This window comes from Epinephelus fuscoguttatus, linkage group LG3 (assembly GCF_011397635.1).
Source record: "Epinephelus fuscoguttatus linkage group LG3, E.fuscoguttatus.final_Chr_v1".
In the NCBI taxonomy this organism is placed as follows: domain Eukaryota; kingdom Metazoa; phylum Chordata; class Actinopteri; order Perciformes; family Serranidae; genus Epinephelus; species Epinephelus fuscoguttatus.
The window spans coordinates 44766767-44910945 of record NC_064754.1 but is presented as its reverse complement, the minus strand read 5'-3'; the positions used below and the strand labels follow the sequence as shown (position 1 = coordinate 44910945).

Genomic DNA, 144179 nt, shown 5'->3' with positions numbered 1-144179 from the left:
GTAGGTATATCATGGGTGTAGCGGACGCGGGGTATGCATGGGACATGTCCCTCGCACTTCCCGTATTTGTGCCCTCTGTCCTCCACACCTTTTACAGCTGTTACAACCGTTCAATTCGTTTTTAACATGTGGTAACATGTTTTTTTCCGAGCCGTCTTTACACGCACCATGAGTAGTCAGCGCCAGGCGCATACACATGCTGTCATGTTGTGATCTGAATCAGTTGCATAGATCAGACGTGCGTTACTGAGCAGTGCTGCTTTGTTTTAACCATGTTCAGCAAAGCAGCCAGCAAGAAGCAAAAAACCTTGCAGTTTGAAACAAACCGTGTAAGTTGAGTAATGCTGTTGCATGTAGATAAAGTTAGCTAAATGATGATATAGATGCCAGTATACCAAGTTAAGCTAGTTAACAAGAATACTAATGTTATTGTTAATTTGCTTGCTTGCTAGTTTCATGCTAGGAATAAACCCACCTTAATAAGAACTTGTGCTCACTATTGCTTTGAACATATTTTTTTAATCTTTATTGCCACAGTATAAAGAGCAGGGTCAGGGAGGAGACAGTAGACCAGAGGCCAGCAAGGATGATCATGCAGGGTCTTCACAGGTGAGGAGAGATTATAACTGGCTGAAAAAAAAAATCTATAGCATAAAAGTGACTTTGAGGTTAATTTCCACAGCTATGTCACCACTACTAATCCTAGTTCTATTTATGAATTTTGCTTTGCACATTTATTATCTATATTATTGCAATAGATAGAAGAGGGACAGGGAGAAACCAGGCAGGTATTTTGCACTTAATTATCTGGCTACTTACCCTGTAGATGCTCGAGGGTCATTCTGTGTCAACTCAACCAGAGTGTGGCAGCTAAAACTTTAGATTTTGATAGTAGCTATATAATTTTAAAGAACTAAAGTCCCCTGGTGCTGTACTGTGGCTGTTTGTGGTTATGTGGTTCTTTAGCCGCCAAGGAGAGGTGCAATTGAATGCGAGAGGATGATAAATCACTCAATAGACCTCTGAACAATTTGTCTCCCTCACTTCTGAAATGATGGCTACGCCCCTGAGGTATACATTATAAAGGTCAAAGGGCAAGTTCACAGTTAAGAACTTTACACTGTTGAAGTGTCTGGTCTATTTTAATGAATGACAAAGACCACGAGCACATATTAGTCCACTAACAATAAACTGTTGGATGTTATTTTATTTTTTATTTTTTATTAAAAAAGAGACAACATTTAAAATAAGCAGTTCAGCACGATTACTGTCTAATACAAGGCAGTTTTTAAGCTGATGATTGATTAAATGGCTACGTTATTGTTCAAACAACACACACACACTGCACTACATTTACAGACAAGGTGTCGCCACTCCCGACAAAGTGTATATAGAGATAACCCACCGCAACACGTGAAATGACAGAGATAGAGGGATTGTGTAAGACAGAGAGAGAGTAAAAGAACATGTGACATACGGACAAACATTCAGATGCCCCCGTCCCTGCCCCACACAAAAGCGCATGGAATGGCATAGTGTATGTTTGAGACAGAGAGAAACAATACTTGACAGTATGTGTGAGCTTTAAGCACTTAAACTATAACAGTTCATGAAGTCAGTGGAATGTTGGTCGACGAGAAGGCTTAGATACCATCCAGCCATCCATGTGCAGTTTATCAACAACTTATCCATCTCGTTTCCTGTTTTCCGGTGTTCTTTGAAGAGCAAGTACTTTTTTTTTTCTTTTTTAATGCCTTTCGGAAATTTCTTTGGGGCACTGGTCATTCACACCAAATGTTCTACTGATCCTACTCTGATTTTGCTTTGGATTAGTTCTTTCAGCTGGTAATGTTCAAATTTAGCAAATAATGGTCTTGGGCGATAAAGGGACTTTATTAATTAAATAAATATTAAATATATTAAATATTCAACTCGGATGGAAGTTTTAGGGAAAACTCTCTCTCTCTCTCTCTCTCTCTCTCTCTCTCTCTCTCTCTCTCTCTCTCTCTCTCTCTCTCACTCACACACACACACACACACACACACACACACACACACACACACTTAACCACACCCTTGGCCACATCTTGTAAACCACTTGTGCAAAAGTAAATTTGCTTTTGTCCAGCCTGTCCCAACAATGTTAGACAAAGATTAGTAACCACACATTAACATGAACACTAATCTGGGAAGACACTTGTCTTGTACGGACAGGTGCTTTTACAGCATAGGCAGATTTTTCAAAGTAATTGTCTTACAGTCAATTATTAAATATACTGTAGATATAGAATTTGACATGATGATCATTGTGCTGAACCATGATCCCCGACTACAGTTGTGGGATCTGGCACTTCATTTAGTTAAGTTTATGAATATAAATCATTATCAAATATGATGCACTTAACAGGGCTGCAGCAGGAACAGGTCCTTACACAGCCAAACCTCTCTGAGGGTACGTTCACACAGAATCTTTGCGTTAATTTGGCTTAAACAGTGGATGTACCAACCCGAAAAATGTTAGCAGTAAGCTAGCACCAACAGACTCTGTGGTAATGTGTCTGTGCTTTTTTGTTCCACCTCTTCTTGTTATTTCCATCCAGTCTTACTTCTTTTTCCTCTTCTTTCTTAATGTTTCAGATGCAGATTAATAAAGCATTGGGATACACTCAAATATTTTATCTTACTTTGAAAAGTTTTTGACATCTTTGTCTTTAAGTGCTACCCCAAGTGAGTTTGTGTCTAAATTAGAGCTTGGCAAAGGAGCTACATATTCTAAAACATGAATGCCTCACACACATCTTAACCCGGCAGCTCAGAAAGTCTATACAGTCATTACAGGTGAACACCCAAGATTAGTGTCACCCATTCAGTATCTGATCAAATGTCTCCCCTTCTGTTCCTGAGATATGGAGTTAAATAATGGCTAGAGAAATGTTTTTGCTAAACACACTGATGTCACAGTGAAGTTGATCTCTTGGATATAAAATGTCATCATTTCATCATCTTTATTCTATTTGACATTGAGTGAAATTCTGTCATAATTAGTATATGAATTCTTATGGGCAAAAGCATGTTTTGCGACCTTTGGCCACCAAAATCTAATCAGTTCATTGTTGGGTCCAAGTGGCTGTTTGTGCCAAATTTCAGGAAATTCCCTCAAGGTGGTCTTGAGATATCACATTCATAAGAATGAGATGGTCGCAAGGTCTCAGTGACCTTTGACCATCAAAATCCGATCAGTTCATTGTTGAGTCAAGGAACAGTTTGTGCCAAATTTGAAGGAATTCACCCAAGACATTCTTGGGATATCACGTTCACAAAAATGGGATGGACCCTAATACATGATGGGTCTCATTCATGAAACATGAGCAGAATGAATTAGTGTGTAAACTGTTCGCAGAAGGAAATTTACTGTATTTCAGCAATCATCAATATGTTAGTATATCTGATCTTTTCATAGGTACTACTAACATAATCTGCCTCTGATGGCTCATAGTGCTTGTGTAAATAAAGTATGCACATAAATATTGCTAGTCATGATAAAAAATTACAATTTTAATTTGTATTGTGCTCTGTTATATACACAATACGCAGATGCCTTTGAGATATGAAAGTTAAACATGACAAAAGAGAAAAATTAAGTATCTTAAGGATGTGAATGAGTTATTTAAATCGATTAATACATGTGTTTTCTACATTTCTTGCTTCCTGTTCCCACTTGAATAAATCAGGAGAACTTTATCATCTTTTTGAGTGGTAAGACTGTGAGACCCACGTTACTGATCAAACACTAAGCATGCAATGCATAGCGATTTAACACTAAATATAACATGTACATCACCATACCTTTTGAGTTTGCTGTTGACTGCTCCAGTGGAGCAATGCCATTGTCTGCGTCACAATGATGCAAGCAATGCACTCATTTGCAGCTACGACTGGGAAGTTGTGATTTTTTTCATGTGTTCTGTAATATCAAACCATTTTTGTTTAACAACTTGAGACCCTCTCCCTTTCTTTGTTTGTTCCATATTTGCAGGTCAACAGGATGCACCTATCCATAGTAATTATCACCTCCACACATGGTGGTCACTAGCTATTCATGAGCGAAGATGTATGATAACTGCTGACTAGCGGGAGTGCACTGTCAGTTTACGACTGACTGAAATTACAATTAACATACAAACGTCCTGACAATCAAATTGGAGTTTTTGCTGCATTCATGAATCTGGAGCAGGTTTTCAGTATCAAGATTTTTCATGTGCAAATCTACTCACACATTTACAAACATTTCATGAATGAAACCTATGCCTCTGACCACAGATGGCACAGAGGCGTAATAGAATAAGTCTCTCTTGAGTTTGTCAGTATTTACTTGAGAAAAAACAATTCGATAGTAATGCACTGTTCTCCCCTAGATGTAGAAAAATAAAGTGAATTCTCTGAAAATTACTAGCCATATTTGGTAAGCCCATTAGCCTGTGCATGCTGGAAGACTGTGGTATCATAAAAACTAGTAAAACAAGTTATACAAATCCTGTTCTTATTTGAGACAGTTTTCTGTAAAAAAAAAAAAATGTATAGTTTAAAAATGTACATGTGATCTGCACCCTGCTGTTTGTTCAACAAGTGAGTCTGTAGTGTTTACTTCCAGTATCACAGAACAATACAGCTCTGAACTGAGTTCACATAAACATTATTTTTATCCTTATCAGTCAACAGTGGGTGTTTGATAGCTGTAGCCAGAAAATTCAAATGAGACTATCTCTGACCTGACACGCAGGCAATCTCCCGTGTGCATTGCTTAGAAGACCAAAACAGGGAGATGGTAATACACACAGATCGCTTGGAAAACACATGCACACATACTCCACTCTCTTACATCATATCGTCAAATGATTTTCTAAACTTTCCCTTTTTACCTTCACCCTCCTTGCTTTCTGCACAACAAAAGCTACTTGTTTTTTCTTTGGCCGGAGGACATTTGACATTTAAGCTTGGTGACACAGTGTGCTAGAAAAGCTAATTTCAAAAATGTCATCAAAACTTAAGCTGTTTTAATGACAGAGAGGAAGCTCCCAATTCCATGTGTTGCAACAGTGAATGCAAGGTGTGACTGATGCTTGTGTGGACAGGGACTAAAAGGAGACAGATAAGAGAGTAGCTATTATCCAACATACATTCTTGAGTGGATCCTGCTTCTCCTTTGTGCCCACATTGCACAAAGGAGAAGCAGGAACACCTACTTGCTCTTAAATTGAGAGAACAATGTGTTACAATCTAAACCTTGTTTGTGTGATTAATATCTGCTAAGCAACAGACAATGAGAGAGTAAGTGAGTAATGGTGAAAAAAAAAAGTTCACGTCTTAGTTCTAGATGCGTGCCAGAGTATGACTCATTAGAGGCTGCGAGCCAAATTGGTAAAAAAGCAAAGTAGTGGTGTTATAGCCTTAAAGGTAACAAAGACATATTCTGATCATAACTTAACATAACATAACATAACTTTGTAATGGCAACAACAGCGGCATCTTTTTCACTAGTGAACACACTGAACCAGCAGGCTCACTTTGCCATGCAACAGAAGAGAGAGAGAGCGAGAGAGAGAGAGAGAAAGACAGAGAGAGAGAGAGATCACAGTGGAGTGTTTTTCCATGACGTCTCTAGTGCGTGAGTGTATGTGCAGAGTATTTCCTCTGTTACATAGGAGAACTTTTGTTCAAAGAAGACTGCCTTTTTCTATTATGTAATTCTATAGGAGCTTGAGGATCTCAGACCTTGCTGTAATGAATTACCTGACCAGACCTGCCACAGAGTGACACTTTTTAACACTTAAGAACAGCTACATAAAATCAAAACTACAAATTGCACTCGTGCTATGATTGTGAATCCTTGTTTTTTCCTACAAGTACTATAGATGATATATATTATATATTTTGAAAAAAGATTGAAAGGATCCCTTGAGTGTGTATTTTTTTTCTAGCTTTAGGAAATACATAACATCATTGATCCAGTGAGAAAAGGATGGGGGAGCTTGTTGTTTCCATCTGAAAAGGATCAAACGCCTCGCAAGGAGTGTAGTAAAGGCTATTACGACATAGGCTTTTGCTGGTAAGGCAGCTTGAGATTCCTCTGGTATTAGCCCAAAGAGGGCACAGATCGGAACAGGATCCAACTGGGTTCCAAATATCTCACTAAAAGCTTTGAAAATACTTTTCCAAAAGGTGGAGAGGTTCGGACGCCACCAGAACATGTGTACTAGGTCTGCTGGCTGTCCTCTACACCGGGGACATAATGGATTAACATTCGGATAGATCTTTGTCAGCCTGGCCTTAGTAAAGTGAGCTCTATGTACCACTTTCAATCGGATTAGACCGTGCTTAGCAGACGTAGATGATGTGTGTATCAGCTTTAAGATGGAGTCCCATTGATCGTCTTTAAAAACTACTCCAAGGTCAGAATCCCAGGCCTTCCTTAAGTTTTCAGTGGAGTGTGGGTTAATGCTCTGGATAAGATCATAGATCTGGGCTACCAGTCCTCTCCGGTCTGATTTCAGTTCAAGAATATATTCAATATGTGATTTTATGGGTTTATCCGGAAATGAACTAGATGACTTTTGTATGAAGCTCCTAATCTGTAAGTAACGGAAGAAATGGTTTTTGGGCAAGTTGTAGGTTTGGGATAGTTGGGAGAAAGACATAAATATGTCTTCTGTATATAAGTTACACATTGATTTGATCCCTTTGTTGAATCACAGACTGAATGCAGGATCAGTACAGGAGGGAGTGAACATGTGGTTTGACTTAACAGGTGAGAGGATAGAAGGTCCCCGTAGCCCAAAATGTTTTCTAAAATGAACCCAAATTCTTATGGTGTGATTAACGATTGTATTTGAACTCAAATTATTGCTAACAAGGGGCAATGCCACACAAATCACTGAGCCTAAGTGGTGTTGGCTTGATGAAAGCTCCAATTGCACCCAGTCTGCTTTATCTGTGATTGGTTTATCTTCAAACCAGTGAATTAATTTCTGGATGTTGCATGCCCAATAATAAAAAATAAAATTTGGCAACGCAAGCCCTCCTGAGCGTTTAGATCCTTGTAGGTGGGTCTTGCTAATACGACTAGGTTTATTCACCCATATGAAAGAGACAACGGTTTTATTGAGTGTTTTAAAGAAAGTTTTTTTAATTAAAATTGGGATGTTTTGGAAAAGATATAAAAATTTTGGCAATACTATCATTTTAATAAGGTTAACACGTCCTGCTACCGACAATGGTAGAGAGGCCCATCGGTTCATATCCTGCTTACATTTGTTAAGGGCTGCCATAAAATTTTTCTTAAAGGTAGCAGGGAAAGAGCAAGTAACCTCAATTCCCAGATATTTAAGACCATTTTGGACCCTTTTAAAGGGGAAAAGATTAGAGGGAATTTCATCTGCCTTAGAGTTTAGGGGAAGAAGTTCGCTCTTTTGCAAATTCAACTTGTATCCGTAAATCTTTCCAAATTGATTCAGAGTATCTAGAATGTAGGGGATTGATGAAGTTGGGTTGGAAACATATAAAAGCAGATCGTCTGCATAAAGAGACGTTTTAAACTCTAGGTCCTCCTGCTATACCTTTAAAGTCCTTACAGTGTCGCAGTGCAATCGCTAAGGGCTCAATGGCCAATGCAAACAAGAGAGGGGACGGGGACATCCCTGTCTCGTCCCCCGTCCGAGAGGGAAGTAACCAGACTGAGTATTATTGGAGATCACAGATGCCAGGGGGGAAGAGTAAAGCAATCTAATCCAGGCTATGAATCCCTCTTTAAAGCCAAACTTTTGAAGAGTGAAGAATAAATAGTCCCACTCGACCCGGTCAAAGGCCTTTTCAGCGTCAAGTGAAATTACTACCTCAGGGCATGTTGACCAGGCCGAGTGGACAACGTTGAATAGCTTTCTCAAATTTGAGTAAGAGTGCCGGCCCTGAATGAATCCTAATCCTAATCCTAATAATATTGGGGATCACACTCTCTAGGCACTTAGCCACCACTTTGGAAGTCCACATTTAGCAAAGAAATGGGACGATATGATGCACAAAAGAGTGGATCTTTATCTTTCTTCGCCAGTAGTGAGATTGAGGCCTGTCTCAGTGTCAAGGGAAGAGTACCCAGAAAGAGCGCCTCTTTGAACATAGCTTGGAGAACTGGTGCTAGTAGATGGGCAAACTTTTTATAGAATTCACATGTGAACCCATCAGGGCCAGGCGACTTATTATTTTGCATAGATTTAACAGCTGTAATAATTTCAGAAGCCGAAATGTCTGCACACAATTTAGTATTTTGGTCCTCTGACACACTAGGAATAGTCAGGTTTTCAAAGAAATTACATGGGAGATCAGAGTCCCCGCTGCATTCTGATGTTAAAGGTCAGAGTAGAATTGAAAAAAAGTTTTATTTATGTCGTCATGATCTGTCAAAATCTCTCCTGTGTGCGACTGGATCTTTGTAATGGAGCACGCAGCCACTGCCTGACGAGCTTGTAGAGCTAGTAGGCTACTTGCTTTGTCTCCAAATTCGTAGACATTATGCCTGGCTTTCATAATAAGGCGTGTTGCCTCATCAGAAGTTAAAGGGTCAAATTCAGTTTGTAATCTCAAGCGGTCCTTGTGTGGCAACAGGGGGGTTGGGATGAATGATGCTGAGAATTTAATAATTACCTTTAAGAGAATTTTGACTCAGCCAACCACACCCAAACAGCTAATAAGGGAATCAATAGTGTTAAATTAATTATCAGTTACCGACAACGCCACCCCAGGAATTTCACCTGGAGAATTATGCTAAACCTTTGCACTGTTATAGCACACAAGTTCATTTTACTGATGAAGACTTGAGACTGGGTCCAGTATAAAAAGTAAGTACATTTTATTTAACAATATATTTTGTTAAGACAGTTCTTCAATAAAATCGTTATGCACACACACACACTCACCCTATGCAAACCCAACAAAATAAACAAAAAGACAAATAAGTAAATTGGCAAATAAGTAAACTGACAATAACTAAATTGACAATTAACTAAGTTGACAATTAACTAAATTGACAAATAACTAAATTAACAAATAACTAAATTGACAAATAACTAAATTGGGCTCTTTAAATCAAGGGTGAATTAATGAACTGCACATAAATGATCAAAACCCAACACATGCAAACAAAGGGAAATTGTCAAACAAACCACAGCAAATAAACAAAATAATCAGAAATAATCTTGAATTCATCAGAACTGATAAACCCAAATAAACATGCAAAACAACTAAAGAAAGAAAAATAATAAACGAGGATAAGTAAACCCAAACAAACATGCAAAACAATTCAAACACAAGGCAAAGAAATAAAATATTAACTATCAAAAATAACTAAACCCCAATATACATGCAACCCAATAATAGAAGAAACTATTATTAATAAAAATCAGTCCATTGTTGGTTGTATTTTAAGATATGCCCAACCCAGGGTAAGAAAGGCAACCACCCTAATGAGTGCCTGCAACAGCAATGTTGAAGATGTAGAGTTGGATGAGTGGGAACAAACAATTGCACAGCAGCCGCACAAAACAGCGCAGCAAAACAGGCTCACAAAACAGTTCCACAAAACCGCAGACAAAACAGCAGCCGACCAACGCGGCGTGCAGAGGAGGCGGGGTTAGAGCGGGTGAAGATGATCACACATATGCGCACCCGTCAGGCGTTAGATGATCGTCACACAGGTGAGGAAAAGGAGAGCTCCGCACCGCAGCGGCGCGATTACAAATGTGGCAGAGGACCGCGGATCACTCCTCTCCACACTGGAGCACATGAGACGAGGTGCCGGGGGAGAGACACTCAATGTGCCGCGACTGTCTCCGACCATGGAGAGGGGACACCCAGGTGCAGGAACCGGGGATCAGCGAGCCGAGCGATCTGGCGTGAGGCGACCAGGTGAAGCGAGTGGTGGAGGCGGAGCACCCGGAAGCTACAGGCAAGACGGCTCCCAGAGCACAACCACCCACCTTTATAGGCTGCGCCCCCAGCAGAGACATGCTGAGACTGCAGCACCAATTAAGGCAGCACACAGCTACGGCCATACTGCTACACTTGTAAAGATCCGGAGTCTGGCTTTGAGCATATTTCGAGTCGATATCTATTATTCGTTGGGAGATTTCATGTAATTTGGAATTTTTTTCTCTTTTAAGTGTAGAGGAGTAAGATATGATTTGTCCACGGATGTATACTTTAAGAGTCTCCCATAATGTGGCAAATGAGATCTCGGGGGAGGTGTTTGTCTCCAGGAAAAGTTCAATTTGGGATGAAATAAACTACAAATTTCTGTTCTGTTTTGGGGAGGGCGATTTGGAAGATCCAGGTCAAATTGGATGGTGCTGTGATCTGATATAACAATACTGGAATATGAGCAAGTCTTAACCTTGGGTAGAAGCCTGTTATCAAGAAGAAAATAATACGGGTATAGGTATGATGTACATTTGAGAAAAAGGAATAACTTCTAGTGTGGGGAAACTGAAACCTCCAAACATCCGAAAGGCCACATTGACACATAAAATCAGGGTTGGTTGATGACCTGTCCAAGGTGACATCCAATACAAGATTGAAGTCTCCTCCTATTATGAGATATCCATTATCAATCTTGGGTATCGTCAGAAATAGTTTTTCAAAAAAATGATTATCATCACAGTTTGGTGCATACAAGTTCACTAAAATTACAGGGTTGGCAAAGAGCTGTCCAACAACAATGACGTACCGCCCGTTAGGATCACTAATTACTTCTTGATAGTGAAAAGAAATATTTTTGTTTATTAATATAGCTGTCCCCCTTGCTTTTGCATTAAATTTGGAATGATACACTTGACCAACCCAGCTTCGTTTGAGGCCAGCAACACTGGCATTATATAGGTGGGTTTCTTGTAAAAATGCTACATCTACCTTCAGTTGTTGCAAGTGAGACATAACTTTTTGTCTTTTAACTGGGTTACTGACCCCTTTAACATTCCAGGATATGAATTGTGTGGGGTTATCAGTTACCTTATTGCGATGGCTACCCATACTGGTTTAGGAGAGTAAATAGGTGATAGGTAGTAGGGCAGGATAGTTTGGAGACAGCAAGATGGTGTCCTGTCTGAAAAGTGTGCCGCAGCAGAGAACACTGGGGGAGGGAGGGGGAGAAGTTAATGCTAAGAAAAAAAAAAGGAAAAAAAGAGAAAAAGAAACGAAAGGAAAAAATAAATAAATAACAAAAGCGATACTCCAGTCACGTGTACATAAGCCTGTAAAACCTATCTCTTGGCCTGTGCCATTACACACTTTGTGCTTTGTTTTACCCTGCACTTCAAACTCTGTCATTATGTAAATCTTTCTTTTTTAAAAACAGAGAAAAATGAATTGGAACGTGACGAACCTTTACTTCACAAGTATCCAAACAGTAGTATATTAATACAGTGCCCTAGCCAGTGCACACATCAGTAAACAGTAATTCTACATATCAACAGCCTCAGCAGGAGGAAAAACTGCAGTCAATGAGCAATAACAATAATGGTGAGTGTCATATCATTAAGACATAAGAGCATAGCCATGACAGCTCCTTAAATAGTTTCTGACCATTTAAGTTGTTTTTAAACCTTCAAACAATGGACAAAACAATGAATTTTTAACAAGTGGCCCAGCAAGAAAAACAAAGAGAAAAAAAAATAAAATAAATAAATAAATTAAATAAAATAAATAAAAAATGAACTGGGGCAATAAAGGAGATAAACCCTTAAACTTACAAACTAAGGTAGTTGACTCTATAAATCAAAATGTCAGTCCCTTAAAACATTCAGTGTGAGCCCTTGGATGTCTATGAAGGTTTTTTTGGGGGGCGATAGAAAACTTGGGTAATATGAAAAAATAATAATAGTAATAATAATAATAATGATAAAATTAAAAAAAAGAAGATTATACAAAGCCCAGTAGCTGACGTAATGATCGTTTACTGTAATTTATCTGTTCAAAACTATTAGTTTCACAATCATAATGTTTGGTCCAGTTGCTGGATGACAAGCTTAATACAACATCACTGGTATTAACTTATATTAACTAAGGACGGACGGTGTAGGAGAAAAAAAAGAGCGTTTCTCTTCACCAAGCTGACCGGAGTATGACACTAACTAGCCCACTTTTAATGTCATCAGAGCCAACAGCTCATGGAAGCTTAGCATTGCAATAAAGCTATATAGAGTTACACAGTATAACATTAACGTTACGTTAAAGGGGACGAGTCGGCTGAGTGTTTCCACTCATCCCAATCAAGTTAGCACTACCAATGGTTTGTTATGTTGGTAATAAGAGCGGGTGTAAAGCCAGCCGGCGCTGCTAATGTTATGAACATGGGGAGGAAAAGAGAGAAAAAAAAAGCACCCGGGTCATGGCCACAGCATGTTAGCGGTATTGTATAGCAGAAACAGACCTCTGACTATATCTAACACAGATAACAATAACAGTAGGTAAAGTATTTTAAACTCCACATATATTTATAGTATCCGAGGCACATGTGTGTCTTTACTGGTCAGGTAATGTCCATTAATGGCGCGGTAAACAGAAATAAAGGCCGCTGTGTATTCTCTTAATAATATTCAGGTTAATAGCATAGTAGGATATATCATTCAGTCCTCCGCTGCTTAACATCTTAGTCAAATCAGCAATTTTATTCACTCACCAGTCCGTCCAACAAAGCTGAGCTGGAAGAGTGCAATGTCCCCAGTTGTTTTCTTCAATGATAGCGTTACGACTGGTCAGGAGTGTCATTCAGCGGGTAGTCTGTCCTCCAAAAAAGCAGCGACTTCAGCCAGGGTGCAGAACTCGTGCCTGGATCCATCGGCAACCACACAAAGCTTAGCGGGGAAGCATAGGCTGAACTGGTATCCCGCCGCTCTCAGCCAGGTCTTGACCGGAGCAAAGGCGGCTCTCTTCCTAGCCACTTCGGCGCTGTAGTTGGGGTAAATGTGAATCTCTGAGTCTCTGTAGGACAAGGGGCCTTTCTCTCGTGCCAGCTGCATGATTCGTTGCTTCACCTGGAAGCGGTGGATGCATGCTATGAAGGGTCGGGGCGCGCCGTCTTGTCTTCTCTGGGTGGCCAGCCTGTGTGCTCTATCCACGGTCAGAGGGTGGGAGAAGGCTTCAGGACCGAGGATCTCTCCCAGGCAGGATTCAATGAAAGAGGTCGGTTGGTTGGCTTCCGCTCCTTCTGGTATGCCTGTTATACGAACATTGCACCTCCTGGATCTGTTCTCAAGGTCACCCACTTTTAGTTGCAGCTGCTCCTTTTCCTTCGTAAGTTTTCCGACTGCTGATTCCAGTGTAGTTAGCCTCCCGTGGAAATCGTTCATTGAAGTTTCAATGGCCTGGATTGTCTGGTCGTGATTGGCGATGGCGGCATGGTTGGCTGAAATTTGTGCAGTCAGGCTTGTAATAATCCGCTCCTCCATGCCAGTGAGCAGTTTCTGGATATCAGTCAGAGTTGTCGTTGTCGCCATGTGCGGGGTCATTGCTAGCTAGCAGCTCAGAAGCTAAGTCGCCGTCTTGTTTGCTCTCATTCCCGTTTTCGGCTTTTTTACCTTTAGTTGTGGTTGTCTTGCCCATGTTTAACTGAATATCCTGGACACAAACTCAGAAGTCCGCTTTAGAAATGGGTTCACCACACTCTAAGAAGACAAATAATGCAGCGGATATCAAATTAATGTCGAGTGGTGACAGAGCTCTTCAGTCAAGAGTCAAGAACCTTTTCTCAAAAACTGCAACCAAACGTGACTCAGGTATTTGGACCTTCATAACCTGCTGAGACTTGGTATTAACATATGGTTTGGGTGATCCGATCACAAGTGGACAGCAGAGACACATCGTTGTTCACACCTGTGCCTGTCATGCGTCTCCAGCTGATCACTTGTGTTCCGATGACGTTACTGCACCATGCATAGCTGCTGCTTTGTACCATGCATACTAATCATCAGTGTTGGGCAAGTTGCTAGAAAATGTAATGTACTGTATTAGATATTACTAGTTACCTTCATTTGAAGGTAGTAAGTCACTTTACAATATTACTCTCTGTGTAAACTAACAAGTTACTTATTACACTACTTTTGCCTTACTATCACCAGAATGACCTCAGCAGAACTAATGTTGATTTAAATGGATGAAGTTCATGTTATTTCACAGCAGATAATCAAGGCACAGAAGCTCCAGTTTATTACAGTTTATTCAAATCCAGTGCTGCGCAGGTCTGACCCATTAATGCATTCACATACAGTGGTTACCACTTTGTAAATTTTATATATATATATATATATATATATATATATATATATATATATATATATATATATATATATATATACAGTACAGGCCAAAAGTTTGGACACACCTTCTCATTCAATGTGTTTTCTTTATTTTCATGACTATTTACATTGTAGATTCTCACTGAAGGCATCAAAACTATGAATGAACACATGTGGAGTTATGTACTTAACAAAAAAAGGTGAAATAACTGAAAACATGTTTTATATTCTAGTTTCTTCAAAATAGCCACCCTTTGCTCTGATTACTGCTTTGCACACTCTTAGCATTCTCTCCATGAGCTTCAAGAGGTAGTCACCTGAAATGGTTTTCCAACAGTCTTGAAGGAGTTCCCAGAGGTGTTTAGCACTTGTTGGCCCCTTTGCCTTCACTCTGCGGTCCAGCTCACCCCAAACCATCTGGATTGGGTTCAGGTCCGGTGACTGTGGAGGCCAGGTCATCTGCCGCAGCACTCCATCACTCTCCTTCTTGGTCAAATAGCCTTTACACAGCCTGGAGGTGTGTTTGGGGTCATTGTCCTGTTGAAAAATAAATGATCGTCCAACTAAACGCAAACCGGATGGGATGGCATGTCGCTGCAGGATGCTGTGGTAGCCATGCTGGTTCAGTGTGCCTTCAGTTTTGAATAAATCCCCAACAGTGTCACCAGCAAAACACCCCCACACCATCACACCTCCTCCTCCATGCTTCACAGTGGGAACCAGGCATGTGGAATCCATGCGTTCACCTTTTCTGCGTCTCACAAAGACACGGCGGTTGGAACCAAAGATCTCAAATTTGGACTCATCAGACCAAAGCACAGATTTCCACTGGTCTAATGTCCATTCCTTGTGTTTCTTGGCCCAAACAAATCTCTTCTGCTTGTTGCCTCTCCTTAGCAGTGGTTTCCTAGCAGCTATTTGACCATGAAGGCCTGATTGGCGCAGTCTCCTCTTAACAGTTGTTCTAGAGATGGGTCTGCTGCTAGAACTCTGTGTGGCATTCATCTGGTCTCTGATCTGAGCTGCTGTTAACTTGCCATTTCTGAGGCTGGTGACTCGGATGAACTTATCCTCAGAAGCAGAGGTGACTCTTGGTCTTCCTTTCCTGGGTCGGTCCTCATGTGTGCCAGTTTCGTTGTAGCGCTTGATGGTTTTTGCGACTCCACTTGGGGACACATTTAAAGTTTTTGCAATTTTCCGGACTGACTGACCTTCATTTCTTAAAGTAATGATGGCCACTGGTTTTTCTTTAGTTAGCTGATTGGTTCTTGCCATAATATGAATTTTAACAGTTGTCCAATAGGGCTGTCGGCTGTGTATTAACCTGACTTCTGCACAACACAACTGATGGTCCCAACCCCATTGATAAAGCAAGAAATTCCACTAATTAACCCTGATAAGGCACACCTGTGAAGTGGAAACCATTTCAGGTGACTACCTCTTGAAGCTCATGGAGAGAATGCCAAGAGTGTGCAAAGCAGTAATCAGAGCAAAGGGTGGCTATTTTGAAGAAACTAGAATATAAAACATGTTTTCAGTTATTTCACCTTTTTTTGTTAAGTACATAACTCCACATGTGTTCATTCATAGTTTTGATGCCTTCAGTGAGAATCTACAATGTAAATAGTCATGAAAATAAAGAAAAGGCATTGAATGAGAAGGTGTGTCCAAACTTTTGGCCTGTACTGTATATATATATAAATTTATTTAATACATCATACACCTGTGGTGACTGTAGACTGTATAAATAACGCAGTGACATGACAACACACAACCACCTGTGGGGGCCGTTTTTTTTCTGGTGGTGCCCCGGCAGAAACAGAGTATGGATCAGTGTGGATGAATGAAAAATGCAAACAATAAACAGTTTATTGCGGGTGGTAAAGTATTACATGACACTGTAAATGTAATAATATTACCCAAACTTCTGTTGGCAATGCGTTATATCATTTTGGTACTGCTAAAATGTAATAGTGTTTTACCCCCAACACTACTGTTAATGGTTGTGTCAACACAGCTTGAGATATCACTGTCAGCAGAAGTCAGTATCTCCTTCAATAAGGGAAAACAATGGATAGTCACGTAACACTTTGTCCAACTCAACATAAAATGGATAAATTATAGATCATTAGCATGCTGTCACCAAAACAACCACCACAACCTGCACTGATAATGTAGTCCTTGTTGTGAACACATCCGGACATATTACTGTTTATACTAAAAAAGATATGTGGTCAAATGCGTTCCTGACCACCTCAGCAAGTGGTCTGACAGATCGGATCACAATGCACCCTAGTGGTCGTTTAAAATTGTCTTTACGCTGTCCACTTGTGATTGGATCTCCCAAAATGCAGGTTAATACCAGGTCTGAACAGGGGCCCATGATGCAGTTATCTATTAAAGGACCTCGATGGGAATAGCAGCCATCGCAAAAATACACCATCATTTAATCTAATCTGATCTTGATCTCTTTTCTGAATGAGTGAAACAGGAAGTGCGTAATTTGGCTGAATTAGTTAATAAAAACCTGGTCTGGCAACTCAGCAGTCATGATATTGCCTAACAGACTACTTGGTATACAATCTCTTTAATAGAGTCATCATCATATTTCTGGCACAGTTTTCAGTTCTGTGTCTTCATTCATTTAACTATGTACTATTAAAATAATACCACAGCATAATAATAGTGTTTGCTTGCCTTAATTAACATGCAACTCTTTTGGCTCTGAATACATTGTCAAGTCTGACTAACTTTAATCATATAATTTCATATTATACAGTGGTTGTTTTTAGGAAAGAGAACCAGCTCATACCGGACCAAACTTGTAATATCACTCTCAGCACCAATTAAATTATTCAAGTCCAAGGATGGGCCACAGTCCAAGGTGGGATACAGATTACTACAACTCATTAAACTTGTCACGAACCAGGTAGCTTGCAAAGGAAATTTGGCTCCAAAGTGGACGCCAGTACACAGATAGAGTTAAAAGATAGTTTACACGGACAAGGTCTTTCAGCAGCTGTCAGCAGGCAGGCAGGCTGGATCAGGCAAACATAGGGGGTAGAACTGTAAGACAGGCAGAATGTTGGCAACAGGCAATGTGTTATAGAGCCAGCCTGGGGCCGAGAATAAAGACAGACTGGCTGGAGCAAAGAGAGGGGTGGGGACATGATAGATGCTGAGTCGGGCTGAGGCTCAATAAAGGCTTGAGGAACAAACACACATGACTGGGCAACAGGAACATGTTTTAACAGTGAAATGGGAAGCAAGTTTTACGGTAACAGAGAGACAGGCTCCGACTCTGACACGCTCAGGATAGAGAAAATTCAGGAAAACTTTAGGAATAGGGAGAGATGGAGAAATAGGCTCTGGTAAGGAAACAGGAAGTAGGTCAGCCAGAAACATAGAAAAACATGTGGCGAGAAGCAAAAACAGATGCAGAGAAAAGTTCTAACAGAAAGACATAAGGCTTAAAGATTGGATCTGACAGATGAAGGCATCTGGCCTGCTGGATATCTGTGGAATGTATACGTCAGAGAACACAAGGAAAACAAACTTAGAGAGAGACAGAAGGAGAGAGTTAAGCAGGTGATAAGCCGGGCTATGACTCCTCATTGTCATAGCTAATCGACTGAAACATAATAAACAGATAACATTCTGAATGCATTCAATTTTGGTCGTCTGGTGGCCAGGCCTGATTAAATATTTGGGTAACTTATTATTCATATCATTAACAGTCCACAGCCCATATAATACTGTTCTTAAATTAAGATCCACAGCATATCAACAGAAACACTAAAAGGTGATACAACCAATGCAGGTAGTGCAGACAGGCCAGTCCAGTGCTGAAATGTAGTTCAACTGTGATTTCTAAGGGAAGCGCAAAGTTAGCCATTGTGCTTTCATGACTGTTATAGCCACAGGCTATGTTGGGAGTGTGAGGAGGCAGAGCCAAGTTGTGAGCTGTAGAGAAAGGTTAAAACATTTAACTTCCAGGTAGAAAAAACTGGAAATATGACAAAAAGCTGGATAAAATAAAAGATAAAAGTTTTTGACAAACATTCTTGCAAGGCTGTACTATACGTGCATTTCACTTGCATATGTGAGTGACATTAGGGTGTGTGAATGTGAAAAATCACTTGGGGCAGCTGTGCAAATGAGTGGGATTAGTGGATTGGAAAACACTGTTTTGTAACTTCTGATCACATATGCAGCCTCCCCTCACCATCTTTCTCTCCTCAGCACTGTGTGTAGAAAAAAAGAGCAGGCAGCAGAGAAGAGAGACCACAGAGGAGAGTCAAAATGCCTGTTCAACAAACCTAAATTGGCAGAAAACCGATGTTTTCAACTGTTACGTGTGCAGTCATTTCCAACACCTGTATGTTTTAGCCCCTAGCATGCTCTTTAGGCTCATAGCAAATTGCTATATGAACAAGCTACAACTGACTGTATGTAGCCTGTAGCATTATTTGGTACATCTAAAACTGAGAAAGCTCCAAAAGGCTTTGTCTGAGACGGTGACCCTCACTCACAAACCAAATGTTGCTGCTCTAGAAATATTTATTGATATAAATCAGTTACAATCCCATAATAAATATATTCTTTTGTAAAAATTATTTAGATAATATTTTTGTACCAATAAAAAAAAGAAATGATAAGTTTGTCAATAAAGACGAGTATCTTTTGGAAAACAGTATCGACAAAGTCCCATTCTCTGAATCTACTGTCCATTGTCTGATGATGAGAAGCCTCTGAGGAGGACAGACGATATTTCAGGCATTCCTGTGTAGCCAGCAGATATCTGGGGCAAGATTTTTTCTTCTGTGCGCAGCTCATAGTTTATTGTTAGATTAGCAGCTTGAGACGGAAGCAGATAAATTAGAAAAAAAGTTCATAAAAAGCTTAATCCTCACCAGATGATAGCCAGTGGGTTCAGATATTGCATTTTGACCAATGTGCTCCGCCACTTTTGCTCTTCACATGTACCTGTAGGCAACCAAAATCTGCTCAATTATTATTGTACAGAAACCTGCTTCTGACATCAAAATCTTGTACTGTTGCCAACAGCTTATGCATAATGACTCTTTTTCTACATGCCGATCTGACAGAGCTGAGGACTCTGTCAAGAGAAGGGCAGGAGTAATGTGCTTTATGGCGAATAAGGCTGGTATGATGGTGGGGTGCTGTTCTGATCCTGCTGTGGAATGCTGCGGAGAATGGAGTGGCTGACTGTGTGGCTGTCTTGTTAAGGTTGGGATGTGTGGGCAGTTAAATCATCCCACAACTATAGGAACCATGGATTACCAGAACCATCCAGAAACATGGACAATTATAAAGCAGCAACCAACAATGTAAGAAGACTGAAAAAAGGATTGAATTACAGTGCACAAGTTAAAGGAGCTGAAGGGATCACGTATCACTGAAGGTGTACCTTATATTTTTTAATTTAATTTTTTTTTAAATTTTATATACTTTATTAATCCCCGAGGGGAAATTCAGTTTTTCACTCTGTTGTCAATTACACACAGGTCCAAACACACACATGCACAAACTTGACCTATACATGCACTAAGTGGAGAGATGTCAGAGTGGGCTGCCCATGACAGGCGCTCTGGGCGGTTGGGGGGTTCGGTGCCTTGCTCAGGGGCACCTCGGCAGTGCCCAGGAGGTGAACTGGCACCTCTCCAGCTACCAGTCCACGCTCCATATTTTGGTCCGGACAGGGACTTGAACAGGCGACCCTCCGATTCCCAACCCAAGTCCCTATGGACTGAGCTACTGCCGCCCCATGTGACAAATAAAAGATCAATTAATTGATCGACTGACTGAATATTTGACAAGAAACTGTTTATAGAGATTAATACATTTCTAATAATAATCATCCTTAGTTCTTGCTCTATCATTTGCAAATCTCAGTCTGCAAAACATTTAGGTTGTAGCGTCTCATTTTTAGTTGCCGCTTGATAAATGGCAGGTCATATTAACTGTCGCTAAGTAGCATTAAACGTGCTGTAACTCTGGATAAGATAGTTGATAGCTGAGTCTCATTCCCTGATTGTCAAGTATTGATGCCACCAACCATAGCTTTGGCATTTGACGACCTGTTAATATATTGTCAGGGTAAATGCATTCAAATGGTCCAGATCGAGCTGAACGGGAGAGCTATTAACGGACTTGGCAAAGTAAGCATAAGGATACACGTGACTACATCTTGTTTTGAAAATAAGGTGTTAACAAAGGGTTTTTACTGCCAGAGTAGGGAAAAAAGAACTGGAGTTTTTTTCATCACATTACAAGACCAACCCACCAGGAAATTTCTCGAACTTCCTATTGGCCAGTCTGTGCCAGTTAGAGATAACTGGTTAGGGTAAGGTTGGGTTGAGGTTAAGCATCACAAAAACACAACTGGTTGGCTTTAAGGACACATTTGGTCTTAGGGTAAGGTAGGAAGCAACTTAAATCAATGAGGAAACAGACTTCAACACAAACCCTGTATCTGCGCTCAGCCAAAGATTATCTCAGAGGTAAAAGTGTCTCTGTAACACCACTGTACAATTGCATGTGCAAGTAGTTCTGACAACTCCAACAGAGTGAGGAGTCTTCTCTACATCCTGTGTTATAACAAGTTCTTGGTGGATTTCTTGTTTTGTAAGGCACATGGACCATTTTGACTAGAAGATAAATTACTTCTGTGACTTGGCTATGACATTACACCAACTGGGTCTAAGGTTGTACATTTGTATATCCCAAATGTAAAACAGCTGTCTTTAGTATGCCTCCATCTGAGAATTAGTCGCTCCTTTCTGTGAGATCTATTTCTGTCTCTGAACCTGGGGTCAGAGCCCTGGTAACGTTATGACACTAGTCTCATTACAAAGAAATATGTATGTAAGGTATTCTTGACAAAATTTATTATCCAGATCTATAAACATCCTTTTCTAAAATAGATAGACCCATGTCTTAACTCAGCGCCCTTTTTAGGCCGCATACAACCCCATCCATCTGTGTCAGAAGCATATGGTGACAACCTCCTGCTGACAAAAGGTCAACTCCAGACACGTCATTAAGTCAGCTACTGTCTCTTTACAGCTTAGATCAAATATTCAGCATATTTAGCTAAGCCCATGGGCCTGAAATGATTTGTACTGCAGTAACACAGTCATAATTTACCTACTGTGTTGTTTTGCAAAATGAATCTACCCTGTTTAAAATCACCGAGCCAACCAGAGCACAAGACCAGCTGCTGAAGTTGATCTACCCTCCAAAGATTATGTTACAATAATGTAAGAGCAAATTTAGCTCACTGGGATGATCTGTTATGCGCTGAGAAAATTATTACATAACTCTTAGCAGGAGACAAGGTAAATAATAATAATAAGAATAATCAAAATAGACAGTTTGTGCTAAAAAAAAAAAAAGTGCTAATAAATAGAACAAATCCACCTTAATGTTATGAACATTTGTTACTTATTAAACTACAACTAAACACCACCACAATAAACACAAGACAACACATGGAAATCAGATTTGTTTGAAGGAAGATACAATCAAACTTACTTAAATGATTATTAAAGTATGAATATTGACACAAACAGTGGTTTCTTGCAGTGATCATTCCCCGAGAGACTAAGTTAGACAAATACCACATGGCCTGATGAAATTTGGCCAGAATGGATTCATCCAAGAATTATCTCATGAGAATCACTTTTTGTTGGCCAAGTATGTGTACACATACAATGAATTTAACTGTTTTTTGTTTGTTTCTACTGGGTTTTTCTCACTGTTTTTACACATAAATAGACATAACAGTTGGGAACAAGGACAAAAAAGCTGGACATGTCTGCCTGACTAAAGGTGTGTCAGTACTATTATGTGCACAAGTATGTCAAAGAATTGGTGTTTCTATAAATATTTTCTAAATATAGGCCATATAAAAGCACCAATAACCACAAAATAAAAACTAAAAATTGTCTATTTGTCTATTAGTGCAAATAACTAAATACTGAATGGATAGCAGCATGCAGGATTTAAAATGATAGTGACAGATGATACAGTATGTACAGTAAATACGCGCGCGCATGCGCACACACACACACACACACACACACACACACACACACACACACACACACACACACACACACACAAATAATTTTTTAAACTTGCCACAAATGACAATCTGCCAAGTACAGCTGCTCAAGCAGCAATAGGCCAGGTGTGCAAGGGTGAGAAAGTAGGCAGGGTTTAAACTTTTCTCTCAGCCTTTATTTTGGCTAAAAGCAGAACTAGCTCTATAAACTCTAGAGGCTGTCCATTACTTACTGAGTGACTTACTGAGTGACTGTTACACCAGTGGTCGATCAATAAAGCCCTGGTCAAGTGTTGGAGTTTTCTCATTGGCCATTGCTCTTTCAAAAGAATTAGGCACTAGGCCTTTATTTGAACCAGATGTACATTAGATATGTTAGTACAGCTTCTTTTCTGATTTATTCCCATTTGCTATTTAATTGCTGTTGCAGTATTATGCAAAAGTCCTGTGGAGCAGGAGAGGAGAGAGCAGAAGACATTAAGAAAGGTGAGATAAGCTTCCACTTATTAACTATTGCAAATAGGATCATTCTTTATTTTGAGTAATCCACTGTTTTTGAAATGATTTCTCTTTCGTGTAACTTGGTTCCACAAAAAATACTAACAAAGAAAGTAAATGCTCACAACAGTTAACAGCTTAAAATACAGGCAACTTCAACTTGGAATTTTTCTAAATGTTTACACAAGATTATTACAAAACTCAGGCCAGAAAGGGAAAAAAAGGGCAACTGGTTACGATCCAGTCGGCAAAACTGGCTGCAAGGCAACTCCATATGTGTTCTCATCATACTCAGCATTACTTCTTGCTTCTTCGTTTAGATTCTGTGTGACGGGATCCGCAGGTGACACAGTAACATTATGCTTTACGTTGAAAATATCCCACCTCTCAGGCAACAGGTCATGATTGAATATGAATGAAGCCAGCAAAGAAAAAACTAAGATGGTTACCAAAGTGCACAACATGGAGATTGTCCTGATAGGAGACTTTTGGATGTAGACGCCATCTTCCAGTGTGCAACCAGGAAGATGAAGAACAACAGGAAGACCTACAGAATTCTCCCCCAGCAAAACCCTTACAGTCAGCCCTACGATGTAACCCACCACGGCACCATAACCATTCGTCACTTCAAAGAAGAGCACAGAAACCAGATGGGGGAATATGAGGGTGTAGGCAGTATCTGCTCCGAGAATCCAGAGGACCAGGGGGCTGTTGGTGTAGAACGTCATGGATGTCCCAACCACACCCACCACCACCACTGTGACCCGTATTACCCATTGCATTTCATTGTCTGATGCCTAGAGACATGAAGTCATACAAAAAGAGACATCTCATTATTCATTAATTTACCTGTGCTTTTCAAAATAGATGGCTTTTGATTTGAAAAGTTTGTACTTAATTAATTAGAACAAACAGTTGTGCACCTAACACTCATTTTCAGAGAAACTCCTTACCTGTTTGCATAGGATGTTCTTGTAGATATTTGAAGAGAAAACAGAAGTTGCAGACAACAGGCCAGAGTCTGCAGATGACATGACAGCAGCGGCCACAGCTCCGATTCCAATGATTGAAATATAGGATGGAGTGAGGTTCTGTAGGGTCAGGGGCAGGACCAAACTTTGCTCACCACGTACATATGGAGATGGAGAACCATACAGCGTCAGGTTCCAGTCTGGATGAGAGAAATAATAAAAATAAATGATTGTAATTTTTCCTCACCAGAACAATAGACCCAAATGGAATTTATGTAGAAACATATTTACAACCATTTTTCCTGTTTATGACAACCAGTGTTCATTTTGACAGCTATTTTAGATTTACTCTTAGTCTGCTTGTTTTGCTGCCATTCATTGGCTAACAGCCACTGATGCACCTAACAAACTCCATAAATCCATTCATCAGCTCCCACCATCCACAGTCAGACACACATGGCTGATTATTTACTGCGGAATTACAGCTCACATTCGTACCAATGGCTGACACTGCTTCGGTGCGAGTGTTTTTGCTGGCTAGAAGATAATTACAAGCATGGCCTTTTTCTGATTGCAGTGTCTGATAGGTCATAACATTTTTGTTCGTCTCATCAACAAAAATTAAACATATTTTTCGTCTTAGTTTTTATTTTAAAAACAAATTTGTAGCTCATCGTCTCATATTCGTCATAGAGAAAAGGTCATTGATAGAAAATTTTTATCATAGTTTTCATCAAAGAAATTACAACTGATGACAACTGCACAGGGGATGCATTTTTTTTTTACATAACTCACCTGTTTGAATTCCTTGAAGGCTTAAAGTTATGCAAAATTAAAGGCATTGCCACTTTGAGTGATGGGTTGTCTGTGAGTTGTCACCACAGTCTATGAGTTAAATCCACCCCTCCCTCCTTCCCAGCTACCATCTTGTCTAAATATGGTCACTTCGGGTTACTTATGGCTAAAAAAATCCAAGATGGGGACGGCCAAAATGTAAGACTCAAGGCCACTTGAGTCCACAAACCAGTGGATGACACCACAGTGGCTACGTCCATTATTTTTATAGAGTCTATGGCAGTGTCACATTAGCTCTTGGTAATGTACAAAGGCCATATGTAGACTTAGGAAGCCAACTAGCCAGAAAGCGACAATCAATAATTTGACCCAACAATACTTATAACTCCTGTCCACAATGTAAGTATCTGTATTGAAGGTCTGTCATCTCAAACCTAATTCCCACCTGTAGAGGCGGCGACAGCACCAACTAAGGCAGGGGGGATTCCAAGTATGATGATGACAACAGCAGCAGCATAGCAGGTAATCTGGGCAGTTCGAGATGAGTTGGCAGACAGCGTCCTCTGGTGGAAGCTCTGAAATGAAATACTACCAATACCCTGAAATAAAAGAGCACAGGGAGGAGAGAAAGATGTATGTTGAGGACAAGAAAAGATGAGGAAGAACAGTTAAGATTAAAATATACTAATACACAAGTACTGTCCAAAAGCCAGGGCATCACTCACTGTTCCATCACACACAGGGATAGACTGGGGATGAAAAACGGCCCTGGACTTTTTGACTTAGACTGGTCCACCAGTCTCAGTAATGAGTATAAATTTGTACAACATTAAATAAAAGAATTTGTTACAGTATAATGTTAGTATTCATTCATTCATTCATCTTCTAACCGCTTCATCCTCTTGAGGGTCGCGGGGGGGCTGGAGCCTATCCCAGCTACATCGGGCGAGAGGCAGGGTACACCCTGGACAGGTCGCCAGACTATCGCAGGGCTGACACATAGAGACAAACAACCATTCACGCTCACATTCACACCTACGGACAATTTAGAGTCTCCAATTAACCTAGTCCCCAAATCTGCATGTCTTTGGACTGTGGGAGGAAGCCGGAGTGCCCGGAGAGAACCCACGCTGACACGGGGAGAACATGCAAACTCCTAATGTTAGTATACTTATTACAATTTTATGTACAATCAAATAACTATATACCACTGGTATAATATGAATTCCAATTGAACAATATGGTTGAGTTTAAGAAATACAGAAGTGACTTTTATAACTTTTGTAGGTATTGTTCCTACATTTCATGTAACAATGAGTCCAACATTTCGAGAGTTAGCTGCAGCACTGCAGCTTCTTTTAAATGTTTCGTCCTATTCAGGCTGTGATTGGTTGGTTCACACAAAGTGACAGTGATGAGCACTTCGACTTTATGAAAAGTAGAAAGTTTAAACAAAACGGAAGCGACATGGCTAAATAGCCAGTTAGCCAAGTTTATAGTTTATAATCACCTCAAGATAAGCATCACTGTACTTTCAGTTCCTTTGGACTGTGTCACAATGTACACTTCCGACCTGCCATACATTCCAATCTCTCAGTTCATTCAGTAGATTTCCACTCATCCCGCCTCTCCACCCCACCTACCTGCAAGTCAATCACCTGTCCACACATCTGCTGCTCCTGCCGGCCCACCATACCCACCTCTTCAAGCCAATTCTGCTCACCTGTGGCTCATTACCCCCTGCCCCTATAAAGACTCTAGCTTCACAGACTCTCATTGCCAGATTGTTCTTCGCCACACCCATACAAGACTTTCCAGCTTTTATTCCCATACTACTTCCTCCTGCAGACCTCGCCTGCCTCTGATTCTCCTACTTTGTCTGCTCCCCGGTAAACTACTCAGCCCTCTGTCCTTGACCAAGAGCCCTGCTTCTGGCTCCCTGGTTTCTGTTTGCCTGTTCCCCCACGACTGTGTGGAGAGGCTGTCACCGAGCTCTCTGTAGTAAGTTTACCTGTTCTACTGCCTGTGGTTTCCTGTGAATTGCCTCACTGTATGGCTGCAGATTCAATCTTTGTGTGTGCCGCAGAATGAACTTGGTTGTTTGGTTGTTCTGCTTTTTGCCAGAACCACCCTGCCTACAGCCAGTTCCACACAGGTTAGGTGTGTTGACTTCCCTTGTGTGTTCTCCTGGTTCCAGATTCCCTGCTAGTCTCACATTGCCTTCTGCCTGCTCTATCATGGTAAAGTTGCACACCATTGAACATTTTGCTGTGCGTGTGTGTATCCAGCAGTAGCCGGCTGCTTCCCTTCTTTCGGCTTCAGCAGTCCAGGCCTTGATCCGTGGACAGAGGCTGTTTCTCAGAAGGCTCCAAGCCAAGATATTGACTCTTCCACTTGTTTCACTTGTCTGCTCACTCTGGCCCTCATTTATCAAACGAACGTATGCCAGAATAATGGGTGTACGCTCATTTCCACGCCAACTTTGGCATTTATCAATTTGGACGTGAGCGTAGGGTACGATCAAATCTCACGTCAGGTCTCAGCTCGTGTACACAAGTTTGAGTCAGTGTGGATTTGCAGTGCAGCACAGCAAGCTCTGGCTGAGTCTGAAAATAATTATTAAACAAACCTCAAACTTGTCATCTAAGCATAAACAGCCATATATTCAGTATATTAAAAAAGGATTCCCAAAACAAATAAAACAAAATGAAATAAAATAGCCATGAATGATTACGTATTCATCAATCGCAAAAATTACCACTCTATTAACTTACAGGGAATTTGTGATGCCAGGCTATCACTAAACGTGGTAGCCAAGTGGCCGGGGGCGGGGACGCATGACTCATTTATATTCCATAACAGTAGCGTGGGCTCACGGCTACGGGACGGCGCACTGCAGGGCCAATGTCTCCTCGATAAGTAGGCTATTAAATGACAACATTTTGGTATGGTTCTTATTCTATGTTCTTATTCTAAGCAATTTGTATCTACATAACAAGCATGTTCTCATCAGTGGAGTCCGCCATGTTGTCCTACAGTAGCCTGGATGGTCTGCACAACCTGTACAGACGGAACCACCTCCACATGAAAGTATGTGTCCTTGAAGCCCATCTGGACCAGTTCAGAATACTGGTGGGCAATGCATCGATTTTTGTATCTGCACTCATTGAATAACCTCCTAAGCCATCATAGGGCTTAGGAGGTTATTCACTGAGTGCTGATCTTTTCTCTAGAGCACAAACTTCTTTTTGAATTTGAATTCAGAACTAGCCCAGCTAGTGACTGCTGTGAATAGGAAAGCTGACAACAAGGGAAAGACCATGTGACTGCTTGGAAAGACAGCTGAGGGAGGAGGGAAAAGACCCCAAAGGTGCTAGCATGGGCTGGCAACCCATGGTAGCAGTGATGAGGCCTAGCAGCCTTACTACAACCAAATTAGCTACAACCAACATAGAGAAAATACCCCAAGAGTCAGCCAGAGCTGGGGTGGAAAATGACTCAGCGGTGCATTACATGGTAACAGACATTGGAACGGACATGACTATGCATTGGATCTGTGACTCAGTGAAGGATAAGGACACAGACCTATCCACCAGGGCTAGAATTAGCAGCACTCAGGGCAAGGAGAGCGCATCTGTAGAGGACAAAAGTAGCACAATCGAGAACAAGATGCTTCAGGTTTGTCCTTGCGGCTGGCAAAAAGTAACATCAGTGAAAGGCCTCAGAACTCATCAGGGAAAGAAGAAGTGTGTGGCAAAGAAAGGGCAGAGTAGCCGCACTGATCAGTACTTCTTAAGAAGTCAGTCGAGTCAGTCAGATGAAGTCCAGCGACAGGTAGAAAACCACAGTTCACAGGATATCAGTAACACTGCCACTGAAGAGGAGGAGGAGGAGGGGGTAGTGAGAAGGGATGCAGGTGACACTGAGGTTAGCAGGCCAGTCAGAGAGAGAACCATGGAGCTAAAGGATAGAGTTAGATGGCCTAGGGCAAATGACAGTAAAGAATGGGAGACCGTTAATAGATATTTGACAGTAATCTTAAGCAGGCTTAGAGGTTTTCCACCGGATATCCCTCCATTAGGAGGGATAGAGCATGAGATAGATGTCAGGCCACCTAGGTGGAAGGAAGTTCAGGAGGTGGTCAGGCGTGCAAAGGCTTTTTCGGCCCCAGGGCCTAATGGAGTCCCCTACAGGGTTTAGAAAAGTGCACCTGATATCCTTAAATTTTTATGGAAACAGCTAAGAATAGTTTGGGAGAAACAAATTATCCCAAGAGCATGGCATAGGGCAGGGGGTGTCCTCATTCCTAAGGAGAAGTCCGTGGACCTTAGCCAATTCTGGATGATTTCTGTCTTAAATGTAGAGGGGAAGATTTTCTTTAGTGTAGTAGCGCAGGGATTAGCTAGCTACTTAGAAAGGAAAGCCAAATAGATACTATGGTGCAGAATACCAGGTTTTACAGGGTGTTAGGAACATACTAGCATGATCTGGCACCAGATTCAGGCAGCAACGATTAAAAAAAGGGACCTGCATGTAATATTTTTAGATCTTGCAAATGCGTTTGGTTCAGTACTACATAGCCTCATTTGGAGTGTGTTTAACTATTTCAACGTGCCACAGGTAGTTGTTAACTTAGTGAAAGCATATTTTCAGGTTATTAGGTTGTATCTAAGTACGGCAGGTTTCACAACAGGTTGGCAGAAGCTAGAAATAGGTATTATGGCAGGGTGTACAATTTCTCCATTAGCGTTTGGAAGTAATCCTCAGGGCTTCCAAGTAGGTGGTAGGTGGGGAGGGACGGCAGAACAGGTTGCTTCTTCCACCAGTTAGGGCTTACATGGATGACATGACACTGGTGACCACAACAATGCCATGTACAAAGAGGCTACTAGAGAAGGTAAATAAGAACCTCAAGTGGGCCAGCATGAAGATCAAGCCTAATAAGTCTAGAAGCATCTCAATACATAGAGGGATAATAAGGGATAGGAAGTTTGTCATAGAAGATGAGGAAATCCCAACAATTAGGGAAAAGTCAGTAAAGAGCTCGGGTAGGTGGTACAATGTGGAGTTGAATGATGAAATTTAGAAACAATGTGGCTGAAGGAATGGATAGAATAGATATATCAGAACTTCCAGGAAAGTTGAAGTTGTGTTTGCAATTTGGGCTATATCCTATATCCTATCCTATATATAGGTTAATGTGGCCATTGTCAATTTATAAAATTCCAATATCCATTGTGGAGAGAATTGAAAGGTCGGTTAGCCCCTATATAAGGAAGTGGTTGGGCGCTCCTAGGGGCCTAGGTAGTGTTGCATTGTATGGAAAAGGGGTACTTCAGCTGCCAGTATCTACTTAACAGAGGAAATTAAATGTACCAAGGTCAGGACAGAGCTGTTGCTATCTGGGAGTAAGGACATGGTAGTTAGGAGTGTGGTTAGGGACCAAGGGGAGGAAGTGGAAGCCAAGATTGGCAGTTCAGGAGGCAGAGGCAGCTCTTAGGCATGCAGAGATTGTAGGTAATGTTCAGTTTGGCTGGGGAGGCCTTGGGCTTGGCTAAGACAAATTGGTATGGAATAAAGCAGGTCTCAAAGATAAAAGAAAGCTAGTTGTGAGGAAAGAGGAGATATTAAAAGGTGCAGATTTAGTGGCCCAGGCTAAACAGGGACAGTGGTTGAATTGGGAAAGTGCAGAGTGGTGTGACATAACCAGGTGTTGAAAAGTTTAGCTGCGGGCATTGAAGATAGGTAAATTCAGAAGGTTTTAAGAATAGGAGTTTAGCAATTCAGTTTGTCCGTGAGGGAGAGAAATACAGAAGGGATAAGTTAGTAAGGAGGCAAGGGTGTGGCTGCCTAGAAGGTGCTTATGACTGGGACATGCAAGTAGATTTAGCGGGAAAGCTTGTTGTTCCCCAGGAAATAGTTTGTACCAATCAGAGGCCTGGCATAGTGTTGTGGTCAGTGAGTCAACGGATAGTTTACTTCATTGAACTGTCAGTTCCTTGGGAAGACTAAGTGGAAGAAGCCTATGAAAGAAAAAAGCTTAGGTATGCAGACTTAGGAGCAGAAGCTGAGCAGCGAGGATGGAAAACTAGGATTTGTCCAGTGGAAGTGGGGTGTAGGGGATTCATAGCAAGAAAAGCTGTCTTGCTCCTGGGGGAACTTGGAGTGCGGGGACAGAGTTTGAGGAAGACAGTGAAGGAAATGTCAGATGAAGCAGCTAGATCTAGTCAGTGGATTTGAATGAGGAGGAATAATGTCAGTTGGGGGCCAGCAGGGGGAACTACTAAGCAGGGTACATAACTCCTTGAGATCAGGTGCAGGAGAAAATCTCGGAAGAGGAAGGTTATTTAAGTGTGAGAGTGGCCTATTTGAATCCCTTTTGTTTGAGACCATGCTGCAAGGTGAGTGTGTTTGCTGATCCTGTGAGTTTATCTTCTCTAACTCCTTTAACTTTAGCTTATATTGAAGTTATGCTATGTAGCGTGTGAAATAGACTATGATGAATGTGCTGGGAAAGGTAGTATCGGCACTGTCACTACCTGGAGCTCGCATAAATGGAGCCTGGGTTTGTTGAAGGTGGCAGTGTTGTTGAGAAAGCCTGTGAGTTTATCTTCTCTATCTCCTTCAACTTTAGCTTATATTGGACTCTGCAGCTAAATGTCCCCAGATTTAGCTGCAGAGTGAGGATTTCTCTTTTTCACACTGGTCTCTGGTACAGGCAGCTGCGGACCCAGACCCAGGCTGAGTCTAAGTGAGACGAAAGCAGCTGTCTGGAGGAAGAGAAGTTTTGCCTAGTCAGGCTCCAAGATAACGCTGTCTGCTGGCCTCTGCCTAGAAGTGGTAAATTCACAGCTCACAGCAACTTTATACAATAACAGGCTCCAGCTTTTGTCTGATATCAGTGTTGCTCAGTGCACGGACAGAAATGGCTGTATCAGCAGAAAACTTCTGGAGGTGGCAGCTGTCCGTGTTGTATCTGAAGTCCGATGTGTACAGGGTGAAGAGGAAGGGGGCGAGGACTGTCCCCTGTGGAGCCCCTGTGCTGCAGACTACCACATCAAACACACAGTCACAAAGCCTCACATACTGTGGTCTGCTAGTGAGGTAGTCGATGGTCCACGAAGCCAGGTGGCGGTCGACTCCAGCTCTTTCCAGCTTCCCCCTGAGCAAAGATGGCTGTATTGTATTGAAAGCGCTGGAAAAGTAAAAAAAAAAAAAACATGACTCTCACAGCACTTCCGGTGTTCTCCAGGTGAGACAGTGATCGGTGGAGCAGGTAGATGACTGCATCATCCACCCCAATGCCTGTCTGATATGCGAACTGCACGGGGTCCAGTTTTGTTCTAACCAGGGGTCTGAGATAGTTCAGTATAATCTTTTCCATGGTCTTCATCAGGTGGGAGGTCAGGGGTACAGGTCCGAAGTGGTTGGGTTCCCTGGGGTGTGCAGTCTTTGGTACAGGAACCACGCAGGAAGTCTTCCACAGGACAGGAACCATCTCCAGACTGAGGCTGAGGTTTAAGATGTGCAGAACCAACTGACAGAGCTGGACTGCACAGTCCCTCAGCAGTCTGGAGCTGATGCCATCCAGACCAGTAGCCTTTCTTGCCTTGATCTTCATGAGCCCCTTCTTCACCTGGGTCAGCTGGGGGTGGGGGATGACTCCAGCTGAGGAAGATGGGGGGAGGGAGGTGTGAAGTGGAGTGGGGTAAAGAGGTGAGGGGAGGGCGCAGCTGATGTCCCTGATGTCCTGAGGGAGGGGGAGGAGGTGTTCCAGAAAGGATGAGAGGGCCCTGGGTCTGTGCTCTGGTGGGTAGGGGAGGGAGAGGGAGTAGAATCAAACCTGTTGAAAAACAGGTTCAGTTCATCCGCCCACCCCGCTCTCCGGACTCTGGGCCCCTCCCGCTGTTGTTGTTGTGGCCAGAGATTGTGTTCAGGCCTCTCCACACCTCTCTTACGTTGTTGTGTTGAAGGCGCTCCTCCAACTTCCTCCTGTAGCTGTCCTTGCCCCTTCTTAATTCTCCATGCCGCATCAGTTTCCAACATAATATCAAAAACTGTAATATATGGACAGCACCATTCAGCAAGGTGACTCTTTTTCTATATGCTAATCTGACAGAGCAGAGGACTCTGGCAGGGGAAGGACAGAAGTGTGCTTTATGGTGAATAAGGACTAGTATAACGATGGGAATATGAGGTGCTGTCCTGTTCACTGCTATACACCCTTCAGAAATGGCTGCAGAGCAGTGCTGCCCATTTTTCTGGAGGAGCAACCATGCAGCAGTCTTGTTGAGGTTGGGATGTGTACACAGTTAAATCATTCCACAACCAGAAACCAGGGATTATCAGTACCATCCAGAAACATGGACAATTATAAAGCAGCAGCCAACAATGTAAGTGTCACGGGGTGTGATTGTACCCAAATGCAGCACACTGAGACAGGCAGACAGTTGATAACGACCTGTATTGCTAACACAGATATGAAACAGTTGTGGGGTCTTTGAGTTTGGCTTGCTTGTAGGTCCGGTGGTGAGTGAGTGAGTGAGTGAGTGAGTGAGTGAGTGAGTGAGTGAGTGAGTGAGTGAGTGAGATGAGAGCAGGCAGTCAATACTTGAGCAATCTGAGAGTAGGGGACTGTACCGTGAGTGCAGATGGGTCTCTCTTGAGGCTGGAAGTGGCTTTCCATACCAGGACAGCAGCGGTAAATAGGATGGGTGTAGCACCGTGTATCCACAGAGCCAAGCACTAGGAAGGGAGCAGGCAGAACTCGGAGTCGGAGTCAGAAGGCTGAGGTGATTATCAGGGCAGAGACGATAGAGGCAGGTCAGGAACAGGCAGGGTCAGTACCAGGGAGTCAAATCAAGAGTGAATGCTTGAAAGTCTTGCATGAAGTCAAAGAACAATCTGGCACTGAGGGAAAGGCAACAGCTGTGCACAGGAGTGTGGGGTTGGCTTGATGAAGGGGGTGTGGCCAGATGGCAGGTGCAGGTGAATGGAAATTTAGTAGGTGAGAGAGAGGATGAGCAGAATGCAGGCTGTGATAGTAAGAAGTTCCAAAAAGAAATAAATGACAGTGCACAAGTTAAAGGGGCTGATGGGATCACATTTCACTCAAGTCTTATGTTATATCACTCCTTGTGACAAAGACATGATTGATTGATAGTTGTACTGAACAGCTAAAGCCTATATGACTGACATCATTTTGAGTCAGGTAGGCCTGAGACCTCTCCCCGAGACAGTAGAGTGTAGAGTGGCAGAAGTTTTACACTCCGCCTGAATGTTTAATGATTTAAAAGTGATATTGCTTCGCCCAGTTTGAAGTTTTATTTTTGTGCAAAGTGTACTCATTCCCTCTCAGTTGTGTGCAGCCAGTGAGGTATGTTTATGTATCTGTTTTATGTTTCGCTGTACATATGTGTACACAGGAAACTACAGTTATGTGTGAGTACATGCTTATTCTGTATATTGTCATACATTAAAAACAGCTTGACAGTGACTTTGATGATGCTGGTTTTGACTGAGGTGGCATCCTCTCTCTTTCCTTAATTTCCTTATTAACCCCTTGTCTCCAAACCCTGTTGATGATGCATTACTTCCGTGTTTTTTATCAATATGCTTGCCACATTGACAGGGAAGCAGTCCTCCTACTTTGCTTATCAGTGTTACACAGTGTTGTGCTAGTTACTGAAAAAACGGTAACTAGTTACCGTTACTAGTTACTTCATTAAAAAGTAACTCAGTTACTTAAACCAAAAAGTAATTTATTACTGAGAATAGAAAAGTACCCCCCCCCCCCCCAAAAAAAAAAACTCGACTTAGGACTCATCGTATTTGTGCTTGCTTTTTTGTGATTGTCATTTTGAAACCGTGCCCTCTCAAAACATGCTGATTGAGAGAGTTGTGCTCGTTTTCCTCACTCTGGAATTACTTACTTCATTCAGACTCGGCACCATTGCACAACAACTTCATGGCCGCATTGTTTACTCCAGAGATCAGCTGATCGCGCTGAGGCCGGCCGTCTTGGCGGCCGGAACATCGGAGATACCAGCTGAATTGTGGAGGAAAACACACAGAGGATGAAGTAAACAGCAGCAGAAAAAAGCAGGGTTGAGACAACGGAGGCTTACGGAGAAGAGAAGATATAAGCCATGTCTCCCCTCTCTCATCATGGGCAACGTGAGGTCACTGGCAAATAAGATGGACGAGCTGACAGCGGTCGCCAGGAGTCAGAAGGAGTACCGGGAATGTAGTCTGATGTGCTTCACTGAGACATGGCTTCACCAGGACATTCCCGACAACAACGTCTCCATCAGCGGCTTTCAGACCGTTCGGGCCAACCGGGACTGCACCGAGAGCGGTAAGCGCAAAGGAGGGGGGCTTGCCATTCTAGTAAATAATGTACAACGTGCAACCACTGGTGCAGTCCTGACCATATTTCTATTAAGGAACTTATCTGTTGCCCGGACATTGAACTGTTTGCTGTTGGACTCAGGCCGTATTATTTGCCCAGGAAGTTTTCACATGCCATTACTGTAACTGTTTACATCCCCCCCTCTGCCAACCCGACGTCGGCATGTGACGTCCTTCACTCCACCATAGCCCGCCTGCAGACTAAACACCCGAGTGCCTTCATAGCTATCTCGGGTGACTTCAACCATGTCACCATGGCAACAACATTACCCACATTTACACAGTATGTGAGCTGTCCTACCAGAGAGGAGAGAACACTGGACTTGCTGTATGCAAACGCCAAAGATGCATACAGCTGCTCCCCCCTCCCCCCTCTGGGTAGGTCAGACCACAACCTGGTGCACCTCAACCCCTGCTATGTACCACTAGTCAAGAGCCAGCCTGCGACCATGAGGACAGTGAAGAGATGGTCAGAGGAGGCTTATGAGACACTGCAGGACTGTTTTGGTGTGACAGACTGGCAGGCACTCTGTGAGCCACATGGGGAGGACATCAACAGGCTCACAGAGTGCATCACGGACTACATCAGCTTCTGTGTGGACTTCACTGTCCCAGCCATCAAAGTCATCCTCAACTCAAAGAAGAGGGCCTTCAGAGCTGGTAACAGGGAGGAGGTGAGAACAATACAGGGGGAGCTGAAGATGAAGATCAGGGAGGCTAAGGAGAGGTACAGATGGAAGCTGGAGAGGAAACTCCAGCAGAACAATATGAGAGAGGTCTGGAGTGTAATGAGGACCATCACTGGCTTCAGGACCTGTCCTCTCTCCCTTCCTCTTCACCCTCTACACCACGGACTTCAGCTATTGCACTGAGACCTGCCATCTTCAGAAGTTTTCTGATGACTCTGCTATAGTTGGATGTATCACCAAGAGTGATGAGGATGAGTACAGGGCTGTTGTGGATAACTTTGTCACATGGTGTGAGCAGAACCATCTGCAGCTCAACGTGGCAAAGACAAAGGAACTGGCTGTGGATCTGAGAAGGACCAAGACACCAGTGACCCCTGTGTTTCCATCCAGGGGGTCAATGTGGACATTGTAGAGGACTATAAGTACCTGGGGGTACACATTGACAATAAACTGGACTGGGCTAAAAACACTAACGCTCTCTACAGGAAGGGCCAGAGCCATCTCTATTTTCTGAGGCGACTGAGGTCCTTCAACATCTGCCGGACTATGCTCAGGATTTTCTATGAGTCTGTGGTGGCCAGTGCTATCCTCTATGCTGTTGTGTGCTGGGGCAGCAGGCTGAGGGTGGCGGATGCCAACAGACTCAACAAACTGATCCGCAAGGCCAGTGACGTTGTGGGAACGGAGTGTGACTCTCTGATGGTGGTGTCAGAGAGGAGGATGCTGTCTAAGCTACGAACTATCTTGGACAATGTCTCACGCCCACTCCACCATGTGCTGGTCAGGCACAAGAGTACTTTCAGTGGGAGACTAATACCACCTAAATGTACCACTGAGTGTCACAGGAAATCATTCCTGCCTGTGGCCATCAAACTGTACAACTCCTCCCTCTGAGTGGCCCTGAGACTTTTTCACACACACTGCAATAATCTAATTTAACTTGTGCAATAACCCCATTCACCCTGACTGTATATATTCTGTTTGTGTAAATAATCTTGTTCAGTTTACAATATATATATGTATATATGTATATATATATATATATATATATATATATATTTACGTTTATGTTTGTTAATAATTCCTGATTATTTAACTATATATTTGTAAATACTATTGTTTAAATTTCTTAAATTTCTAATTTTCTCGTATCTTTCCTCTCTTGCAAGGAGCACCTATAACATAAATAATTTCCCCTCGGGGATCAATAAAGTATTTCTGATTCTGGTTCTGATTCTGATAAGCGACAGCGGATGGAGTTTAACCAAGGGACTGTTAGACTACAACTTGACAAATCAATTGAACGGTATAGGAAACATGCAACTGTCTTCTACAGTGGAGTCACTCACTGTCAGGCAGCTAAATGTTTTACAACTACAGTACTTGGATACAAATATGGAAAATGAGCTAAAGAGAACATTTGAAGAGCTACATAATGATGACGAATCGAGTCACCCACTGCAGACATTGTCTGTCCACAACAAAAGCTTCCTCTGGATAACAATGGATATCACATCACTGGATATAACGTTACTGGGACTAAAAATCTACAGAAGCGCTACCGCCTAATGTAACGTTACAGCACTGTGGTGAGGCCAGCAGGTCGACAGTGACTTCAGAGATGGTGAGAGAGACGTGTTTCATTAAGATGCGTTGGTAAGAATTGTTCATATAACTCTGTCTGAGTTGACTATCTTTTATTGTTTAGGGCTAAAATGTTTTAGTGAAAGGGAACTTCAGTTTGTGAAGGAATACTGCATGCTGCGCGCTGTTTTAAAACCTGGCCAAAAATAACGGAGTAATGCACTGTTTGGTAACAGTAACTGAGTTACTGAATTTAAAAACTAACGCATTTGAGTATTAGTTACTGCCAAATCTAACAGCGTTACTATTAACATGTTACTGCTCAACACTGATGTTACACAATATAGGTGTGTAAGCTACAGCTGTCATTGACCCTGAAGAAGATCTGTGTTGGTCGCAGTGCGGTGATCACTTTAAATACATACTGCCATGTAAATTAAAATCATTTTAATCTGCACAAATTCTACAGTGTTCCTTGGACTGTTTTTAAAGGAGACTTTTCCACCTATGGAATCTGCAAGATGGAACAAGCGCAGTACTCCTGACATTTTAAAAGAACATCTGTATGTGATCACCACAAAGACCCAGTAGTGACTACTCCATTGTCTTACATTAAAAGGTTATCTCATTTCATGACAATTTCAGTTTAAGTACATGTGAATGTATTGATGGTGTTTTGACTGTCCTACTGACATGCAGCTTTGCTCTGAGTTTATGGATGGAAGGAGGAAAGTATGACACTCATGAATATTGCTCTTACAATCATTAAGAAGTCATCAATCCACTTCCAGATTTTGTCTTGCTCCAGAGTGCTGACCCAGGGTTCTTGGAACGTGTGGTTGAATGCAGTCTGGGCAATGTTTGTAGATGTGGGGTTGAGCAGCAGGAATGGGATACACAACCACTGGAGAGAAAACATTGAGATCATCAGACCGAAGACATTAGAACAGCAAGTCAGTTAATCAATTTCAATCAATTCATCAAACATAACAACACTGCTGTTTGGCCTAGGTGGTTTTTGGAGGTGTTGGTTTTCTGTGTTTTTCCCTTTCCAGTGAAAGGTTCAAAAGATGTGAAATCTGTAATAAATAACTTTTATTGCAGGATTGAGTTTTCCTAAGATGGTGTTCTCCCAAGGGACAGTATCTACTGTAGGAAAAACAGCCTTCTGAACTCTCCCAAAACCTAGATTTTAAGTAAATGGACAGGGGTGAGATGGGCCACTCTGAGGGTCAAATGTTTATTGCTTTGTTCCGGCCTCACCTCTTTGTTGATAAACTCTTTCACCATCATCGTGATACTAAGGGTGGTAAAGGGGTCAATTGGAAACCCTCCAGATCCCAGTTGCTGATTAGCATCCTGGAAAAAATTCAGCATTTGACAACTCAGCCAGATTACCTGCCAGACCAGGGTCATTAACTATGCTTTTAAGTTCACCACATTCTTTCCCCCTTTTGTCACATCTATGGGAGCCACACCAGCTCTATCTGGTTCTCAACCTGGTGAAGATGAGATATAGAACAGATGTGGAGGTCGTAAATTCAGCATGCATTCCTGAGCAGACACTAAGTTTCTCTTGTATCCAACTTGAAATGTCTCTTGAAAGTAAAACTATACATTTTATCCATGTTCTAACATTGTAACTGTGCATAATCCTTGTTTGTTTGTTAGTTGAATGATTTTTTTTCACTCTTGTAGGTCATAGTATGAGTGAGTTATTATTTCATGTGTTTAAACCCTCATTTAACATGGAGTCATACTGCCATCTTGTGACATTAGTTAAGAAGAGTCCCCGTAAGGAATCCCATATTATATTTTGAGTTAAAGCTGCCCTGTGGAGTTTTTACATATAAACCAATGTCCGTTACATTACAGCCACTGCCAAAGGAGTTATTAAGATGATCATTGAACGCATCTCCACCACACAACAGTCTCTGGTTTGCTTAGAAGTGATACTGCCTCTCAGGAGCGACATTCCCGCGCTGTCGCACAGGAAATGACGCATTTGACATAGAGTTCAAAGATCACATGCGCAGTTGGAAATGTCGGAGACGACGAGGCTAGCAGAGGAGCTACTGAAAGATGTCTGAAAACCCAAAGAAACGGCCCAGGAAAGCTTCCGAAGCCTCTGGAGCTGGTCCCGCTGGTCCTCCCCAACCTCCGCGACGTTCAGAAGAAGGAAAAAAGGCAAAACGAGAGAGTGACAAACGCAGAAATCAAACCAGAGTAAAGCCTGTTTCACACAGAGCGCGCAGGGCGGCGTGCGGTGCGGGAGCCTCACTCGTATTGCTGACGTCATCGAACGGCACATGCTGACTGTTATTGTTGCAGTACTCGGAAAAACACGGCAGATGGCGCAAATGGACAAAACTCCACAGGGCAGCTTTAAAATATAGTTGGATTGATTAATCAACTTGTCTTTACTAATATGTGCTTTCTCATTTTGTATGTGATGCAACCGCAGATTAGTTTGTAGTGTGTGTATACGAAACAGTTTATACTTGTGTTCCGCTGATATATGCGGTATGTATTAAATCTAATTTGATGTTAGGAGTCAATTTTGACCATAATGGGAAGAGTATGTGTCTATCGCATGTTAAAGTGTATAAGCTGTGATGAATAATATCATTGGTGCATTGAGCTGCTTTGTATGTGGATCTTTCTAAAGCAACTGATTCAGTGAACCACAGACTACTCCTGAACAAGCCAAGGAATGCTGGTTCCTGTCCTGAAGCTGTACACTGATTCCAAAATGATTTTGTAGATTGCACTCAGTGCGTTTATGCAAAAGACCACAAATCGGAATTTCCTGAGAAAACTAATGTCTGGTACACACTGCACGAAATTTCTGTCAGTTCTGACAGTCACTATGTCACATTAGGTGATTGTGGAGTCATAAAATCGTGCCGTGATTTCGCCAACAGACATGACACACTACACGATGGGCCACACCAATCAACCCTGGTCATCTTTCACGACGTGTGTGATGTCATCAGGTTATTCTTGTCCTATTTTTATTACTTTTACTACTATTTCAGTCACTGTGTCTGTTCATGTGCCAGCCGAAATGTTGTTGTAGTAATGTAAAAAAGCACCAGCAGGTGGCAGGAGCTACATTTGAAGTACCGTACACAAACATACAAGTCACTGAATCCTCCACAATAAGTTCCTGCAGATGTTTTACAATAAAAGCCTATTCAGAAAATGAAAGGATTCTCTCAACTGAAGTTATAAGGGGCTTTTGATTTTAAACACATACAGAAAGTGTTGAGTTTGAAATGCATTAACTTTATCAAGGCAAACGGAAGCGGATAAAAAATAAAAATATAAAAATACAGAGGGAATAATAAATAACAGCCCGTTTATAATGTAGTCTGTTTCAAATAAAGCTGGTACCCTCTGCAGTTGTGGTAAGTAAAAGCCCCGCCACTATTTTTTGACTTTCTTACTTATGTCTATCCATTATGGAGAAATAACATTGTTTGCTAGCTTGACGCTAATGGCAGTACTCACTGGGTTGATAAAGTGCCTCTGCTGTTTCATGTCTGCATTTTCTCATTTTCTCCTTTTTACTCTGTGTGGTAACATCCCTAGAGGAAATATGTAAAATATCTAAAATGCTGGGGTGTTGTTGTCATACATTTGTCCACGGCAGCAGATCACTCTGTGTTCCTATTGGTCAAAGTGACGGCTGGGACAGGAGAAGTTGTGGGAGACAAAAAGAAAATCAAACATTCTAGACTTTCTGTTGGAACATCAAGAGGCATCCCAAATGTGGCGTTGGTTGTCATTAACTATGACATACTACACCAGATGAAACGATGGATTATCGGGTACGACACTCATTGTCGTTCGCGATCCATGTCGACACCATACATTGCTGCGTCGGGCTAGAATGGGGCTGATATCGTGGAGTGTGTACCAGGCATAAAGGTATCTCCCAGGGTTCCATCTTGGGGCCTATTTTGTTTTCTGTTCTTATAAATGATTTGTGTAAAGACATTTAAGCAACATTCATTTATATGCAGATGACACTGTCATTTACATGCATGCTCCCTCCATAATGCAGGCGGCACAAGAGCATTTCAGTCAACACAAACTGCTCTGCTAAATTTTAAATTGATTTTAAATTCTCAGAAAACAAAGTTCATGGTCTTGCTCACAGTTGCTTGATGATATTTGCACTTTTAATTCCGATGGTAAATCCCTTGAAAGAGTGCCCTCAAACAAGTACTTTTGTATATGGATAGATAACATGCTTTCATTTACTGTACATATTGCTACTCTAGTTAGGAAGCTTACAGTCAAGATTGGCTTTTATTTTAGAAATACATCTTTTACTTTCAGTGCTAAGAAAAAAAATTGTGGAAGTTAGTTTTCGGTCTGTGATTGATTATGGTGACAAAGTGTAAGTGCATGCACCCTCCTCCATTTTATGTAGCCCTGATTCAGTATACCATGCATCTCTACATTCTATTACGAATGTAACGTCCCTCACTGACTGCATTCTTTATAATTTGGTGGGTTGGACGTCACTGACCACTCACAGACAACAGCACTAGTATATTTTTTTTCTATAAAGTAATACTGGGCAAACTTCGGACCTACCTCTGCAACCTGCTGTGTGTCAGCTCTGATAATTACCAGCTACCCTCCTCCAAGAGGTTGCTTTCTAATGTACCCTAGGTTTTAACAGATCTGGTAAAAAGTGCATTTTCCTACTATGCACTGTAAGCATGGAACAATCTTGAAAAAGATCTAAAATTAGATACACCTATACCCATTGCTGAATTTAAGGGTATCATAAAGGATGTGATGATAGAGATGTGCTTGTTTTTCTCAAGAGGCCACTGTGTTTGAATAGCTGTTGTTTTATTGTGGATTTTTGAATCATATGTTGCATTTTAATGTGTTTTGATTGGCTGCTACCTTGGTCAGGTCTGTGTTGTAAAAGAGATTTTCTATCACAATGGGACACCTCGGTTAAATAAAGGCAATAATAATGATAATAACAATAATAATAATAATAATAATAATAACAATGATCTGGGCTCCATGTAACCAAAAAATCCAAAAGCGGTTCCACAGCTTCAGTTTTTAATGTCGCTGCCCTTCACACTTTTTCTGTAAAATGCTTTGGAGCTCGATTTCATTTTGGAAAATTTGGATCTCTTTAGACTGACACACCACACAACAGTCACTGAACTTCCACAAACAGAACTTATTTGATTGCATACATTCCAAAAAGATGTATCCATCTAATGAACTTTAAGCTGAATGTTCTAATATGCTCTTTGTCTAGCACTCACTTGTGCTATCAAGATCAAGGTTAAATACATATCGGTTGGTGGAGCTTTATACTAGAAGGTCACATACCTGCAGATACTGTATCATTAAAATGAACATGTGCTACTGTATAAGGCAGTGTAACTCACCAAACTGAGGAAAACTAAACAGAGCTGGATAACATCAGTGTACGCCACCGAATAGAGGCCTCCTAACAATGTGTAGATAATGGCCACAGCCGATGAGATCCAAACAGAATAGACATAGGGCAAGTCCAGAATCACGCTCATAGTTGATCCTGTTAGACAAACCCACAAACAGTAATGGAAATGCTTCGTTTGCCTCCACTAATTGATTTTTTTTTTGTATTGCATTATTAGATAGGTATAAATGTTTACCTAAGCTTAGCAGAGTGCAGGACACCCACAGCACATCCACCAGCAGAGAAGGCAGCACTAGAGCACCACTCAGTATTTTGCCATACTTTATCTGGAATGGGTCCATCATGGTGACATACTCCTTATCCCTCATTGGCTTGGCAAAGAAAAGACCACCTTTTGCATTGGATGAGATATTAAAGTTTATACTGTATTTACACTGTGTAATTCAGGATCAGTACAGCTTTTTGCCTTTATAGTGTGTGACATGTCTTACCTATTATGAAAGACACTGCGTAATACACAGGCATAAGAGCCCATATTAAGCCCATTTTAGGAGAGTACACCGCCTCAGCAATACCCAGGATAAAACCACCTCCGACCCACGTTGCTGCAGAAAAATGACACACAGACACACACACACACTTAAAGTAGAATATACTGTAGTATGTATACTGTATGTGCACAGTTGCAAGTGTTAGTATACAGCAGCCGAAATGCTGCAGAGAGCAGATGATGTGTACTGTCCCTTTGAGGTTCAGCAGTCACCACGTTTTCTATTTATACTGGTGGGAAATAGTTTGTGGAAAAAACAATGACCCACTCAGTAACCACGTCTGCATTTATACATAAAGAAGTGAAGTAAATAAAGTAAAATGAAGTAAATAAAATTGTGTCCCTTTGTTTTGCAGATTGCCTTTACTTTGTTGGATTCGTTTGACACAATCGATCATTCCCTATGTCTTCAGAAATGTGAACGCTATGATATGAGTTAAGAAGTTATTTAAATAACAGGTGTCAATGTGTAAAAATGAATTATACTGAATCGCATCTTCGAGGAGTAACCTGTGGTGTTCCACAAGATTCGGTATTAGGACCTAAGTTATTCATTCATTCATTCATTCATCTTCTAACCGCTTCATCCTCTTGAGGGTCGCGGGGGGGCTGGAGCCTATCCCAGCTGACATTGGGCGAGAGGCAGGGTACACCCTGGACAGGTCGCCAGACTATCGCAGAGACAGACAACCATTCACGCTCACATTCACACCTACAGACAATTTAGAGTTATCAATTAACGTAGTCCCCAACCTGCATGTCTTTGGACTGTGGGAAGAAGCCGGAGTGCCTGGGGAGAACCCACGCTGGCACCCTCTTGCTGTGAGGCGAGAGTGCTAACCACCACACCACCGTGCCGCCCCTAAGTTATTCAATTCAATTCAATTCAATTCAATTCAAAGAACTTTATTTTTCCGTTAGGAACTTCGTCTGTGAAGAGCGATAGTGCATATTAAACAAAATAAATACAAATAGATAAATACAAATGTTAAAAAGTTAAAAATACAAATACAAATGTTAAAAGGAGAGAAGAACAAACACACACCCACAAGCATACATATTAGATCAAATCAGCTGTTATTCATTAGTCTGATGAATGAGGGTACAAAGCTGGACATGGCTCTCTTTGTTTTAAAAGCAAGAGATCTGTACCTTAGACCTGAGGGTCTAATACATACAATAATGTATTTATACATTATTGAAATAATATTTGTGCAGTATCTAATATGTTGAAATTTGTAACGTTTGCATACGACACAAATTTATTTTCATCAGATGAGGACACAAAAGAGTTATTAAAATCAGTAGAAAGGGAACTGATCATGTTGACAAAAATGGTTTGCTGTTAATAAGTTATCACTAAATAAATATTAAACAAAATTTATGGTGTTTAGGGGTATTAGGGCTAATTGTGAAGTGAAACTGATTTTTAAATTAAAGAGTGTATGAAACAAAATTTGGGAGTGATTTTAGATCACAAACTATGTTGGGAATCACACATAGAACATATTAAATGGAAATTATTAAATGTATGTTTATATGTTACACTCTTGATCCCCTATAACTGGGTGTTTTTAATGGTTTTTCTCCAGTCATTACAATTATTGTGTCATGTTCTGCTTCTCTGTCGCTCCCTCCATGCTAGACTTGACTACGTACAAGGCAGAGCACCCACTCACCTTGTCTGGGTTGGTTGTGGTGGTGCCGTCCAGGACTTTTAGAGTGGTGACATTAAGAATCAGGGAAGCTTTTCCAGTGGTGACAGGAGAACCCTTTCAGTGTTTTGAGGGGAGGCTGGTTGCCTCCTGTAGGTAGTGAGGTGGGGAATTACATTAGAGAGTGAGCCAGCTGCCTTTGCTTCCTGGCCAGGTACAGTGGTCAGCCCCCCACCACCTGCAGCTTCACTGATGCATTGGATTTCGCCTCCAACCTGGTTTAATATTTGAGATTTGCTGAATCAGCATTTCTCTGCTATGTCCCAAAAAGCTCTTTTGATTTAATTACTTCTAATGCCATTCCAAGCATGTTAAAGTTTATGCATTAGAGCAAGGTGTGCACAGAAATACAAGACAAAATGTGTCCCGGACAGTACATTTTCTTTTACACTATAGAAAATTAATACAACAATTTTGCTATGGAAATTTTACGGGGAATTATGGTTATATTACAGTGTTTATTTAGTATTGCTATAGTGTTGTATTACCACTCTTGACCACCTTTTCTATTGTGTCTTGATGCAGAGGGAATTGGACGATCTGGATGCAAAAGGGGGTTGGCTGTAACTCACGCAAGCAAATGCACATGACTAAGAAGAGTCACTAAGAAGGTGTAAGCAACAAAACTACTTGGTAAGGTCGGTGTTTGTCACATGAGTCGACTTGTGACTTTTAAGGGGTCAGCAGTTGAGGGTTAGGAAAAGGTTGTGTTTGACTTCAGTGACATCAGTACACTAAGTTGACTAATGAACAACAAGTGACTGACTGACTAAGTTATTTTCACATGGGACACAAACACCAGTCTCCTGGGTCAAAGACCTGTACTAGACTGGTTTAGTACTGTAGTACAATTTTTGAGGTACTTTTACTGTACTGAAATATTTCCATTTATTGCCACTTTATAGTTCACTATATTTTAGAAACAAATGTGATTTTTTACTTGTATTGTACACTTAGATGTAAAATATAAATCAACTAATGAACAGTGTTAATTTCGTTGACAGAAACTTTAACTAACGTTTTTTAGCGGAGCAAGCAGCCACTGGCCGCCAGACTTCAAGTCTGTTAATCCCTACAGGATCCACTCAAATCTTGTCTCGGGGTGGCTGATGCTGTTTAGTTAAGTTTTAATCTGCAACTCAGAGACATGAGTTAAAACCTCCAGATTAACATGTTACAGATTAAAAAAGAATTCAGGCTTCATTTAAGTTATTTCTCTGCTTCTTCACAGTGAGATCGATAAATCAGAGTTTAGCATGAACCTGGGTACAGTTGTCTCCAGTTGTCTCAGATTAGTTATTTGTGGTGTCAAAGTTTTTGAGAGCATAAATAGAGAGATGCTGAGCTTTTCAAATCATGATCAGTAAGTGTGTGCTTATAAATCACCCCTTAAATGTATCAAACACTGATGAAGAAATGACAGTTTGTAAGTGTGTAGAAATGATTTGTAGTTGGAGCAAAAAATTGTCGAAATGAAATTTTTATACAACCTGTCACCTTGATTCTAATTTCTGATACATTAATTAATGAATTAATGGACTAAAACATTTTGAATTTTGGTCGACTAAAACTAGACTGAAACTATGAGGGATAAAAATGATTAAAATGTGACTAAAACTAATAACCATTTTCATCTCAAGGCTCAGACTAAATCTAAAATAGCTGTCAAATTAATACTGCTAATGAATATGATGTATTATTATTAGGGCCAGATGGATTTATCGGACGGCCGATTTAATCGGCCGATTATAGCCATTAGAGAATAATCGGCAATCGGCCAAAAGTTGGCCGATTGACGCCTATGTTAACACTTATATTTTCATCACTATTAAAATGCAAGGAATATGGTGTTTTACTTAGAAATGATGTCCTTGTGTTACCTTTTGCACTATAACCTACTTCTGTTAAACTGGCAATAATAAGAACTCTGGTACTATGAACATACATGTGAATGTCTTAATTCATATAGACTTTGCATGATTATTTTATTTCCCAGAGGTTTACTGCCTTTTTGCACATTATATTTTTGATTTATTTTGTGTTCAAATTGTTCATATGCTGCTTGTTCCATACAATTTCTGATAATAAAAGTATTTGAAAATAGTAAAATGTTCTTCCTTCAATTTATATCTTTGTAACGAGTGTTTGAACTATATTTAAGCCATCAAAAGCAGGTATTTCCGGGATTTTTAAATTGAAAAACGTAAAAATTTAATCTGCCAATATATTGGTTATCAGATTTTTTTATTCCATAATATCGACATCGGCATCGGCCCCAAAAAATCCATATCGGTCGGGCCCTAATTATTATTGTAGATTTAGTTATCCAGCAGTGTATTAGATCATCAATATTAGTTCCACCTTTACCAGCATGAATTAACCAAATGTTACTTTTGGTATTTTACTCATACGTCTGTAGTTTCACTTATGTTAGATTTTGAACACAGGACTTCTGGTTTTAACAGTATGTTTACATTGTGGTATGGCTACTTTTTCTTAAGTTGAAAACCAAAATGTGTGGAAAAAACTCAGCACACCCAAAAACAACAGGTGCGTAGGAGAGAGGCTGCAACCCCAAAATATATAAAAATCAAAAAAGGCTCCTACACACTGCCTCACTCTCTTATTTTCATTTTATTTAATTAACGTTGATACGTCTCAATTCCATAATCCCATCCTTGATTCTGTTAGCACAGAAACTACCAATGCTGCCATCAGGCTTTTGCTGGCACGTTGCCTCCAGGCCTTACAACATTTTTTGGGGGAAACCCTGTGTAGCAGTCAGTCCCACACTGATTCATATCACACAACCACCCATAATGAAAATAGTGTGATGCATCCGGCATGCGTCTCGCATGATGCATCTGTGTCTTGAATTATGAAATCAAAATTGATAAATTGTGCAAGCCCGTGTCAGCCTGCACTCTAGTGCACTAATGAACAAATTATTCCACATTAACTTTATCAGCTCAAACCAGCTGCTACATGATGTGCCACACATCACTACTTGCTGCTATGATATAATTACTATTATATCTACTACTACTACTTATTATACTTTTTTTCTACTGTTATTAGGAGAAAACAAACTTCTTTAGGTCACAAGATAATTAACCTGTAATGAGGAAAACAGCTTTGTTATTCCAAGACAATAGGTTTGACACTGGCAGACTTGACATTGAAATAACAAGATTAAAAAGTAACTGCAACCAGGGCACCTCCCACCATGTCCTGCCAGCAAAATAACAAATAACTAATACAAAGACGTGATACCGGTCTGGGTTGGATGAGTTTCTCAACCCCACAAAACAATTTACCAGTCATGGTGCAAATCCCAACCAGCAAGTTGATATTTCTGTCTCCAAGCAGCACCACTTCAGTCTTGCCTCCATGGCTTTTCCTCTCAGCCTTCTTGGACTTTTGGGCAGCCCACACCCCTGTCCCCAAAATCAGGACATAGAACAGTGCCACTGCAATCACACCGGGGATGTTAAGAGCCATGGTGGTCAACCACTATGGAGCACAGTGATAAGTAGATGGACTGACTGGATAATAAATTCAGATACTGTGCATGGGCCAAGAGTGAGAAAGAACAAAGGTCACACTTTTGGAGGCGCTACTGAGTTCAACTAAAGTGGCTATATTGTTGGTGCGGTCACTGAAAGTTCAGCTAGGCAAGCAAAGAGACAAAGTTCACTTGTCCAAAACCAAGATTTATTTCTCATTGGTTAGCGAACATGATGTAAACTCTCAATTCCTGGAAGTCCCAGCCTTTGGAAGAATCCCCTTACATAAAGTCATGGCAACACACAACTCGCTCTTGGCAATTTCACAATTGTGTGTTTGTTTTTCTTTTTTTTCTCATGTTCACTGCTTCACTTCTGTTTATTAAGCTAGTTGAAAAGGAATTTGTCCTCTCACGTTTTTTCAGCTGTTTTTTTAGGTAATTTTCTTTCAATAAAAACTATTGCTTTTATTGATTCTAGTATACAGTTATTATTACCACTGAGCTTTACATCACCCACATCTGAACTTGTCCTTTCTTTGCCTCTACTTGACTATATACTAGACTAAAACTTGCTGCAGTCACCCTGATACTCACATAATCTTGACTTGATCCTGACTCCCCCAGTAACTACCAGCCCATTTCCAACCTGTCCTTCCTGTCAAAAGTTCTGGAGAGAATTGTTGCTGCTTAACTTAAATCCCACCTTGAATCAAGTAACCTCTATAAGCCTTTTCAGCCTAGTTTCCATGCTAAATACAGCACTGAGACTGCCCTGATTAAAGTCAACAATGATCTGCTGTAATCCTCAGACTGTGGTTTCATCACCATCCACATCCTTCTCGACCTCAGTACTGCTTTTGATACCATTAACTATTCCACTGTCATCACACAACTCAAATCCATCCTTGGCATTACTGTCACTGCCCTCTCCTGATTCCAGTCCTTTCTCTCTGACAGACATCAGATAATCTCTTCATCAACAAGTCTCTGTCACCCATGGTGTCCCCAAAGGTTCACCTGCCTGCCTCATGCCAACTAATCTCCAAAACAGCCTTCTTTCAAATCCGTAACATTGCCTGCCTCCGACCCTCTCTGTCACCCTCTGCTGCTGAAACACTCATCCATACACTTGTCACACTCAGGCTTGACAAACACTGTCCTCACTTAACTTCAGTATGTACAGAATTCTGCAGCCTGCCTACTTACCAGAACCCGCTCATGTGACAACAACACCCCAGCCCTCCACCTCCTCCACTTGCTGCGAGTTAAACACAAGATAAACTTTAAGATTCTTCTCATCACCTTTAAAGCCCTTAACAATCTAGCTCCTCCATATCTCTCAGCCAGCTTCAAACATTGTACCTTATTGAAATTAGGCGTGATTATGATAGCTGATGTTGTTTATGACAGAAACACCATAAAATATCACCAAATAAAGCCATATGAAACATGAAAGTTGTGATCCCACTTTCTAGGCGGTATATCTCAGCCAAAAATAGTGGTAGGAGTGAGACTCTTACCTTTTATAAACCAGCTACGTGTCCGCTAACAGATCCGCATGAGATCACGAGTAATCCTTTAACTTTTCCCCTTGAAAAATGGCATGACATGGCTTGTCACCACTCATCGCGATTTTGGACTTCTTGTGTTTAGGCTGCTGTGGTGTGAAATCCATAAGAAATAAAAGAAAAACGATGCCGGATTCAGGAAGCTCTTGGCTTCCTGAATCCGGTGATACCAAACATCACGTGGTTTGATGATGTAGTGCGCCTGTGAGACGCCATTTAACAGAGGAGGGAGGGAGCATGGACGCCGGCGTCCAAGGGGAGTTAAAGAGGTGAAATCCACCATTTCAGACTTGCCTACACTACTCTATGTAAAGCATCTTTAAGGACTTTGAGTACCGAAAAGCAGTATATAAGTGTGATGTATTATGTTATTGTGATTATTGCATTATGTAGCATGCTTATACTGCTAATGTTACTAAAATAATACTAGCCTATATGTTTTAATGACAGCTTGATATGATCATAGGGTCTACCTCTCTTGGCTATTGTCTCTCTGCATAAACTTTAATTTTACTCCTCTTTGTCCACATCCTGTTAGACGTTCCTGATTTTACATCCATCCTACTACATTCTACTAAATCAACATTCAGTGGTCATAAGACACATTGGGAACTTGTATTAGTCAAAATGAATGGAAGTAGGTCAGAGACCAAAGGATAGTGACACAGTATGTTTGCATAGAGACTATCTGCATGCTTGCAGTGTATGTTGCAGCTTACACAACACATGAATCAGGGGTTGAGAGCTTTCTAGCCAAAAGAGGTATTAAATTCACCTCCTTTGTATAGAGGTAGCAACTGAAGCTTTAAAAGTTTCAAATTCTGAACATCCATCCATCCATCTTCTAACCGCTTCATCCTCTTGAGGGTTGCGGGGGGGCTGGAGCCTATCCCAGCTGACATCGGGCGAGAGGCAGGGTACACCCTGGACAGGTCGCCAGACTATCACAGGGCTGACACATAGAGACAGACAACCATTCACGCTCACATTCACACCTACAGACAATTTAGAGTTATCAGTTAACCTAGTCCCCAATCTGCATGTCTTTGGACTGTGGGAGGAAGCCGGAGTGCCCGGAGAAAACCCACGCTGACACGGGGAGAACATGCAAGCTCCGCACAGAAGGGCTCCCACACCCGGGATCGAACCAGGAACCCTCTTGCCGCCCAAAACACCACCGTGCCGCCCAAAATCTGAACGTATAAAAACCAAAACAATACATGGCTACTGTCAGTATAGGAGAGTGAGACTTAAAACTTGAAACTCACCATTTCCGTCTTATCCAGTCAACCTGTGTTTGGAAGTTTTTTAGAAGTTTGCTCATCTTTCTTGATTTCCTGTGACCCTTCCTCTCCTTGTCTGTACACCTCCTCTCTTCTTTCTTCTCATCTGTACCTTCCTGAGGACTGTCCATGCCCCCTCTCTGTCTATTATGGTAAAAAAAAGACAGTCATTATATGAAATGATAAGTATTTTATAACAATTAACTGTGGTGTCAAGTACCGATGCTTTGTCATGTCACTCAGCATGTGGTATTGACGCCAATGGCATCCTTTAATGTCTCTATGGTAAGCACCAGGCTTTAACCTACATGCAGTGTGACCGGTCCTTGGCAATACTTGATGCTGAGAGCGACTGATGTAGCATAAAGAGTGAGACAGTTCGTGAAGAGTGAAAAGGTGGGGAGTTGGATGGGTCATACAAAACAGGACATTTACTCAGGAGAACAGCGTTCATGTCTTGTGTAAAACCAAAGGTCAGTGTTGTTCTAACATAGTGTTATGCAATTTATGTGCATTCGAGTGCCTATGTGAGTAATGTCACGTACTTACCTCACATTACATTACGTGTCACACATAGTCATTTTAACCAAAACATAATCTTTTTTCTAAACCTATCCAAGTAACTTTGCTGCCTAAACCTAACCACAACATTAATCAGGTGTTAGAATGTGTTTCAGCTGATTGTCACATAGATGCACTAAAGGGTGCCCTGTGCATTGCTAAGAGGGAGGGGCGTGAAAAAAACAACAAAACATTACAAACTGTAAAGTGTCACAACCGCTGTCAAACTTTCAGAGGCACACCAGGCTCTCTCTGACCTGACACTGAAGCCATAGGTCGCACAGTGTTTTTCCCTCAGCTGATGCTGAAGCTGGCAGAGGTCAGGATCCCGTGCTCCCTCTCTTATTTGATGCTAACACTACTGCTGTGTCTGGGTGTAGCTCATTCTTCCTCTTGATTACTGTCTTTACAGTCAGGTAGTCCTGTTTCATCCTCATCAACCTCGCTGTTGCCTTCCAAGTCTCACTGACAGGTTCTAATGTATATGACAAAGAAAAGTTTGGACCAGAAAAGATTTTTTTCCCTACACAAATGCATCACATCATGATCCTATGCAAGTGTAGGAGAGATAGTATAATGTAGTTATAGTAACAACGTAACCTTGTAAAATCTCTGCAGAAATCGTCACAGTCCCATGACAGCATGGAGACATTTTTTTGTCACAATATTGCAAAATACTGGCTATCACTGGCTAGCTTGTATTATGACAAACAGTGCTAACATAGCCAACAGTGACACAGTCCAGATATATTCTATTACAGTAAGAATAAAAAATTGACAGTCAGGAAGATTTCTGTTGTGTTCACATGGAATCAGGTGGATGGTAGATGGCAAACAGAAAACACCCAAAGATTTCGACATACTTACGGTACCAGAGTGCATATCAAAGCATCAAAATAGAGCTAAAGTGATCCCTTTGGACCCCTGACAGAGATCCAGGCTAAGACCCAAATGCCTTCAAATCCTAGAAACACCCCTGTATACATGTGCAGTAGAGATGCAAATCTTACAGATATATCCGCGACATCTGCAGATAGGTGGGCCACTAAAAATTAACATTGTAATTTATTTCGGGTGGATTGCGGGTGGATTTGTCAGTTATATTAGTATTTAATAACCTTTATTTATGTAAATGGGAGGGGACTGCACACTCCGTAAAACAGGGCACAAGAGGACTTGACTTACTTCAAAGACTTTTATTACTGCAACAGAGCAAACAATATTAGGTTAGAGTAATTTTTACATTAGAAATGTGACCACATTCGAAAGTAGCCTATAATCTTTAATTGTTTAAGTCAAGAAATTGCACCTATATGAAAAGCGACTGAGCACGAATGGCTGGACATAATTTAAATGTAAATACAATAACTTAATGTTTGGCGAGGGTTAGGTGTGGGTGCGGGTCTCTAAATTTTAGAAGATAATAACGTTGCGTGGGTGGCGGGTGGATGATTGATGAGTGCACAAGGATTCGGGTGCGCTCAAACGCCATCCGCACATCTCTAATGTGCAGGGTGGCTGACTGGCACCTAACCTCTTGTCATTTTGCAAATATGGCCCCAGGGCAAAGCAAGTTAAGTATCTCTGGTGTAAAAGAAACAGACAGGGGTCAGTGTTGGTGAATGATAGCAAATGCTACAGGCTCAAAACCTTGATTGCTGTCATGACTTGTGTGTGTAATAGTTAGCAATACTGTACAGGTTAACGTTACTTATATATGTTACAGTATTTTACAGTATTTTTTTTACAGTATTGCCTGCCATCCGTGCCACCACAGCGGACACCAAGAACATAGAAGCAGATCAAGAGACAGACCTGCCCCACTCTCTTTGTGTTACTGATTATGTCACTGCATTGCCTATTTCTCATCTGTAATGTTTTTAAAAAATATTTTAGTGCTGTGTTTAGTGGTAAAAGAAAGAATTCATGAACAAGAAGTGGGTGCCATACTGTTTCCTGCACAATGAAAACAGAAAAACAGAAAAACTGAGGCAGTGCTGACCAAATATAAAACAAGATTCTGTTACGTGACATGAGAAAACCAGTTTATTGTGTTAGTCTGTCTAAAATCGTACTAAACCGAATTTCTCAAAGTCAGATTGACACACCTAGATGATGCAATCGGGAGTATAATTACTTCTGTATCCAGTCAATCAGACCAAAATTGGCCAAAACGCTCTGCACATGCTCCACAGTTTCTACTTCGGGCTTTGACTCGGAAGTCGAACGGCATTAAATGCATAACAAAAGAAAAAGCTGGTAAAAACTTGGCGAAATCTACATCCAGAGCCATGCATTTTCGGACGGACGAAGTGTACAGAGCTGTGTGGTTGCCCACCATGGTACCAGTTTGCTGCTAGCTAACCGTAGCTAACTTGTTTGTCGATTGTTTGGTCTGTGACATAATAGGTCAACCAGAAAAAGGTCCAATACTAACAAGCTGAAGGGGGCCATATGGCCACCTATCATAGCAAAGTCGGACATACTTCAGTCAATAAATCGATTCCCCTCCTGTGCTCGTTCGTATACTGGGACACTGAGTTGCCTATTTCTCGCCTCAAATGTTTTCAGAAACATGTTTTAGCTTACCGTTGAACTGTAACAGACTGAGATTGTTTCTTTCCAGCCAGCTGCCATTGTGTCAAATGGACGTGTTTGCATGTCACCCTCCAGTGGGAGCATCTATTGGTCCGGTGCAGCGCAGTACATTCTGGTAGTTGTAGGTTGTCTACCTCTTAAACAAAAGTGTTCTTTTCCTCTGTTTTCTCTGGTTCTGTAGCACCATTTTCAGAAATATTTGCATCCTTCCACTGCATAGATTGTCACAACTTCTCCTCCATGACACTGCCTGTGACGTCAGTGAGAGGGTGTGTGAGCTTTTATTTTTTTGTCAGTGAAGTGTGCTTGGTGTGTTTTGGTTTTGCCTGCACATGCCATTCAAATTCAGTTTGCCGTGTCACAGTGGCCTATCACAGGTTCAGATCAACAGTGGCTCCTCTCTCCTCGATGCTGACAGTAACGTTGAGTTGCTCTGCAGGTTATAGACTCCCTCCGCTGGTGGCACTTAGGTGGCAGTAATGTCCTTTCTTTTTTACCACAAAAAGTCTATGTTTTAGTTGGAACTCAAATGCGTGACTTATCTGAAGTGTATAATCAGTAGCTTATTTCCATGCTTCAACCTTGCCATGGTTTAAAGAAAACAGTCTCTCAAACTCATGTCACACAACTCTTTTTGCTCTAGTTCCCATCACCCCTCTCCTGCCTTTTCTCTTTTTTTCCATCTGAAAACTTACAAACCCAAGTTTAATTAACACAAACGGCTCTGACAAAAGTCTCAAATAGTCAAAACAATGAATCATTTTAAGTTTAACTTTCAAAAACTCAACAATCCCAAACTTGTCAGAGCTCTTTGAGTTAAAAAGATAAAGTAAGTGGACATAACTAAATGGGGCTGTGATGTTTTACAGTGTATTGCTTCATGTAATTACTTTAGTAATTGTCCAGATTGTCTGCATTTTCTCCATGTTTGAGGGTGACATGTAACATGTGGTTGTGAGTTACATTTCAGAGGACAACAAAAAGCTAAAATATTAAAACTTTTAATGGCAATGCTGTCTCAATGTGTCATGGTATGTGACGTATTGTCCTATTTTAACACCAGCCACCAGGGGCCACGAGGGCCATGGCCTCTGCCAGCCAAGCCAATACTTTATCAATACACGTGATCAGCATGTAAAAAGCCATATTTCAAGCCACTCTGTTGTTGAAATATGATTCTCTCATTCACCGCTATTATGATTTATGATCGCGGCCGGTCGACACAAGCACATCGCGCTCGCAAGGCTAACAGCAAACTGTTAAAGACAAACTAAAATGAAAGCTGTCTGTATGTAGTCTAACACTTTATCTGAACATGTACCTGAGGCAGCCGACCTGCAGACAGGGAGTGTCCTCAGTAGAGGAGGGACAGAGAGCAGGATGAATGACTGATACTGATGTTTGTCTTCATGCTGAGATAACGTGACTTTCTTCACTCAGTATTGTGATGTCAGGAGGAATATTTATATTCCAGTGAGATATTACTGGGTTTAAATAGTGACTTTGTTGTTGTAAACATGACTGTTGCTGCCATGGACTGTATAAAACTATAGCCTGTGTAACTGACCTGTAAGGAAAGCATCAGGAGGTGAGGTGTGTGCATGTATGTGTGTGTGTGTGTGTGTGTGTGTGTGTGTGGAGGAGAGGGGAGAGGGAGATGCTGGTAGAGAGATAGTGTGTGTTATTAAATACTGTTAATGTCTGGTTTTAAAATGCAGCCCAGTTGAAATAGTAATTGAATAGCCCTGCTGTAGTTTGTTTGTCAGCTATCTAACAACACATCAAAAATAATTGTAAGCCAGTCTTGTTCAGTGACTCAGTTTATCATGTACACTCAAAAAGTATTCGTCTTCATCTTCTAACTGCTTCATCCTCTTGAGGGTTGCGGGGGGGCTGGAGCCTATCCCAGCTGACATCGGGCGAGAGGCAGGGTGCACCCTGGACAGGTCGCCAGACTATCGCAGGGCTGACACATAGAGACAGACAACCATTCACACCTATGGACAATTTAGAGTTATCAAGTAACCTAGTCCCCAATCTGCATGTCTTTGGACTGTGGGAGGAAGCCGGAGTGCCCGGAGAGAACCCACACTGACACGGGGAGAACATGCAAACTCCTAATGTTAGTAGGAGTTACTATATTTAAAACACATTGGGTTTATTAGTACTATGAAATAAATCACATTATTACTTATTATACTCATTATTATTACTTGAGCTTGTTTTATTTATTCATTTCACAGATAGTTATACATCATTAGTCCTTAAATTAAATTCATTATGGATGTGGACTTAAAATCATTGTTTTATTTTATGGCCTTGCTGCCCTGGCTTTTGGCCTTTGGGCCCTCAAAAAATTGACAACACGAAAGGCCAAGTGGCCTTGCCCCTAAAATGACAAAATTCTAGGCCTGCCAGCCACAGTACATTTCATGTAGTGATGGGTATGTGTCACCGCCCTTATATACTAAAAACTGCTTGAGGCGAAGTCTGTGAATCACACAAATTGAGAGACGCTGGTTCTGGAAAGACACTGACTCTTTGAACATCATCAATTCTTTGAAGAGTACATATGAAAATATTATTAATCTCCATCGTATTTGGCTAGCAGCAAATCTCAGAGGCTGATATCTCAGAATCTATGGGTATATCTTCTGATGATTATTGTATCATCCATCCATTTAGACTTATTAACTTTTGAAAAAATGACACCTTTTTTATTTTGAGTAATCGACTGTATTTTGATATGATTGCTTTTTAATGAAACTTTGTTCCACAAAACAAATATTTATAACAGAGAAAGAAAGTTTATGTTTTTATGATTGTGAATTACTTCATCAGCAACCTTTAGCAGTTAACAGCTTAAAAAGAGTTACTATGTATTTTTTGTAAATATACACACTTATCAAGCTCAGTTTAAAATTCAGGCCAGCAACTTTTCACAACAAAAGACAACTGATTATGATCCAGTCTGCAACACTGGCTGTAAGGCAATTCCATGTCTGTTCTCATCACACTCAGCATCACTTCCTGCCTCTTCCTTGAGAATCTGCGTGACAGGATTCGCAGGTGACACAGCAACATTATGCTTTACGTTGAAAATATCCCACCTCTCAGGCAACAGGTCATGATTGAATATGAATGAAGCCAGCGAAGAAAAAACTAAGATGGTTACCAAAGTGCACAACATGGAGATTGTCCTGATAGGACACTTTTGGATGTAGACGCCATCTTCCAGTGTGCAACCAGGAAGATGAAGAACAACAGGAAGACCTATAATGTTCTCCCCCAGCAAAACCCTTACAGTCAGCCCTACGATGTAACCCACCACGGCACCGTAACCATTCGTCACTTCAAAGAAGAGCACGGAGACCAGATTAGGGAATATGAGGGTGTAGGCGGTATCTGCTCCGAGAATCCAGGGGACCAGGGGGCTGTTGGTGTAGAACGTCATGGATGTCCCAACCACACCCACCACCACCACTGTGACCCGTATTACCCATTGAATTTCATTGTCTGATGCCTAGAGACATGAAGTCATACAAAAAGAGACATCTCATTATTCATTAATTTACCTGTGCTTTTTTAAATAGATGGCTTTTGATTTGAGTTGTTTGTACTTTACTAATTTGCAACAGTTGTGCACCTAACACTCATTTTCAGAGAAACTCCTTACCTGTTTGCGTAGGATGTTCTTGTAGATATTTGAAGAGAAAACAGAAGTTGCAGACAACAGGGCAGAGTCTGCAGATGACATGACAGCAGCGGCCACAGCTCCAATTCCAATGATTGAGATGTAAGATGGAGTGAGGTTCTGTAGGGTCAGGGGCAGGACCAAACTTTGCTCACCACGTACATATGGAGATGGAGAACCATACAGCGTCAGGTTCCAGTCTGGATGAGAGAAATAATTAATGATTACATTTGTGTAACCATGAACAGATTAAAGTAAACATTGTATAATTTGAGGTGAATCTGATGACGCTGAACGTGAAACGCGTTGTTCCCTCAAATAAAGTATAGTAAAGTCTATGTCAGTGTGCGGAGGATGTGTTTGTCAAGCTGATTACACATGTTCCTGCTGCCTACCAGCACCTGACTACCTGATTCCATTATATAATTTGTGTATTGTTAAAGCTCAAAGCTAATAATGAAGTCACAAATGCCTGCTTCACGGAAACCTGCAAACACAGCATCTGCAGTTTGTCATAAGACAACCCTAAGGTCAATCCAAACAATCACTGACACCACAAGATAGTTGTATCAGCTTTTATTTTGTCCCTGTGAAAACTTTTAAAATCAATGGAATGAAAAAATCCCTCTCTTAACATTCAACAACCAGTATTATTTGTTTCGCCTTAAACCACAACCTATAATAGATGACAATTTAGGAAGCAGGAATAGGCTCACTGTGTTCCAGGACAAAAGTATCAAAGTTTGAGTTATATTGCATGAGCAAAACTAACTGCTAGAGTGCTAAGCAGCTCTGTTTATAGCTCTGTGAGCAAACTGTCTGTGGCCTGGAGAGTATTTTACAGACATTCTGTATATTATTTGGCCAAACAATACATATACTTCCTGGCCACATTTTGTATGTCTGTAATAAAGCTCTGTCATCTCTAACCGAATTCCTACCTGTAGAGGCAGCTACAGCCCCAACCAAGGTAGGGGGGATTCCAAGTATGATGATGGCAAGAGCAGCAGCATAGCAGGTAATCTGGGCAGTTTGTGATGAGCTGGCAGACAGCGTCCTCTGGTGGAAGCTCTGAAATGAAAGACTACCAAGACCCTGAAAAAAAGAGCACAAGGAAGAGGTGCATGTTGAGGACAAGACAAGATGAGGAAGATAAGCAAAGAATGAAAGTACTAATACACTAGTACTGCCCTTTGTTCCCCTCAGACTGAAGGACAATTTTAGTGAATGAGTTCAAGAAGAAACAAGGCTGTGTGCAGATGTCTAATACTGCACAAACAAAGCAAAATATTTTTCCACTGTGATTCACTTATTCTCATGACATTTACTCCTATTCAGGGTTTGCACTCTATCCTAGGATGTCTACATTGCCAAGAAATTGTCTTTCTCCAGGAGGAATCTAACTGGGGATATCTGGTTTCTCTAATCTCCTACCTAATCACACAAACAAGGTTTCTTATTTACATGACATTGAAAATTCAGCTAATTAAGAGTATGTAAAGGCATTGTTGATGTTTTGACAGTCCCATTGAAATGTAGGTTTGCTCTGAGTTTATGGACGGAAGCAGGAAAGTATGATACTCATGAATATTGCTCTTACAATCATTAAGAAGTCATCAATCCACTTCCAGATTTTGTCTTGCTCCAGAGTGCCAACCCAGGGTTCTTGGAACGTGTGGTTGAACGCAGTCTGGGCAATGTTTGTAGATGCTGGGTTGAGCAACAGGAATGGGATACACAACCACTAGAAACATATATTGAGATCATCAGACTGAAGACCTTATCACAATAAGTTAGTTATTTTGTCAGATGTTAAACAAATATGACTTTGCATTCAATCCATTGTGTTTACACACCATACCTAACACCACTGCTGTTTGGCCTATATGGTTTTTGGAAGTCTTGGTTTTCTGTGTTTTTGTTTTTTTCTTTTTCTTTTCATTGAAAGGTTCAAAAGATGTGAACTCTGTATTAAAGTACTTCTGTTGCAGACAGGGCAGTATCTACCATGCTGTCAATTGCTGTTCATGGTTAATTGGATTGTGGTGACTATTTTAAGATTTCTTTTTGGCTTTCTGCCTTCAATTGTTGGCAGTGGACAGTGACAGGAAACATGAAGAGAAAGCCAGAGGGACGGACATGCGACAAAATTTCCTAGTTGGAATCAAACTGGGAGCATTGAGATTACATGATATGCCCCTTTCACTAGTAGGCCATAGAGACTTTGCAGGATTGCAGTAGCTGTTTTTGTCATGTGTGACATGGTTCCAATAATTTTACTATTTTGTCTAGCATTCACTTGTGCTATTAAGATGAAGGTTAAATACATATCGGTTGGTGGAGCTTTATACTAGAAGGTCACATACCTGCAGATACTGTATCATTAAAATGAACATGTGCTACTGTATAAGGCAGTGTAACTCACCAAACTGAGGAAAACTAAACAGAGCTGGATAACATCAGTGTACGCCACCGAATAGAGGCCTCCTAACAATGTGTAGATAATGGCCACAGCCGATGAGATCCAAACAGAATAGACATAGGGCAAGTCCAGAATCACGCTCATAGTTGATCCTGTTAGACAAACCCACAAACAGTAATGGAAATGCTTCGTTTGCCTCCACTAATTGAAAATGTTTTGCTTAAAAAGATAGGTATAAATGTTTACCTAAGCTTAGCAGAGTAGACGTCACCCACAGCACATCCATCAACAGAGAAGGCAGCACTAGAGCACCACTCAGTATTTTGCCATACTTTATCTGGAATGGGTCCATCATGGTGACATACTCCTTATCCCTCATTGGCTTGGCAAAGAAAAGACCACCTTTTGCATTGGATGAGATATTAAAGTTTATACTGTATTTACACTGAATAATTTATTGAAATCTTAACTTTGTGTTGCACAGGTTGTACTATGTTCTGTAATTATTGCATGTTGTGGGCATTGTGTAATATAAGTTACTGGTATCCTTTACATCAATTCCTGAAAGACAGCCTTTGGTAACACTTTACAATGGTACACAAAATTTAGAGTAGTTCCTAAGGAACGAATGAGGATCTAACTATTGGTTAATGGTCAGTTCTTGAGTAATTCTGGATCAAATGCCATGAAGTAGCTAATCAGTAGTTAATGATTAGTAACTGAGAAGTGACTGAGGGAACTAATGAGAAAGGAATAAGGAACTACCTATTAGTTAATGGTCAGTTCTTCAGTGACCAATAAAATGTCATAAAGTAACTAATGATTAGTTAATTGAGAAATGAGTAGGCCACTTCCCCAGTAATTCCTAATTAAGGACTTAATAGATACCTATAAGTTGCTGGAGAACCTTTATTGTCACATGTAATCATAGTGTAATCACAGTGAAAAGTTCTGGTCAGTGACCCTATCCAGGATCCTAGGATCCCAGTGGCTCCTCCTGAGCCCCTTGGCACTTGCCTGGTACACCCAGCACCTCCTCTCAACCACAACAGGTAGAAAAGGGCATTTGGGATCTCAAGAAGATCCATTTGGCCGGGACTTAAGCCAGTGTTCAGTCCCTCCACATCCACCCCAGCACTTGCCCTAATGCAGAGATGGTCTTGCCAGTCCATGTGGTCAGGATAAAAGCTGGTGTTTATCCTCTCTACCTTTTTCCGAGGTGATTATTTTTGAAAACCCTTGAAAGTTCCACAAAATTTCACAAAAGTGAAAAGTAATTACTCATCTAACCCTAACCCTAAAAGAAAAAAGGATGCATTGACTCAGACAGTAAGTAGCAGGCATCCAAGAGACACCAATAATGAATTTGGGGTTGCCTTTTACTTTCACTTTTGTTGGAGAGTGTGTTTATGAGCAGTAACTGACAATCATGTATAGTCTATCTTTAACATTTATTTAAAATAAATAAATAAATAAATAAAGAAGAAGAAAAACATACTGTTGTGATTTTTGGGGGGTTCAGAAACTTCCTTGTTGAAATACTTTTCATTTGTAATTTTGGGTTTGTTTCCACTTCTTTTGCATGCTGCTTATTATTTGTTGTGTTTCTATTGTATCTGTTGGTGGTGCAGAGGTCACTGATGGTGTAAATTATAGTACTACTGTTATGAGGTTCATGTAACTTGAATCTTTCTCTGTATTTTATAATGTTACACTGACTCACCGATGCTGGGTGTGTTTATTGCACTGACGTCAGTAAGATTTGTTTAGCAATAAACGTGTTTGGAAATTACCCTAACTAAGTGTTTAGCTATTGGCAAGCCAAGCTAACTCACATCTGTTGCTGTGAGCATGCAATTGATGTTGTTTCAGTGTGATATTATGGTAATAGTGGTTATTGCAACTTTTGATGTTTAAACATTCACCTAGAAAGTGTGCAGATTTCATTTTATACCTGCTAAATGCCTTGAGTTAATATTTAGTAATAACTTGTAGATATGAGATATGAGAGTTTGCACATTCTCCCCGTGTCAGCGTGGGTTTTCTCCAGGTACTCTGGCTTCCTCCCATAATTCAAAGACATGCAGGTTAGGTTAATTGGTGTCTAAAATTGCCCATAGGTGTGAATGTGAGTGTGAATGGTTCTGTCTCTCTCTGTCTTCCTCTATATGTTAGCCCTGCGATAGTCTGGCAACCTGTCCAGGGTGTATCCCGCCTCTCGCCGATGAAAGCTGGGATAGGCTCAGCGACCCAGCGACTCTCAACAGGATAAGTGGTCATGGTAAATAAATGAATGAATGAATGAATGAATGAATGTTACTGTGTGTTTTTTCATAAATGCCAAATCTTTTTATTGAAAATTAATGTTCTCATGTGGGTTAGATATAGGTTTGCAGCAGTAATAAGTAATGATTCAGTAATGATTTAACTACTCAGTATGATGCACTTATCTTAAAAGGGCAAAAAACGAAATCGTTTCACTGCTAGTTTTGCTGTTGTGCACTGCCTGTAGACCAAAACAAAGTGTGTCATGAGCCACCCTCCCTCTACCTCTGCTCTCCACCCCCCACTGTCCTCATCTAGCAGTTAGCGATGTCTCGGTCTCTGCTGTGTTTAGCTACTCCCCTGCCTACTTCAATGATGATGGTACCTGTAATAAATGTAATATATTTGCTGAGATGAAGGCGAGGCTCAGTGACTAGAAGAGCTGGTAGAAGTGCTCCATAGCTGTAAGTTACTCCAGTAGCCCGTGGCAGCCAACTCGGCTAGAGCCATCGCCGGATCCCGGCTAGTGCTAATGCTGCGTTCATTTTGTACTCGGAGGTTGGAAGTTGGAAGCAGGAATGACGTCACCTCCGAGTTGACAACAATTTTTGCATTCTAGTTGACAACGGTGGACAAGTCGGAAAAAAAACATGGACGCCCACAAGAAAGCCTTTGTTGCCCTTGCACTTTCGGAGTATAGACGGCTTCAAAACCATGATGCACCCCAACTGATGAAAGCCGCGGATGAGGCTGACCTAATGTAAAACAAATAAGATAAAACTGCTATAAACAGTACAGTACTAGCAGTGTTTACTCACTATGTGACCGGCAGCCATCTTGAATTCATAAGTCGGGGTTGATGCGGTTGCTCTGAGTTTCCAAGTTGGAAATCCGATCTCAGGGTGCGTTCAATTTTAAACTTCCGACTGGGAACTGGGAATTTCCGACCTGTGAGTACAAAACGAACGCACCATAACACCAGGAGCTAACGCTAACTTTCTTACTCTTCTCTGTGAGTGAGAGCGATGTTTTAGCCGGGCTACATTTTACAATGCTAATTGCAAATGTTAGCTGGGCTGCCAGGCCACTCCCCTAACACAACTGAAACGACTGACCCATTGCTGGGACAGAGCTGCTAATAACTCAAGCTCTGGACATTTACCCATGCTACGATTGTAACATTAAATTTAATTGAATCGACATAGCGACATGTGCTTAACGTTACTGTATCACTAATTAAAACAGACATTTGACTTTATGTTGTACCTGTCCAGGAGAAGAAGAGCTAGCTCCGAGTCAGATTGTAGCCCCTTTAGCTCTCGCAGTGCTCTCCACCTTGGAAATGCAAGGCCAATGTTAATTTGGGTTCTGTCCCTTTCTTTATCTGACAACTTCTTCACCAACAACCGTTGTTTCTTTAGAGGTAGTGTCAGATCCTGGTCGTCTTCAGGTGAACGTTTTGTTCCGCTGTCCGCCATTTCACTTCGAAAATACGCACTGCCATTGCTCACTGGCTGTAGCCTTTTATAGGGAGGGAGGGCCAAGGGCTCTGAGAGGAGGAGGAGGCGGCGATTCACATGAACGTACATGAACACGCAGCCGGACCGGCTTGTAAACAATGGGCTGGAGATCAACACAGAGAGAGGGTGTGTGAGGTCATGCTATACTCCAGATGAAATTACACCTCTAGTTCTTCACATAGCGATTTTTTTAATTCCTTCAATCTAGAAATGATGACTTTCCGCTTATTGCCCCTTTAAGGAGACACAGTAAAGATGTCAAATTGTCAGGTAATAATTAAGTTCTAATTGAGAACTTCAGTACTATTACATTTGATTGGGAGTTACTCAAGAACTGACCATTAACTAATAGTTAATTAATTCATTCCCCATTAGTTTTCTCTCTTGTTTCCCGATTAATTAATCATTAACTAATGGTTTACTACTCTATTATTTGACTGGGAGTTTCTCAGGAATGACCACTTAGTTCCTCATTTGTTCCTCATTAGTTCTCGCACTTGTTTCTCAATCAACTAATCATTAACTAATGGTTAACTAATGTCCTCATTTGTTTCTTATTAGTTCCCTCAGTTTTTTTCTCAATTAACTAAATAATATATAACTCTACAGCATTTAATTGGGAGTTACTCAAGAAATGACCATAAACTAAAGTTTAGTTCCTTATTTATTACTCATTAGGGTCCCTCACTTGTTTCTTAATTAACTAATCATTTACTAATGGTTGGCTACTATATGACATCTGATTGAGATTAACTCAAAAACTAACGAACCATTAACTGATATTTTGTCATTCATTACCCATTAGTTTCCTTACTTGTTTCTCAATTTACTAAACAATAACTGATGGTCAGCTACTCACACATTTGATTTGGATTAACTCATAAACTAACCATTAATTGATATTTCCTCATTCGTTCTTTATAGGTTCTCTCAGCCCTTTTCTCAGTTGACTGAACTAACTAATGATTACCTGCTCTATGACATTTCATTGGGAGTTATTCAAGAACTGACCATTAACTTGTTGTGAGTTTCTTATATGTCCCTCATTTACCTAGTTATTACTTTAAATGATGTGTATTATGTGTAAATTATCTGTTATCCAGCCCTCTGCCTTTGAAGTGTGTGACTTGTCTTACCTATGGTGAATGTCAGGATGTAATGTACAGGCATAAGAGCCCATATTAATCCCATTTTAGGAGAGTACACTGCTTCAGCAATACCCAGGATAAAACCACCTCCAACCCATGTAGCTGAGGAAGAATGACACACACACACACACACACACACACACACACACACACACACACACACACACACAGGTTAATGAAAGAATAAATACCTGTTGCCATTATTGCCAATGTTCATTTATTCAAAACCAGCCAGTGTCAGTGTCGTATGGTACCAAATCATCATGCTTAATGATACTGAGTTTAATTAATACTTACAGGTAAGGGAAAAGCTGTGCACATTTTGCACAAGGAAAAGCTATAAAACTTCACTGATTATTTCAGCAGCTAAAAGTTTAGCTCTGTTTTCTCTGTCAAGTTTTTTATTAAGTTTGTAGTTCTGCTGCTTAATTGTACCACGGAATTTGCTGAAGTGACATTACTGCACAAATAGAAACATTTTTACAATTACAGAAAGCAGCCTCTCTAATCATCAAGTAAATGGTAAATGGACCTACATTTGTGTAGCGCCATTCTAGTCATCCCACCACTCAAAGCGCTTTTTGCACTACGAGTCACATTCACCCATTCACACACTGGTGGTCGAGGCTACCCTACAAGGTGCCACCTGCTACTCAGTTTTAACACACTCACACACAAATGGAACAGCCATCGGGAGCAATTTGGGCATACAGACATACAGACTGGAGGAGCCAGGGATCGAACTGCTGATCTTTTGATTGGTAGATGACCTGCTCTACCTCTGAGCCACAGCTGCCCAAGTAAGTTGTTAAACAACAAAATCATACATCATTTGAAAAGCTATCCTATCGATAACAGAATAAAGAATCAGTTTGTGATCCTTGTTTCATGTTATTTATTCATGTTTTATCTGCTTCCTGTTTTATTTTGAAGATTCTCTCCTCATGTGTCATGTCTGGATTTACTTCTTTGTGTGTTTCCCGCCTGTTTTCTGTCACACTTGTCTCATTAGTACTTGCCTGTTCCCTGAGGCTGCGGTCGAAAAGTGCCTCCTATTGTCTTTTCCTAACCACTTTTCCTTGACCTTGATGGAAAACGTCACGAGGTCAAGGGAAGATGTGAAGGAGAATTCATAAGGACTTAGGAAAAGGCAACTGCGGTGCTGAGAGAATCCGACTGCACTTACACTGGGCTACGTAATTATGCAACGGCGGATGTTATTGACGTGGGTCTGCTGTGGTGAAACTACAATGTTCTGAAGATGGACTACTAAAAGCGCATCTTAGATAATGCGCCCCATGTTCTCATCGTGTTGTTTCATGCAGGATATATAAATGTGGACAACACAGTGAAAGATATTATTTAATTACTATGGTCCGAATTGAATTAAAAAAAGGAATATAGGCTGCCAGCCACAAACCGAAACGAAAATGATTTAAAAGAGGGCACTGAGTTTGCTAACCTAAGTAGTAAAATTAATTAATGATATGACTAAAGGCTGGCAATACAACAACGCTCAAATGAATAAATGACTGATGCTTGCTGCAAGTATTTAATAACCTCAAGCAGATATCTTTTAATGTTACAGTCTTTTGTATAGTGCCCAATTTTGTCTTTTTATTATGATCCTTCCACTGTGGCTCTGCAGGGAAACACTGTACAGGGGAATAAAAAGTGGGAAGCAGTAACTTCATTGATTATTAACATCTCCAGATACGCCAATTATATGCGCATTTACACACGAGGCACAGCAACGTTACTTCATTGATTATCTATCTTTTTTTTTTTTCAATTCAATTCAATTTTATTTATATACTGCCAAATCACAACAAAAGTCATCTCAGGGCACACATAGAGCAGGTCTAGATAATACTCTTGAGCTGTAGGTGGGCGGCCATCTGTTTTGACCGGTTGGGTTGAGAGAGAAAAGGGGGGGGCACAGAGAAGCAGAACATCTATCTATCTATCTATCTATCTATCCCATCCCATCCGCACAGCCATTGCCAATGTTTTGAGATGCAGTAGGGGCAGATAATATAGATAGGCCTATAACAATAAAGGTGAAAAACAAGTTGGTTTCTGGTTTTGGTTTAATTTCTATTTCAATTAGCCATTTAATATTATGGATTTCCATTTTTTCTCATTCACACGAAAATCGGCAAATTAAAATAATGCATTGTATATTTGTTTATCCTGTTATAAAACAAGTTAAACAAAGCTGTGGAGGGAGGCTACACCAATAGTAGCAGAACGTTCATAGTTCATGTCTAAGTTTAACAAGTTCAAAGCATATAGCATATGAACAAGTTATGGCATGAGATGTATGATGCTTCATAAACAATGGTAACTTACATGGTGATCTCCTTCCTTTCTCGGTCATGTTGATCTTTTTCTTTCTTAATCATTTGAGTTTGTCAATGGTGTGTCGCTTGGTCGCTTTAAATATTGCCGCCGCAAGGACTTGTGGGATGGAATTATCGCCTTTCCTTTCGTAAAGGATGGTCAAGTGCACCCTATGCTAGATTAGAGATTAGAAAGGAAGCACCACCTTTCCTTAAAATTTAGAGAATTCGACCAGCTCTTATTATGGCTGCCACTTAGATACTTCCGGGTCATTTCACTCAGTTAGGAACCTTCCTAAGCAAAAAAAGACTATTTGACCACAGCCACAGTCTTCCCTTCACACCTGTTTTGTATTAGTCTTGTCTGCCCCATTCTTTTTGTTTTTTACCTGTTGGTTTTCAGTTTGGTTTTTGCTCTTCTTTCATTTGGATTTTGAGGGCCTGTTTATACGGTTCCGTATATTTCTGAAAACGAGTATTCTATGTATATCTTTGCATTTGCACCTGCATCATTTACACGTAACCAGTGTTTTTCTCGACAAAAACGGAGATTTTCAAAATCGGCTTCCAAAGTGAAAGTTTTTAAAAATATCCGTTTCTATGGAGACGTGTAAACAGGATAGACGGAGATTTTGGAAAACGATGATGTTGCAACACTGTTCGCACATGCCCATTAGGCGCCTGGGAACCACAACAATTGCAGATATATGCCGGGTTGTTTACATTTTGTTAGCACTTTTGGGACTACAAGCTTACCAATGAACTTAGCACTGCTGCATCAACATCACAGCTACATTGGCCAACAAAGGCGTCTGCTGTGCCCAATATTAGTAAATGCATAGCAGCTAACTATGCTACATAAGGTTAAAATGTAGTCTATCATTGTTTTTATCACTAGAGCCAAGAGGAAAACAAATCACCGTGCGTGTGCAGAACATTCTTCTATGGTGTTTGACATATGGTGTATCTCCATCTACTGGCCTGGCATGCTAATTGCAGCAAAAAGCTGCCGTTTTTGCATTTTTGTGTAAACAGGGATATCGTTTTCACAACTGATTGTGTAAACTCGGAATTTTTTTTTTATATACGGGATAAATAAAAATCCGTTTTTATTTGTGTCGTTATCCGTGTAAACAAGGCCTTAGTTGCCTGCCTTTACTGGATGTCTTTGACCAGCTACATTAAAGCTCGCCTTTTGTTAGACTCAAACTGTCTGTGGTCTGCATTTGGGTCCTCCTCTGAACTGACACACGACAGTGCTTTTGTTTTCAAGCCTCTGAAACCTGTATCCTGTTACTCTGTGCCTGCCGGTCTGCACATTTCCCATGTAAGCCATAGACTCTTCTTCTGCTTGTATTTATTTATTGTTTGTATTTTTATTTCATTTATTTATTTATTTTTAAGGATAAATCACAACTCCTCCTGTCCATCTGTGTTTGGACCCTTACCATGTACCCTCACATTCACTACTGTGACATAACTATGATGGTTTTAACTGTGTTAGTGAACAGTCTTGATTTTGCTCTACTACTTAATGTTAATTAATAGAGCTCAACCATTCACAGCAATTAAAACACAATACTCAATGTGCCGCAGTGATTTTTTGCAGAACCCTGGCGGTCGTTGCACAAGATTGAACCAAATAAAAGGTGAATATAGTACAGTGACTATATTGTTCTTATAAGTTTTGGTCTCACAATTAAATAAAGATGTAATGTGCTCAAAATGGAATTAATGTCTTGAGAGAACAACATGTACATTTTTGTCCATACAGTTCATGCAACTGTAGAAATTAGTCCCTCGCTGATTCATGTCACAAAACTAACAATGAAAATAGTGTGCTGCATCATATATGCATTGGGCATGGTGCATCTTTGTCTTGAATTATGATATCAGAGTCTTGAGCAACATGGAATCCTGCTTATCTGCTCCGGCATACAGTACCAATCAATCAATTCATCAGTTAATCAGTTGCTACATGAGCCAGGACCTCACTTTAATGCCTGCTGTTAAGAGGCAACTCTCTCGTTATCTAGATGAGATTTCATTAATAGATAATCTTGTACATTGAGAAGTTAACTTTTATTTCTATTCTTATCTTGAAAAAAAAAAACTTTTCTGAAGATCACAAGATTATTAATCTGTTAATATGAGGACACACTTTTGTTATTCCAAGATAATCAGATAATTAAAAAGAATTAAAAACATAACTGCAACCAAGGGCCACGGTCTGCCTCTTTACTCAGTGCCCATGTTCTGTTAGCAGAATCCCCAAACTAATACAAAGATGTGATACGCACTCTGCCTCAGATAAGTTTCTAAGCCCCAGAAAACAGTTTACCAGTCATGGTGCAAATCCCAACCAGCAAGTTGATATTTCTGTCTCCAAGCAGCACCACTTCAGTCTTGCCTCCATGGCTTTTCCTCTCAGCCTTCTTGGACTTTTGGGCAGCCCACACCCCTGTCCCCAAAATCAGGACATAGAACAGCGCCACTGCAATCACACCGGGGATGTTAAGAGCCATGGTGGTCAACCACTATGGAGCACAGTGATAAGCCGATGGACTGACTGGATAATAAATACAGATACTGTGCATGGGCCAAGAGTGAGAAAGAACAAAGGTCACACTTTTGGAGGCGCTACTGAGTTCAACTAAGGTGGCTATATTGTTGGTGCGGTGATTGAAAGTTCAGCTAGGCAAGCACATGAAGACTCAGCAGGAGCAGAGGGCAGACTTTTGAAGGCACTCCTAAAATAAGATGAGGTGACTATGTTGTTATGCACCAAAAGTTCCACTTGAAGAGTAAGCAAAGTTTGTCGAGAAAGAGACAAAGTTCACTGGCACCAAACCAAGATTTACTTCTTAAAAGTTAATGTTAACATTATTAATTAGGGCTGTCAAACTAATAATTTCCAAAATGAGGATAAATTGTAACATGTCAATAGTCAGTTGCAGTTAATTACAATTTTTATCGCATGTTTAAAATCCTATTATAAAAATGACCTATTTGACAAATACCAGTTTGGCTTCTGTCAGAAGCACAGTACTGAGACAGCTCTGCTGAGGGTCACAAATGATATTCTTATGCAGCTAGACCAAGGTGATATTGCTATTTTAGTCCTCTTAGATTTGTCTGCTGCCTTTGACACAATTGATCATGCTATTCTAATCGATTGGCTTGAAAAATGGGTGGGAATATCTAGTGTAGCACTTAATTGCTTTTCTTTTTATTTAGCCATTGGAAGCGGACATCAGGAACTTCCATGTGCAGAATCTACCTATTCTGCACAAGTGTCTGGTCGAGATCAGTAACTGGATGTCTCAAAAAAAATTCAGTTAAATCACAGTAAAATTGAGGTACGGGTTTTCACTCCAGATCAGGTTTCTACTTACATCTTCCACTACCTCGATTCATTGGCCACAAATAGAAAATCTTTTGCTAAACACCAAAGAATCACTTTTGACTATAAGTTGACATTTGAGGAACACGTTAAGACAGTTATTCAGTCCTACTACTTTCACTTAAGAAATATCCTAAACTATATCCACTGTTATCCCTCAAACGGTTGGAAATGGTTATCCATGCTTTTGTGTCCTCAAGCTTAGACTACTGGAATGCCCTTCATTCTTCCCCAAGCCAGGACAGTGTTACATGGTTACATTTAGTGCTAAACTTGTTAGCAAGACTGCTCACCAAGATGCTCTCACATCACCCTCTTTCTGATGTTGCTTTATTGACTGCTGATCAAGATTAAGGATTCAATTTAATATCCACAAGTGACCTGCTAGGCCCCTGAGTTCCTCTGAACAGGGCTGAACAGGATAGGTCAAGACTGAAAACACAAGGGGACTGTGTGTTTGCTGTGTGCTGTGTGCCCCCCCAGCTGTCAGGTCAGCAAACTCTCCTGAAGGCTTTAGGTTACAGCTGAAGGTCTCTCTTTCATCTAAGTGTTTTTTATGCTTGAATCATGTACTCTAGTTTGAGCTGTGATGCTGCTTATTGGTTTTGGGGGGGGGGGTTTGTGCCATTTTCTTCTGTTGTAATGTTATTATTGTACTCATGAAGCTCAGTGTAAGTTCAATCAGGAAGTCTTTGTGCTCATCCATTCACAATTCTCTCCATCCCACTCTCTACTTCCTCTAATCAGCTGACTATGGGTGTTCACTCTTCTAGTAATCCAGTCAAACTTTGCCACAATCTCTATCAGCCAATTAGGATACCACTGCAAAATGTTAAATCTGCTCTCTCTTTTGCTGCTGTCAGACATCATTTAGGCAGCATCATCCGGATTCTGGGGGGGTTCCATATTTGACTATGGATTCATCACCCTCCTTAAATCATAAAATCTCTACAGGGTGTAATCACCAAAGACTTTTCACATTTTTGTTCGTATGTGCATGTGTCAATAAATATTCTTTTTACTATAAAAACAAGTCTCTCATGATTAAAATACTGTTCTTTCAACCTTTCTCCTTTTGTATAGCTCTTTGTAACCTAAATGCTCTTTATAAATAAAATTTTACGTAATTACTTTACGTGGGATATTCAAGCACATCCTTCCACTCCTGGATTGTAGGTGTAAAGGACATCTTTTAAACTCTTATACAGCCTCTTCTGTACTGTTAAACACAGCTTTGAATATGAGGTATAGTCTAAGGTTGTATTAAATACAAACGCACATACAACACAGTTATATATATATCCTTTAATTATTTATTCATATTGAGAGATGACAATGATGAGGATACAACTCATAACAGAAAACCCTCTCTTTGTATTGCTTACATAACTTATTTGGCATCACAGATTTTCACTTTGATTACTCTGTTTGGCAGTAAAAAACTCCTCCTTAATTTTGTCACCGATGTTGACAAAGGCATAAAAAGAATGAGTGTAAAATATCACATACAGATTCAGGAACAAATACATCGATCCACTACAACTGACCACGATACATACATGAACACTATCTTAAAGGAACCTCAACAAAAAAAAAAAATCTTTCACAATTCTTATGCTTTGATGATGTAAGAGTACATTATTTACTAGGAGTGTAACAATATACATATTCGTATTGAACCGTTTGTTTTGGTTTGGTATGTATTACAAACCAAATGATATGTTGAGCTCTCCTATTACTTAAAAATAAAATATACAGCTTAAACCAGTGGTTTCCAACTGGTCCAGTCTGAATGGACCGTAAGTGACTCGTGAACGTGTCGAGTTTGTAAAAAAACACACCTAATTTTTTTAAAGATATTTTTTGGGGCTTTTTAGACTTTAATGTATAGGACAGACAAGCATGAAGGGGGAAGAGAGAGAGGGACTGACACGCAGCAAAGGGCCACAGGCTGGAGTCGAACCTGGGCCGCTGCGGCAACAGCCCTGTACATGGGGCGCCTGCTCTGCCACTAAGCCACCAGCGCCCCAACACACCTAATTTTGAAGTACCTTGAATAACTGGCACAAATTTTTATTTTTTTTTTTGAGGTGCTGTTTCCTGTTGTAGAGTGAGTGAGTGAATAACAGTTAATAACAGAGCAAACAGAGACAGCAAACTAGCTTGACAACATCGCCAAATTCAAGTATGACACTGAATATATTAAACTCTGTGTAACTTGAACCAATGATTAAGGAGAAATCTGGACCCCATGGCTGGACCGGTTGGGATTCACTGGTTTAAACTACTGCGCTTGACAAGGCAGCCCGCAGCCCCGCATAAAGGAACCGCACAACCAGAACATTGTACTCCAGTGAGACCAGCCACACTAAGCTAGCTTGTTGCAGGATGGTTACTTATCAGTTGGTTAGTAACACCATTACTAACTACAGACATAAGATCCTATGATAACCTACAGGTCTTGTGTTCGGAGCCGCTTTGGTTTTGCTGTGAATTATGAGGGTGATGGCAAGATGGATAAAAACACACCAAGCCAAAGACCGAGCCTCAGCTATAGACTCTCCTTAGCAGCTAACCCTGTAGCACAGCAACATATGGGACCCCTTGAGCTGAAGCATAAGAACCATGGAGAGCTGCTGCATGGCTATGGGCTATAACCTTTACTTCAGCAGCTAAGGTTATCTCAAAGCACACACCAACAGCAGTAAGCAGCAACTGCTGGCTGGCCAGGTAGCTGATTCGGGCAGACTGAAGACTGAAAGATACGTTAGTGACGGCTGTTTAACTTGTGTTTATATGATTGTAGCATTTAACAGGAATGTTTATTCATGCATTTTTTGGACTGAGAGAGCTCAGAGAGCTTGTGGAATGTAGCAACCTCACCACTGACACACAGTGAGCGATAGAAACGACATAAATGCTATGTGCTGTAGTGTCAGCTCTAATGTCAGTAGTAACGGGGCACTTAGCTCCATCATTGTTCAAAGTAAAAAAAGATCACACTTTATGATTGTAGTATAAATAAATAAATGAATTAGAGTAACATACAATTAAAAATAAAACATAAGAAAATAAAGGAAAATTCTCTAGCATTTCTACTTTTTGCTGTATCAAAAACACACCAAACCGTGACACCACTGTATCGTATCGAACTGTGAATTTTGTGGACCATTACAGCCCTATTATTTACCTGTACTTATATATATCTGTACGTATACACTTAATTTACACTTGAACTCAAAGCACAGTGTGCAAACTTCTCAAATTTTTACCCTAAAATCAAAACATTTTCTTCTTTAACTCTACCTGAGCTACTTAACTTGGCATGTTCCACTTTGTTAAATACATTACACAGCACCTTCTTAGTGCTTGTTATGGTGATGCAAATATGGAATGCCTCAAGAAATTCTTGCAAAGTTGCATTAAGCAATATTTGCCCTTTATGTGTCATAGTAGGCTTAGTTTTAAGTTGTTGTCCAACAGGGCTGTTAGATTCTGGTCGTTTGGTTAATATGCTCTTGTCTGACCAAGTTCTCATTGATCAGAAAATCACTGGTGATACTTTAATAAGGCTGTGTCTCCACTGAAGCATTTCTTTTCCCATTTGGAAACAGTAATTCTAAAAGACTGGATTATAAAGCTTCCAAAAGGGATAGGATCACACCGGAGCCCTTGTTGGAGTGGCAGGATGCTAACATTAACTACTGGGCTAAAATTAGTAAGTCTCTCTCACATGCAGTGTTACAGAGATATTTAACATTAGTAACATTATGTTGTATAATACATTGTCAAACCCACAGTTAACTTATATGGTGTCCACTATGTCAGATTTTTCTCATCAGGCCTGCTCAGTGCTTGGCGGTGAGACACTAGCTGGATGCTCCCAGCAATACAGTGTGCAGTTTTTACAGATAATATTACAGTGGACATCACATTTATTTTTCACTCGAGGCATTCCATTTGCCCAAACACAGAGTTTACTTTCCCTGGGCAAGTGTTATTGTCAAACTCACAAGAAAATAGTGCTTTGGTGACAGTGCCCTGTGACCAATTTAGTTAATCTAGAGATAACATGCACATATTTTTTTGCCCATCAACCAATCGATTGGTTGAAAGTAGGTAGAATTTCAGTCGACCAGGAATTTTTTTGATTACAGCCCTCCAGACTGAAGTGCTTTGGTCCTCTAACTCTTGAGAAAATATCCATGCTTATTACCTTGTTTAATTAAACTGTCTGCCATAGAGTGGCTGTCTAGTTATTCATGAGAGTGTTGTTGGCTATAAGCAGCACAATGCTGCAGACTCGGGCTGATCCTCAGTGGGATCAACAGCGCCAGCAACCCTTTCAATAAAACGGGATTCAGTGTTAACATGAAAACATTATGGGATGATTTATTTCAGCAGCCTAGTGAGGATGTTGCTTATGAAGATTCCAGCGACAAGGATGGCAACCATGAACAGCAATGCGAAGCCACGCCGTAACACCAGTTGTGTTATCGACAGAACATTTCCTACTGTAGTGGTACTGGTTTTATTCTGGCCTTCCTCAGCATGCTCACAACTGGATGCAGTAACACTGATCTGGGGCTGGCTCTGATTTGCACCTGGAGGTTTGAGGGAAAACTTTAAGTATCAACAAAATACTGTTACATGAGGATGTTTCCATTTGGGTGTTGGAGCTTACCTGCATTTTCTATCCCAACCATCTCTTTTTCATCTTTCACCTGGACTCCTGCTCTCAGAAGAGCCTGATCAGAGACATTAAGACAGTTGTTAATAGCAGGTTTTAAAAAATATCTCAGAACAAGTAAAAATTCACATTTTGGTCAAGGAATGTATGTACGTACCTCTTCGGCAGCCTTTTTCCAATTCAGTTTATACACAAATGTGACAAAGAAAACCGACTGCAGTAATGTACAAATGGTCAGTCCTGTCCATAGTCCTTTTACAGAGATGAGAGAAGAGTTTTAATGGCTTTCCTGAATGTTACTTGACAGGCAGAGATAAGACTACATACAGCACTAATTGCAAAACAGTACATTAATGGATGATCTTACCTACAATCCCCATGTTTGCTGCGAACATTAGGGACACACCAATAGGGACACCTATGAAATAAAACCCCACCAGGTTACACAGAGCACCAACTGACTGTTTTCCTGCTCCTCTGAGAACACCTCCAGTCACACCCTGTAGACATCAAACAGAGATTTGGTCACATTAAATTCTGTATGTCAATATTTGGTCTGAAATCTTGATGACTTGTATGACATTCTTTCTCACCGCAATAGCATCACCAACATGCAAGAAGCAGAACACGATCATGACGTCAGCAACCCTCTGTAAAATCTCTCTGAAACATGCAGATAGAGATTCTTGATTGACACAAAAGGAGTTTTGGCAACAAGAGTAATCATGACTTCTTTAGTGAGATAAGTGTATATCAAAACATCTCCAACTGACAGATAAATACAATGAACAGTAGGTTTGGGCGTATGTAGTTTTTCATTTGTTCAAGTCATACCTTCCTAAAATTTCACCAGGGTACACAATATAAGTCAGTATTTGTGTGCAATGCTACCTAACACCCACATCCCCAACCAACAAGTTTGCTATGTTTAGCAAGCTCTACAGATACAACTGTACATTATGGCTGGGCGATATGTATTAGAAATAATACCACAATATTTTTTGGCTGTATTGCGATACGAGATGTATATCACAAGACTTGGAACTCCTCTAAAGTGCTGCAGATTTCAGGCACGGCAGATTTCAGGCACGGTATGAGATCGCTGCTTGTTCTCGCGATATTTCGGCCGAGCTTTGGAAAACAGAGCTAGAGGGATAAACAAACATGGCACTACACCGGTAAGGTAAGACAACATGTTTACATGTTGTTTTCTATATGTTCTCTGACATTTATCCTAACGATATGAGGCGGTCTTTGTGGAAAAAAAGCTTGTTTAGTGGACTAACTTTGCACTTGAAGTATGCCCGTTCACTTACGTTTTAACAGGTCTGACGCTACTATGCGCCCCAGCTGTATCTAGGCTAACGTCTAACATGCTAACTATTATTTTTATGTCACTAGTCACTTGAAACAAATTTAGGACGAGAGGAGACAGGTTGAAATAAACCAAAATTTCTCTTTAAATACATAGCCTCTCCATATGACTTTAATATAAAGATGAGTGTCTCCATTTGGACTGACACCGTTCAGATTTCTAAATACCCTGGCATACAGTAATACCACAATACCATCCAACCCTAAAAAGCAGATAAGAAAAACTGCATATAAGCAAGACCTTTCCTCTCATAATGAAAAAGGAATGTGTAATATGACATGACATAATAACATGACATCCCAGCCACTCCTGGCATATGGCCCTTCTTTTTGATTTTATTGAACCTGAAGTTTGTTTTTTGTTTTCCTTACCACCATTTTGGCTAAAGAATGTTGTATGTCACTTTAAACTGGAAATTGATTTCTTAAGCCTAACTGACATGGAACAAACAGGGCAAAAGATAATTTATGGCAGACTCTGCAAGATGGGATAAATAGCTGTTTTAAGTTTATTCACTTTATTAATCCCCCTGAGGGGAAATTCAGTGTTTTCACTCTTCATGTCAATTACACACAGGTCTGAAAGACACACACATGCACAAACAGGACCTACACATGCACAAAGTGGAGAGATATCAGAGTGAGGGGACTGCCCTTTGGTCATGCGCCCCAAGCGGTTGGGGGGTTCAGTGCCTTGCTCAAGGGCATCTCGGCAATGCCCAGGAGGTGAACTGGCACCTTTCCAGCCAGCAGTCCACGCTCCATATTTTGGTCCGGACGGGGACTTGAACAGGCGACCCTCCGGTTTCTAACCCAAGTCCCTATGGACTGAGCTACTGCCGCCCAGCAGTGTTTAATGTGGCATTACCAATAAAGAGTTCAGTGCTTGTGAGTCAGCATGAGGATGATGACTTTGGTTAACATTTAACAACCTGGACAGTAATATTCAAACTAAATTTGCAATGTCACATGCACTGAAAATAAGGAAGTACAAAATGGCTGCATAATGTGTCAGCACAAGACGGAGAAGGATATTGTGTCAAAGACTCTACTCACTGCTCTGATGTGAAGATGTATCCAATGACATCTCTGGCAACGCTGAAGCTGACTCCAACTAAACATGCAATTATTACTGCCATGGGGAAAAGAAACACAAAAGTTGTTAAGAAATTGAACACTGTAAGAAAAGTGTGTTTTGAAGAATTAATATATTGAAATCACCAGGGGAAGAAGTGAACACAAGAAAGCAACTGATTTCAAATGAACGTTTTAAGTGTGAGAAGTGCTTTGTAGCTGAAAACTGGTTTATACTGGTTTATTTACGTCCAAATTGAGTTTGTGGCTTCAGTAGTGAATTCTAAATATAAAGTGTGATTACTTTATAAGTAACTATGTTAAGTGCTAAGTGTGATTACATTTGTGTATTAACTTCTTCTCTGATTGAGTCTGAAATATTACAAGAAATCTCTCATATCTCTGGTAATGGATCAAAAGTTCAATTTAATTCCTTGCTCAGGCCATGCTTTGATTACATGCCAATCATAGTCTTTAAAATGAACATTCAGGCCAAATTGCTTGGCTTTGAGAAAAATATCACCAGTTCATTTTTTTAACAGTCCAATGACTGGCATGCTATTTTAAAGTATTATTATGTATTTTCTGTTTTCAAATTACAGTGTTTTCATATACATCATACATGTTAACTGCATTGTTGTTTTTTTGTGTGGAGACACAAATATGCCCTTGATACAAATGGCCAATAAACTACTATCCCCTAAGCTCAAGTGAATGGCATTTCAGGAAACATGTTCAGTATAAACTGGGTCTTACATGTACAAATAATGGGGACTTTGCAAGACAGCTTGGCCTGCTCTATGTTTCCTGCACCAAGAGCATTCCCAACCCGTACACTGGCAGCAACAGCAAATCCCATTGGACTCTGTGGGAAAACATATATACAAGTAATTACCAAAAGTGTATAAATGCTAGACTTTCTAAATTATAATTTCACTGAAGCAATAGCCAACACACAGGCAGATGGTTAGCGGTTAATATAACATAATTAATGGTGAGAAAAACATATATTACCATGTAAGCTATAACCGTCAACTCATAAACCACGGAGTGAGCTCCCAGCTCAGCCTCACTAATCACTCCAGCCAGGAATCCTCCTATTTCAAACATCCACCACTCCAGACAAAGCATGAGCATACTAGGGATGGCAAGCCGAATGAAGGGTCCCCACTCCTGCAGGCAGTCCAGTGACCAACCTGTGGGTCAGAGGTATGTACATTAAACTGTAGAATGGCTTTCCTTTACAGTTTCACATTAGAGGTAATACCTGTGAGCAGTTGGTTATGCTAAAATCTCAATACAGACATGGATAGACATATGCCACTTTGAGATTTATGCTTGAAAAAGATCCACATGAGTCTAATGTTTGTAATTCTTTAAATACTACAGGTTAAAGTCATGCAGAGCCCAGGTTGAAAGGGCCCTCTCAATCTTTCATTTCACACACATAAATAATTGTGCAAACTTTTAGTTCAAATCAGAAAAAGGCCAGGATAACTGTATTACTGCAATTTTTTTCTAGTCTTATACAACAGCCTTCTGACAAATAATAGAACTTAAAAGTAAATCCTAACTTGGGCCAGACGCGTCAAAAGTGTCACCTCTCCCCTGCACTACATTACAAAGTTAACAGAGTGTAACTAATCTTGTCAAACATTCATAACTGGTATGTCCACAATAGACAACCAATTAAGAAATTGTGTAAGGCCAGGGACTTGAATGATGAAAGAGGATGAAATTACTAGATAGAATAACAGCCGGCCCACACTCCCTGCCTGAGCAGCATGTGTGCGTCACAGAACCTCTTGTATATTTATTTTCTGTGCCAGAATGAGCAGGTTAGAGCAGCCACACTACCCGCCTTAGCATTGCTGCTCACATGTGGCCTGCAGAACATCTAGAGCAGTGATTCTCAACTGTCCAAATCTGGCCCACAATAGAGTGCCAGGTGGCCCCCTGCCCCAACCATTATTTAATTCACAATGATAATAACATAGTACTTTTAATGTAAATAAGGTTCCAGCAAAATAGAGCTTGTTTATTAAAAAAGTGCCAGGGGAAGATCCCCCTTGAACTGTATTGACTTTATATCACCTTTCAGTACAATTTCAATTGTCCCAGATCTGAAAACATACAAAAATTTATTTTAACTCAACCTGTACAGTTCCATTTCAAAATAAGCCCTCTGACAACATGTCTGTCGACAGAATCCCTTCATTTGTTAATATTAGGCTTTTTATTGTAAAATACTGTCATGACTAGTGGTGTGGTGGTAATTGATCAGGTGGTTGTACTTCAAGTTAGATGGGTAGGTTACACAGGAGGAGGTGGGTATACTCTGCTGTATACTCCAATGGCTTTTTGGCTAATAGGTGGGTACACTGTAAATGGCCAGAAATAGAGGTGGGTATACCCCATATACCTGCATATACCCCCCACTACACCACTGGTCATGACGTGTTGTTAACAATGCAGTGGCTAATAGGGCTCCATGATTTAGTTGAGCGCCGGCGTTTTAATTGTGAAAACACAGTCGTTACAGCAGCAGGCAGCTCTGCAGCAGCAATGCTGTCTGTGCACACATTGTATGTGTGCAAACTGCAGCAGTTCAGAAAGGCAGCTGTCACGCACTGCTCATACAGGTAGCAAGGCACAGGTGTAAGAGAATTACACCTGTAACATCATAAGAAGAAAAGCTTACATTTCAGCTTACATTTTATTTTGTGGTGAAATATCTCAAAAGCTATGAGAAAACAACTGACCTGTCCATGTAGCCTTATGCAGTCCCCTCCAGCAGATGTAAACAAATAATAACACAGCCAGCAAATACTGTGAGATAGCATTGGCTGCAGCAGATCCACTTCAAGATAAAAAAGACATTACATTTAGAGAAAAGAGGAAAGTGTAGAAAGCACTATTATATTCACATTTTGTTGACAGCTGTTTATAGTTATGAAACTGAGCTTCATATACATCTTATGTCCAGATGGTCTTTCAGAATAATATAAAATATGTTACTGAATAGTAACACACTGAGTTACAAGGTGAATAGATGTCTGTGTACAGTGTCATCCAATACAACAATCCAGTAATAAATACTACATTTGACAAATAATAAGAACTGCTGAACTGGACAATTGCTTGATTTCATTTTTAAGGCATATGTTACTCTTATGTTGAGTTGACATAGGCTTATAGGCTGTATGAGGGCTATGGTGAGAGAGAGTGGTGGAAAAAAAAAACACACTGAGCCAAAGAACGAGCTGCTGCAAAGCTACGCAGCAGCTAACCCAGTAGCACAGTAACATATGGGACTCCGAGCCGAATCATGAGCCGCTGTGTAGCCACAGACTCTCTTTAGCTGTCAAGTCAGCAGCACACACATGGTTTCCCAGTATAAACCCCCCAAACCAGGGAACAAGAGCCACTGCATGGCTAGCCTGAGTGTCAGACTGAAGCTCCCAGAACCTTCAGTCTGACATGGCTTCCATTGAAGGCGATTTCCAAGGGGGAGGGAATTTGATTTTTCCCTAACCAATCAGTAGAGATCAACAACTCACCCAGAATCTGACGTCATTACTATCCATGCCTCGGGGGTGCCGAAAACAAGCGAGCATTGCCCGTTTAAAATGTCTCCGTCGTTGTGCACGCCCAGCTGCATCACCATTAAAACCAGTTTAGCAGCTTCCTTAATTTGGTCCTCCATTAATGTGAGTTGTGGCGAAATATCTCGATAGCATCGTTAATGTGGTCTGTAGGATCTGTAGCGGTTGCCATTGTTTCTTTTTTTTTTTTAAAGATATTTTTTGGGCATTTTTAGCCTTTATATGATAGGACAGACAAGTGTGAAAGGGGGAGAGAGAGAGGGAGTGACATGCAGCAAAGGGCCAGAGGCTGGATTCGAACCTGGGCCCCTGCAGCAACAGCCTTGTACATGGGGCGCCTGCTCTACCACTAAGCCACCGACGCCCCAGCGGTCGCCATTGTTGCTATCCTCACCAGTTACCCACCGGCGTACAGCTTGACATCAGCGTGGCGCTGATTGGCTATTCGCTAGGCCCCCGGCGTTCATTGGTCCGTCCAGCGTTTGGACGAGATAAATCACAAATTCATTGCAGTATGCCAGACCAGAGATGCGAGCCTACTCAGTTGAGTGGGCGGGGTCTTTGGTCTGGAACCAGGCTACTGCATGGCTATGACCTCTCGTTCAGCAGCTAACATTATCACAAAGTGGGCTAAAGAAATGACACTGATACTTTGCACTCTAATGTCAGTAGTAATGTAGCATTTATATGGTAGTAGAGAGGTTACGTTAAGGATGGCTCAAGTGCGTCATTGAGCAGGCTTTTAGGCCCACCCAAAAAATCCCGGACACAGAAATTATTTAAAGAGTTTAACTGTCTTAATAACATAATTAAGTGTCACAATAAACGAATAATTGGTAAGCTCTACTACAAAGTAATGATAAAATACTCACGCAACACCCATGTCCAGACAGAAGAGGAAAACGTAGTTGATGACTGCGTTGAGGATATTTGCAATCCCTCCAGTTATAACCTGAGGCCATATAATTCCCTGAAAACCACAGTATCTGGAGTCAGTATTTATTTGAATAACTATGGCCATAAACTTTAACATTAGTGAATGTCATTGCTGTACCTGATTTTGAAGATACCTCCCTTGCAGCTGGTACATAAAAGCAGCCTAAAAAAAGGAAATAGAAAATTTGATCAGTGTCAGTTTGGCATACTCTTGGCAAATATAGTCTTGTGAGTACTGATAAAGCAAAACTTGAAAACCTCTGTATGTATAATATCATTATCTTAACACACAGGGGTTTAGAATGCACCACACTCACCGGGAGAGCAGGCATGAAGATCATTACATACAGCTGGGAGAGACTACATGCAGAGAGACAACAAATAATTAAAACATAGGACTGTAAATATATATTGGATTTATAGTGTGAGTCTATGAGTCATTAGGATTCATCCCCATGTGACAATGTTGGGTCTGGACCTAAATCATGATTCTAACTAAAGACGTATTAGATGACTAAACCAATAATTGTAAACTGCTCATCTATCTCATTAGTAACAGTTAGAGACAGTTAGTGTACATAGTGAAGTATGTCGAAACTAAAATTAACACGTCAGGGTTGTATGCCTCAGCATACAGTTTACTTCCATGTCTGTGAAGACATGGATGCTTCACACACATCTTCCCCCTGGCAGCACAGAAGATCACAATCACTACAGTTTCAAGGTGGACACCCAAGATTAGTAACCCCAATTCAGTACCTGACCAAATGTCTCTCTTTCTGTTTCTGAGATATGTTGTGGAGTATTATCCAGAAAGTATTTTTGCAGAACATTATGATGTCCTTTTGAATATACAATGTCATCCCTGCAATATTTTATCGAATTAGACATTTGTGTGAAATTTTGTCATAATTACACAATGAATTCTTGAGTTGAAACATTTCCTTAAGGAATTTTTGAGGTATCAAGTTCATGAGAATGGCACAGATGGACAGCCTAACATCATAATACCTCCAGCCACAGCTATCGCCAGGACAGAGGCATAAAAATGCAAATATAGTGAGGCAAAACGCCAAACAACAGTGAATGTGATGTTGGCTTTTACTTTCATTTCCATGGGCAAAAGTTTTTACAAAGAGTAACTAACAATCCTGTACATTATACCTTTAAGTTCATCAGGCGGTCAGAAATACAACTAAATGCATGTTATTGTTGCTCCATATCTCCTGGATGCGTATATGAGCAACCATTTGTTAACATTTTCCATGACTATATAAGTGACACTGTTGTGTTTACAGCTGCTGTTTGCTACCCCCAAGTGGCCAAAAAGTGAGCTAATACAGGTTTGATGTTGACAGATTGTCAGTCGAGATAAGGTCACATATCTATCAGTGTCAATAAAGTTGTATGTTGCTTTAGGGGGAAAAAATGTATGGAGAAGTAATTCCTCTCAGTCATCATTTATGACCCACTAGAAGTGTGTATCTACAGAGACTCTGCCCTCTGCTTAAAATTTCTTATTTCCCTCATATTTTGCTGTGTTTGGAATGTTCCTTGGCACAGCCAGCAGGTGAGGTCAGGACTTTGTGAAAAGGTAGCAACCAGGTGCCAGACAGTGAGCTGCATGCATCCAAGAGGAAGCTAGCGCCGAAAAACACAAATGTAGTTAACAAGACTGAATCTGGGGTTGAATGTCACTTTAGTTGGCAATATTTTTTATGCACAGTGACTGCATAGTATACCTTTAAAGATATGCCAGATAAGGACTAAAGAATAGTGTTGCCTGTCAGAGAGCTCAGCAGATCAAGCCATCATTAATTTGTCACAAGAAATCATACAAGGTACAGCTCCAGTGAAATGAAGCTCCTGTCACCTGTTTCAACTTGTGTACCGTAATTAAGTCACTTTTTGCCTGTTCTTACATTACAGACTGCTGCTTTATAATTGTCCAAGTTTCCAAACCGGCTGTCATATGTGTGTTTACAACATCCCAGATGGTTCTGTTAATCTATGGTGTCTGATTGTGGAATGATTTAACTGTAGCTTTGGGTTCAGTTTCTTCTGTGGTTTTACAATTTAAACCCACCACAGACTCTGTGAATTTATTGATGTCATCGGTGAAGTCGACAGTGGTTTCCCAGTTTATTATCCAGCACCTGTACAATGGCTAGCAGGATGCTAGTTCAGCTAGTGCCCATCTTCTCCATCTTTTCCCTGATGTTTACTGATGTTTACATTTGAAAATCTTGACCTGAGTGCGTACCATGAAGCAACTTCAACAGGAACAGTCTCTCTTTGCTTTAACTGGCTAGACAAACCCTGAAACCTCTGTCAGAGATAACAGGTACCACAAAGGTGGTTATCAACTTATTCTGGTAACCCAGGATTTCTTCCTCAGGCTTTGTGCGTGTTCCTACAAAATGAGGTGTACAGTGCGTCATTTGACTCTTTGATCGTAAGCTTGCCACCTACTTTCGCCTTTAAAGAATATTTTAAAAAGTATTACAGTAAAAAACAGTAATGTTGCATCAGTTAAGGAGAGAGAGGAATGCTGGCAGAAAATGACTGAACTCTGTTTATTTTTGACAACTGCACATTGTACGGCTCTTAAACTATGAATTTGATGCAGCAGATTTAAACTTTTTCCTCAAGAACCGCATTTACATATAATGACATTGTCCCATAATGAAGGATAATGAAAGGGAGTCATTTGAAGGAGTTATTCTGCATTTCATTTGCAAGTCAAGGTCATCCTGATAAATAATAGAGTTAACTATTAGCGTATGCTAACTGTGATTTTGCATTTGCGTCACTGTTATACTGTAGGTTACTGTGTTAAAAAATGTGACACGATACATAGGCTACAGTAAGCCCTAGTGTAATTGCAGAGCTTCGATGGGTGGCATTTATGTAATGTTTCAGCTCAGCAAGTTGGATAAAGTGCATTTAAGAAGTGCATTGACTATTGACTACATGTGATGTTACTCAAAGGGGCAATAAAGGTGCTCTTTATCTGATTTCAAGCCAAAACTTAACATAAACAGGTCCAAACCATGTTAGGTCTGCAGCACAAGTTAATGTGGAGATCTAGCCAGGTCAAAAAGAGAGCAACCTTTGTAGGATGGAAAACTCTGCCTTTAGACTCAAAATACCTTGCTTAAACACTTATCTCACTTCGTGGTACACCCCTCTGATTAGCTAGCAGAAGTTGGCAGTAAGAGAGTTAACAGGTTGTTGAGTTGATTTCCTAATCCTGAGAAGTGACTCACAGCTACACGGCAAACTCCTTCAGTGCCAGCCAAAGAAAGTCCCATCAACACTTGTAAACTATACATAAGAGTATAAATTTACCCCAATTTAGCAAAGCTGACAGAGTGGCGACTGGAAATGTCTGTGCCCACATTATGTAGACAGCACAGCATGATACCCACTACAGGGCCTAATGTCAGGTAAAAACTGTTAAACATGAATTCTGGGCTTCTTTAGCAATGCTCATCCAAGTTAAGCATATTCTACTGTGTATTAATAACTGACAGTCCTATTCTACACTTGTTAATGTAAACAGCTTGTCAGTCTAGATGAGAAAACATGTACGGTAGTATTGCTAAAGGGAAGGATGCTGAAGGTAATGTTGTTATTTGCCTGTGCGCTGCCAATAGCTGTGGCCAGAGGCATCATGTTTTCAGGCTGTCGGCCCATCTGTACATTCCCCTATATCTCAAGAATGCCTTGAGGGATTTTTTCAAATTTGGCACAAATGTCAATTTGAACTCAAAAATGAACTGATTAGATTTTGGTGGTCGTTGGTCAAAGTCACTATGACCTTGTCTGTCTTATTCTCATGAATGTGATATCTCAAGGACAACTTGAGGAAATTTCTTTAAAGTTGCTACACACATTCACTTGGACTCAAAATTGATTTTTCTGGTCAGAGGTTAAAGGTCACTGTGACCTTGCATCTATCTTATTCGCATGAACGCAATGGGCTTTAGTTTCGCAGACTGGGCGAGGCGGGGGCGCAGCGCACCTGCGCTTCGCCAACTGGGTGTGGCCAGGCGGATTTTGCAAGTTTGGCACACCGTGCGCCTGGCGCAGCTACTCGTCTGTCCCACCTCCGTCCCTCCTACCTGTGCAAGTCGGAAAGAGGGAGGAGAGAAGGCATAGAGTGGGTTTTGCACACATCACACCAATCAAATGAGCCCCTCTCCTCGCCCTTAAATGCGCCACGCGAAGGTGTAATGAGAGTTTACTCAATTCGCCATGGCAGAAGAGAGCAGCAGCGTCAGACGGCCAAACTTCTCCCAGGAGGAAACTGATGTTTTGGTCCGGGAGGTCCAAGCTCGCAGTGTCCGAATATACGGAACTGCGAGCAGACCTCCATGGGCTGATGATGCAAAGGTAGCCTGGGAGGAGGTCACCACAATTGTAAATCAATGTTGCGTTTCTCTCGTGCGCACGCACTCTCTTTCTCTCTCGCAGTCTCACTCTGTTTCTTTTCTTTTGACTTTTCTAAGATGACAGATGCTGAATATATACTCCCTATCTGATGCTGTGGCTGTTTGTGGTTGGCTGAGAGGGGTGTGAACTCATTAGTTTGCAGCTGTGTTAATCAAATCAGGTTGGGTTTCCATTACGCGTGCCAAGCGTGCCAAGCGTGCCAAACGGTGCCAATCCCCTTTGATCTGACATCAGATGTGACGGGACAGTCGATATACAGATACATTTATGTGCTGATTGCAGATAGTTGCATTGAATAGTGTTTTTTGGGGTATTTATTGCATTGTTAATGTGCCTGACATTCTGGAAACCTGCCTGTGAGGTTTTGGTGACGTGTGCACACTGTCCGCCGGTCAGCCAAACTTTGGCTTACACCGGCTATGCTCCCCCTGCGCTGACAGTAGACCTGGTTTCAGCTGGCGAGCTTTTGGCGCACCTTCGGTGAAGCCTTTTGGCACAAAACTGTCACTGAGCACAAACCTCTACTTGGACTCAACAAGGAACTGATTCGAATTGGTGGTCATAACTCACTGTCACTGTGACCTAAGCTGTCTTATTCTTGTGAATATGATATCTCAAGAAGAGAATTGCTTCAATATTGGCACCAACAGCCACTATCACTACGCGATGAACTGATTAGATTTTGCCGGTCAATGGTCATAGGTCAAGGCTACTTTGACCTTACAAAACATGTTTTTGGCCAAAACCCAAGAATTGATGCATGCTAATTATGACAAAAATTCACAAAAAATGTCTAATAGATTAAAATGATGCAGTGATGACATTTTATATCCAAAAAGTCAAAGGTCAACTTCACTGTGACTTACAATGTTCTGCATAAAACACTTTTTCTGGCCATTACTCAACATCATATATCATGAAAGGAAGGGGAAATATTTAGTCAGATACTGAATTGGTGACACTAATCTTGGGTACCCACCTTGAAACTGTGCTGACTGTATAGATCTTCTGTGGTGCCGGGGGGAAGATGTGTGTGAAGCATCCATATTTTCACAGACATGAATGTAAACTGTACCTGCAGTTGACAGGTGCATGAAGGCACATAACCACGAGGCAGTAGTTCCAGTTGGGATTATTACTGACTAACCTGGCGACTTCTGGGCTCTGTTTGACAGCAAGTAGGAGAACTTCAGTGTTGATGAGGACAGCCCAGCAGGGGAAACAGGCCAGCAACAGAATCAGAATCCCCCTCTGGAGAATCACACCCACACGCTTCAAGTTACCGCTCCCATAGGTCTGCACGAAACGGGTAGATGGACACTCAAATAAGCAGAGTTAGAAAACACCAAATCACACCAATAACCAAGGGTATGACTGGTCAAAGAAAACTAACATGATACAAAAGCTCATTGTTGAGTTGTTTTCAAAAGGACCCCAGGGTCTCTATTCATTTTTTTTTACCCCCATTAAAGGGTTTTTTCCTAGTCCGCTGTGAGGGTCCAAGGGCAAAAGGATGTCATACGTTGCAAAGCCCTCTGAGGCAAATTGTAATGTGTGATATGGGGCTTTATGAATAAAACTAAATATAAATCAAAGTGAAAGGACAACTTGTGTCTTGGTAAGTTAAGTGTACGAACAGTAAAACAGTGATTAATAGTTCAAAAGCAACATCTGGAGAGTACACTACCTGAGATATTAAGGTATCACAAGTTAATGACAGACCAGTACCAATGGAGACACCAGTGACATTAACCACCTGCAAAAAGAAAAAATGAATATAATTCAGGGAAAAACATAAACTGTATATTTAAAGATAGATGATTTCAAAGCCAGTCCAAACCAGGCATGTGCAGAGGGGGAGATTAAGGGGGCTTGAGTACCTGCCCCTTTGCTCCTTAATGTCCAAAGTGCCCTTCTGTCGAGGCATATTTTATGATTTTTTTTTTGTAATGGCCTGCCCGCGGTCTTTGTCAAAAAGAACTTTTAACAATTAACAATTAATAATACGTTTATTTTTGATTAAGGTATGGGTGCTATGAGTGGCCAAAAGGACGAAGAAAGACCTGTATTTCGGCAATAATTTCTCACATTTGATAAACCAAGTAAAACACTAATTTGCATGTTATAAGAAATCTAATTAAAATTTAAAGTTATTCAATTGTACTGTTGTTTTCTTTCTAAAAAGGGAGCTCCAAAGTTAAAATATAATCAAATATTCATATTTGACCTTTCATGAAAACCTTTCTTTTATAGGTTATCCAGCATTTCTAATAGATTCCTGTTTAGGATGACACTGACTACGACCATACAGAGGTTCATATTGTTTTACTGTACAGTTTTTGAGAAACTTAAAGGAAAGTGAGCTAAAATTTCATTATAACACCTTCATAATCTCATCATATTTGTCATAATTCTCGGTTTCTTTATCAGCGGGTGGGTGACAATGACAGGATTCCATGTTACATTGTGTTTGAATATGGGTTGCTAAAATTCAGCAGGTTAGGCTGTAAAATATGTTCGTTTATGATATTTTAATTTGTTTGTTTTATTGTTCCGTTTATGCCCCTTTTTAACTTTTAGCACCTGCCCCTCTAAAGATCTCTGCACGGCTCTACTCCATTCCAAACACAGATAAGACTCAACAAGGTTTTCTCACCGCAATTGATAACGCTACTGCTGCAAGTTCAGTTTTCCCCAGGTGACCACAGAACACAGTGCTGATGAAACTGATCAGGAAGACCATCAACTGGGAAATGATCTGGAGAATAAAAACAAACACAAACGTCTTCATTTTCTTGTTTATACAAATAAATAAATAAAACAAATAAAAACATGAGGCATCATAGAAAATGACCTAATAGATATCATTAGCCTTAAATATAACTATATAAAATATAACAAATATGTTACTGGTGAGATGTGTTTTTTATTTCGGCTTAGGGAAAGGATTACAAATTTAAGTGTCTGTATTTTGTATTTTGGTCAGGATTTTTTTTTAACATTGGGGGTTTTTTTGAACATCAAAATTGCACAGTGTATCATAGCTAGAAACTGTAAAAACAGAAATTGAATTGATGGGGATATTTCATCAAAATCAAGCACCACACAATTGGAAAAAAAGGCTTTTTCAACTCCAGGATTTCGTCTTCAAGTTTTAACTTTCAAACATCAAAGGGTAAATGTTAAAATCAAATAACTAATTTATGGTAAAAGAAATATGGTAATTTATGGCACAAGGAAAAATAGACTCCTCTGATGAGTAGCTTAAAGAACAGTCCCTTACAAGTTTTAATGTTTAAATATGCAAATAAAGCATTCACCTGTAGTGCCTTGCCTTAATAAGATTGTGCTTCATAAACATAACAAACCGAACACATTCAAAAAACATTTAAGTAAAAAGTCTGCATTCAAAAATCAGTTGACATCATTGTTTCAGTTCAAACAAACTCTAGACTAAAGTGAGCCTTACCACCGGTCCCGCCAGTCTGAACAGCTGTATGAGCTCATGTCGGTAGTCCGGCGGGATGAAGCCACACATGTTTTTCATGCCAGAACCCCAGCATCCAGGTGAAGCCGATTCACCTGCTTTTAAATCTTCCCTCAGTCCCTCACAGTTTTTAACTGGTGTTTTAGTGGAGCCGTCCATGACTGAGGTGTTCTCAGCTGACAGACCGCTCTCCTTTCAGCAGTGACAGACAGTATCAAACGTGGTGGGTTAAATATATGTGTGATAACCAGTCGGAGGATGGGTTACGCACTTCAAGAGTCTACGCCAACGGATCAGTGTGTGTGCGTCACTGTATTTGCATAGACCAGGGGCGTTTCTAGACTTTGAGGACTTAGTCCGTGGGGATCCTCTGGGGGGTCTGGCATCTCATTTACCTTTATTTTAGCTTAAACTACCCAGCAGGGGTGTGGGAAAAGTGGCACTGATTACCCTTCCACAGTGGGAGAGGGGTCCTCAATAAGTCTGGAGTCAAAATTTGATTTAGTTTGCAATTTTTAACTTGTAAGTAATAAGTTTCATGACTAATTTAAAAGTGGCTGAATAAATGAAAGACTGACCATTGTATAAAAAAATGGAGGCACTCTGAGGCTCCTCTCGCCCCTTAAACATGAATGTATCACTAATAATAATCCAGTGTAACTTGCAGGAGCACTGTTGCCACACGTGTCAATTGCAAGATAACAGTAAATGCTAAATTATATAAGAGTCATTAAGTCAGCAAACTGACTCAGTAATGTCCATTACACGACAATGTTCTATCAAAAGTTGAATTTGAATTGAGTTGAACTGAGGAAAAGCGCATTTATTGCTTTTTCATTTGTTAGGGAAAGGATGTGTTGTTTGTTCTTTCAAAGTTACATAGTTTTACTACAGTATAAGTACATTTTGCTAAAGGAATTATCTAAATAAATGCTTCAGTCTTAAGGCGAAAAATAGTTTAGCCCGTCCCTGTACTATAGGTTTCAACTCTAAATGCAGCTAGAGCTAAGAGAGTGACTGCTTATGCTGCTGGAGCAGCACACTGTCATGTTTAGATTATTTAGTCTGTATATACAGACTCTACATTCAGTGAATGTAGAGTCTGTAGGCAAACCCCAGAGATCTTGCCTCCAGAAGAAGAGCGGAAGAGCCCTGGTTTCCGGTTGTAGGCTGTTTGTAGTCCGCGTGATATTGACCAATCACGTTTGAGCCGGCTGCAGTTGTTGCCAGGTTAAAGGTCCATGCAGTGAACTAATGAGGCGGAACATAATTGGCGTCACTGCAAACTCTGAATCCATCGCAATGGTTCAGCATATTTACTTAGTATATATAAACGGAAGTCGGAAATGGAAATTCACCTCCTCCGCCCTTCAGTTCACATTCATGGTTTGAACAGATTGCCCATCATTAGAGTCCAATATCTAATGACATACAGTAATATGATATGTATATGCCTGTATGTGTGTGCCATAGCTTTAGTTTGTGCTTCACATAAATAGATCTTAGCCCTTGTATTAAAAATCAATGGTATGTGTTAATGTTTGTAAAACAACCAGGAGGTGTTCTATAAAGCTGGTGAAAATTATCAGTTAAGGTAGCTGTATTTGCAGAAAATAATCAGGCTTAAATATTTCTTTCATATAACTTTAATTGTTTTTATGTAAATGCACAGTATTACTGTGAAAACATGAGCATCTAAAGGCACAAAAGATTTGCCTCAGGCTGCTTGAGTAATGTGTCATGAGCCCTTTAATTAAATAAGTCCTGGCTATAACTGTGACAATCATTCTCTCTATTTGTTGTCACTTTAAATGTCATGTAAAGAAAACTCAAGAAGATGAAATATACATACAAAATTACTGTCACTGGAAGTAAAACACAGATCTGAGCATAGGCTATTCAAATGGCATTTCCAACATATGGAGACCACTGAGTCACCTGTACAGACTGGGGAGCATAATCCAACACACGTACTTTACGATGTTAGAAAATGCAAATTAGAATAAGTAACCTGTTTAGGTCCTTCTTAGGTAATCACTCTTCAGAATCTGTCCCTTGCATTTTACTCATGCAGGTTAATTTTCAACAGTCATGACGCAGAGAAATAAAAAAAACCCAAACACTAGCACTGAACCTGACGCTGAGACACGGGGATGACATACAAGGAAGGCATGGAAACAAAGTGAGAGGTTTATCTGTTTATCTTTAAGTGTGACCTGACGTCTGGTGGGCTACATGCCGTCAAACTTTTGGCTTTGTTTATGGCAGTGGTTTTGTCAGCACATTACATCCTTTGCATTTTGTTCATTGTGTGCTATTCTTTGGGCCATAAATGTTGCAGTGTTGTCTTTACATCTGCTTTCTTAATGTGAAGTGATGAGATCTGCATTTAATGTTGTGCTAACTTTGGTACTTCAGTGGCTTTAAGGAACACATCAAACCTTTCCCCAATAAACCTGGCTACTCTGAGCCTTGTTTATGAAACACTTCTCTATTTAGCTTCAAATATTTTGTCAGAGATGTTCATAATTGTCCTAGCTAGACTGTTTTGCTCATACTCAGTTACTGTAGTCTCACTGACACTGTTTCTATGTTTAATTGTACTAAGTCTGTTCATCTTTAATTTCTCTCATTTGTGTATCTGCTTCACATGCCTGATTCTTTTTCTATCAAGAGTTGTCTGTACTTTTTTTTATTGTACGTCTGTATTGTATTTCTGTGTTCAAAATCCTAGAAAGACTAGAGGTAGACCATAGACTGTACGTAATAATGGACATAGCTATGGTGACATCACCCATTGGTTTGTGGACTTCTTTTTTGAAACGTAGAGTTTACATTTCAGCCATCACCATCTTGGTTTTTGGGGCCAGAGGTGACCATATTTGGACAAGAGGGTAGAGCTTTGAAGAAACGAGCGCTGTATCCCACTCACAGAGTGCAGCAATGCAAGGACTGGCTTTCAAAAGATCGTAGCAAGGGAGCTGCTCTGCTACACATGAAACCCTGGCCCAAAATCAGGCTGTCTGCACGTGATTTAACATCAGGTTCTCCACAAATATGCGGTGCAAGATAAGAGAGGGGCAACCATCATCTGGCCGCACCCGAGCCCTGTCATGAACGGCTGTGCTCACTCACCGAGGCCGGTTATCTGGCGCCAACCGAAGATCCATGGCGCTATGCTATCATTTCAACAAGGTGGGATTATGGCTTAGTGGTGTTCAGTCATAAGGGGTGTACTTAATTTCTTGAGTATGAAGCTCTTTGAGTATTAAGAGTAGCTTTTTAATAGTCTATTTGATTTATTCCTGAAAGATCTAGTGTGTAGATCTTGAAGGAAAGATCTACACACTAGATTTTTAATGGCAACAGCAGCAACCAACTGAAACTTCTCCTGTGTGCCAAGTGTGTGGGAGAACTATGGTGGCCAACACGAAAACATGAAAATGTGAATGGTCGTATTTAGAGACAGTTTTTGGTTTGTCCGTTCTGGGCTGCTGTAGAAACATGGAGGTGCAACATGGACTTGTGGAGGAGTACCTGCTCCCTATGTAGATATAAACGGCTCATTTTAAGGTAATGAATACATAATGATTCCTATTTTCAGCTTATATGTGTACACTACAGAAAATATATTTATCATATTCCATTTCTGCCAGTAGATGCCCCTAAATCCTACACATTGGAGCTCTTAATAAACAAACACCTAAAAGCTGCCCAGTATAACCACAAATTAGCCACTGCAGAATCAATTATCAATTGATTACTCAATAGTACATTATTTTTTGTCATTTTTTGGAACACCAACAAGTTGTCATTGAATACTTTTTCATGTGTTTTAATACACATTTTAATTCAAAAGTGCTTTTTCATAAGGCATCAAGACTGAGTCCGACTAAATTTGAATCCATGACTGCACCAAGATTTCTAATTTAGGTTTTAGTTTTCAGTGACAGAATCATGATAAGCACTGACTTTCAGTCCCTTTTCTTTGGGACCAAAAACTTATTCTAGTTCATTTGAGGGTCATCATAATCAGTACAATGTTTATAACCAAGTAGGTTTTACCTACAGGAAATTTGCCTTGGTGTTTGGTGCATACAATAAACATACAAAAAGCACATTAAGAGGAAATAAAAAGGAAAGACAAAGTACTGCAACAGTCAAGAACGTAAGTATAGAAGAGAAAAAGTACAATGAAAATATAAAAAAGACATAGTGTCTACAATACTGTAACATGACAGATATGTAAAATATTGCTGTTTCAGAATGAGAAAACTACAGTTTTGTGCAGGATGTGCAAAAATATTTATTCGGGGGTGTTTGGGGGTTCAAAATTCCACAGTACAGCAATTATGTGCAATGTAAAAAGATAATAGTCCAAAATATACTTTTTCTTTCAAATTCAAAAGTTCAGAACACATTACACTCTCATATTACATGAGTACAAGGATTGGCCCCTAAGGAACACATATTTTGGTTTGAACTACAAGGTGAATCTCTACTATCTCAAAACTTTAATTAGCATCTTGCGGTTGTAGTTAAGTTGCAGTTTTCATTCCTGTCTGTCCAGACTCATATGTAACCATGACAGCAGACAATGCTTCAAATATGGATGATACTGCAAAGAAGCTAAAAATGAAGACGTGGATGCTTCACACACATCTTCAATCTGGTAGCACAGATGATCTCTGCAATCAGGACAGTTTCAAGGTGGACACCCAGGATTAGTGTCACCAATTCAGTATCTGACCAAATGTCTGTACTTCTGTTCCTGAGTTACGGTGTTCAATAATGGCCAAAAAAGTGTTTTTGAAAAATATTGTGCACTCGCTGTAGAGTTGCCCTTTGACCGTTTGATATAAAAGTTATCATTTCATCATTTTATCCTTTTAGATGTTTATGTGAAAGTCATAATTAATGAATGAATTCTTGAGTTAGGCCTTAAATGTGTTTTATGAGGACACAGTGACTTTGAATACCAAATTCTAATCAGTTCATCCCTTAGCCCAATTGGATGTTGGTGCCAAATTTCAAAACATTTTCGTAAGGCTCCATGTATACAAGAATGGCACAGACAGACAACCTCAAAACATAACGGCTCGGGCCATGGCTCTCGGCAGCATGAAGGCATAACTATATAATAATCATCCTAAAATGTAAACATCTGTGGCCAACATTCATAACACGTTATTTTTTTAAACCATCTTTTTACATTAAAGCTTACCGGCAAGGGTAGTAAGTCTAAACAGAAGTAAAAGAAAATCCATGGGTGAGCGAGAAATGCCTGAGGTGATATCTATAGCCCTTTTTATACAGAGATGGCACTATAAGGCCACTAAAAAGTCCCTTTTTACACAGAACCAAACAGCGACGGCATCATGTTGCTCAACTGTGTGATTTTAGACAGCATGCTGGCATTGCAGAATCAAAAGAAGCATAACAGACGTGACATGTAACACGACTGCATCACCCTCTAGTGTGACATATAACATACATGTCGGCAGCGCTTTCTACACAATAACAATGGAACAACATGGCAATAACACTCATTTACCATCCTTGTTATATACCAGCTGATCTTGTCCTCTGCTTGAAAGGTAACAAGCTCCCGAACCTCATTGTTTTCCCAATCTGGTGGACATTTGCAGCTGCTGTTCTTCTTTGAGTTAGCCACTAACTGCCATCAGCTGCTATTACTATACTTTTCATGTCATTTCATGGTGAATATACCTGAATAAATAAATATGCCAAAAATGTATGTGTCTCTTTGGCTCTTTGACTCATCATTCACTTTGGCTATCCATCATTTGCACTATAGGAGAAAGTGGAGACTGCAGACTTAAGAGTTTTCAGTGGAATCTACCTGATAAGTAGCCTTTTGACACTCAATGTTGACAATAAAAAATATTCCTGAGAGTTCTTTTAGAGAGAATCATTTGAACTGTTTCACCAGCAAACTGCTGGTTACAATTCCAACTGTGAGGATGACAATCATGATTAGCAATGTCAGGCCACGCCGTAAAACAAGCTGCTTTACTGACAGAAGATGTCCCACTGTAGTGGTAGTGAACTGTAGTCGACTGTGGCCTGAATCATGCACCTCCAGGTTTGCATCACCCTCCTGTTTCAAGTCTAGATATTTGAGGCAGAGTTTGAGAAAGAATGTTTTGTTTTAATATTGAAACTGTTACACAAGACTAAAAAGGCCACAAAAGCAGGAATATTTCATGTATTACAGTAAGAGTAGGAAGTGAGGACAGTGCCTTTACTCACCTGTGTCTTCCAGCTCAACCATCTCCTTTTCCTTTGTGATCTTCACTCCTGCTCTCACAAGAGCCTGATCAGAGACATTAAGAACAGTTCTGACAGTGCGTTTTAACTTCAAATACATAAGACAAGGTAAAAAAAAATACAGAGAAGCACTGTGACTGAATATGATGTGGCTACCCACCTCCTCAGCAGCCTTTTCCCAATCAAGTTTGCACAAAAATGTGACAAAAACAAGCGCCTGCAGTGACACACCAATCGCAAGTCCTGTCCATAGTCCTATACAAAAAAAGGGGACAAGTTTTGATGACTTTTCTGAATGTTAGTTAACTAATAGCAAGTAATGCATGGTAGTGTCATCTTACCTACAATCCCCATGTTTGCTGCAAACATCAGGGACACACCAGTGGGGAAGCCAATGAAATAGAACCCCACCAAGTTACACAGAGCACCAATCAGTTGTTTCCCTGTTCCTCTGAGAACACCTGCAGCCGCACCCTGTCCATATCAAATCACATTTGTATGTGTCAGTATGTCTAAAATGACTTATGAAAGACATGCATGAAAAAGTTAATTATATATTGTTTCTCACCGCAGTGGCATCACAAATATGCATAAAACCGAATATCAGCATGACATCAGCAACTCTCTGAATAATGTCTCTAAAAGGAGCAAATACAGACTCTTGTTAGATACAAAAATATTTACAGACAATCATGTCTGAATATAGTAAAAGACAAGGGGTTATTTTTTCAATTGCGATTAATTGCCACATTTCTAAAGTTAATTATGATTAATCACATTTTAATTTCGCATGTTTCAAATTCTATTACTTCCAAGTCCATATTAACAAGGTGAAGTATTCTTACCAGAATGTCTTGACTGGGAAATAAATTAAGGCAAGATTTGATGTTTTTGAATGAAAGTGAGGTGCCAGTTAGTCACATTTGACAGATAATCATAAAATAGAAGGAAAATAGCTCTGTCAAACTAGAGGCCACAAGACAGTAAAGCAATACACAAACAAATAGACCACAGCTCAGGCCAGTTCAAAAGGTGTGTTCAATCAGCAAACAAACAAAGCAATCTTGGTCTGTGTGAGAGTGTGTGCATGTGAAAAATCATCATACAAATGAAACAGTATTAGGTAGACTCTGTGGAGATGGGTTGAGCAGCTTTCTTTAGTATTTTCAGCATCACCAATAACAAACTGCAAGACTTGTTGAACATAACTAAGGCTCATTACACAATCATAGCATTTGTGGGTAAGCATGATGATGCAAGATTAAGAACTTAGTTTATCAGTCTAGATGGCATTATGATACCAAGCCTGCTATGCCACGTGGACTGCAACTTAAGTTCCACCAAATACACTGTTATAAAGTGGAGTTTATTGAGCCACACTTACTGCTCTGATGTGAAAATGTATCCAATGACATATCTGCTGATGCTGAGACTGGTTCCAACAAAACAGGCAACGATGACTGTATTGGAGCAAAGACAAAAAACAGCATGTGTTGTTTATAATGTTGAGCAATGTAGGATTGTGAGAACAAAAATGTCAAAAGAGAAATAGTGAACAAAAGAGCCTGTGTTGTTCAGGTACTGTATTTCTATGTTCACAGTGTTTGGAGTCTTTATCTTGAGTTGGTCTGGCACTTGGTCAAATGTATGACTTACACTGATCAGCCATAACATTAAAGCCACTGACAGATCAGGTGAATAACATTGATCATCTTGTTACAATGCAATGTTGTGCTGGGAGACCTTTGGTCTTGACAGGTTCCACCCTCCCAAACACTGCTGCGGACAAAGTACACCTCCCCATGGCAACAGCACTCCTCGATGGCACTGGCCCCCTCAACAGGAGAATGCACCATGCCAGACTGCAAAAACTGCTAAGGAGTTGCGTAACAAACAAAGAGCATTACAGATAGCTGAAGGTGTCATCCTGGCCTCCAAATTACCCACATCCCAATATGATTGATCATCCGTGGATGTGCTGGTACCCTACCTCACAATCCACAGGACTCAAACAATCCACAATCAACACCCTGGTGCCAGACACCACAGGACACTCCCAGAGGTCGTGTGTCCATGCCTCGACAGGTCAGAGCCATGTCTAATGCAAGGAAGACCCACTGTGGATTGAGGGTACCTCAGGGGTACCGGCATGCCCAACAAATGCTTGATCAGATTGGGATCTGGGGAATTTTGAGGACAAGTTGATGCCTTGAGCTCTGTAATGTTCCTCAGATCATTCCTAAAAAATTTTCTCGGTTTTACACGGTGCACTGTCCTGCTGGGGGGCCACTGCCATCATGGAGTGCTGCTGCTATGAGAGGGGTACTTGGTCTGCAACGGTCTTTGGGTGAGTGAAGCGCATCAAGTGGCATTCACACGAATGCCAGGACCCAAGGTTTCCTGGCAGAACACTGCATTTAATTTTAATTTAATTGTAGAGATGATCAATGATATTCACTGCGTCAGTGGTTTTGGATGATCCGTGTATACTCTCAATACAATATAGAAGTTAATGTACAACTACTACTACTTTTACTACCACTACCACCATTTGCACCTGTTCTCATTACTTTAATGACTTTCTGTGGTTGTAATGCAGGTTACATGTAGGGAATGCACTGGTTTTACATGCACAAATGATGGGGACTTTGCAAGATAGCTTGGCCTGTTCTGTGTTTCCTGCACCAAGAGCATTCCCAACTCGTACACTGGCAGCCACGGAGAATCCCAGTGGGAACTGTGAAGGACAATAACACAATAATAGAGATCATTTTGGGCAATATTTGAAACAAATACCTACTTTAAAATAATATTTTTGGTAAATGTCTGTATTTGCTTTCTTGGAGAGACTGGACTGGACAAAATGTGGTATCAGCAACAGGCTGAAGACCAGTTGATTTTCTTCTCTGTTGTTTCGTCTGTATAGCCTTGGGTTGAAAATGTGATTGTAGATTGTTTTATAGCTTTAGTAGTTTTAATACTATCAAATGTATAATTGTATCGTTTTCATGTGGAATCCACAAGGTAACAGAGTTATCAAAACTTTTGACACTTAATTACCAGTCAAATCTGATCAAACCACAAAGTCCTGATGGGGCAAATTAACTATTTCACTGAGTAATTTTTAAATATGGCTAAAAGGTCCACGTAATGTATGTCTGTTCAATTTTCCATTAAAAAAAGGAAAATTAGGAAGAAATTAATTTTTCTAGTATTGAATTTTTGTGTCAGATTAATGTAAAAGATGTCAAAGATTTTAGCATTGTTTTTCTAATTTTCTATCTGTGGAATGCTGGATAGAAAAATGAAAAATTGAATAATTGAAAACTGGAGACTTTTGTGTTGGGCTGCCTGAGAGGGTGGGCTCTTAGCCCCAGACACTATGACTAATTGGCTGGCCACGGTATTAAAGGATTACCTCCGGTCATGGCCAAGCACAGATACTGCTGCTGCAGGTGAGTCTTGTTGGTTTTTCCTTCTAAATGCACATTTTTAAGACAACAACTCATGGTGAAGACTCTGTGTTTATGTAAATATATAGCATATATAACACAATATATCACCACATATATAACACCTATATATAGTGATTTTCCTGTATTACCCAGGAGGAAAAAGCTAAGTATGTTAGCCTATGTAGTCAACATTAGCCATGTTACGCATCAATGGACCTGCACTTGTATAGCACCTCTTTAGTCATCTGACCACTCAAAGTGCTTTTTTACACTAGTCACATTCACCCATTCACACAATAGTGGCCGAGGCTACTAAGGCTACCATACAAGGTGCTACCTGCTACTGATGGAACAGCCATGAGGAACAATTTGGGGCTCAGTATCTTGTTCAAAGATGCTTCGACATGCAGACTGGAGGAGGAGATCAAACCGCTGATCTTCCGATTGGTGGACAACCTGCTCTACCTCTGAGCCTCAGCCGCCCCAGTGTGTGTGCTCATCATGGATGCATGCTGTGTATTACTGAGGAGCCAAACAATGTAACGTTAGATCCAGAGGAGGAAGACATACTCAGATCCTCATTTCCTGAAAGAGCCTGACAATGTATATCATATTTTTTTTCAAGCTGTAAATTACTGAGAATCTCTTTTATCCACAAAGTCTGGGAAGGCAGTGTGAGTGATTCGCATCTCATTAATACTTGATGCCTAGCCAGTAATGGTACAAAAGCTACCAGAACTGCTAGGAGTCCAGGCAAAGGAATTAAGGGGTTTCCCAAACAGAGCCATAATGGCTTTAGGCTTGAGTGTCCCAGTTACCTCTGACGAAGTAATGAAAATCACTGCCCAGTAGTTATGCAGCAATCAGCACAACCAAAACACACGCACACGCGCTGTATGTGATTGATGACATTTTTCACAAGAAGGGTCAATATTTTATAAATTTCGAAAACCCTAACTTAAGTCCCATGAGTGTGATGAACAAATCTACATTGAATCAACCCATGTTTGGCCCAGACAGAAGAGGTATGCACATGTTTAATGCTAGGGCCACACCGCCCGCGGAAGTGCTGCGAATAGCCTCGAAGCGCCGAGAAGAGAAGGCAGTTTCCCTTCGGCGCCCATGTTAACCGACTGTGTCATCCACACTGGCCGCGCCGCGCCGGGAAGCTCCGCGGCAAGCTCACGATTTGCAGCGATCAGTTCGGCGTCTGGTCTATTTTCTGCGCGAGCCGCGAGCGAATCTGACAAGCCAGGCAGTGAAAAACAAGAGCTGGGAGCAGAATCGCTTGTCGACGGCGTGGAGAAATGCGCGTCTGATGTGAACGGAGGTGCTCCGGCGTGCGCGAGAATTTCGGTGCGCTGTGCTTCCGCGGGCAGTGTGGCCCTGGCGTAAGAATACTCCCCCAAGCTCCTCAGAGACCTCATTCACAGAATTCAGAGAGACTGAAGTTAAGGTTTGAAACTGACTGTAAATATATGAAATCATACTGTCGTCACAGGGACCTGAGTGAAGAAAGCATCTAAATACATGTCTTCAGCAAGTCAGGAAACTGGTAAGAGTGGGGGCAGCATATTATTGTGATATTTTTGTGTAGCAATATCGTATTGTTGCATGGACACTAAGTATTAATGTTTTTTTTTGTTGTTGTTGTTGTAATATTGCAAATACAAATAAAACCTTTGGTAGCCTACTATAATAATATAACCAATTGCTTTTCCAGTCCACTAGATACATTTCGTTGCAATAAAAATGACTCGAGAGAGATCAACAGACTGGAAACTTTTTTCTTATTAGATAAAACACATGTTGACAAAGTTTTCCTTTGGGGATAATTTGCTGTTGAAATAACAGGGTTCCTACACATTTGGAATTTCAAAATTCCATACTTTTCCATACCCTAATTTGCAGACTTCTCTGCGTTTTTTTCTTTTCTTTTTTCAGAGAATATGCCACATCTGAGTAAATATATAAGTGTATCATATTTCACATCATATTTAATTATTCTTAATAGGCAATTGTAGCCAAGTACCATAATGGCATGCAAATAAAAACTCAGGTAAGTTCATTGTCTGGGCTGAGGCAAAAAGGTTGGGACTCTGGGTGCAAGCGATGCAATAACGAGACGTCGGTGTTTTTTCCTTTCATGTGGCTCAGAATCGCCTTCTCCCCCATGTTGGTGATGTCAAACGATTTCACACAAAGCTTGCATCTAGCTCTGTGTGTGAATTGGGAATCCTTGGCCAACCAGTATTTATATATGGTATTGTCAAGTCAACCATCCAAAAACTTGCATCTACCCATTGTGAACCACGTGAAACTTGTCTTCTTGTCGAAGGTGCAGTGTTGGAGTGATACCTGCGGGGCTGGAGGAGGGTCATGGGGCGGCAGACTGGACATACCGCTTGTCAATCAGGTAAAAGGGCCGGTATGTTTTCTGAGACGTTTGCTCTCACACAAACTGTGCTTGGCCCGGCATAGAACACAATCTGGAATGATTAAATTATTTTTGGAAATACTTAATTTTCTATTTTAGAAAACAGTATTTTAGGACAGGATAGTCTGGAAACATAAATATTTTTAATAATATTTTTCCATACTTTATTTTTCATTTTCCATACTTTTTAATACCTGGAAATTGATCAAATTTATTTCCATACTTTTCCATACTTTCCATACTTGCGTAAGGACGCTGAAATAAAGTGATAAATCTCAATATATCGCAATATATTTTATCTGAACCCACACCATAAAATTGTAAAGTTAGATGCCCAGGAACAAAACCTAAAGTTTGGTAAGGCCATTCCTCCAAGATGCTTCAGTCTCTGTAAAAAGTTCTTCCATAGTCTTGTTTTATTATCTATTTATTTTTGTTCCAAATAAACTCCCAAATTAGGCAATCAGAAAAAAATGCTTGAGGGAAATAGAAATGAAGTCAAACAGATAGGAGAACTTTGTGTGCACGTTTTACAGAGTTGATCCTCACAACAGCGGCAGCAAACTGTGCTTAGTGGTGAAGTATTAAAGTTGAAGTACTGGTTTGTTACCTCTGACTGATATAATAAATAACATAATAGTGAAGCATCACTGTGTAAGCAGCATGTTGCTGTTGTAGCTGCGTGAGGTGGAGCTAGTATTAACTGACTATTACACACTGCTTTTTGTAAGACGTCAGCAGCCAAAAAGGTTGGAAACCACTGGTTTAATGTTAATCTTTAACAGTGTGTTGTGTTTTAAAAGCTTGTTATATCATCCACTGTGTTAATGTTGATTAATGTTAATCTAATACATGACTAAAGCTGTCAGATAAATGAAGTGGAGCTAAAAGTACAATATTTCCCATTGCAACGTGGTGGAGTAAAAATACAAAAACCTTGAAAATGAAATACTCAAGTACAAATATTTCTACAGTTTACTTGCGGACAGTACTCGTGTAAATGAATATAGTTACTTTACATTATTGTGTAGATCATACCTTTTACTTAATGTTATAATTAATCTGCTTTTGTCAGTTTGTTTTCAATATTGTCACTCATTGTTTTGTTGAGTACTGATTAAGTTTCTCTCTCTCTGTTTTTTTCCTGACATCCCTAACCCTGGTGAACTGCAGTTATTCATCCAATCACCCATCTCCCAGCTGTGTGGCATCCATCAAAAGAATGTGTCTAAAACTGTAATGTCTCTGGGCAATATGTGAAAACATATTGTCTTCTGGTAAAATGATATGCATGTCTATAATGTTTGATGATCTCCAAAATAGGTGTAATGGGTAAAAATCTTTACTGATTTTCATTAACAAATGCATTATCGGTGAACAGCAGTCACGTCTCTTTGCCTCATCATTAGTGTCCTTGTTTATAACGGGATATGCACGTAAGTCATTTTTTAATAGCCCCTTTTCCACCGCAGGAACTTTTATCAATTACCTGGAATTTTGAAAAACCCTTTGCGCGTTTCCACCGAAATGAGCCTGGTAAAAAACTTTTCACATTACCTGGAATTCTTGCAGGGCTGTGTGCCAAGGAACACTGATCGGTGTTAGCCCTGGGGCTAAATTATCAGAGAGCGTAGTATTGATCAGCGCTAATGGTATTGGTTCTTTTGTGCCGGCACTGATCTCCTCTACACACATCCACACATACGCCACGGTAACTGGTGAACAGACGAGCGGCCGTGGTGGAAACAAAGTATGTAGACTAACTTAGTTTGACACTTATCTTAAAATACGTTTAAACTTAGCTGCTGGCAGAGAGAGACAGCCCCAACTCTTTACCATCACATAACCAGCCACGTTGACTGAACCAATAGCGACAGAGCACAACACGTCATAATCTGAAAGCCACGCCCCCAAAGGGGAAACGAGGCCCGCTTTCCCCTCACACTTTCCCCCTCAGTTTGCAGCCTGTTGAGTTTTCCCTAAGTCCAAATGCTGTCAAGTTGCTGTGTGGTGGGCTGCACGGCCAATAAAAATCCAGAGCTTAGCGCTTATCAGCTGCCGAGCAAAAAAACGGAACCTTGTAGAGGCCAAAAGTGGTTACAGGCAATAAAACGTGAGGCTTCAGCAAGGAAGAAATTGTGGGATCCTGACACTTGGAATGCCTATGTGTGCAGTAAACACTTTGTCAAACCCTCCAAATGTATTTATGTATGTTAAGCTAAAGCATTGACAGTATGAATGCAACTTCTGTTATAATTGTGCCCAGCGCTCCGCGATTCAAGCAGTCCATTCCAGCGGTCTGCTCTAGCACTTCTATCAATCTACCAACATGTAGAGGCATGTCTCAAAACAACAACAAGGTGTGCCGGTAGTAGGAGCAGGCTGATGGCTGAGCATGCCGAAATGCTCATCTTTTTAAAAAAGAATCTCCACATCATGTTTTTTCCAAGACGAGCAAGGTAAGGAGAAGGGACACTGAGGTAGACTGGCAATATTAAGCTTATCAATATGCCGTTGCCTCTCTGGTAGGCATAGTGTGTTAAAATAATCCTTTGCCATCTTATTATTAGCTAATTATTAGCTAACTATAGCTAACAATTTTAGCTAGCTAGCTGGCAATTCAGTTGTGGAGACTTGAAGGCACGGCTGCAGAGGCAGAATGACAGCGAACGAGCGAAGAAGCGGAGGGGAAAGCAGGCCTCATTTCCCCTTTGGGGGTGTGGCTTTCAGATTATGCGCTCTGTCTCTATACAGGGCACACGCCAACTTACAATGTACCTCAGCAGCTCTCTTTATGAGCACCCGCTAGGGGACAGTTTGGGAAACACTTGTAGGAAAAGAAGTCCCTCAGCTAAAGTATAACTTGGTAGAGCACTAAGGTACATCGAAACTGGGAAACGGGGCCCAGATTGTTCTATGAGGATAGTTGAAATGCTAAACTCAGACAAAAGATAAAACTTTCCTTCTTCAGCAGATGAAATTAAAAACATACCACTTGTTGCAGCAGTGAAACTTAAAAACAAGATCCTGATCAGTGAACAAAAAATGCAGGTTTTTTTTAATAGATTTCTTTGTATAGGGTTAGTGTCAATTTTGCCTTTGAGGTCATTTTTGTTTCACGTTATTTTATTCATGTTTAATGAATGTATTTTTTTTTTTATTTGTGGTGGTAACATTATTTGGTGAATAATGTTACCTGACCCTGACTACCAGCTCATTTACAGCCTGCCCTTCCTGTAAAAAGTTCTGGAGAGTTGTTACTACTCAGCTCAATTCCCACATTGAGTCCAGTAACCTTTATGGGCCTTTTAAGTCTGGTTTCCGTTCTAAACACAGCACTGAGACTGCCCTGATTAAAGTCACCAATGCATTGCTATCATCCTCGGACTCTGGTTTCATCACCATCCTCATCCTTCTCGACCTCCCTTGGCATTACTGGCACTGCCCTGTCCTGGTTTCAGTCCTACTTCTGCAACAGACATCAGTTGATCTCTTTTAACATCTGTTATTCATCCATAGTTCCTGTCACCCATGGTGTCCCCCAGGGTTTGGTGTTTGATCCCCTTTTCTTCATGCTGTACATGCTACCCCTTGGACAGATCCTCTGCCTCCACAGCCTCCAGTTACACTGATACGCAGATGATACACAACTCTATCTCTCTTCCAAGACCATCACTGTTGCCACTCACTCCACATGCCCTGATGTAATCCTTCAATGCAGGCAAGAAAAGTGACTGTGGCCAGCCAGTCTGACGTAAGTTGAGTTTGACGCTTAGACGCTTAAAATCTACAGTAACATTGATGTGCCAAACAAAAAATATAATTTTAGAAAACTCAATTGAATATTCCAGTTCCCTAATTTTAATTTTTTATATAGAAAATTGAGCTGATGAGAGTAACACACTACATCCCAAATTATTATTTCATGGGAGCAATCGTCAACACACTATTAGCCTCTCTAATTACAGGTAGGAAAAGTGAAGAGGAGTTACCATGTAAGCTGTAATGCACAGCTGGTACACTATGGACTGAGCTCCCAGCTCAACCTCGCTTATCACACCAGCCAGGAGTACTCCTACTTCAAATATCCACCACGCTAGACAAATCATGAGCATACTGGGAATGGCCAGTTTGACAAAGGGTCCCCATTCCTGTAGACAATCGAATGACCAACCTGTGGGTCAAAGGTGTGAAGTTATACATTGTCAGTATATTCACAATGAAACAATGGAATGTTCATAAGAGATCATCAATTACAGTGCTGTAAAAAACATGAATAATAAAACAGGATGAAGTTATTGGACAGAATAACGTTATTATTATTACTCATATTATTATTACCATTGCATCACAGTATAGAATGTGTCACAGTTCTAGCTTTGAACTTAGTGTACTCCCCTTTTCCCTAGCGTTTCCCTGCTCCCTGCCCCTTTCCGTGAGTGTGTGTGTGGGTGTTTCTCAAAGTCAATGAAGGATCCTTAAATGGCCGAATTTGAAGGATGCTACATCATAGACCCCTGCCGAAGGACTGTTCCAATGTCAAGGATCTTTCCAAGTTTCACGAAGGACTGAGTCCTTCTTTCAGAGAAATTCAAAGGATGCATGGGTGGATCATCTGCTGGTGTAAAATCTCCACAATTCCTTGCACACCATTTGCTGGAAATGAGGGCGGGGCCTCTTCAATGAAACCTGCACCAGCGGAGCTCGGCAGGATTAATGTAAATATGTCATTTATTTGGATTAATGTCTTTTTAGTTAAGTAGTTAAGTTTTTATCACACAAGCGTGAAAAAAATATTGACAGAAACCTCATGATTTACACTTTCCAATGCGTCCACTGCCAAATAATGAGATTTTTAAGCACCTACAACGTCATGTCCGTATTGCGAGTCTGCTGAAGTCTGCACCCCAAGCTGGATGAATTGTAACTTTGGACAGCCCTAAGCACTCCCAGACTTCCCTGGAACGCGCCCGCAAAGTCCACGATTCTGAAGTGCGGTGAAGTGCGGACATTTGGATTCAGCCAGTAAAACAACCCAAGCTTCACTTCCACTCTTCGTCAGATTATTCTGTCTCCAGTGGTAGTTTTTGTTGGCCGCTTTAACCTATTAATAGAGTATTTTCCTCAGTGTTATAAGTTAGATTTTTCTAATATGATTTTTCGTTGTGTTCAGATTTCACCAGTGTCTACTCCTCATGTATGCACTCTCTTACAACCAGTTCAGAGAGGACTCTGACAGAAGAAACCACTCTGCCTGCTCAGTCTGCCTACCCTCTGCCATTTTGCTCCAACCTGCCTGTCTACAGTCCCCATTAACTCAGCCTTGACCATTCAACTCTCTGCCAGCACCTAGCTCTACAAATAAACTCACTGAACTCTAATTCTGCCTTTTGAGTCTGCTTTTGGGTTCCACATATTACTACAGAACTTTGAAGTAGCAGTAGTAGTTCAAATGAAAACATTTTTAACATCAAATTCATGTTGTGATTAAAATCTCCACAAAATGGAGAAAAGAACTGACCTCCCCATGTGGCCTTATGCAGACCCCTCCAGTAGATGTAAATGTACAAGACCACAGCCAGCACATACTGTGAGATAGCATTGGCTGCAGCAGATCCACTTCAATAGCATCATGGAGGACCAGCAGGTTTTGGAGCAAGAGTGGTAAAACAGAAAAAGGAGAAATGACTTATTTGCTGAGGAATATCCACAGTTTGCTGACAGTGTTTCACGGCTATTGCAGTCATTTGTGCCCCATAGACCATTTCTTTACTGATGGTTATTAAAATTGTTCCCCAATAATATAAGTCTCAAGTAGATGACACAAAAGTAACCCCTCTACATCGCAATCCAATCGCTGAATAAATACTTCCTTAATGAAACAATAGAAAGTCATAACAGCAAATGTTGTTGCAGAATTGCTGATTACCAGCTGCAACAGTAGGGCTGGTATTGTTTTCATTTTGTGCGTGTGTATCGAAATGCTACAGCTGTAATAGGTTTTAATAATGACACTTAATACAGCTACAACTATTGTCAGCCACCTTTGACACTGTAGATCATACAATCTTGCTGGATAGGTTAAGGCACTGGACCGGCATAGATGGAACCGCCTTCAGATGATTTTTATCATATCTTACACAGAGATCTTTCAGAATGACTTGATGATTTTGTGTCATTATCGGCTCGTATGTTGTGTGGGATTCCGCAAGTTCAATCCTTGGTCCCATCTTGTTCAGATATATGCTCCCCCTTTGTCATGTTTTTCGTCATTAAGAGTGTTGCCTACCATTGTTTTGCAGATGACACCCAACTTTATTCATTCATTCATTCATCTTCTAACCGCTTCATCCTCTTGAGGGTCGCGGGGGGGCTGGAGCGTATCCCAGCTGACATTAGGTGAGAGGCAGGGTAGAACATGCAAACTCTGCACAGAAGGGCTCCCACGCCCGGGATCGAACCGGCAACCCTCTTGCTGTGAGGCAAGAGTGCTAACCACCACTCACCGTGCCACCCACTCAACTTTATGTATCATTTAAATCTATCTATCTATTTATCTATCTATCTATCTACAGATACATACATATATGTATGTATATGTGTGTGTATATATATATATATATATAGTACAGGCCAAAAGTTTGGACACACCTTCTCATTCAATGCGTTTTCTTTATTTTCATGACTATTTACATTGTAGATTCTCACTGAAGGCATCAAAACTATGAATGAACACATGTGGAGTTATGTACTTAACAAAAAAAGGTGAAATAACGGAAAACATGTTTTATATTCTAGTTTCTTCAAAATAGCCACCCTTTGCTCTGATTACTGCTTTGCACACTCTTGGCATTCTCTCCATGAGCTTCAAGAGGTAGTCACCTGAAATGGTTTCCACTTCACAGGTGTGCCTTATCAGGGTTAATTAGTGGAATTTCCTGCTTTATCAATGGGGTTGGGACCATCAGTTGTGTTGTGCAGAAGTCAGGTTAATACACAGCCGACAGCCCTATTGGACAACTGTTAAAATTCATATTATGGCAAGAACCAATCAGCTAACTAAAGAAAAACGAGTGGCCATCATTACTTTAAGAAATGAAGGTCAGTCAGTCCGGAAAATTGCAAAAACTTTAAATGTGTCCCCAAGTGGAGTCGCAAAAACCATCAAGCGCTACAACGAAACTGGCACACATGAGGACCGACCCAGGAAAGGAAGACCAAGAGTCACCTCTGCTTCTGAGGATAAGTTCATCCGAGTCACCAGCCTCAGAAATCGCAAGTTAACAGTAGCTCAGATCAGAGACCAGATGAATGCCACACAGAGTTCTAGCAGCAGACCCATCTCTAGAACAACTGTTAAGAGGAGACTGTGCGAATCAGGCCTTCATAGTCAAATAGCTGCTAGGAAACCACTGCTAAGGAGAGGCAACAAGCAGAAGAGATTTGTTTGGGCCAAGAAACACAAGGAATGGACATTAGACCAGTGGAAATCTGTGCTTTGGTCTGATGAGTCCAAATTTGAGATCTTTGGTTCCAACCGCCGTGTCTTTGTGAGACGCAGAAAAGGTGAACGTATGGATTCCACATGCCTGGTTCCCACTGTGAAGCATGGAGGAGGAGGTGTGATGGTGTGGGGGTGTTTTGCTGGTGACACTGTTGGGGATTTATTCAAAATTGAAGGCACACTGAACCAGCATGGCTACCACATGCTGGTCATGCCATGCCATCCCATCCGGTTTGCGTTTAGTTGGACGATCATTTATTTTTCAACAGGACAATGACCCCAAACACACCTCCAGGCTGTGTAAGGGCTATTTGACCAAGAAGGAGAGTGATGGAGTGCTGCGGCAGATGACCTGGCCTCCACAGTCACTGGACCTGAACCCAATCGAGATGGTTTGGGGTGAGCTGGACCACAGAGTGAAGGCAAAGGGGCCAACAAGTGCTAAACACCTCTGGGAACTCCTTCAAGACTGTTGGAAAACCATTTCAGGTGACTACCTCTTGAAGCTCATCGAGAGAATGCCAAGAGTGTGCAAAGCAGTAATCAGAGCAAAGGGTGGCTATTTTGAAGAAACTAGAATTTAAAACATGTTTTCAGTTATTTCACCTTTTTTTGTTAAGTACATAACTCCACATGTGTTCATTCATAGTTTTGATGCCTTCAGTGAGAATCTACAATGTAAATAGTCATGAAAATAAAGAAAACGCATTGAATGAGAAGGTGTGTCCAAACTTTTGGCCTGTACTGTATATATATATATACATATATATAAATATATATATACATATATATAAATATATATATGTGTGTGTGTGTGTTAGCATTTTAGGACCAATCTGAGGCTGACAGATTATTAATAATCATTAATCTTTTTTATATATATCTTGTCATGACCTTAAGTGTTGGAAAAGTGGAAGCTGGCAATGCTTTATTAAAAGTTAGGTTATTAAGATCAATTTTTGGGGGGCATTTCTGAATTTCTCTACAAACTTTCATAGCAATCCATTAACTATTCAGGTATTTTCCTCTAGAGAGTTGGGCTGGACAGTCAGGTATAGTTAAATAACTAACATGATACCTTGTTCATATTTACGACAGCTGTAATTGACATTCAGGAATTAAAACCTATTGATTATGCTTGTGTGACACACCTTAATACTATCATAGCACACTAATAATTCACCTTTTACACATTATGATGATCTTAAAGAAAACTTACGCGACCCCCAACTCCAGAAGATAAAGGAAGACATAGTTGATGATTGCATTGAGGACATTTCCAAACAGTCCAGTTATGACTTGAGGCCACATAATTCCCTGTAAAGCACAACACAACTTAATGTTGGTCTTAATTTTGATTTAAATGACTGAACTTCAGCCTAATAAAAATTTCACATTAATTGCCTTGTGTCAAGAGACTGCACCTGATTTTGAAGATACTTTCCTTGCAGTTGGTACATAAAAGTTGCCTGCAAAATGAGAAAGAAACAGAAAAAGAGCATATTTTAGCTTGACCATAATGATAAGTAAAAAACTGATGACACAGGTTATTTAAACACATTTTGCAACCATGGAGCACCAGTATGACTTGCAAATACTAATAACATAATGAACTGGAGCACTGTTAAGGTGTTTCCAGCTTACAGTGAATAAATCCTCATGTTTGATGGCACTGCGGTAACAGTTTAACTTTCTGCTAACTGCTTACATCTGACAAAACAAACACATCAACACCTCCAGCGTGAGCTGAGTTGGGTGCTTCAAAATAAAAGCACCAGTGGTTCTGCTTTGATTAATTTAATAGCAATGCTTAATTTAACTTGATTATAACAACACTTAATTTAACTTTATTATAACAGTACTTTATTGAACTTTATTATAACAGTACTTGCTGCTTTATTTGACATTATTGTTACTGTGGTTCACTTAATAATTTGTATTTTAGTAGTCTTCAGGTGTTTAGAGGAGATTTCAAAGTATTGCAACATGTATCATGTATCATGATATAGCCTAAAAATATCGTAATATTATTTTTAAGACAAACCACCTAGTCCTAATTGCCTTGTGTTAATATAGATGATTTTAAATGTTTTGAACAGTAGTGTGCTACATACTTTGATTTGTAGGGAATTCAATTGACAGTGTTAATCAAAAACATTCCCATTTGATTTTTCTTTAAAATCTTTATTATGATAGTACTGCAATGTAAATGGAGACAGTAGATTTTAACTTAAAAGAGTTGTGACAGAAAACAAGGTTGACCCAACTCACCGGCAGAGCAGGCATGAAGATCTTCACATACAGCTGGGACAGACTTCATGCAGGAATACAGTGTGTATGTAAACAAAAACATGTAGAACTGAATAATTAGCATATATATATTACGGATATTTGACATATGTTGTTATCAGTAAAAAGTAAATGAATCAACGTGAGCCCAGAATACTGTACATTAGGCTAAAAGTCAACAAGTTAATAAGACAAGAGCCAATAAATTTGTCAGCAATGCAGTTACAGACTCCATTCTCCACTTCAGGTCAGAGCAGGAAAGGTGTCAATGGGTTCACCTAAAATTAACCTTAAGTTAACCTAACCGGGACCTTTGGAGTCAGACTTTGTTAAACCTGCTTTCTAAAACGGGCCCCAGGGGGACACGGATGACATGGACAAAAAAACAAGGGAAACAGCCGGAGGCACAGTCAGGACATGACACCCCTGCACTTTGTCTCCATCACATTAAAGCTGAACTAATGCAGGTTAATGTTGGTTTTGGCCTAAATGATGAAGTAATGGACAACACTGATAACAATTTTACTGTGTTAAGGCCAGGGTATAGTACTTTGATTACTTTTTGCAGTAACGAGTAACCTAACACGTTAGTTTGCTATTTGAGTAATCAAATACTTGAGTACATTTTCAAACAAGCCAACAGTTACTTCCGTTACTTTTAGAACACTGGTCCTTCAGCTCCGAAACAGCAACAACTGTGTTTTGGTTCTAATAACGGAGATAATGTTAAACCTATCAGTCTGAAAGAAGCCATGAAGCTTGTGGCTAGCTACGTGGTAGAAGAAATGCTGCCATTGTCCACAGTGGTGTTTAAAACATTCTGCAGGATCATCAGTAAAATCCCCACGACTCAATAGATGGAGGAGGACTCGCTGACAGACAGGTCAGACTCAGGACTTGCATTATGCCTGGTACACACTACACAACTTTTCTGCCCATTCTGAAAGTCACTATGTCACATTACATGATTGTACGTGTGGACTCCACGATGATGGAGTCATAAAATCGTGCCGTGACTTGGCCAACAGACATGACACACTACACGATGGTACTCGCCAATTATCCCCGGTCATCTTTCATGGCGTTTGTGATGTCATTTTTATTACTTTTACTATCATTTGAGTCACTGTTGTTGTAGTAACCTAAGAAGCGCCAGCAGATGGCAGGAGCTACATTTGAAGTACCATACCCAAACATACAAGCTACTGTATCCTCCACAACCAAGTTCCTACAAATGTTTCACAATAAAAGTCTATTTAGAAAATGGAGGGATTCTCTCAGCTGAGGTTATAAGGGGCTTTTAATTTAAAACAAATTCAGGAAGTATTGAGTTTAAAATGACGGCACGATGCATTAACTTTATCAAGGCAAGGGGAGCAGATAAAAAGTAAATATATAAACTCACAGAGGGATTAACAAATAACGGACCGTCTATAATGTAGTTTGTTTCAAATGAAGCTGGGAGCCTCTGCAGTTGTGGTGAGTAAAAGCCCCGCCGCTATTTGTTAATGTTATTACTTTATGTCCGACTGTGAGGATGTACCATTGTTTGCTAGCTTGATGCTAATGACAGTAACATTAACTCAGCGGGTTGACAAAGTGCCTCTGCTGTTTCACACCATCATTTCCCCCTTTTACTCTGTGTGGTAACATCCCTAGAGGAAATGTTAAAAACGCTGGGGTGTTGTTGTCATACAGTTGTCTATGGCAACAGATCATTCTGTGTTTCTACTGGTCAAAGTGACGGCTGTGATTGGAGAACTGGATCTCAGTGAAGGGCAAGTGGCCCATAACTCCATAACTTTAATTTTGGAGACAAAAAATGTAGGTTAAGCGCCCTGTGGTCCATTGTCCAATAGGAAATGTAGAATACTCAAAAGTACTTTAAAAGTGCTTGAGTTACTTTTCTCAGGAAGTAACGTTGGAAGTACTTTAAAAGTACTTGAGTTACTTTACTCAGGGAGTAATGCAGTAAAGTAACTGGTTACTTTTCAAAAAAGTAATGCAGTAAAGTAATTACTACTACTTTTAAAGTAACCCTTACCCAACTCTGATTATGATACATTGACATTCAAATAAGTTGCCAACACAACTGAAATAAACCAAAAAATGTCACATTTAAAGGGTGGTCAGGGTATAATCAGACTGATTATGATTTCTTCAGATTTTACACTAATTACACTAGGACTCTAAATCACAGTGTTACTGGGGCAGGCAGAATCATATATATTATGTTATTGGACTATTATTAGTTAAGTATAAATATGTTCTTCACTTCTACGTTGCAGCCAGTAAAGGTGGAGTTCATTTTAGTGGGTGTACTATGCAGGATTTTCCTAAAAAACAAACAAACAAAAAAACCACCAAAAAAACCCAACAATTTATAGACTCATACAGAAGTAATCCCTTTTTTATTTATTTAATTTCTGATTTTATTTTTACAGGGACAGTAATTAATAGACATTGCTGTAAATGTGCCAGTGTTAGCCAAAGGCTAATCCTTTCCTGTTGCCCCTGGGCCAGGTGTTAAGATAGCCACAAAATCAGTAAGACATAACAGCACGCAGATGATTAAAAGCATGAATGAAAACATGAATATTAAATAAGCCAAATGGTTAGCACGTTAAAGGCAGACAATTCTACAGAACATAAGCAATTGTCCAACAGACAGTTATATACAACAAGATATAAAAATTAGCTAACAAGAAACTGATATGCACAAGACATATGCATTATCAGACATGACACAGTTATGCGCAGCAAGACAGAAGCATTAGCAGACATCGCACAGTCAGCAATAAAACAGTGTAAATCCATGCTGTTCAAATGTAAACACAAACACTAGAGTGAAGACTATGTGAACCTGACGCACGCAAGCCTGCCCACCCGCCCGCACGCACAAACACACACAAACACACACACACACACACACACACACACACACACACAGGTAGCTCGACAGCCAGACAGATGAGGACAGACAGTGAAGGCTAGTGGACACTATGTACACCTGGTTGCTTATTAGCCAGGTTTCCAGATTATGTACAAAGGTGCAGTAAGCTACATTTTACTAGAAGTATGTTTCATGTTTTGGAAGCTCACACTGTAAAAGCTAACTGACCAATGAGCTTTTCCTCCTTGGGCCCACAATGTCTCCTCTGGTTGTAGATCTGGTTAACCTGTCAACCTGTGAGATTTATGTATTTTGACGGAGCTTAGAGGAGATGCTAGACCTTCTCAATCATGTGATACACAGTGGAGTGTGAGAAGCATGAAATGGAAATACTCAATACTTAGTACAGGTACCTCTAAAATGTACAGAACTGAAGTAAATGCACCTAGATACATTCCTCTACTGCATATAAATGATCAATACAAATGATTAATTTTATCTAAACCTGTAGTTCTTAATGAAAACTTTTACAAAGGCCAATCTAGCTGATTATTATCTAATTTCTTTTTTTCTTTTTCTCTTTTTTGATTAGCTGTTCTTTTGTGGCTGAGTGTACCTATGTCTAACTGAATTCTTCAAATTATAGAACTGCATTGCAGTAAAGGAAAACTAAATTGGAAACTGTCGAGGTCAAGGTCACATCCCAATTCTTCCCTCAAGACAGAAGGATTTTACTGGAACGATGAAGTTCCACCTTGACTACAGTGCAGACTTTGGCCATCACAATGTTTGTTAGTACAGAATGCTGCAGCTCGTATTTTAACTGGGACAGATCGTAGATCTCATATCACCCCAATTCTTGCCTTCCCCCATTGTTTGCCAGTTAACTTCAGAATTGATATTAAGATTTTTTTATAACTTTTATGGCTCAACATGGTTTAGCCCCTAGTTATACAGCTGAGCTTTTGACTACATGTGCTCCAAGTTGTGACATGAGATCCTCAAGCCTACCCTCACTAGTCATCCCTCTGTCAAGGCTGGTAACTAAAGGTGACCGGGCTTTTTCCATCAAGGCTCCGAGGCTCTAGAATTTAATGGCTGAGGAAATAAGGCTCGCTAGCATATTCCCTGTTTTTAAATCATTGCTTAAAACTTGTTTTTATAGAAACCCTTTCCCTTTTAATGCCTGATTTTTACTGTTGTGAATTGTAACTTTTGAGTTTTATTTCTTTTTGTTCTGTTTTTCCTCTGTACACACTATTTTTTGTAGCTCTTGTAACCTTGTTTAGATGAGTGCTGTACGAATAAAGTAATCTATATTAGCCTGTTGTGTTAGCATGTGCCAATACTGTTGTTTTACCTGTAAGACATATGAGGCCCTATGACCAATTCAAAAACATTGTACTGGAGGCTCTTCATTGAGGCCAAGAGATTAACAATGTGTAAACATTGACATTTACTGCCTGTTTTTCAAGGTTAAACTACAACTTTAACGTTTACTTGATTTGACTTGGTTTAGCACAAACTGCTACTGTTTTACTACTCTATGTTCTGACTGAAGAAACACACTTCTCGGTAATGCTGCGTTTCAAGATCTTGCCATATTTGAAATGGCATTTGTCAGGTAAACAAAAACAATGTACTGTTCAATGGCAAATCCACTGAAACTTTATAAAAGACAAACAAATGTTAAGGTCTGGAATCTTGGGAAAAGATTTCATAAGATTTATGAATTTCATGTGGCTTCTCTGTCAGTTAACAAAAAAACATTAAAACACATTTATTGTAAATTGTTAGTGTTGAACTGGTTATACCCATGAAACACATCATGTTTGCATCCAGGGTACATGATTTACTGCATAGTTCAACAGCTAAATAAATGTCTCGGTCGTAGGACTCAAAAGATTTTCTATCATCAACAGTGGCCCTAAGGCCTGCCATATCCTACTCACAGAGGGGATGTTCAACGGGTGGAAGAATCACTCTAGAACCGGTTGCATCTGGTTCACTAACAGTGTTGAACTCAGGATCTGCACCCTTGATTTCCTACATCTAAAAAAAAAGCAGATTTAAAATAAACTGCCATATAGAAATGAGGGGACATAAAGTAAAACTGCAAAGGCAAGCAGGTTTCAAGTCACTCAGGATGTGAACAGAACTGATACTACACTGATGCAAGAATGGTATGAGTTCTTCTGTTTTTTTGTTTTTTTTAAGTGGACAAGGAAATCTCTTGCACACGGGAGTCGAGTGTTGGTACTTTGGTACAGTAAGCCTACATGACGCTCGCGGCTCAACAAAAAACCACATATATGTGAATGTGCAATAGTTACGGTAGCATAACAGCCTGTCACAGGTTACAGCGTAATGATTAATGGCAGAGCATAAATGTCCAGGTGAGGGGACAAAAAAAAATGTCAAAATATGCCATGAAATATTGTGAAAATTATTTTAGGGCCATATTGCCCATCCCTGCTCAGCATATCCTGATCGGCAGTTCAGCACAGCGCACAAGAGAAATGGAAGTGAGGAAAGTGAGCAAAGAACTTAAAGGGCCAGTGTGTAATATTTGGCATGGTTTATTGTCAAATCTGAATCTGAATATTCTACCCATTAATATGTTTATATAAGTGTATAATCACTATAAAATAAAATTCGTTTGGTTTTCTTAGCCTTATAATTATGCTTTTTATATATATATATATATATATACATATATGTAGCAAGGGCCTTGCTTTAGAGAGGTCGCCATCTTGCGCCGCCATGTATGTAAGGCAGCCCTAGCGGACAATCCAGCCAGCCAGAGAACGCGTTTCGCGTGTATAAATAAACCAACGAAGACAGCGGGAGTAAGGAAGACGGAGGAAGAAACAGCAGAGTGTTAGTGGTTTGTCGATAGAGAGTAGTGAAAAGTTTTTTTAGTTATAAAGTTTGCGAATGGACCACACTTACCACGCAGCAGGAGAGAATGAACCTGAACCGTCATCTGCGAGGAAAAGAAGACGCAACTTCACTCCTTGTGATGCACTCTCTGCGGTGCTTTTCCTCCTGATTATCTCCCCAACAATGGTAGCAGTAGCACCGAATCCCATTCTGTGCAGCAAAATGGGAGCGGATGATTCAGCCTCTTCTCGCCCGCTCAACATCCAAGTTCCTCATCTGTATGCTCTGGCTCAAACAGGTATGGCTCTGGGTCTGTGTCCGCTACAAGAAACTCTTCAAAATCGCGTTCAAAGTCGTCCATTGCAGCTTCTATAGTCCGGAGATATCGCTAGGCTAAATAAACAGCTGAGCTCTGTTTACAGGCTACGCTGTCAGTCAGTGTGCGGGCTGGAGATTGGTGGAGCAGAGAGGGGAGGGGGTACCCGCTAGGTACTGTAAACGAGTATGTGTGTATGAACTGTGTGTCTTACGCTAGAAGAGTCAGAGTTTGGGACGGAGTCTTTTACCCCCTGGAGTGTTACCGGAGTTTTTGGAGTGCTCAAATAAACTGGCCTTTTTCCCGAACGCTACTCTGGTCTCCTGCTTGTGAGGGATTCATTACAATATCGTAACATAGTTTAGATGTCTAAATAAACATTTACCTCGTAGCTAGATAGACCTACTCCTGAAAAACTTGTGTCTGCACAAGGCTTTTTGTCCCTACGAGGCCACCGTCATTTACCCGACGGGAGGGGTGAGCGAGTGAGCCCTGCAATCTAGAATTTGACCACTGATGTCACTGTTTTCAACGGTTTTCAACCCATTTTACACACTGGCCCTTTAAGTGAAGACAGAGTGAGACCCAAACAAACTTGTTACATAAGGTCAGATTATTTTTTTTAGCCATAGACCTCTTTAGCAGAAACATTTCCTGATGGTTTGTGTTATTCATCACTGGCACACGATAAATATGCTCTGTTCTTTTAACATTGGATTGTGTTGTTAATGTGCTAACTGGCTAACTAGCTTCAAGACGGTCTTCTGAATTTTCTTTTTGAATGATGATTACAGTCTACTGCTGTCTGCTGGTGTGGAGAGTTATTTCCTCTCATGCAGGCACAGAATGTACATGCTGGCTGGCCGCTGTATTCTTTGTGGTGTGTTCATGTGCAACTTTTTGGCTGAGGTCTGGCAACGTGAGGCGACGCAGCAGGGGGCTTTCTTAACCACCAGTTCCCTGAGGTCAGTTTGTCTGGGCCTTTAAATTGCACAATTTGCAGAACTTATTGCTCTTATACTGTGATTGATGTCAAATATGGTCTAAAACAGCTCACTAAATTTGTCACTGGCATCAGTTTTTTCACTGCCAATCATGCGAACATGGTGTATAGAAAGTGGCTAATAATACTTGCCAACATGTCAAGAACGCAACGTGACTGAGGAGGTTCCTCAGCTTTCTTTGCCCTCACGATTGTTGCCCAGCCCCCACATGAAGGCTGAAAATCTGAAATGGAAACATTCTGATCTGAAAGTGAAAAAAAGCTTAAAGAATAAGACCTGAATCCAAAAACATACGAATTTAAACCGTAAAAAAAAAAAAAAAGGTCTGCATCTGAAAACATAAAATCTGCAACTGAAAAAATGAGACCTCAAATATCAAAATGTATATGAAAGTGAAAAAAACAAATAAAAAATGTATTTAAGAGAATACATTAGCCCCATTTCCAGCATAGGAACTTTTATCAATTACCCGGAATTTTGAAAAAGTACCTAGTAGGGGGGTAGGACTTTTCAGATTACCCAGAATTCTTGAGGGGTGAGGCTGTGTGCTGAAGAACACTGATTGGTGGAACACACACTTGCAGCGTTCCGCACTTCCTGGTGCGGGCAGCCACTGAAAACTTAGCTGCTGGCTGAGACAGACAGCCCCAACTCTTTACCAGCATGTAACCAGCCAAGCTGGCGGAGCCATATACAGGGCGCATGCCGAATCATCTACGTCATCACGCTAATTTGAATAAATTATCCAGAACTTTGAGGTGCGGTTGAAACGCAAACCACACAGATTACCAGGAATTCTTTTACCCAGGTAAACAAATTCCTGGTAATAAAAGTTCCTGGAAATGTTGGTGGAAAAGGGACTTTTTTTGTATTTTTCAAAGTTCAAGATCAAAACTTAACTTTCAGTTTTCAGTTTTAGCTTTTACTTTTTTTTTCAATTATCAAAACTTTTGGACCTGATTTAGCTCCTTAGATACACGCTTTAATACAGACTGAATCAATGAGGAAATGAAACAGTGTGGCTGGCTCTGTCAGTTACCATGGTAACTGACCCAAAGTTTGAGTTACCTCTCTTTCTGAAAGGTAAAAACCCAGTGTTTCCCTCATTTTAGGAACGACAAACTCAGGAGTTTTCACTGAACCTGGATGTGTGTTAATGAGCAGCTGACAGCCTTGTGTTTACAGCTTGTATCTGCTGCCCCCAAGAGGCCAGAAAAGTAAGTTGCGTAATTTAAAGGTATTATTTGATCAATTTTTGTCATTTGACATCCATGTGAAGCACCTGACCAAGTCATGTTTTTTCTATTTAAGAAATATCAGTAAACTGAGATCTGCAGTTTTGACTGCTGAGCTAAAGATGATTATACATGCTCTTATCTCATCTAACACTGACGGCTGTAATTTATTTTTCTCCCCCCTTAGTAGGTCTGCTCTTGATCATCTGCAAGCAATCCGGAATGCTGCTGCAAGACTACCGCCATCTACTGAAGGTAATACACTGACTTTACATAAGTACCTCAAACAACCCCACTTCAAAAATCCTGATCTAACCTTTTAACATAAATACTGGGCTTCTTTCGGAAGGCTGATCCACGTTTGGCACATCTTACTGTGTACTGATAACTGACAGTGCACTTTTATTCCATTTCTAAATGTGTTAGTTTAAACAGCATGTCAGTCTAGATAAGAGCACATGCACATTAGTGTTACTAAAATGAAACATGCTGAAGGTGAGGTTGTTTTTGGGATTAAATATTGATTTACCTGGCAACTTCTGGGCTCTGTTTGACAGCAAGTAAGAGAGCTTCAGTGTTGATGAGGACAGCCCAGCAGGGGAAACAGGCCAGCAACAGAATCAGGACCCCCCTCTGGAGAATCACACCCACACGCTTCAAGTTACCGCTCCCATAGGTCTGCACGAAACAGGTAGATAAATAAGTAGAGTTAAACAACACTGATCACACTACGAAGCAAAGGCATGAACAGGCCAAGAAAACAAACTTGATACAAAAGCTCATTGTTGAGCTGCTTTTAAAGGGAAAGAAAAACCCGTGGAGAGGACAGTACCTGAGATATGAGAGTATCACATGTGCATGACAAACCAGTGCCAATGGAAATACCAGTGACATTAACCACCTGCAAATTGACAAATTCATTAAAATTCAGAAGGCAATAACAGTAAACAGACTGTGATGTCAATATAAAAGCAGATGGGGCTCAAATGCATGTCTCCTTACCACAGCTGCTAAAGATACTCCAGCTAGTTCAGTTTTTCCCAGGTGACCACAGAACACCAAGCTGATGATACCAATCAGGAAGAACATCAACTGGGAAAAGACCTGGAAAGCAAAAACAAACACAATAGCCTTCCTACTTTTCTTCTTCATAAAAATGTCTGTGTTCATATTAAAAAAATGGCTTTGTATTGAAAGAGTAGTTGAAACACAAGCTGTCATAGAAACTTCAAACCACATTGCATTGAGGCCTAAAATGTATACTCTTAGCTTGTACTTTTCTGTGTTTCATTACTTGTACACTGGATGGAGGCAGCATTCATTGTAGGCTACTAACCATAGAGGCATGCCACAAAAGAAACAAAAGAAGATAAGCATGTATGTGCATGCGTATACACACACAGCTACATAGAGCTGTGTCCAGCTACCAGCCAAAGAGACAGGTTGTTAACTGCCACATTACAAGCAAAGTCTTTTATTAATCTGTCTGTAGTTAATCTGTCCCAAGTTGAACTGACACCTGCCCAAGTACAAGTTCTCTCCAAAGGTTTGTCCTTTTCCTCCACATACAAATCAGACCTTTTTGAGACTAAAATTGATATTTTTCGCTTCTACAGAAGTTTACACCTAAAAACATGGTACTCCTTAGGACAAAAACACAATTTGACATACACGCAGGCCACAAATGGGAGCACACCAGCCTTCAAACCTAAGTCCACATTTACACCTTTAAGTACTAATCCCACCCTTTTGACATACATTAAGAAAGTTGATTACGAAATACAGGAACTCTTCAATAGCCCAACAACAGCCACGAAGCATAATCTGTCCCCCCATGAACGTGATGCTTCTAAAGAACTGAGTGACAACAAGGACATCATAATAAAACCAGCAGACAAGGGGGGGCGCAGTAGTTGTCTTGGACTATAACAAATATTTGAATGAAGCCCACCGTTAACTGAAAAATCCTAATTGCTATCAAGAACTCTCTTTTAACCCTTTATCTAGCATGAAATGTGACCACACAGCCTTGTTAAACAGAGCCAAAGATACGGGTTGGATCAATGAAAGTGAGTATGGTTTTCTTATGTGTAAACACCCCAGAATGCCTGCATTTTACATGTTACCAAAGATCCACAAAGAGCCAAAAGACAATCCCCCCAGCAGACCCATCGTATCAGCCAATGGCTCTTTGACTGAACCAGCCTCTCAATATATTGATTATTTTTTGAAACCATTTGTACATGATCTTCCATCTTATGTACAAGATACAACACATGTTTTGAACAGACTGATGAAGTCAAAGATATTTTTCTAGTAACTCTTGATGTAGAATCCTTACATACCCAGAGGGCATACGTGCAAATGAATACTATTTATATCGCAGGGAGGGAACTATTCCTCCCACTGTTTTCCTTTTGGAACTCATGGAGTGGATCCTCAACAACGTGTTCTTATTTCAAGATAAAGTATTTAAACAATGTAAAGGCACTAGCATGGGGGCTAGCTTTGCTCCTGAATATGCATGTTTGTTTTTGGGCCTTTGGGAGGAGGAATTTATTCATAATCCTCAGAAGAATGTTTTCTTTGACAACAACAAATTCTACTGTTGTTATATTGATGATATTTACTTACATTTTTCAGGTAATGAAACTGAATTACAAACCTTTCATGAATTTTTAAACTCAACTAATGAGAACATAAGACTAAACATGGAATATTCTAAGACAAAAATTGATTTCTTGGATCTTACTATCTATAAAGGTGATGAAGACAGTTTACACACTACCTTATTTTGCAAACAAACCGATTGCAATTCTCTTCTTCTTTACCATTCATTTCATCCCCCACATCAAAAAAAGAACATCCCTTACGGACAGTTTCAAAGAGTCAGGAGGATTTGTGACTCTGACCCTGATTTTGAGAAACAGCCAGAAGATCTATCTAAACGATTCAGGGAAAGGTCCTATAGGCCACATGTCATCACTGCTGCTTTGGAAAAAGTTAGGCATGTTAACCATAGCAATTTATTGCAAAAATCACACAAACGAATGAGAAACCCCTCTAATTTGTTTTTTGTCACTCGTTATGGCACTAAAGCTCAAGAAATCAAACGGATCCTTAATTCAAACTGGTCTATATTAAAAAGCGATGTGAATTTGAGAACCATTTTCTCTGAACCACCAGTCATATCCTATAAACAAGCTCCCACTATAAAAAATACATTGGTATGCAGGGAGGATATGTGGCTAAAAAACCCTCAGGTACATTTAAATGTCTTATTAATACTAAAAACAGGAAGAAAGCACAATCAGACAGATTTTATTAATTGCAACACCACATTTGTTGTATATCATCTAACATGTCCATGTAATTGTTTTTATGTAGGAAGCACCAAGAGACGTCTTAAGGACAGACTGTCAGAGCATAAATATGCAATCAGAACACAGAATGAGGACTATCCCATGGCTAAACACTTTAAAGAGGTACATGCTAGTAATGATTCCTTATTGAGGATAGAAGGTTTGGAATCCATTAAGGACTCCATCAGAGGTGGTAACCGCCTACAGAGACTCCTCCAAAGGGAGACTTTTTGGATTTTTAAACTAGATGCCATGACCTATCCTGGCTTAAATGAGGAGATTGACTATAGACCTTTTTTATAAATGTTAAATGCTGCAATCTGGAATGATATTACTGTCAGAAGCTTAGAGGGCTGTCAGATTATTTGTGTTTTTTTTTAAATGTGTTAAATTTACTAATTGATCAGTTTGGTCGGTTTGGCTGTTTTTGTTGGTTGTTTTATTTTGCATCTTGTTTTTTGTTTTGTTTTTCTCTGGGACTGATATGACCCCTTGTCCTATTTTAACCATATGTATTTCCTCAACAGAAGTGGAGAGTCTGGTATCACGCCTCTGATTGTTAATTTGACTTGAGTTCTATCACCTGTGTCCACTCACCAATCAGGACCCTGACACGCCCAGTCGAGCCTATAAATAGGCCTGTTTTGAACATCATGTCTCCATTTGTAACCCTGATGAAGACCCAAGAGGTTGAAACCAGTTGGTTTTTTAAGTGTCTTTGTACAAGCCATAATAAATTAAAGGCTTTTTAATGAAGTAATCAAGCTACTTTTTTTCTTTCCCTGTTCCATGCAAGAGTGCCTGAAGTTTGTTTTTCGTCTTTGGTAAGATTTTGAGCCCTCTTCTTCAAGAGCACCTGCATTTTTTCCTTCTTTTTTTTGGACAATAACAATCGGTCCTCGAGCACACCACTACCTCTCTTCTCAGTTTAAAGCCTTTTATTATTTCTGAAGTGTAAATATGAACTTCACCACAGTTGCACGACTTAACGCCACCACCTCAATGAGGCTGTAGAGCCATGTTCGGCCAGATGACATTCTATAGTTTCATTAAGCAACTTGGGGTATTTATTTACTGATGTATTTTATGTCATAGAACAAAACATAAAAGTCTCTTAAGCTTGTGGTAACCACAGGCCTTGTTTCATGCATCTAACAAAAAACCCATTAAAAAAAAAAAAACATTGACTCTGAGATGAGGGAACCGGGAGTGCTAAAATGGTTACTCATTTCTGGGGTTTGAGACTCATTCCTGCACCACTCTATTATGTTGCAGTTGGTCACACATTAATTCCTTACCACTGTGTCTTGTGTTTACTAACTTATCCAACATGCAGCTGCAGGTTAAAAAGTAAATACTGAAAATGCACTGACAGGTTAAGTGGAGTGAAGAACATTGGTCATCTTGTTACAACACAATGTTCTGCTGGGAAACCTTTGGTCCTGGCATTCACGTGGATACCACTTGAGATGCTCCACCCACCCAAACACTGATGTGGACCAAGCCAAGACTGTGCAGCATGCCACACCATAAAAACAGCTCAGGAATGGTCCAAGGAACCTTACAAAGTGCTCAAGACTCCAACCTGGTCTCCAAAGTCCCCAGATCCCCTCAGATCGAGCATCTGTGGGACATGTCGGTACCCATCCTCACAGTCCACAGAACTCAAAGGATCTGCCTGAGGAAGCTAGGGAAATTGGAGGCCAAGTCAACACTTCTAGCTCTTTGTCCTGTTCCTCAGGCGACACCTTAGCAATTTTTGTGGTGTGGCTTGGTGCATTCTACTGCTGGGGAGGGGGCATTGGGTACTTGGTCTGTAACAGTGTTTGGGTAGGTAGAGCATATCAAATCAAATCAAACTTTATTTGTATAGCACTTTCCATACATTAAAAATGCAGCACAAAGTGCTTCACAGAATAAAAACCTACAACAAAAATACTACATACATATTGAAAACCTGCCCCTCCCACCCCAGGATTTGGAAAAAATTAAAGATTTAAAGATTAAAATAATATTAATAATAAATAAATTAAGATTTAGAAATTTAATAATAATAATAAAATGCATAAAGATTTAAAAATAAATCATTTAAAAGCATTAGAAATTAAAATAACATAATAGAAGAATTAAAAGAGTAAAAGAAATCAGTTGAAAGCCAAATTAAAAAGGTGAGTCTTGAGCCTCCTTTTAAAAACATCAACAGTCTCTGCAGCCCTGATGCTCTCCGGCAGGCTGTTCCATAAGTGTGGGCCATAATGGCTGAATGCAGCCTCCCCGTGGGTTTTTGTTCTCACTTTTGGAACAATTAAAAGGCCGGTGCCGGAGGACGTCAGGATCCGCGAGGGTTGATATGACAAAAGCAGGTCAGATAAATATGATGGCCCAAGACCGTTAAGAGATTTAAAAACTAATAAAAGAACCTTAAAATCTTTCCTGAAACGCACGGGGAGCCAATGCAGTGATCTTAAAACTGGCGTAATGTCCGCCCGCCCTCTGGTCCTCATCAGCACTCGTGCGGCTGAGTTTTGGAGTAGCTGCAGGTTAGAAATGGTCTTTTTGGGAAGACCAGAGAGCAGTGCATTACAGTAAACTAAATTACAAGAGATAAAAGCATGCATCAGCACCTCCGTGTTAACCTGAGAGAGAAACGGGCGGACTCTGGCTATATTCTTAAGATGATAAAAACCTATATTTGTTAGATTTTTGATGAGTGGAATAAAATAAAGCTCAGAGTCAAAAATGACGCCCAGGTTCTATACACATTGTGAAGGTTTAAAATCTTGTAGTTTTGGTAAATGTTTCTCTCTCTTGCCTTCAGGACCAATAACTAAGACCTCTGTTTTGTCCTGGTTGAGCTGTAGGAAATTCACTGCCATTCATGACTTGATATCTAAAATACAGTTAAAAAGGGCATCAATTGGCCCTGTGTCATCAGGAGACACAGCGATGTACAACTGTGTGTCATCTGCGTAACTGTGGAAGCTGATGCCGTACCCCCGATGACGTCCCCAAGGGGAAGCATGTAGAGATTAAAAAGAATTGGACCTAAAATTGACCCTTGGGGCACCCCACACCTGATTTCATATGTTCCAGAGGAACATGTATCCATGCTTACAAAGAAACGACCTGTGAGATAAGATCTGAACCAGTTAAAAACAGTACCAGAGAGGCCCACCAGGTTTCTGAGTCTGTTTAATAAAATGTGGTGATCTACTGTATCAAAGGCAGCGCTTAGATCCAGTAGTACCAAGACTGTGAGTTTTTGTGAATCAACATTAAACCTGATATCATTTCAAATCTTTAAAAGGGCTGTCTCGGTACTGTGGTTCATCCTAAAACCATATTGATATTTCTCTAAAATATTGTTTATTTTTAAAAAATCATTTACTTGGTTAAAAACCAGTTTTTCTAAAATCTTACTTAAAAATGGTAAGTTGGATACAGGTCCGTAGTTATTAAAAATGTTGGGATCTAAATTACTATACTATATTTCAGAAGGGGCTTCACCACCACCGTTTTGAAGGCAGCGGGGAAGACACCTGTCTGAACAGAGTAATTTACTAAATTTAAAATCTGTTCCTCAAAGAATCCATAAAATGTTTTTAAAAGTTTACCTGGGAGAAAAATCGACCAAGTGTCCTTGCATCAACCAGGACAAAACTCTCCAGTGTTTCCTCAGGTAAAAGCAGCTGTTCAAGTGTGTTGAAAATTACATTCTGTTGAGATAAAAGACTGGATCTGATATCATTGATTTTACTTCTGAAGTGGTCTACAAAGTCCTCGCAGACGGCGTCTGTTGAAATCTTGGTTTATTAAAATTGGCGGTGGTTAAAAGATCGAAGGTGGAGAAAAGGAATTTGGGGTTGTTTTTATGATCGGAAATGAGTTTTGGAAAGTGGGATATTCTTGCCTGTTTGACTGTTTTATTGTAGGATTTGAGTTGATCGCGTAATATTTCATAATGAACTGTCAATTTGGTTTTTCTCCACCTCCTCTCTCCACTCCTGCATTTTCTTTTCATTTTTTTGATATTATCATTTCTCCACGGGGGTATAGGTTTTGTTTTTATTGTTTTGATTAAAAGTGGAGCCACTGAGTCAAGTGTTGACTTTAATTTACTGTTAAAATTGTCCACTATAAAATCACAGGGTGCAGGTAAAATTTCAGCAGGAGTGCTCTGTAAAATCTCAATAAAATTTGCAGCCACTTCAGAAGTTAGATAGCGTTTCCTCACCGTTCTCACCGGGGCCTCCTGACGGCTAAAACTGGTGATGTTAAAATACACACAGTAGTGGTCAGACACAGCCAGGTCAACAACAGAGGACACATCAGTGGACAGGCCATAGGTTATGACCAGGTCCAGGGTGTGTCCTCTGTTGTAAGTTGGCTGTGTGACGTGTTGTTTAAAATCCATGCAGGTTAAAAGGTTAAAAAATTCTCTGGACATTGTATCCGAGGTATTATCAACATGTAAATTAAAATCACCAGTTATTAAAATTCTGTTATAGGTGGTGTGTATGATTGTTAATAGTTCTGAGAATTCACTGATAAAAGAGGTGGAATGGTGGGGTGTTCTGTAAACTGTGATGCAAAGAATAGGAGGACTGCTAAAAACAAAGGCATGATACTCAAATGATGTGTAGCTGTTAAAAGAAACTTCAGTAGAGTGCAGTGTATTTTTGGTGACTGAAGCAGGTCCGCCTACTCTTTTACCTCCCCCCCCCCCCAGTAGAAAATAAAAAATTAAAATTTGGTGGGCAGGCAGGTGGGAACAACTGGTGTGTCAATGCCAAGCCACGTCTCTGTTAAAAGAATACTGTTCAAGTTGTTATCTAAAATCAGGTCATTTATGATAAAAGTTTTATTTAAAAGAGAGCGCACGTTCAGCACGGCCAAGTTAATGTTTGTGCCGAACGTGCACTCGTCATTCGAATGTAGTGAGTGTGAAGCAGGTGTGACAGGAACTAAGTTTTTGGGGTTGCTATTGGTCCATGGTGAAGCTGGTCTATTAGATCTATTTGAGATTCTGACTGGGATGGATATGGATGTGGGAATGGTTGGGGATGAACCAAAGAGGAAAGCAGGGGGGCGTGTGCCTCCAATGTATGTAACTGTCAAGACCCAAGGTTACCCAGCAGTATCAGTATCAAAATACTACACAGGACGAGATGTTAAATACTGCCCTTTGTGCCAATAGGTGGTGAGCACTTAATCAAGATTTTCCTTGATGTTGTGAGTGGTAGGGAATCAACAGGTGGGGGTTCTCCCAGTTGTGGGGGAGGTTAATCTTGGCCTGGGTGACATTTCAGGACAACTGGGCATGGGACACATCATCAGTAGTGTGGCCTTGCATCACTGAGTGTGTCGGCCTTCAACACTATACACCCTCCACAAGGTAGGCCCGCTGCCAGGTGATAAGCCTGCAGCTTGTGTCCCATGCCTAATCATCCCTGAAATTCACCCTATTGTTCCAGTCTTCAGCTGTCTAACCGGTGGACAGGCAGGGGGTTTATGGTGATGTACTTGCCCAGCACAGATCGTTCCGCTTAAGCCAAATCCACTGGCTGTTTCTTTCCGCTGCCTCCGAGATTGCTCTAACAGTCTTCCGCAAGGCCTGACCATGGCATCCGGGGTTCTTTCAACAGTCTGATGGTAGACAAATGCACAAATCCTCTGCATCCTACTTCTACTGGATAGATTCAGCCATGCTGCTTCGCTTCTGCTGCTATCTCTGCATAGTGCAGCTTCTTGTGCTCATAGGCCTCTTCAATAGAGTTCTCCCACGGGAGTGTGAGCTCAATGATGTAAGCATTCTTCAGTGAAGGGGACCAGAGTACCAGGTCTGGCCGGAGGTTGGTGGAGGCAATTTCTGGTGGAACTGGCAGAACTGGTTGTTGGCCATTGTCTGCCAGCATGTTCCAGTCATGAGCCCTGCGCAGTTGCCCTGCCAATGACTTGGTGGAAGGATGTTTAGGTGATTTCTGTCCTTCTCTGACAAACATTGTTGCCTTTAAAGAGTTGCTTGGTCTTGGTGGCAAGGAGTTGGTTGTAGTCCGCTTGCTCTCCAGCACTAATGCCAGGCTTTTGAGGACCTGATTATGCCGCCAGGTGTATCTCCCCTGCGTAAGGGTGGTCTTACATCCGGTCATAATGTGTTTGAGGGTTGCTGGTGTTGGGCCGAGGGCACACGTTGGATCCTCACCATACCATTGGTGAAGATTCTTGGGGGACGATAGGACATCATATGTCACCCTTATGATGAAGCTGATCTTGCTTGCTTCCATTTCCCATAACTCCCTCCAGCTGATCTCCTCTCCACACCTTCCCACTGCATCCATTTTCCCTGCTTGGCAAGAGAGACAGCCTTCGAACTCCTCAAGACCTCCTCCTGACGACGTGCCTCCTCAACCACCAGTGTCCTCTGCTCCGATGTTGTAGCCTTTTGCCAGGTTGGTTTGCGTGCTTTCAATCCAAAGCCTTCTCTTCCCTGCTGGACTTGCCCCGTGATATCTTTGTGCCTCAGGGCTGACGTGGCTTGCTGCACTGCATCGGATGGTGTCCACTTCTGCCCAGTTACTAGGGGCACTGCAGCAGTCCTGATGGTCTGGTCTCTGGGGTCCTTCAGCGTCATCTGGAGTCTTCCTTTCAAACACTTGTATTCTTCAGTGAGACCAGCGAGAGGTAGCTCCAGGACTCCTTTGCCGTAGAGGCTGATGTTACTCAGGCATCATGGGTCACCAAGTAGAGCCCTGCGCGGGACTGTTTTCTTCATCCCGCTCCTGCCCGCTCCTGCTGAATTTCTGACCATTACTGCCCGCAACCGCAACGTGTGTGTTACACTCCCGCCTGCACCCGCAATGTGTATGTCCACTCCCACCCCCTCTCGCAAAACTCTGAGAATTTATGCCCACACAATAATAGAGATGCATTGATTTTGTGTCTTCTCCCTTCCCGCAGGAGAAAACACGTCATTTTATAGGCTATTAATAAAGAGATTCATGAGGTTGTTTGTTTCGTTTCCCTGGCCTGCATGTCTTTTGACGCATTGGTCGGGAATAGTGCTCCTATTTCGTTGTTTTCATTTAGTTTTTAATGAAATAAAGGCTGTTTCATATTCTATTCTCCTCCTCTGTATTTTATTTATTTTTCTACCTTTATATAATCACGCAGTGATTGAGGTTAAGGTCTCTTTTCTAAGAGAGACCTGAATAAGAAACATTAATGAGATAAAGATAAAGCCTATGCCAATAACACCAGCATCATCACGCCTCTTTATGTAATTAACAAATAGCAACGAGAGTAGGCTGTGAGTGACTCAAATAACACTAATAAATAACATAAAATAAACAAAGTTAACGAATGAAACGAATGAATTTAACAAATGAATCACTTGGCCATAATATTGCTGTGAAGGAAGAGAATGTTGCTGACCGACTGCGGCCCAATCTCGTGCGTCTCTCTTCCAAGATGCGCCCACAGACACTAAAGGCCCGCTCTGAAGGCACACTGGGAAGTAGAGGGCTCAGTGCACCTTCAGACCTTGTTTGAGCTTCTTTTCCACATCATTTGTTAATTCCATCCTGTCGCTATAGGCTACATCCTGATCCCGCAGTGTTCTTTTTAGCCGCCCCTTCCCGCCCGCAGCAAAGTTCAAACCGCCCACTCCCACAAGATTTGGGTTGGATCCCACAGTACCCTGCGGGACCCAATCCCAATGCAGCCATCTAACACCAAGCCACTTTTCTGCATATGACCTGATGGTTCACTCCATCTTCTCCACGGTTGTTATTGGGACTTTGTAAACGGTGAGTGGCCACAGCGCCTGGGGAAGGAGACCAAACTGTAGGCACCAGAGCTTCAGTTTCCCAGGCAGTAGAGTCTTATCGATGTTCAGAATCAGAATCAGAATCGGGTTTATATAAGTAGGTTTTCACATACAAGAAATTTGGCTTGGTGTATTGGTGCATAACAAAGAATATAAAATATATAAAAAATATAGAGTAATTAGAAGCATGCATATAAAATACTATAAACAATTAAATATAAAATCTGAATGCAAATAACAATAGTAATAGTAATATAAAAAATATGTACACTGTGAACATTTATATGAGAGTGTTAACTAGAATGACCAACCAGTCAGGAGACAGGGGTCCTCAATGCTGACCCATATTGGCTGCCCACTCCACGTAAAGACACAGATATCTTCAAAAATAAACTATACAGTAGTGTTGCATGGTATACTGGTACCAACGGTAGACCACGGTACTTAAACACCAAGGTACATATGATACCATAATTATGGAGTACCATAGTACCACAGTACCTCACGGTACTACTACTGTGGGATAAGTTCAAAAGTCCAATCGCAAGAGGGTGATTGTCCATGCGCTGTCCAGTAACATATTCAAATTGAGTGCCAGGTGGCCAGCACGCACCGTTATTGGCCAGCGCACGCCGGCCACCTGGCACTCAATATGCTGCTGCAGTGGTTTGTTTTCCAGTGACATTTCAGGTATTAGCTGAGCTATTGAGTATCTTTAAGCAGTGAAAGTTATTATTTATTTCTTTTTACTTGTAGGCTAGATTTGTTTATATATGCTACAGTGATTTGTTTTCTACGGAAGCTCATTGCATTCACTGGATAAAAAAAAATTAGACACCTTATCTTGTAATTACGAGATAAGGATCTCGTAACTATGAGAAAAGATCTCGTAATTACGAGATCAGGAAAGGTGCCACATTGGCTACTGCTTCGCTCAGAACCACATACTGCACATCCACGAAGGGGGGTCGGAACTACTGTAACCAGCTGCCACTTGGGTGGTACCATCTTGACTACATCCCATATCTTTATTATAATGTGTATATATTGTAAATTTCGACAGAGTATTACACTAAGCAAGGAAATGTTACAACAGTGCGCACCGTATATATTTTGATCTATTTCATATTTAAGATTTATATTGTTTAGCATTAATTGGTGACAGAAAAGAACAAATTTCTTTCTGCAGGGAACGCGTGTCCTTACTGTGCATATTGAATCTTGAATCTATATGTTTTATGAAGACCCTATGTGCGCTCGGAGCTGTGGCACAAGTTACGCACCGAAATCTGGCGGAAGAAAGATAATAATAAGACGAAAAATAAGTATGTGTGTGACTTATGCGCTGATTAAGTGGCGTGTTATCGATTTGCCTGACACTGACTGATTTAGTTTCAGCACCGCGGTAGTGGCCAGCTCCTGTTAAGATATAAACAGAATGAAAGCGGACAAGGTAATTACAGAACTTGTCTTGAGAAATATCTTTCAAATTGACTCAGAGATTAAATGCATTTTCAATAGAGGCAACTTTTTAAATTAGGCTATTGCTTTCTTTTCACTTTCTGCATCCATTTAAGATTTACTTAGATTACTTATTTTTTGTCTTATTATTATTTTTCTTCCGCCAGATTTCGGTGCGTAACTTGTGCCACAGCTCTGAGTGCACACAGGGTCTTCATAAAACATACAGGTTCAAGATTCAATATGCACAGTAAGGACACGCGTTTCCCTGCAGAATAAAATTCGTTCTTTTCTGTCACCAATTAATGCTAAACAATATAAATCTGAAGTATGAAATAGATCTGTTATAACTGTTGTAACATCTCCTTGCTTAGTGTAATACTCCGTCGTAATTTACAATATATACACATTATAATAAAGATATGGGATATTGTCAAGATGGCACCAACCGAGTGGCAGCTGGTTACAGTAGTTCCGACCCCCCTTCATGGATGTGCAGTATGTGGTTCTGAGCAAAGCAGTGGCCAATGTGGCACCTTTCCTGATCTCATAATTACGAGATCTTATCTTGTATTTACGTGATCCTGATCTCGTAATTACAAGATCTTTTCTCGTAATTACAAGATCCTTATCTCGTAATTATGAGATAAGGCCACTAATTTTTTTTTTATCCAGTGAATGCAATGCGCTTCTGTAGTTTTCCTACAGTGCGAGCATTTTACTCGCATTTGCAACTAAAAATAGTTTTGTGCGAACAAAAGAAATCATTCAGGAGCACACTGTGCGAGTACAGATTTCAAACAGCAGCAGAAACGACAGGTGAATCCTGCCAGATGTGAGCTGAACGAGAAGCCCGGCTCCAGGTCCAATAATTTCCTCTTCGTTGGTGTCACGACTGCCCAGAAGCACATGAGCAGCCGAGCCATGGCGGCACACAGGTACGTGACGTGTCAGAGGGGAAACGAGCCGTTCACATTTCTCTCTTTGTGGTAGATAACGGTTCACAAACCTCACCGCACTTTAGGGACTGTTCTTTACTTATGAAGGGACTGTTCTTTACTTGTCAGGGGAGGAGGGGGGCCGGTTGATTTTTATTTCATTTATTTATTTTATTTTAATCCCCCCTATGTTCATCACTTATTGATGCTGTTTTTGAAGTATGAATAAGTCAATAAGTAATTTATTCCATTGAAATATCAGTGATGTATTATAGAAAAGTGATTTATCTTTTTATAAATGACAAAAGGCACATCTGCCTCATTTTTGCTGTGGTATCGTGATACTACTTAGAACCGTGATACTTTTACTGGTATCGTACCGTGGGTCCCAATTTTGGCACCGTGACAACACTACTGTACAGTTCTCTGATAATCAAAGAGCTAACAAACAAGCCATCTCCAATTTTAATATTTTTGGTCCAAAATAAATATTCAATGAAATATATCTGAATTTGCAAAATCCTCAATATGCAAAATACACATCAACTATATCCTTATTTTTCTTTCCAAATCTTTAATATGTTATAGAGTAATCTGTTGTCATGGTGTGCTCCTATCAGTGGGGCCCACACATAATAACAAGTAAAACACTGTATAAGTCCAAATGAGATGAGCAAAACATCATCAGCCCTTCACCTGTGGCTGAAAAATAAAAAGTTAAGATCTTCACAACTTCACACTGGTGCTACACAAATGATGGAATTTCATTTTGTTTTTCAATCGTGATGAAAAGCAAATAATAAAAATCTTATGTAATACTTAAGACACAGAAAAGCATATGCAACATCAAAGATTCATGTGTTAGATTGCGTAGGCCTACCCATATGGAGCTACATTTGTTTCTTTATTATTCAATCAGAGTAGGTTTTGCAATCAAAAGAAGATTTGAGAGCAAAAGTATCAATATTGAAATCAAAAAATGTTTTATTGCAAGTAAAAAAAAGATTGATTAAAAAATGCAAATCCAAAAGTTTTATTTGCAAATCCAAAAGTTTTGTTTGCAAATCCTATAGTTTTGTTTACAAATCCTAAAGTTTTGTTTGCGAGTCATTTTTTTCGTTTGCAAGTCAAAAAGCTTTGCCAGTATAAAGTTGAACCTGGTGGGCGGGGCCTAAACTGAAAGCTGTAAGACATGTCTTCATTGGCCAGTCTCAATCAGAATGACAGCTTGCAAAGCATTTTTTTTTCTTCTTCTCTCAGTTGGCGGATTGCAAACAATTTAAAGGTGCATACTGTCACCTACTGTACAAGAGTGTGCAACATCATGTAACATTAATTTAGCCTGTTTCTTAAATTCTACTCATCAGCCTAGTACGCTTGCAAAGCAACATGGGAGTTCTGTAGTTCACAGGGGAGCTGTGGCGAAAATCAATTCTGAAACTAAAGTTTTTAGGCCTCCGGTTTCCAAAAAAACATTCGTCTACACGGGTGGTGTGATAAAAAAAAATATGATATCCACACGAAACCGCAAAACCTGCTACCAAGTGATGTAATACACATGTCAAAGCAGTAGGTGGCGATGCCCACTCAATTGTGACATTATTTTATGCATACGATATCGATTTTGTATCTTTACAGATGCCATACAGATACCCCCCATTCAATTTAAAGCATAACTGATTTGAGTAAAGGCACGAGAGCAAATCTGGGTATATAAACGTTTGGTTTGCGCTGCGTTCTTCAGTTGGCAGTTACACCTAGAGTAAAGCTACTGAAGACCAGCAAAACCACCATTTGTTTTCATTTATTCTTTCAGGTGGGTAAATGTCACCTAAGCACCTTCAGATTTTAGTAGTGTACCCTTAATAGATAATTTGTTTATATAGTTTGTATTGTGCTTCGTGATATTGTTTGAGGGAACTGTAACGTAAGGTAACTGTATACGAGTGGATGCAACCGTCACTAATGCTAGCGTAGTTCCTCAGGGATTTAAGCTGTTATTACTTTCATTTTGACAATCTAACCTGTGACAACACATTAGCTAAGGTTGTAAGGACTGTAACTGTTGGTAGCTGTTGTTGATTTTGTTTAAATATGTGGAATTATAATTTTATGGGTTATTGTTTGTCGGATGATTGAGCTAAGCTAACTGACGCTAACGTCAGCCGTCACTTGTTGCCATAGCAACGGTAAACATTCACACATGCAGAATCAAGCTTCATTGTAAATATAGTTAAGATATGTTAGATAAGTTAGGATGTGGTATTTTAGTAGTTCGTGAACTTTTAGAAAAGAGCTATTTACCATCGCTCTGACGTCAAACAATGGAGACAGGTAATAAAATACTGCGGTTATCCCATCTACAACAACAAACAGCCAAATCACATAGAATAATACACTGTTTCAGAAGTACACGGTAGTGATGCGCGGGCCGACGCGTAACCCGCGGGTCTCGCGGGTTACCCGCGTGACGGGTTGGGTCGCGTTGGATCGGGTCAAGAAATGTTCACTTTGGGGCGTCGGTGGCTTAGTGGTAGAGCAGGCGCCCCATGTACAAGGCTGTTGCCGCAGCGGCCCAGGTTCGACTCCAGCCTGTGGCCCTTTGCTGCATGTCACTCCCTCTCTCTCCCCCTTTCACACTTATCTGTCCTATCCATTAAAGGCTAAAAAGGCCCCCAAAAAAATATCTTTAAGAAATGTTCACTTTATTGGCGGGGCGGGTGAGGCGGGTCATTAAAGATTAAATATGTTGGATATAGCCTACTTGTTAACAAAACTGTTGTAGGTCAGGTAAATGCATGTTACGTAACGTAACCTGGGACCTGACATCACAAAAGCGCCAAGCAGCGGCCACAACAAACCACAATCAATGAAGCGGTGAAGATGGAAGAAGAAATGAGGAAAAGATTACAGTCGGGAGAGTACAGGGTTAAAAGAAAAGAAGGCCAAGCTGCTAAATCTCATGTTTGGGACAATTTCTGTGAGGTAGTTAGTGCAGCAGATGACAGCAGCATTGGCTACGTGAAGTGCAATTCCTGTGATAAGCTATACAAGCATGAGAGCCACAAGACAGGTAAGTTAACAGCGGCGGGGGCGGGGTGGGGTGGGTTGTGAAAATAGATGCGGTTGTGCAGGCGGGATGGAGCGGGTCAAGTTATTTCATAAATGCGGGACCTGCTGGTTGGAAAAAAACCCCGACCCACGCATCACTACTACATGGGTCCGTGTGGACTAGGCCTAATAATAGCAAGAATGTTTTATTTAAACTGGTGCATGTAGATTGCTTTTGTTTAGCCAGGGCAGAATATATTCGACGGTGTAACAGTCACTACCATCGTTGCACCAGGGTGTAGCAGTAATCATGCTGACTGTCAAGCGTTTCCAGTGGGAGAGAGGGAATCGTGAGTGTAGCCCGCTCTGTATGTATAGAGCCACGTCAAACCCACCAATAGAAACTCTTCTCTCATCCATCAGCGTAGGCCCCGGCCATTAAAGGGAAAGTTCCGTTTTTTACAACCTCAACCTTATTTCTGGCATTAAATACGGTTGTTTACTCACCCAGATAAGTTTGGTGTCATTTGGAGTCCTCCGGAAGATATTTAGATCCGCGAGAGCTGCATACATCCATATAGTGGGAATGATCGGGGCACCGACAATGAGGCTCTAAATAACACATTATCTGCCGCGAAACTCGTTCATTTCACCAATATGTTTTCACGAATCGCTAGAGTTGCTTGTCATCATCATCCAGGTCATTTAAACTGACCCACTAACTTCTGACCTGGATGATGTCATTCAGGTGCGCGTGCCGCCACACACCCGCAGCACGGCTTTGTTTACAGCTGGAATTTGCTACTGTTAGTTTTTTGAAACATGGCTGAATATTTGTCAGATTTTGAGGTTGTGGATGACGACTTTGAATATGATGGACGTCCTTACCGTTTTGAGCCAGAGTATACGGATGAGGAGCTCTGTGAAAGGAGGATGCGGAGGCAGAGAGAGGAACAGCTGGCCAGAGAACAACAAACCGCTGCAACCGTCCGAGAAAAGACGCTAACTGGTGGTGTTCCACTATGCCAACAGAGGAGGAATGCCTTTGTTGCTCCGAGTGGGATTTGAAAATAGGAGATACACGTCTGGATGTCTCCTGAAATGACTGTCTCACAACCACAGAGGATTTCACTTCTATGATCAACCGGGCTGTTTTTTTCGTGTCCCGAAAGTAAACTGGAAGACCCAGCCAAAGCCTGCAGGACCGAACGGGCAACTTTCGATTGAGTAAGTAGCCTACACACATGCATAAAGTGTTTATTTTCTTTTTCTTTTTTTTTAAAGATATTTTTTTGGGCATTTTTTGCCTTTAATGGACAGGACAGTTAAGTGCGAAAGGGGGAGAGAGAAAGAGGATGACATGCAGCAAAGGGCCACAGGCTGGACTTGAATCTGGGCCACTGCGGCAACAGCCTTGTACATGGGGCGCCTGCTCTACCACTAAGCCACCAACGCCCCAAATTGTTTATTTTCCTTGAATTTGTTTGCTTGATAAGTAAATAACGATGAGAATTTACATTTCTTTAGTTTCTTCTCATCACTTGTGTAGAACGGCCTGCACACTGCACAAAAAGCAGAGGCACTTCTTATGCAAAACGTGAATTTATTATTACATAGTACTCAGTGACAAAAAGTGAGAAACAGAAAGGTGAACGTTTCGGTGGTGAAGAGGATTGTTTTTACGAATTGCCTCTGTTAGAGGTTAGTAGGTCAGTATAAATGACCCGGATGATGATGACAAGCAACTCTAGCGATTCATGAAAACATATTGGTGAAATGAACGAGTTTTGCGGCAGATAATGTGTTATTTAGAGCCTCATTGTCGGTGCCCCGATCATTCCCACTATATGAATGTACGCAGCTCTCGCGGATCTAAATATCTTCCAAAGGACTCCAAATGACACCAAACTTATCTGGGTGAGTAAACAACCGTATTTAATGCCAGAAATAAGGTCCAGGTTGTAAAAAACAGAACTTCCCCATTAAGTGCAGTTGAACTTGCAAGCAAAACTTTAACTCACAAGCAAAGAGGACTGATCTGCAAGCAAAACTTTTTAACTTGCAAGCTAAGAGTACTGATTTATAAGCAAAATGATCGTACGTTTTTACTTACAAACAACTTGATTTTTGATTGCAGTTCAAGAAATATGCTCTCAAAACAGTTTTATATGATTGCGACAAAAAGACACAAAAATACCTCCATATACCCACCATACAGGCTGACTCACAAGCCTGCAGCTGCTCAACTACCCTAAAACAAAACACATGGTTCTCAGGTGAGACATACAAACTTGTATAAATCACAGTTGTGCCATTACCAAAGACCAGAGTGGACTTTATGACGTTTTTCTTTTCACTACTTTATAGCTGTGTAGACCTACAACACTTGAAATAAAGACTTGTGTGTATTATTACTGACATTAGCCCACTGTAAGAATTAAAAAGCAGCCTATGGAGAAAAAAAACAAACCTCTTTACAGTCGCAGACCATCGTACAATAGTAACCCCTTATTTTTCAGCCCGGTACAACAGGAGGTCTTACCACTGGTCCAGCTAGTTTAACAACTTGTACTATCTCAGTTCGGTAGTCCGGCGGGACGAAGCTTCCGACGCGCTTCAGACAGCTTTCACCGGAGCCCTGAGCACATGGAGCCGCTACAGCTGCTGTCGAGGCACCGTTCGTCCCGTTACATTCAGTGTGTGTTGCAGGACCGTCCATACCCAAAAAGAAGCGCTTTAATTAGGCTGGTTTTAATAACTGCTCCTCTATTTCCACCTCAGGTAAACGTCCTCTACAGGTCTGTCACAGACAACGCTGGTAGGTACATGAGTGAGTGTCAGAAGAGGAGTCACGAGTTTTTGGGGTCGCTACAGCAGTCCACAACAACTGAGATCACGTCGCGCCTCGAATCAAAACGGGATGTGACGGCTCTGACGTAGGCTGTGTAATCAGGAAATTTTGGTAAAACATAAGATGCTGTGGACTATAGTAAAATAACAGTTTACTAGCGACGCTACAGAGTGTTTTTATGGGAGTATTAGTGGAGTAAATCATGCACACAATGAGACAGCAGATCCTCTCCACACACTGCATGTCGGAGCGCCTGTTCCTGTTTTTTAAAGCGACGTCACGCTGACGAGTAACGGTAACATCACGAGATCAAGAGGACCTCTGCTGCTGCCCGTGCACAGGTCATCGACCAAATCTGCGATCAAAATGAAAAAACGGACATATCATCGAAATCATTGAATATTATGACTTAAAGAAAACCCCTAATTTACACACACACACACACACACACACACACACACACACACACACACACAGATAGATAGATAGTTCTGAAAGTCACTATGTCACATTACACGATTGTTGAGTCATAAAATCGTGCCGTGACTTGGCCGACAGACATGACACATTACATGATGGTCCACATCATCCCCGGTCGTCTTTCACTAGCCTACGTGTGTGATGTCGTCGGCTTATTCTCATCCTATTTTTTATTATTTATTACTATTATATCAGTCACTGTGTCTGTTCATGTGGCAGCCGAAATGTTATTTAAGTAATATTAAAAAGTGCCACCAGACATTTGAAGAGCCATATGCAAACATGCATGCACTGTATCCCCCACGACAAATTCCTGCAAAAACACATTAAAAGCCTATTTAGAAAATGAAGGGATTCTCTCAACAGAAGTTATAATGGGCTTATATTTTTATACAGCTACAGGAAGTGTTGAGTTTGAAATGACAGCGTGATGCATTAACTTTATCAAGGCAAACAAAACAAAATGGATCAAAGGTAAAATATATATATATATATATATATATATATATAAAAACACAGAGGGATTAATAAAAAACGGCCCTTTTATAATGTAGTTTGTTTGTTTCAAATGAAGCTGGGAGCCTCTGCAGTTGTGTTAAGTAAAAGCACCGCCACATTTTTTTTTCTAATACTAATTTTCTACTAATTTTCTTACTTTATGTCTGTCTCCATTATAATAAAATAACATTCTTTGCTATGCTAATGGAAGTACTCAGCGGGTTGACAAAGTGCCTCTGCTGTTTCACACCATCATTTCCCCCTTTTACTCTGTGTGGTAACATCCCTAGAGGAAATATCTAATAGGCTGGGCTGTTGTTGTCATACAGTTTCCACAGCAGCAGATCGTTCTGTGTTTCTATTGGTCAAAGTGACGGCTGTGATGGGAGCAGTCGTGAACGACAAAAAGAAAATCAAACATACTTGACTTTCGGTCAGAACGTCGTGAGGTGTCCCAGATGCTGTGTCTGTTGTCGTCTACTATGACACAATCCACGATGGATTATCGTGTATGACACTCATTGTCGTTCACGATCTGAACCGACAGCGTATGTCGCTGTGTCGGGCTAGTATCGGCCTGATATGTGTAGTGTGTACCAGGCATTACTTATCAAGGTGTTGGTTACAAGTGGTTTACATTTGAATACTTTTTTGGTAAAAAGCCAGAGAATATAAAATTTATTCTGTCGCTTTGTTTTTTTTTTTTTAAGATTTTTTTTTTTTTGGCTATTGCCTTTAATGTACAGGACAGAGTGAAATGGGATGAGAGACATGCAGCAAATGGTTGCAAGCCAAACTCAAATCATGCGACTGCTGCAGCGAGGCATCACCTCTGTATATGGGGCGCTGGCACTATCCACTACTCTACCGACGCCCTGTTACTTTGCATTTTTAAGGTGTTGGTAAAGATTGTCAGTCATGCAGGTCATGATAATCTTAAGTGCTATATTGTAGGTAACTGGACTTGCTTGAGTTTCTTGAAGACATTTCACCTTAATGCAAGAGGCTTTTTCAGTTCTAACTGACTGGTGCGGAGTCACAGGCTTTAAACTCTGTGTGGGTGTGACCTACCCGTTGTTAGAGTTAGATGGGTCCAGGTAGGCATGGGTGTTAAGTCGTCTAGGGAAGGATCCCAAAACTGCATTGCAGTAAGGTGGTAAGTGGGTCGTAGGCCACCTCCTCTGTTTAATGATGGTCGTTGCAGTTTGATCTGGATGGCTCATTTTACACCTCGTTGAAACCATCTGTCGTCTCTGGCCAAAATATGTACATTGCTATCCTCGAAGAAGTGTCCCCTCTCCTTCAGATATAGATGGACAGCTGGACTCAGAAAAAAACAACAACAAAAAGTATTAATTCACATTGTACTTTATATCCAGCTAACTTCATATTCACAGAGGAAGGAATGAATTCAAAAAGTATATAAAAACAATATTCCCCCCCGCCTCACTCTTCCTTGTGATCAAAGGTATAAGCAACTGTTTTCACATTGCAGGGACTCATTTTAATCAGTGTAGAAATTAAAATATTACTTAACAAACTGACAGCTTGTCCACAGGCCTCAGATGGTTTATTAGATCTTAATAACTGCTATGTTCATGATGCGACCACACAGCAGCCACAATAAACGCTTCTGTCAACAACCAACAAACAAACAAACAGCTATCACTTACCCATGATTCACCAATCGATAATTTTCCAACAAAAACAGTCCTGATACATTTGCAAAGGTCCAGATGGTCCAATCCAGTAACATATTTAGTCCAGTTGCATTATTTCAAGTGTTCTAATTTCTCAATGTATTTTTGATAATATCTCCAGTTTGCATGTAAATATTGCAGATAGCAAGATAGCAAATGGTGGCTGAACTCTGACCTTTCGATTGACACCTCACTTGAACCAACAGGAGCTTCCTTGTCCTATCCACAGTTTACAATAGCCAGTGAGAGCCTTTGTTAACAGTATTAGCCTGGCTCTCTTTCGGTCTATAGAGCCAGCCAATAGCAAGCAATTGGTCAGATGACTAATGCGTCTCATAGCCAATGAAACTCCTGAGAGGGAGAGGTGCTTTTTAATGCCTTATCATGAACAAAGACCATTATAAATGTACATAAATGATCAACCAAGGGTTATTATGTTGTCTTATTATCCCATCTGCGTAGATTTTTGTTGTTGGGCATACTATAATCCATCTAAAAGTCAATTTTAGCACAATATGTTGTTCAGATTTTTCAGTAAGTAATGATGGTCAATTTAAGAATTTATCAGCACTCAATTTACAGTTTTGCTAGCTAATCCATAAGTGAAAATGTGAGCTGACAATAACATTCATAGGCACAGCAGGATGGAAATGCCAAGTTTGTAGGCAGTCTCTGTAAGGCAAG

General features: G+C 40.6%; 4 protein-coding genes across 11 annotated transcripts; all 4 read right to left on the bottom strand.

Annotated features, from left to right (window-relative positions):
- Positions 1–22602: 22602 nt before the first annotated feature.
- On the bottom strand, positions 22603–65629 carry LOC125886562 (high-affinity choline transporter 1-like). Of its 3 annotated transcripts, none has more exons than XM_049572867.1 (8): positions 48404–49529; positions 43313–43426; positions 43057–43212; positions 42808–42956; positions 38133–38276; positions 25135–25288; positions 23877–24094; positions 22603–23720 (listed from the first exon to the last, which is right to left on the bottom strand). In XM_049572867.1, exons 1-8 carry the CDS (start codon positions 48585–48587, stop codon positions 23157–23159), a joined length of 1683 nt encoding a protein of 560 aa, XP_049428824.1. In that variant the 5' UTR covers positions 48588–49529; the 3' UTR covers positions 22603–23156. The 3 variants fall into 3 exon arrangements, with proteins under 3 accessions (XP_049428824.1, XP_049428825.1, XP_049428826.1); XM_049572868.1 differs by lacking the exon at positions 48404–49529 and adding an exon at positions 51431–51458 and having other exon boundaries at positions 22612–23720; XM_049572869.1 differs by lacking the exons at positions 43313–43426; positions 48404–49529 and adding an exon at positions 64252–65629 and having other exon boundaries at positions 22612–23720.
- On the bottom strand, positions 57344–70569 carry LOC125886561 (high-affinity choline transporter 1-like). The gene is made up of 8 exons (XM_049572866.1): positions 70337–70569; positions 65642–65755; positions 60967–61122; positions 60724–60872; positions 59899–60042; positions 59240–59393; positions 58281–58498; positions 57344–58127 (listed from the first exon to the last, which is right to left on the bottom strand). The coding sequence occupies exons 1-8, from the start codon at positions 70518–70520 to the stop codon at positions 57564–57566; spliced, it is 1683 nt and encodes a 560-aa protein (XP_049428823.1). The 5' UTR covers positions 70521–70569; the 3' UTR covers positions 57344–57563.
- A 2145-nt stretch (positions 70570–72714) lies between these two features.
- Positions 72715–91242, bottom strand: LOC125886557 (multidrug and toxin extrusion protein 1-like). Its single transcript, XM_049572855.1, has 16 exons — positions 91005–91242; positions 90192–90293; positions 89223–89291; positions 88683–88831; positions 83395–83437; positions 83196–83240; positions 83014–83111; positions 81299–81396; positions 79551–79732; positions 79293–79401; positions 78519–78594; positions 76682–76751; positions 76456–76588; positions 76246–76340; positions 76083–76146; positions 72715–76002 (listed from the first exon to the last, which is right to left on the bottom strand). Exons 1-16 carry the CDS (start codon positions 91179–91181, stop codon positions 75791–75793), a joined length of 1722 nt encoding a protein of 573 aa, XP_049428812.1. The 5' UTR covers positions 91182–91242; the 3' UTR covers positions 72715–75790.
- Positions 91243–94397: 3155 nt separating this feature from the next.
- LOC125886559 (multidrug and toxin extrusion protein 1-like) lies at positions 94398–141075 on the bottom strand. 6 transcript variants are annotated; one of them, XM_049572861.1, is made up of 17 exons: positions 140437–140649; positions 140164–140217; positions 122332–122433; positions 122162–122230; positions 121859–122007; positions 112981–113023; positions 112134–112178; positions 111929–112026; positions 108727–108824; positions 107198–107379; positions 99942–100050; positions 98698–98773; positions 97882–97951; positions 97655–97787; positions 97474–97568; positions 97296–97359; positions 94398–97154 (listed from the first exon to the last, which is right to left on the bottom strand). In XM_049572861.1, exons 2-17 carry the CDS (start codon positions 140167–140169, stop codon positions 96955–96957), a joined length of 1539 nt encoding a protein of 512 aa, XP_049428818.1. In that variant the 5' UTR covers positions 140170–140217; positions 140437–140649; the 3' UTR covers positions 94398–96954. The 6 variants fall into 6 exon arrangements, with proteins under 6 accessions (XP_049428818.1, XP_049428819.1, XP_049428816.1 ...); XM_049572862.1 differs by having other exon boundaries at positions 140509–140648; XM_049572863.1 differs by having other exon boundaries at positions 94399–97154; positions 140178–140217.
- Positions 141076–144179: the final 3104 nt, after the last annotated feature.

Excerpts from the sequence above, each read along its gene's own strand:
- LOC125886562 (XM_049572867.1), bottom strand. The coding sequence starts at position 48,587 with ATGGCTCTTAACATCCCCGGTGTGATTGCAGTGGCACTGTTCTATGTC. Across the intron at positions 43,213-43,312 it reads CGCAGTGTCTTTCATAATAG|GTGGTCTTTTCTTTGCCAAG; the intron begins GTAAGACATGTC and ends CCAATGCAAAAG. Across the intron at positions 23,721-23,876 it reads AGAACATCCTATGCAAACAG|GCATCAGACAATGAAATGCA; the intron begins GTAAGGAGTTTC and ends TCATGTCTCTAG.
- LOC125886561 (XM_049572866.1), bottom strand. The coding sequence starts at position 70,520 with ATGGCTCTTAACATCCCCGGTGTGATTGCAGTGGCGCTGTTCTATGTC. Across the intron at positions 60,873-60,966 it reads GTCTACTCTGCTAAGCTTAG|GATCAACTATGAGCGTGATT; the intron begins GTAAACATTTAT and ends TTTGTCTAACAG. Across the intron at positions 58,499-59,239 it reads GGCTGTAGCTGCCTCTACAG|ACTGGAACCTGACGCTGTAT; the intron begins GTAGGAATTCGG and ends TCTCTCATCCAG.
- LOC125886557 (XM_049572855.1), bottom strand. The coding sequence starts at position 91,181 with ATGGACGGCTCCACTAAAACACCAGTTAAAAACTGTGAGGGACTGAGG. Across the intron at positions 79,402-79,550 it reads TGACGGTTATAGCTTACATG|AGTCCAATGGGATTTGCTGT; the intron begins GTAATATATGTT and ends GTTTTCCCACAG. Across the intron at positions 76,147-76,245 it reads GGAAAAAGGCTGCCGAAGAG|GCTCTTCTGAGAGCAGGAGT; the intron begins GTACGTACATAC and ends GTCTCTGATCAG.
- LOC125886559 (XM_049572859.1), bottom strand. The coding sequence starts at position 140,685 with ATGGACGGTCCTGCAACACACACTGAATGTAACGGGACGAACGGTGCC. Across the intron at positions 113,024-121,858 it reads CAGAGCCCAGAAGTTGCCAG|TCTGTCCCAGCTGTATGTGA; the intron begins GTAAATCAATAT and ends TCCTGCATGAAG. Across the intron at positions 107,380-108,726 it reads GCATAAGGCCACATGGGGAG|GTTGGTCATTCGATTGTCTA; the intron begins GTCAGTTCTTTT and ends TTTGACCCACAG.